The sequence below is a fragment of the Musca autumnalis genome, unplaced genomic scaffold (assembly GCF_047663935.1).
Source record: "Musca autumnalis isolate F117 unplaced genomic scaffold, ASM4766393v1 scaffold_2, whole genome shotgun sequence".
Taxonomy (NCBI): domain Eukaryota; kingdom Metazoa; phylum Arthropoda; class Insecta; order Diptera; family Muscidae; genus Musca; species Musca autumnalis.
Genome location: NW_027411755.1, coordinates 37,944,380 through 38,071,702, shown reverse-complemented (window position 1 = coordinate 38,071,702; position 127,323 = coordinate 37,944,380). Strand labels below are relative to the sequence as shown.

Sequence of the window (127,323 nt, the reverse complement as noted above, 5' to 3'; positions counted from 1 at the left end):
AGTCAGCGTGTACATTTCCAGTTAGACCAATATGCCCAGGGATCCAGAAAAGAGTAATCTTGTTTTTATTATCAATTAACAAATCGCGTATATTATTAATAGATGCCCATTTATTGTTTGCGATGTTGCATACAGCTTTTATGACTGATAAACTGTCTGTAAATATGATGGTTTTTGCTGCCGAGTTTTTAGCGATGTTTATGGCGTGTAAGATTCCAGCTGCTTCTGCTGTAAATATAGATGCAGCGTTCCTTAGGGTATGTGCTCCTAGAATCTGACCACTATTGTCGACTACAGCATATGCAGTTGATGAGTCATTCTTTGATGCATCTGTAAATAACCATTTAGAATCTATATTTTTCGACAAAAAGCTTCGATAATGTTGTTCGAATGTTTCGCTTGTAGTGCTTGCTTTTACAAAAGCGGTAAGATGTAGATCGCAACTGGACTCAGGAAACATCCATGTGGGATATTTTTCCTTATAAGAAGTTAGTTTTTCCTTAAATGACAGAATGTTATTGTGAACACAGTTATACATAACTGATTTATATTTTGGTTTTCTCTTGGCAGAGATAATTTTGGTGACAATTTCGTCTATAATTGATGAGTTTTCAGACATAATTTTTGGCACAAGCATGTGCATAGATTCCAAATAACGGTCTTCTAGAGAAGGTAATCCTGATTCCATATAAAGAATGTTAATGGGCGTGGTTCTAAAGGCATAGGTGCTAGCTCGAATGCTATCATGATAAATAGATTTTATGTGCTGTAGGGTAGTTTTTGGACTGTTTCCAAATAGGAAAAGTCCGTAATCAATTTTGCTGAGTACCAACGTTTTAACTAAGTATGTTAATGTCGTTATGTGTGTAAAACTTCGACCAGACAAATATTTAATAATATTTGCCCTCTGGACAAGATTCTTTTTCAAGTTAAGTATGTGTTGATTCCAGCGATAGTTTTTTTCAAAGATAATTCCCAATATTTTCAATTTATTTACGTGAGGAAAGACAGTGTTGTTGACCGAAAGTTCAGGAGGTATGCAGTTATGCTTCCTGCAAATGTGAATTACAGATGATTTTGATGGTGACATTTTAGCCCCAGATTTGTTTGTCCATTTAGTGATTTCGTGTATAATTTCAGAGAATGTATTTGATGTTACTTCATTATTTTTATTTACGCTAATGATATACAAGTCGTCAGCATATAGGCAATGGTAAATGTTGTGTTTATTGATGATAGCGCTTATTTCATTAAATGCAATTTGAAAAAGGACGACAGAAAGTGGTGATCCTTGGGGTATTCCATTGTGTAACACGAATTGTTGGGAAAGGTTGTTGTGTATCTTAACCCGAAAATGTCTATTTGACAAAAACGATTTAATATAGTTTAAAATTTTTGACCCAACTCCCCATGATGATAAGGCTTCAAGTATAATGTGGATGCCTACGCGATCAAACGCTTTTTCAAAGTCAATGGCTAATATTGTAGCGTGGCTTCTAGATGATAGTGCCTTTGTTACGAAATAGTCAATGTGTAATAGAGCATCTGTACAGCCTTGTTTTTCCTTAAACGCTACTTGATTTAACGCTATAAGTTTGCGGGTACTAAGAAACCATGACAGTCTTTTTGAGATAATTCGTTCCATTAGTTTTGATACACAAGACAATAGTGAAATGGGACGGTAACCGGAAAAATCAGTCTTGCTTTTATGAGGCTTGGGAACTGCTGAAATTATAGCTGATTTCCATGAATGAGGTAGAATTCCCTTGTTGAAAACTTCATTATATAAGGATAATAGTTTTGATAGACCTTCGTTTGAAAGGTTTTGAATCATGGAATAAGTAATTCGGTCGTGACCCGGAGTGCTTCCTTTTACTTTTTTTAAAGCCAGTGTTAATTCGGCTATGGAGATGTTTTGCTCTATAATAGATGCGTGTTTATTACTAGGCGACTGAATAAATCTGGTAAGCATATTATTTTTTGCATTACAAAAATCCGAGTGGAAGTTGCTGTTCAAAGATTCGTTAGACCAACGACTGGCAAAATAGTTTGCAATATCAAGTGGTTCAGTTAAGAGAGTATTGTTTACATCAATTGCCGTTATAGTGTGTGAGGTGTTTTTACAAGATATTCTGTTGATCTTGGTCCATACAATAGAAAGAGGAGTGTCTCTACTTATGGTTTTCGTAAAGTTCTCAAAGCATATAGCTTTTGCTCTCTTATTTTCATATCTGAATTTGGCTTTGCTTCTTTTATATATAATTAAATTATCTATAGTTCGATTTTTTTTGAAAATACGAAAGCTTTTAACCTTTGCTTCACGAAGGATTGTCAGATTTCGATTCCACCAAGGAACCATTGGCCTATTTTTAAAATGTTTTAGTGGTATATTCAAATTGGCAGCCGTTCTTATTGTTTTTGTAAGTATGGCATTCACCTTATTTACATTTCCATCAAGCAGTTTGTTCTCTAAAAGATTATCAACATTTTGTTGATATCCACTCCAATTAGCCTTTTTGAAGTTAAATTTAGATGTAGACTTAGAACGGGATATATTTACGGTGGTGGTTATATTTGTGATAATAGGGAAGTGATCACTATTGTAGAGATCGTTGAGTGTGTAGCTCTTGACAATTGGGAGAAGAGATGGAGAACAGCAAGAAATATCAATGTTGGTAAACGTATTTAAAGTTGACAGGTGGGTTGGTTTTCCATCATTTAGGATGCATAGTCCATTTATGTTAAATGCGTTTTCTAATATAACGCCTCTGTGGTTGTTTTTGTCAGAGCCCCATAATACATTCCAGCTGTTTACGTCTCCAACTAATAAAATGGGAGTATTTATGTTTTCAAACAGCTTCAGAATATCATTAACATCGAAATTTTCGTTTGGGTGAATATAGAGTGATATTATTGTGATTTTGATATTTAAAGTGATTTCAATAACGATATTTAATCAGCCCAATTATGAACGGCCTCTCACCGTGAGTTTTCTCTTTCTCGCCTCCTCCCCTATTATAAACATCATATCGCCGTGAGTGATGTTATGTTCTCACTGTTCCCTTATTATAAACAACAAGAGGGTGAGCAAAACTCACGTTCGTGAAAAAATTAGCTATTACAAATGTAAAAAAAGTGAGAAAAAGAGGCAAATTTCTGCTGAAATTTCTCATTACCGAAATCAAAGTGAGTTGAACAAAAAAATTTAAGTGTGAACATTTATTTTAAAAAATACGAATATTTTGTATCTGTAATGATAATTAATTGTATTTTAGGTTGAAAGTAACAAAAATAATAAGAGATTTTTTATGTTGTGAGGTTATTGTTGACCTTTGGACGCTATTTTCTTTGGTTTTAATTTGGCTTGAGGTCAACTTAAAAATTTAAAAACAAATGGGCGTTTTTGTTTTTATTCTTATAAAAAGAAAGAAATATCATTATTATAAATTTCTACCATAATGTTTATAGTTGCATAAAACGAATGTTCTTGTTTTTTAAAGCTTAGGACATTGACCGCTAACATTTTTTCAGAGTTCTTTACGAATTCGGTCTGAATCTCTGAATTCTTTCAGAATTTGGTACAAAATTGGGTCTACCTTCAGTTCCAAGAATGGCATGTAACTATCCACTGGAGTTATCATAGCGATTATGAATCTTCACGTAGGGAGCTACTCACAAGTTGCAGTTCACTTTCACCTGCTCGAGCTATTACGATTGGGCAGGGAGAAGCACAAAAAGTGAACAAGGGTTGACAAGTCGGAAAATGGAAAATAATGGCGCGACTTGTGAACCCTTGAAATAATAATTTGTGTTACCATACCGTCATTTTTTGCACAAATAACTTTGGGATTATTAAATTCTTATTTTTTGCATAAAAAGTAAATAAATTTTCAAATTAATAAACATTTCTAGCAAGAAAAATGTCGGTTATTAAAAATCCACTGTAAAAGAACATGAATATTGGTAAAAGAAAATACAACATTGAAACAACATGGCAACATCTGTAACAGCTGTTCTTTTGTTTTGACAGATATGTGAAAATTGTTTATTTACACTGAAGAATTCGTGAAATTTATTGGAAAATCGTAAAAAAGTGAACAAATGTCGTTTAAAAACGTCATTAAATGGCTACAATAAGTAAATGTTTAATGTTGCATTTTGGGTGATAACAGAAATGGCAAGTTCTGAGGAATACCAAGGAAATGGAGTGGAAGCTGTACCAGCGATGTTAGGACATCACAGGAGATCAATGATTGGTTCAAATTAGGTTCAGCATTTAGCCAATTCCAAGAATTGTAAATACAATTCGTGAAACATCCGATATTTGATATTTTCTCCAGTATAAGAACCAATTCTATGAATGCTAAGTATAATTCCTAATGCTTTCTTCAACACTTAAACCAATTTAATGAATTTTAAATACAATTTCAATAAATTTCAATTGTAATTCCAATTTTTTTTGTTCATGGCATATAACAACCGGTACTTAAAATACTATTCCAGGAAACTGCTTGGTGTAGATACCATTCCACTGGGTTATCGACGATGACGTGATTAAGATCTCAAAATGGTTTGGATCTTTTTGGGCTACGGTCTGGACTTATATTCCATCAAAATATTTGATTCTATTCAAGCTTGAGGGCAAGTGATTGGACATGTCATCTTTTTAGCACCAGCACCCATTTTTTCCAAGACTGCGACCCCAAAAGTTCCAAATCGTGTACATTACTCTCTCTAGGAACAACAATCGCAGACATGGGTTGCTCCAGATTGGGTCCTTGTATATTTGTGAACCGCTTTATACAGTATGCACCTTTTTGATCTGTCCATACCTGAAAACGGGGAACGCTTTAGTTACAGTACTTGCTTGGGCGTTACCATGAGAGCCATCCCAATCACCATCTAGTAGGTTGGCCCGACACACTAGGTCAATCAAGAATGATCTTCACTTTCTAGAGAGGAAAGCCCAACGATACAGGAGAGAACCCCTTGCTCAACAAGCATTTCAAGTAGGTTTGTATAGCTTTCACATAGTCGCAGTTTCTAATGTAAACAAATATAGTGTGAATAAAGTCCACCACAAACCAGAGTAGTTTTTGCTCAACTATACTCGGGATATTGCAGTCGTCTAAATTCTTATAGGGCAAATGTTGACAGCACCATGTATAGCACTCTTCGTCTTTTAAAGGTGCGATGCCAAACCTAGTCATTTAACTTCAGTGGATAGTTACATCCCATTCTTGGAACTGAAGTTAGACCCAATTTTATACCAAATTCTGAAAGAATTCAGAGATTCAGACCGAATTCGTAAAGAACTCTGAAAAAATGTTAGCGGTAAATGTCCTAATATTTGTTTTTGTCGAAAACATATTGCGATTAAAAATATAAAGAAACTCTTATCACAATAAGGTAGAATCTATTCCATTTCCAATATTTCAACCATCTTTGATGGTCATCCTCAGGGATTGGCTTTCAAAAACAAGAACATTTGTTTTATGCAACTATAAACAATATGGTCGAAATTTATAATAACAATGATATTTCTTTCTTTTTATAAGAATAAAAACAAAAAAATTTTAATTCTTAAGTTGACCTCAAGCCAAAATTAAAACCAAAGAAAAAAGCGTCCAAAGGTCAACAATAACCTCAAAACATAAAAAATTTCTAATTATTTTTTGTTGCTTTCAACCTAAAATACAATTAATTATCATTACAGATACAAAATATTCGTATTTTTTAAAATAAATGACCACACTTAAATTTTTTTGTTCAACTCACTTTGATTTCGGTAGTGAGAAATTTCAGCACAAATTTACCTCTTTTTCTCACTTTTTTTTACATTTGTAATAGCTAATTTTTTCACGAACGTGAGTTTTGCTTACCCTCTTGTTGTTTATAATAAGGGAAGAGTGAGAACATAACAGCACTCACGGCGATATGATGTTTATAATAGGGGAGGAGGCGAGAAAGAGAAAACTCACGGTGAGATGCCGTTCATAATTGGGCTGTATATGACTAGGTTTGGCATCGCACCATTAAAAGGCGCAGAGTGCTGTGCATGGTGCTATCAATATTTGCCTAAGAATTTAGACGACTGCAATATCCCAAGTATAGTTGAGCAAAAACTACTCTGGTTTGTTGTGGACTTTATTCACACTATATTTGTTTACATTAGAACCTGCGAGTATGTGAAAGCTATTCAAAACTACTTGAAATGCTTGTTGAGCAAGGGATTCTATCCAGTATGGTTGGGCTTCCCTCTCTAGAACGTGAAGGTCATTCTTGATGGACCTAGTGTGTCGGGCCAACCCACCCAACGTTTTAGTTACAGTACTTGCTCGGGCATTACCGTGAGAGCCATCCCTATCTCACGGTAATGCCCGAGCAAGTACTGTAACTAAAACGTTGCCCGTGGTATGTATCAGTGAAGGAAGGCCTAAATCGAGTTTTCTGGTATGGACAGATCAAAAAGGTACATTCTGCATAAAGCGGCTCACAACTATACAAGGACCCAATCAGGAGCAACCCATGTCTGCAATTGTTATTCCTAGAGAGAGTAATGTACACGATTTGGATCTTTTGGGGTCGCAGTCTTGGAAAGAATGGGAGATGGTGCTAAACACAACTTCCACTTCATTTCCTTGGTATTCCTCAGAATTTGCCATTTCTGTTATCACCCAAAATGCAACATTAAACATTTACTTATTGTAGCCATTTAATGACGTTTTTAAACGACATTTGTTCACTTTTTTACGATTTTCCAATAAATTTCACGAATTCTTCAGTGTAAATAAACAATTTTCACATATCTGCCAAAACAAAAGAACAGCTGTTACAGATGTTGCCATGTTGTTTTAATGTTGTATTTTCTTTTACCAATATCCATGTTCTTTTACAGTGGATTGTTAATAACTGACATTTTTCTTGCTAGAAATGTTTATTAATTTGAAAATTTATTTATTTTTTATACAAAAAATAAGAATTAATTAATCTCAAAGTTATTTGTGCAAAAAATGACGGTATGGCAACACAAATTATTATTTCAAGGGTTCACAAGTCGCGCCATTATTTTCCATTTTCCGACTTGTCAACCCTTGTTCACTTTTTGTGCTCCTCCCTGCTCAATCATAATAGCTCGAGCAGGTGAAAGTGAACTGCAACTCACTTGTGAGTAGCTCCCTACGTGAAGATTCATAATCGCTATGAATATTTTGGATGAATTGAAAATGCGTTTATGGGGAATGTTGTTTTTGATAAATACTGCCAAACCGCTTTTAGCGGTTGTATTGGCAATATGATTGGACGAGTATGAGATAAAAGAATTTGGTGCAATTGGGTGTGATTGAACGGGTATGTGTGTCTCTTGCAGCGATATAAATTGTGGGTTGTGATCTTTAATAAGTAATTGGAGATCAATGTAGTTATTAATTAAGCCCTTTATATTCCATTGGGCAACTTTGAAATTAGACATAGATAATGAGAAAAAAAAAAGAATTAATATTATACAATATTAATTCTCTGTCATATCTATGTCGCCATAGTCTATTTCTGGTCTTCTGGAAGTTATTTTCGCAGGTGTATCTGTAGGTGATACAGATACAACTGGAGTATCTGATGTTGGATTTTGCGTTCTGTTTTCAGATACATTTTTTTGTTTATTTGCATCGCTCTGAGAGAGCGATTCTATTTTTGAGTGGAAGCACTCAAGGAGTTTTTCTTTATCAATTGTAGTTTTGGGTGTTGTAGTTTTTGAAATTGAGTTTGATGTGATTGGATTTTTGGTTGTTTTTGTTGTATTGTTTTGTGTTGAAGTTGTGTGGTTTTGTGTTGATGTTGATGGTTTTGATGATGTGTTTTGAGTATCATTGTTGGATTTTGTTTTCTCTTTCTCAGTAGTTTGGGTTTTGCTATCTGTTGGTGTTTTGTTGCTGTCATTAACGGTATTACTTTTTCTTGTATTTTCCATCCTCTTTTTATGTGCGAGAATAGCTTCATCGAGAGTTTCTGTTGGTGTTTCAAATGTGTCTGCTTTTGGGGTATTTTGCATGGCCTCTCTAAATGAGCATTTGTTTTTTGTTTTATTTCTCAACACCTCTTTTCTTTGCTGAAACACTGGACATTTTTTGTTGTTGGCTCTGTGTGCTTGACTGCAGTTAATGCAAATGAGTTTTGTACAGGGTGTTGGATCGTGTGGAGTGGTAGAACATACTTCGCATATGGGATCGTTTGTGCAGAATTTTTTGGTGTGTCCGAGTTGAAAGCAGTTCTTGCATTGCAGGGGATCTGGTACATACTCTTTCACCTTTACATTAATCATTCCAACTTCGATTGTATCTGGCAGATCGTAGAGGTTAAAGCTCAAGATACAACATGGGGTATTAGATACTTTTCCATCTCTAAAGGAAGTAATTTTTCTGCATGCTACTACACCTTGCATTTTTAAACCTTCCACTATTTCATTTTCTGTGAGTTCTGTGAGAAAATCACTTCTTACAAATCCTTGGATAGTGTTTAATTTGGGATGCAAAGAACATTCGATGTCGCAAATACCGCCTAAGTTTTTAGCTTTGATAAAACGAGTTGCTTGGGCTTCACTTTTGGTTAAAATCAGGAAATTTCCGTCTCTTGTCATAATGGTTTTTAGCGTAGGCTCACTTGATATTCCTTTAATTGCTTTAGAGACGAGGAAAATGTTATATGATTTTAACGGTTTGTCCGGATTTGTTGTTTTGACAATGATGTATTTTGGACATGCTTTTTTCAATCTAGGTCGCAAAAGCTCGGGGTATTCTAGGGAATTCCCCAGGCTGTACGTAGATTGGTTTTTCGGTCGTTTTCTTTTTGGGGACGTCCCTCCAGGATCCAAGATCCCATAATAGTTTCCTCCAGAAGAGGAAGACATAGTTTTATTAACTTTTAATCACTTGTCAAATTAAATTTAACACCCTTTATCGAAGAAAAATGATGGCAAACGAAAAACAAAATTAAGTTATGATTTGTTTAGAAACAGGCAAAGTTGTTTGTGGGTAAGCGCGTAACACAAAATCGACCGTTCACAATGAATGCTGAAGGTAGACTGCCATATTGTTTAGTTCTTACAAATTTACAACGAAAAAATTATGTGGCAATACGTTGTTAATAATTGGTTTCGTTGGTTAAGAAATAATGGAAATGTGCGATTTTTTTAAATAAAATGATAAACAAATATAAAATTAAATGTGATTTTGTTAATAAAACAATATTTTTATTATTTTTAAGTGTTTTAAAGTGACATGTTTCCAAAAAAATACAATTCCACTTGAGAAACCAAAAGTGGTTTCATTCCGAAAAAATTTTTCGTTTTTCGGTTTCTGGAGAAGCTAAATACGGAATCAATTCCACTTTCGATCGGAATTGGTTTCTGTGACATGCCTGTATGTAAAGGATATTTTTTCAAAAAACGTGGATTTTTCAAGAAATTTTTTCAAAAATCGTGGATTTTTCAAGCATATTTTTTTTCAAAAATTGTGGATTTTTCAAGCATATTTTTTTTTCAAAAATTGTGGATTTTTTCACGAATATTTTTTAAAAAATCTTCGATGAAACATGGATTTTTTACAGAATATTTTTCCAATCGATTCCCATTAAACGTATTTTTTAGGTCCATATTTACATTAGAAAATTTTACTTGTGGCAATTGTCAGTTTGTCAGTGAGAGAGGTTGTTGAGAAGCAAAGGGTTACCATATTCCTCCCTCACCCCTCTCTCCAGCAAAATGACAATAGCCGCAACGAAAATTGTCTAGTGTAAATATGGACTAAGTATATTTTTTCAGAATCCGTCACAAAAGATGTGAATTTTTTAATGGAATATTTTTTCAGAAACCATCACAAAAAATGTGATTTTTATGGAACATTTCTTCAGCATTTAACAAAAAAATTCCAAAATTTCACCTAAGAATAGACAATTTTAGCAAAGGAACGAACCCAAGACAATTTCTATCCCTGCAGTAATTCTTACGCCAAAGCTGTGTTCTAGATGGCGTTGATGTCCCAAATGTTAACAAAAAAGAAATAATTTAGTTGAAGAATGAACCATTTGGTGGTCTCTAAGAATGTTTGAATTTTTCTTAGCAAGTGATTTTAAAAGTTCTCCATACACCTTCCCCCTTCCATGGCAACAAAGAAATACTTCAAAATCCTAATTTTGCTTTATAAAACGAGTTATAAAATTTATTTTGATGATATTGGTATAAAACTAATGTAAATTCATATACATTTGTTTAATAATATTATTAAGTTTAAAATATGCGCTATAGCCCATTATTTGAGAGGGCTGAGTTTTTTCAAATAATAAGTGAACGATTTGGTCGTTAATTTTCAAATTTTTTTGTTCTACCTTTGTGACTTATTTTGGCAGCACATAGTGCAAAAGAATGAATAATTAAAAAATAGTTACTAGTTTCTAAGCAAATAGTGTTTTAAATGATGATAATATGAATGATAGAGCCACAAGTCGCTTGCAATTATTAAAAGGAACTTGTCGTCATACACATCAACAATGTGAAAATGTTGAAAATACAATAAAAATAATACGAAAAGTTCAATATAAACGAAAAATTGTCAATTCAGTTATAAGGACACATCAAGTACAAGTTTGAGGGGTTTTTGTTTCTATCTCTGAAACCAGTTCAGATGCAGTGATAATAAGAAACGATAAACAACAGTTGTTGTTTTATTTTTTGATTTTATGTTTTGTCTACTAATTCCATTCTTCATCTTCTTCCTGGGCAGCTGGTGCTGAGGAGGTAACAAAGTTATCATCGAGCTGAAAGAGAAAAGAGAAATAAAGTTTGTTAAAACGTCTGAAAAAAGAATAATACAAAGGGGGGTAGGTATTCTTATTGGAGGCTAAGTTGTCTCCTAAGTCTATATTTACATAAGGCAATTTTCCTTGCGGCAATTGTCAGTTTGTTGGTGAGGGAGGCTGCTGAGAGGCAAATGGTTAGCATATGCCTCACCTCTCTCTTTTTCAAACTGACAATTGCCGCAAGGAAAATTGCCTAATATAAATATGCACCCTTATTACGGTTGGCGTTGTCGTATCCAAAATTGCAAGCTGACGTGTCGTAACGTCTAATTGGTATTATGTATGCATTTGTACAAAAAAGCAAAAATTTCAATTTTTAAAGAATTCTTTTGGTAACTAACATTATTAGAATTATTAGTAGATCATTTTTAAACTTTTAATTCAGAAGAAAAACTAACCCTACAGTTTTTACAATCAAAATAAGTGTTTGGCGTAGACGTTTTTGTGGTCGTTGGCGTAGTCGTTGTCGTAGGTATATTTTTTGGTACCACGTAACATTTACGACGACAATTTTTTCTCATACAAAATTTAAAAAATTTATATTTTTTTAATTGTAAAACAATTCGTTTGAAATCATCTTTTGAGCAAGAACTAAGAAATTTACATTGCTTCAATCGTTATATGAGGACTCTAACAGATTTTCAATAGAAAGTTTGTCATCTGATAAAGACACGAAATTTATCTTATGAAAATGAATCAAAGTAGTAAAATTTGTATTTATTATAGTTATTTTCCAAAATATCTTAATAACCATTGCCAAAAAATTCTTTTGAAATTAATTTGTTTTTATTTTTATATGCTGTCGTTTACAAAATCGGTCACGACTTTTTCCTCGTATTTCAACGCCATACGTAATACCAATTTGTCGTGATACGCCAAACGTAATACCGATTTGTCGTATCAAAAAAAAAAATGTATTTAAACCAAGAAATTCGTTTTGGGAATAACAAATGTATTTCTTTCGATTTTTTAGGATATAAAATGCTATAAAAGACAAAAATTTCGTTGTATATAATTTTTCATCATATAAAAATGTATCTTACGACTACGCCTACGTCTACGCCTACGTCTACGCCTACGACAACGTCTACGTCACTTGAACGTCTACGACTACGCCAACCGTAATAAGGGTGATGGACTTACGTACGCCCAATCTTTCTACTTATAAAGTTTAAAAGAACTTACATGTGGTACATTCTTGCGCACATCCCGTCCACCAAAACGGCTGCCACCTCCATTGCCATAATCACCACCACCGCCGCCACCGGTGCTATAATTCTGCAAGAAGTCAGGTACTTCCTGACCAGCTCCCTCCAAAATCTTTACCAAATCACCAGCAATGGCGGTATCATTCTCGGGATCAAAGAAACTAGTGGCACGGCCATTGTTACCAACACGCCCTGTACGCCCAATACGATGGACATATTCATCAATAGATGTTGGCATATCATAGTTGACAACATGATTGACATTTTTAATGTCGAGACCACGAGCTGCCACAGAGGTGGCAATCAGGACCTTCATTTTACCTGATTTAAAATCGGCTAAAGCTTCTTCACGTTGACGCTGTAAACGATCACCGTGTATGGAGGTGGTGGGAAATTCTGTTTCCGATAACAGCGAGGCCAAGAAATCGGCACCACGTTTTGTTTCCACAAAGACAATTGTGCCATCGGGGTTTTCTTGCAAAAGTTCCTGAGGAAGAAAAAAAAAACAGCCATCAATTAAGCTTTCATAAAATATATCACAACAAAATAATGCTCACCATTAACTTGTTCCGTTTCTGATATTTCTTCACTTCGTAAATAGTTTGCGTTACATCCGAGCATGCACCGCCCACAACACCAATGGCAATGAAAATATATTCATTCAAATATTCACCGGCCATACGTTGAATCTCGGCTGGGAATGTGGCTGAAAACATGAGATTTTGCCGTTGATCCATGCTGCGCATTGTGGGATGATTCATAATGGTGGCAACACTTTCTTTGAAGCCCATATCCAACATACGATCAGCTTCGTCGAGCACTACAAATCGCGTCTCCTCAAAGGTAATAAAACCCTTTTCCACAAAATCCAATAGACGTCCAGGTGTGGCAATTAAAATATGAGTACCACCACGACCAATTTTTTCACCCTGATGTTTGGACGATGTGCCACCATAAACAATTTGTGTATTTATATACGAGTCCATGGCAAATTTACGCGCCTCATTATAGATTTGTATGGCCAATTCTCGAGTGGGTGATACAATCAATGCTTGGGGTTTACCAATGGATGTTTCACAGCCCTCATTTAAGAGGGCATTGATAATGGGCAGCAAGAATGCGGCAGTTTTTCCTGAACCAGTTTGGGCACAAGCCATTAAATCACGTCCCGACGATATCACCGGTATGGCAGTCTTTTGAATGGGTGTGGGCAGTTTATAGCCTGAGCGTTTGACATTATTAAAAACTAATTCACGAAGACCAGCCTCTTCAAAACTTTGTATGGCTACAGGTGCATTTTCTCCAGTAACCTAAGGACAACAAAGAATGGTATTCGTATGTAAATGAAACTTATTCTACCTTATTTTGCACGTAGATTTATACCGTGAGTTTTGTCTCTCTGCCGTTTCAATTTAAGGCAGAGTGTGGGAAGACTCACGGGGAATTTACGTAGAGAATAACCCCCGACAGAGATATCGTATTGAATTCTTACCTGCACTGGTATACTATCATATTTAGCGAAATTAATGCCACTGGTTATGCCACTGCCAAAGATCTCTTCCTCATTATCGGTTGGTTCGGGTGGTATGTAGAATTCTCGGGGTTTTTGTGGTTCGCCACCTTCTTCTTGGTTCTCGCCATTTTCGTTTTCGCCTTTGTTGTTGTTAAATTCTCGGCGACCACCACCATCACGATCACCACGGCCGCGTCCACGCCCGCCACCGAAGCCGCGACGTTCGCCTGAAAATGGAATAAAAGCAAAGCAAAATAAATAAATGAAATGAATAAAGCAACATGTTGAAAACATCAATTAAATGCACGTTCTTTAATCTCATGAAAAATTTGCCACTCATGGGTATTTGCCAACACCTTAGAGAGTTAAAACTTCAGCACCCTCTATATAGTTTTCTGAAATATCTACTGGAGGAAGCGAACTAAGATATGCCGCGTTTGCAGTTCGTGACTACGAGTACCAATCCCACGACAGCGGGTTCTTCCGTACCGGATTGACCCGGAACTACACAACATCATTGTTCCGGCCAGCGGCTGCCACTTCAGTGTACACATGTTTGTATTTGTTTCGTTTTCTGTGTTGGGAGCAGCATATCCCGGAATGTCTGCTCCGAATTCTTTTGGTCCTTGCCGGGACGGAGGAAAATCCAGCACCAATATATTTGTGCTCGGTTTATCACATCCGCACCTTCACCCACATCCAGCCTTCGGTGAGATGCAATAGATGTCAGAAGTGGGTGCATCTAAGGGGTTGCTCTGGACTTGTCCACGTGAGGGACTACGACAGGGACTATGTTGCTGCATGCTGTGATTCGTCATCGGATTACGAAACTCCCTCGTCTTCTGATTATGACTCCCCCGAAGGCCCCTCGACAACAACCGCACATGCAGCCTTTAACACCAGCCGTTGTTATCCCAATCCCAGGAAATGCTTCCTTTTAGCAATTTAATTGCAATGGACTCCGAGGTAAGATCGAGGAAATAGTAGATTTCATGAGTCGGAAGAATATCAAGTTCGCTGCGGTGCTAGAAACCAAGCTCAACAACAACTGTAGCTTACAACGTTGTGATGGTTACAACGTGCTAAGGAAGGATCGCACCAGAAGTGGAGGTGGGGGATTAGATTTCCTGTTGCACCAGAATGTCCAATACAGACCTATCTCGCTTATCTCTACCCAGCAAACCAAATGTCTGATGTCCGACACGTCTGAACAATTTCGGAAGCAATGTCGTTCAGATTTCGTTCCGATTTCTAAACGATTTTTCGGATAGGATATAGTTCAGATTTTGTACCGATTTCGTTCCGATTTCGGAACGAATGTCGGAAAGAAATTTCCTTTCCGAATTTCCCAAGGATTTTCTTCAGATTTCGTTACGAAATCGGACCGAAATCGATCCGATGTCGCTAAGACATTTCGTTCCGAAATTATGTCAACCACTTCATACAACTTTCGTTAAGATATCGTTACGATTTCGGATCAGATATCGGACGTATCGTCCGAATTTTGTTCCGATTTCGTTACGATGTCGGTACGATTGGTTTGCTGGGTAATGACCCGTACATGGAATGTATGGGTGTAGCAGTTAGGTGTGGAAATGTCGAGATAGAGTTGCTGAGCGTATACATCCCGCCGAGAAATAGCTGTATCTCGGATTACGAGCCCGATATTAGCCCGCTTTTGGAAGGTCATAATCGTCTGGTCCTGGGGGACTTTAATGCGCATCATAAGATGTGGCATTCGGCCCTCGGAAACGACCACGGCGCTGGCTGAGCAGATTGATAGCTCTACGTTTTGCACCGTCAATGAGGACGCACCTACCAGAATTAGAGGAGAGTGTCACAATTCGCCAGACATAACCATCTTGTCAGTTGGTTTGACAAATGACGTTACCTGGCAACCCGTCATTTCCCTTGGATCAGACCATCTCCTCATAATTGTCTCCATTAGCGACCACCCGATTTCATCACCTCTGAACGCCGCACATTCGTCAATCATAAGAAAGCTCATTGGCCGAGTTTCAGAGAGTTCACCAATCACCGCTTCAGAGAACTGCCCAATCCTGGTCGAATACCCGAAGTAAGACCAAACTTCCCAGCAGAAGCGACGGTATTAGCAAATGAGCGTGATGAGCTTCGTCGAGCCAACCCCAATGACCTGACACTGGAGGTTAACAGACTGGTCGGCGAGCATAAGCGGAACAAGTGGTTAAACCATCTGAAGAGTTGCAACATTGGAGCCGGTATAGGTGAATTTTGGGCAACGGTTAAGTCACTTTCGAACCCTGGAAAAAGGGAAGATAGGATCTCAGTCACGTTTGGCGACGTTACGTTGACTGACCCGAAGAGGTGCGCAAGTTATTTCAATCGACAGTTTGTCGAGCACCCCTAGAGTGACAGGGCGAAGAGCAGAGTATTACTTCGCATCAGATTTCTTCCTGCCGAGGAGGAACCACCACAGTTTACAATGGATGATGTTGCCAATGCCATCAGGAATGCTAAATCATCCAAAGCGTTGGGCCCAGATGGAATCTCCATGGTAATGCTGAAGCAGCTGGATGAGCCGGGAGTGGAGTATCTCACTAAAGTTCTCAACTTTTCGCTATCCACCCTCATGGTTCCTGAAGTCTGGAAAATGGGCAGGGTGGTCCCACTACGGAAGCCCGGCAAGGATGCCAGCAAAAGTGAATCGTACAGGCCGATTTCGCTTTTGTCGCCCGTAGCAAAGACCCATGAGGCCTTAGTCCTCCCCAGTTTCAGAGATAGCTATCAAGTTGCCGATCATCAGCATGGATTCCGTAAGCAGCACAGCACGACAACAGCGCTGCACGCCATTACCACATATATTTGTCCAGAACTCAACCAGAGACCGCCGTGTGATAGAACAGTGATGGTGGCGCTTGACTTATCAAAAGCTTTTGGTACAGTCAGGCACTCCACGCTGTTTGAGGACATTGACAACCCTCCGTCTAAGCTTGAAACGTTGGATACTCAATTATATGTGTGGACCCCAGTCGTACGTGGAATTCAGGAACAAGAAGTCCAAACCCCGTAGAGTGAAACAGGGAGGTCCCCAAGGTGGGGTGATGGTGATATCACCGGAACTGTTTAACCTCTACCTCTAATGTATCCAGACGGCATCGAGATCGTAACGTATACGGATGATCGGACGATCCTGGCGTCAGGTACCTTCCCTGATGACATCTGTGGGAGACTGAACAACTATTTAACCGATCTTACCACCTTTTTCCATTCGAGGAATATGCAGCTTTCCGCCACAAAATCAACAGCCACTCTGTTCACCATATGGACAGCGCAGTTTGGAAGAGAATTGAATATCGTGGTCGACGGTAGCAGAATTCCGATCACAAACTGCCCCAAAATTTTAGGGGTCACATTCGACAGACACTTCTTCAAGCTGTGCGTGCACGCCACAGCTATCTGCGACAAACTGAAAAGTAGGAACAAGGTCCTCAAGTCCCTACCCGGCAGCACTTGGGGTGCAGATAAAGAAACCTTGTTGACCACATATAACGCAATAGGTCGGTCTGTGGTAAGTTATGCGGCTCCATTTTGGTCCCCGAGATTATGGGATACGAATTGGAAAAAGATTCAAACCTGCCAGAATGCCTCCTCAAGTCTTCAGTGGACCATCTACATGAAGAGGCAAGGATTCTTCCAATAAAGCAACATAATGAGATGCTTTCGTTGCAGTACTTGCTTGGGTGTTACCGTGAGAGCCAATCCCAATCACCATCTGCTGGCTAGGCCCGAAACATTCAGGCATATCAGGAAGGATATTCATGCTCTAGAGAGGGAGGCCCACCTATATAGGAGAGAACCCCTAGATCAACAGGTATATCAAGCTGGTTTAAATAATATTCACACGGGTGCAGTTGCTAAGGCCATAAGCAAATATAGTAGTGTGAATAAAGTCTTCGGAGTACATCCCCCATATATCACAGCTGAGGAGCGTCAGCTGCCATGGCAAACCAGAGTAGTTTTGGCTCAACTACGCTCGGGATATTCAGTCGCCTAAATTAAATTGAGCGGAAATCGGCCGTGCCGTGCAGGACATCTGCCAAGTATGCGGCATGGGCCCGCACGACACAAACACCTTTTCATCTGCCCAGGCAAACCTACTCATCTAACTCCAGTGGATCTGTGGTTACATCCCATCGAAGCAGCCACTTTCCTGGCACTGGAGATAGACCCAGAGCCAGATTGAACAGAAGAACGAACATACAAACATAATAATAAATACTGTTACAACCAGGGTTTCGGAGTCGGAGTCTACGAGTCGGAGTCGAGCAATTTTGCTGGAGTCGGAGTCGGAGTCGGAGTCTGAGTCGAAAAAAATAACCCGACTCCGACTCCGGGCAATATTTTTTCCATGTTATAGAAGTATAACATAAAATTTGGAACAAGAACATTTTTTTAAACATCATTTTTTATTTTAAAAGAAATGTATAAGAAAACATATATGGTAAATTTCAAATTTCTTTTGCAATTCCATTGGAAGAATTGTTAAAAAAATTTTTGCGAGCACATCCGCAATTTTTGGAACATATATTAAGAAAAAAGTCGTGGTTTCAAATCTGTTCGCGTTCACAAAATTGGATGCTGCGCTCCAAAGTTATGGGGGGTTTTATTCCCTTATAAAGAAAAAATATTTAAAAATTCCATTTTTGCTGTAATAAGCAAATGTATATATAAAGCGTTAACAGCATTTAATATCTATCCGTAGATACCTAAATATTTACTAAATGTATTTCTATTTTCGCGGAAAATCACGAAATACTGAAAAAATTTTGGAGTAAATTTAATTTATTCTAATTTAGAGTCCAAATAAAACTCGAAAAAATAAACTAAAAGTACGTACAGATTCTAGACAACGCGTAGAAAAATATGAGACCAAAATTTTAAAGATAGGATTTATAACTGCCATATTACAGCAACAACAAAAGACGAAAACTTATTGTTGGAATATTATTTTAAAAATATATTTTTTTGTTCAATACGAAAAATAGAAAAAACATTTTTGGGAGTTATTCTACTACTTCGCTAAATTTCGATGCAAGGACTGACGGACTTTGCTGAAACTTCTTCAGGGAAAATGCGATGACAAACCCGAAAGTGAATTTGCTTACTTTAATGAACAATAGGATTATGAAATAGAAAGTAATATTGAAATTACAACCAAAGAAAAAACATAAAAGTTAAAAAACGTATAATTCGCGAATTCGTTAAAATCAGTTAAGGCGCATGCGCTTTTCAGATACAGCGAGTGCATCTCTATCAATATGTAGCGATTTTTCCACTTTTCATTCAGCGGCCAAAATGTGCCGTCAGCTGCATCTTACTGTTCAAAAAACCTTTATGTGGGTAAAAATTGCGCGATGTACATAAGATTATAAGGCGCATCCGATTTCAGTGACCGCCTATAAAAAATACGTCATTATAACAAATTATAAACAAATTCGTCAAGAACCGCGGATGTGCTACCAAATTCTATTTTATATGAAATACGAATATTACTCCAAAATCTCGGTATTTTATGCCACACGGTTTTGGAAAATAATATCATCGCGTATAAAGGATTCCATTTATGTAAAAATAACCAAAGAAAATCGCGGTTCAATGCGCGGAATCATCAAAATATAATTTTGCAGAATTTCCTACTTTCAAGGTATCTATAACCGCCGTTTTAGTGGATGGATTTGAAAGCGGAAGGGTTCATTAGATTCGGCGTGTAAATAAACTAAAATCACGCGGGGTTCAAAGGTACCTAAGTCACAGTTGTAAATTTTGAAGCCAAAAAATTGGTTTTTAAAGAAAATTTACGCACCAAAATTTCGATTTTGGACTCCTATTACTAGGGAGCTGTATGAAGCACATTCATGAGATATACATCAAACGACGTGGAATCACGAGTTCTACAATCCAATAAATAGTTTGGGTAATTATCTGGTTGCGCCCTCCAATTTTAAGAAAAATTCAAAAAACCCAGATTTCAAAACTTCAAAATGTCAGCATCGATTTTAGTGGGATGCAGTGTATATATCAAAAAGTCATATATTAGAACCAAGTTGCTCAAGGGGTATTCTTCAATTCTTTCTTTGAGCTCAGGTCTAAATTTTCCGTGGTTTGACCAGAAATCAAGAAAGAACACAAAAAAACTTGTAAACTTCAACACATTTTTACCCATTTTTTAATATTACCACCAACACAGCTTCCACATAAATTATTTGTTATGTTTCATTTTTTGTGACCCCGGCTCAAAAACACTTCAATTAATATAAATATATTCATATTGTATAAAATATATTGACAACTCGCGACTTATTAAATGGTGAACCTCAACTTCAACGATTGTAAAACATTTTTGAATATTACCATATGCAAACGGTATATTATACTAAGTTAAGGGACGATTCACAGGATATTTACTATCCTCTGAAGTGTAGTCTATTCATCAGTATTTTGTTGATCCAATTGATTCTTTACAGTTTTTGCAAACAAAAGTAATGCTCTATGACAATCGAATTAAGATTGGACCTGTAACCTTTTTCGTCAGATGTCTTACTGCTCTTCTCACAAAGGTCTTTTGGTATTCTCATCCAATTTTTTATGAGAAGTCATCCTTGTCTTCTATTAAAGACAGCTAGGGTCTCTATGGGAAATCTTACTGACTACCCTGTGGCACAAAATGGAATTCAAGATCTAGGGGTGGAAAAATTCCTTTTCGGAATGAAAGCCCCAATTGAGAACCCCAAAGGAAATTTCTGACTTATGACATAATGAATTTTTTCATTGACCCCCATCCATCATTTAGAAAATAGCTTTATATCTCAGTTTGGAGACATTGTTTCATCATTTTTAGATGACATGTTTTCAGTGAGGAACCTTTTTTCTATATACTCGATGAGGGCTTTAGATATAGACATTCAAATAACCGGATCTGTCCGCCAGGAACAGATATAGTTCATGTGTATCCGAGTTTTCTACATAATCACTAGACAGCGGAATTTTATGCAACCCCTATTTTTGGTCCGATTCATATCAAATTTTGAGACTGGGCATATTTTTGGCTTCTGATTACATTGCAATCGAAACATATGACATATGCAAAATTATGCAAAATGCATAAATTTTTGCATATGCAAAATTTATGCATTTTACATATTTTCTTATGCAACAAATATTTCAATACTAGGTACAAAAATGTTTGTGTGTACAATTTTTCTGTTTAAAATTCTCTTCAGCCAAGTCAATAAAATAGAGAAATGTATAACCACAGCCACAACCTTCAAAATACCGAAAATCGGGAGGTATCGCTTTTTGGGGGCTATATGAAGGCCTGACCCTAAACCGAAAAATTTTAGGTGGAAAGTTTTTTACCCCCAAGGAAGACTTAATACCAAATTTCAGCCATTTCGGAGGGATATTGAGGCCACAACCTTCAAAATACGGAAAATCGGGAGGTACCGTTCTATGGAGGCTATATGAAGACGTGGACCTATACCGACAAATTTCAGGTGGAAAGTTTTATACCCACAGCGAAAATAAAATGCCAAATTTCAGTCATTTCGGTGGGATATGGGACGTGGACCTATATCGAGAAATTTCAAGTTGAAAGTTTTATACCTCCAAGGAAGACTTAATACCAATTTTCAGCCATTTCGGAGGAATAGTGAGGCCACAACCTTCAAAATACCAGAAATCCGGAGGTACCGTTCTATGGGGGCTATATGAAGACGTGAACCTATACCGAGGAATTTCAGGTGGGGTGTTTTATACCCCCAACGAACACTAAATACCAAATTTCAGTCATTTCGGTGGGATATTGGAGGCCACAACCTTCAAAATTTCGGAAATTGGGAGGTACCGTCCTATAGGGGCTATATGAAGACATGAACCTACGCCGACAAATTTCAGGTGGGGTGTTTTATACCCCCAATGAAGACTCAATACCAATTTTCAGTCATTTCGGTGGGATATTGAGGCTACAACTTTCAAAATACCGAATATCGGTAGGTACCGTTCTATGGGGGCTATATGAAGACGTGGACCTATGCGGACAGATTTCAGTTGTAAAGTTGCATACCCCTAACGAAGACTTAATACCAAATTTCAGCCATTTCGGTGGGATATTTAGGCCACAAATCCTTGAATATATTTTTGCATATGATTTTGCATATGCTCATTTTATGCAGATATGTACAAATATGTCAAAATATGCACGATATGCAAAATATGCAAAAATTTCTGGGCCTTATTCGTTTTATTTTGTAATAAAACGAGTTTCTGTCTAATCAGATTTTCTCTACGACCATCCTAACCATATATGCATTTGCATAGGATTCCGCAGTCTAATAATCACATACGAAATTCAATGAAATATATAATCATAGTTTTTATAAGAAAGGATCGGGTAAAAGTAAAAGATTTCTTGTCCTAGTGGACCGACCCTACATAAAATTTTCCTAGCAACATTTTTTTTAGAATATTTTCATGCACGAAATCTCATCGTGTGCTAATTTTTCAGTTCCCGAAAACTTCCATCTGCCTACGTGCTGGGTAGAATACACACTATCAGGTATGTGATGGAAAACGATTCGACTCGTTTTGCCATAAATCGAAATCGTATATCTCCAATTTTGGTGAATATTTTAATGAAATTGAAAATGGATTGTAAAAATATTATTCAAATAAGGGGCGTTTGCGAAGCAAAACTGTATATATCATCAACGGCACTGCGATTATATACCATTTCGATTCTGCAAATCGAGTCGATTCGGTTTTCATCACATACTCGTATATCTCAAATATTTCCACACCAATGTTCAAAATGTGTATAAATTTCAGAAAAAAGTAGAATGTATAAATATTATAGAATAGGTAGTCAAATTTTTAAGTCGATCGGAAAAATATTGCCTTAGTGTGAACGTTGGATTGGAACAATTTATTTCATTTTGTTTGCAGCATAAACTGTGTTTTTCTCGAAATCGGCCACAAATATATGACAACTGGTTTATTAGTTTTCGAGCTAAAGTTGGCACCCCACAATACTTTAATAAAAACAGGGTTTCGTAGACGGCCTCAAAACTTCGTAATATTTTTCTCTTTCAGATGAAGAAAACAAAACTGCCAAAAAGTTACGTAGTTTTCTTGGAAAAAAATCAAGAAGCACACTAAAATGTTGGCTTACATCCAGTTTGAAACTTGGTCATGATTTGTATTGTTCCTTCATCTTCACTTATTTTGAAAGCTTAACGATTTTCTTACGCGGAAGAATTCCGTCCAGAATATACTCGTGCAAAAAAGGAAAATATATGTTCGAATGTATTCGAACGAATGTCCTTTCTAATGAATGTGTAAGGAAACCCCAACACATTAGCCATTATAGGCCAAAATATAGGAACAAGTTAAAAATTTGTGCAAATTTTATTCATTTTTAGAGGTATAGGATTTTAATCTCGGAGTCGACCCGGAGTCGGAGCCGGAGTCGTGAAAAAAACTCGTCTGGAGTCGGAGTCGAGCCAAAAATACCTCGACTCAGAAACCCTGGTTACAACAACAACAACCAAACCGTATGAAGATCGGTCAATTCGTTTTCGAGCTATCGTTGGCACCGACTTCAAAAATGCTGCATACAAATCACAAAAAAAAATGTTCCCCCCTTCCAATGCTCATATCTCAGCCAATTTTGCTCCGATCGACATGCATTTTTCTGCAGAATACTCTATACAACATGTACTTCAAAATAAGCCAATACTATGTTTCGATATTTGGAAAGTAATAGGTAAGAGGCAAAGAGGTAACCCCTTAAAGAAGAACTTTTAATTTTCTATAAGATGACCTTTTGTTCCTCCATAAACCACTAAAATCTTATGGGGTTCTTTCTATAAACCTTCTGGACTTCTATAAGAAAAGGTATTTTGATCTTCTAAAGGAATCCCATTTGTTATTCTAAAGATATTCTATAAGAATGCCTTCTTGACTTCTTTTTAAAGTCTTTTATAAGACCATCTGGACTTCTATAAGAATACCTTCTGGACTGCGGTAAGAAATTTTGGTTTTCTATAAGAAACCCTCCCTTCTATAAGAAGACCATTCGATCCTCTATAAAAAGACCTTTTGGTCTTCTAATGGAAGAGCTCTTGTAGTCTTCTTCTTTGGGTCTTCAATGAGGTGATGTTTTGGTCTTCTGTGGAATGACCTTTTGGTATTCTAAAGAAAGACCTTTTGGTCTTCTAAAGGAAGACCTTTTGATATTCTAAAGGAACACCTATTTGTCTTTATGGACATAATGGTCTTGGACCTAAAGTAGGTTTGGACGAAACCCTTATTAGACAATTTTGAGTCGATTTAGCCCCGTCCGTCCCTCTTTATGACTGACTCGTGGGTACCATTACTCTATAATGGATCAACCGATTTGGTCCAAACTTCGATCAAGTTCGAATTTTGGTCATTCAAACCATTTATTCGGTTAGCTCCCCCACAATGTCCTAATTTTTCGCTAAAATTGTCCTTACTTTGCACATTGTAATATTTTTTCCAGATATAAACTATGTTCGAATATGGCATCCTCCCTCAACTCCTTCTAGTGGCCATCTCTCCCATAAAAAATTTAACCAAAGTGCAGTTTAAGGCAGACTCTCGGATCGTTTTGTAATATTCAAATACATATATGATACATTTTTTTCGGAGGCAAGACAAGTTACAAATTGAATATCCGATTCTACCGAAATGTGGACATCTTAAAATTTCTTCTAAACGCACATTCCTTCTCCCCCTTACAGAACAATTAAAAAAAGTTCAAATTTTTCGCTTAAGAACACTTTAAGAGTTTCCGATAGTGTGGATTTAAAAAAAAAGTTTTCTCCAAAACGTTAATTAAAAGAATATTTTCCCAAAACGTCGATTTTTCAAAAAAATATTTGTTCAAAAATCAAAGATTTTTTAAAGAATATTTTTTCCAAAAATTATGGATTTTTTTAAAGAACACTTTTTCAAAAATTGGCGATTTTAAAAAATATTTTTTCAAAACTCGTGGATTTTTAAAAGAATATTATTTCAAAAATCGAGAACAAAGAACATTTTAAAGAACATTTTTTTCCAATAAACGTGGATTTTTTAAAGAATATTTTTTCAAAAGTCGTGGATGTTTTAAAGAATTTTTTTTCCAATAAACGTGGATTTTTAAAGAATATTTTTTCAAAAAACGTGGATTTTTTTAAAGAATATTTTTTCAAAAAACGTGGATTTTTTAAAGAATATTTTTTCAAAAAACGTGGATTTTTTAAAGAATATTTTTTCAAAAAACGTGGATTTTTTAAAGAATGTTTTTTCAAAAAACGTGGATTTTTTAAAGAATATTTTTTAAAACTTGGATTTTTAAAGAATATTTTTTTAAAATGGATTTTTAAAGAATATTTTTTTAAAATGGATTTTTTAAAGAACTTTTTTTTTCAATAAACGTGGATTTTTAAAGAACATTTTTTTTTTTCAATAAACGTGGATTTTTAAAGAATATTTTTCAAAAAACGTGGATTTTTTAAAGAATATTTTTTCAAAAAACGTGGATTTTTTTAAGAATATTTTTTTTTAGAACTTGGATTTAAAAAGAATATTTTTTAAAACTTGGATTTTTAAAGAATATTTTTTAAACGCTTTTTAAAAATTTATTCGTTTAAACATCCACGCTTTTTAAAAAAATATTCTTGAAAAAAATCTATCTTTGTTGAAAAAAACTACGTTTAAAAAACTATTTTTTAAAAATCTAAGTTTTTGGAAAAAAATATGTTTTTAAACGTAGTTTTTTTTTCAACAAAGATAGATTTTTTTCAAGAATATTTTTTTTAAAAAGCGTGGATTTTTTAAGGAATAATTTTTCAAAAAACAGGAAGTTTTAAAAACTATGTTGTCAAAAAAAAAACGTGGATTTTTTAAGGAATAATTTTTCAAAAAACAGGATGTTTTAAAAAGTATGTTGTCAAAAAAACGATTTTTTTTTTTAAAGAATTTTCAAAAATCGTGGATTTTTTAAAGAATATTTTTCAAAAATCGTGGATTTTTTAAAGAATATTTTTTCAAAAATCGTGGATTTTTTAAAGAATATTTTTTCAAAAATCGTGGATTTTTTAAAGAATATTTTTTCAAAAATCGTGGATTTTTTAAAGAATATTTTCCCAAAAACGGGGACTTTTTAAAGAATATTGTCCCCAACAAAACGTGGATTTTTAAAGAATATTGTCCCCAACAAAACGTGGATTTTTAAAGAATATTTTCCTCAACAAAACGTGGATTTTTAAAAAAATATTTTCCTCAACGAAAAGTGGATTTTTAAAGAATATTTTCCTCAACAAAACGTGGATTTTTAAAGAATATATTTTTTTTAATAGTGAATTTTTTAAGAATATTTTTTCAAAAAACTAAATTTTTTTAAAGAATATTTTTCCCAAAAAAGTGGATTCTTTAAAGAATATTTTTCCCAAAAACGTGGATTCTTTAAAGAATATTTTTTTTAAATGGTGAATTTTTTAAGAATATTTTTTTTAATAGTGAATTTTTTAAGAATATTTTTTCAAAAAACCTAAATTTTTTAAAGAATATTTTTTCCCAAAATAGTTGATTTTTTAAAGAATATTTTTTAATTGGTGAATTTTTTAAGAATATTTTTTCAAAAAACCTAAATGAATATTTTTCCTAAAAACGTGGATTTTTTAAAGAATATTTTTTCTAATAAAAGAGGATTTTCAATGAATGTTTTTCGAATAAACGTGATTTTTTTAAAGAATATTTTTCGCAAAATCGTGAATTTTCTAAAGAATATTTTTCCCAAAATCGTAGAATTTTTCGAAGAATATTTTTCCCCAAAATCGTGAATATTTTTAAAGATTATTTTTGGTTGACCCTTTAAAACGTCCATTTCCTCGTTGTGATGGGTTCGTGAAAATACTTGAAATACTTTTTGAAAATACACCTCCACAGCAATTCCTAAGAAAACCGTTAATAACATCCAGATTTTGATGGATATGGATGGATGATGATAGTCCTCCAATGTGTTATTTGGAGTTAGTAAAAACAGTACTACATATTTAAAATTAGAACCAAAGACATATTTAATATTCATAAAATATAATTAAAACATACAAAGAAACATAACTTCAAACACAAAACAAAAACATAACTTCAAACATAAATGAGGAACATAACCTCAAAAATAAACATAAAAAAATAACATGAACAAGCACAAAGAAAGGACACATTGTATGTATACAAATACGAAATACTTTCTACAACAAGGCCACAGTACAGCCATCACTACTTAAAGATATAAAACCGGCCGCCTTAAGTTCCAAAATAAAAGCAAATCCCATAGCTGCCGACAGACGATCCTCGATGCACGGCAACTTGGTGAAATCGAACGAGTTGTGGCGTATAAGATTTTGTATAATATTGAGTTTGACATTTAAACGTTTTCGCGGGGCATTCAAAAGTGTTTGAATATCATATTTTCGAAAAGCTTCCTGAAGATGGCCGTCTTCGTCGTCAGTCGATTCATTTTCTATATGGTTAATATGTTGCCCCAATAGAGCATAGCAACTTTCAATATTTTCCCAAATCAATGAAAGATCATCGGTATTTTCACGTACAAATTGATGATATGCAGATTCTTGTGAAGGTGGCAACGAGGGTAAATCATCATCAGGAGGTGGATGTGGAGGAGCAGCAGCTGCAGCAAAACCATTTGTCATATTGTTGTCATTTTCATCAGTAACTGGTGGTGGTTGTTGTGGAGCTCTTGTTTCGTTTAAGAAATTACTGAAAAATGCTTCTACAGCAGCAGCTGTTGCCCCCTCAGAAGCAACCCCACCTGCAACAGCTACAGCCGCTTGATCACCTGCATTAGCAGCGGTGCTTGGTGGTTCCTCCTCATCAACATTTAATCGTCGGGGTCTTGGACGTGGACGTTTCTTCCGTTGAGGGACAGTTGTATGAGTGTAACTAACATTTTGTTGTCTTTCCCTAAGTATAGCCAACCAATCTCGATACCAGCCGCCCCCATCTTCAGCAGTTGCTTGGGAAGATAGATTAGTTCCTTGTGACAATTCAGGTATTGCTGTTGGAATTAGTTCTTGAGGTGGACCCCCATCATGAGGTACTGCTGCTAATGGAATTAGCTCTTGAGATGGGCGCACAGCATGTTCTTCTAATATCTTTGACAGTCTGCTTGTAAATGGTTGTTCAGTGGCAGTTGATTGATGTATATCAATGGCTTCCATAAACGATTTACGTTCTGATGTTACTGATCTGAGCTCAGGACGAGCCACGGGTGTCGATGCCATACGAGAAGAATCTGTTCTGGAGCCCTCTAAATTTGAATAAAATTGTTGTTCATCTATGGAGGATGTTGCACCACCAGCGGCGGTAATAGCACCCTTCTCGAAAGGTGTTTTCAAATTAGATAAATTGCCTTCAGTAGTGATGCTGAGGGGTGGTATGCCACTATCTGGGGTGGGACCTGTTTGCAGTGGGTTTTGGAGGGTAGACGCCAATGCGGAACTAGTTGCGGTTGTTATTGGCACTCCACTGTCTGGTGTAGTGAGAGGTGGTTTCGTGGCATTATGTATGGTTTTATCCAAATTTGTTTTTGTGATTACATCTGTTGTTGGTGGGGGAGGCGGTGGTGGTGGCATTCGCATTTCATCGGCAATAACTTCAGGAGGTTTCGGAACTTGTTCCAATGAAGTAATTGCTTCTCTTTCTAATGTAGCGGAAGGTGGAAGTTGTATATCTATAATTCCTGATTCTACATCTTCAATAAGTGGTGCTGGTGGTGGAGGCATAAGATTAATGTCAACTGGAATCTCACCACTTTGATCTCTAATTGTGGAGAAGAAGAAGAGTACACACATCATATTTAATGGAAATTGGACGTAAACTGTTAGACCAAAAAGTAGTAACAAAGGACAGATTGAGAAGGGGAATATAATTGAAATAGGGACTCTACTGAGATTACAAAAAGAGGTCAGATGTCTACAAATTTTTGGAATATCATACCGAGACTAGACGGGAATTACTAAGAAAGAAGGATGTCAAAAAAATGAAGAATTTAGAAGTAGGATTTTCTTTTAGAATCAACGTGAAGATGAGGAGGCTAAAGAGGAATGTGCAGTGAGAGTGACCACAGTGTGCAACGCGATGGAAAAATATTCAAACCTGTCAGATCGCCGCCCTGAGAACTGCAACGGGGATGCCTCCTCATGTCTTTAGTGGACCATCTACATGAGAGGTGAAGTGTGTCTCAGAACATACCAGAATATTTTTCCGAAAAAACGCTGATTTTTTTAAAAATATTTTTCACAAAAACGTGGATTTTCAAAGATTATTTTTTATTGGTTATTAAGAATATTATTTCCGAAAATCGTGGATTTTTTAATGAATATTTTTCCCAAAAACGTGGGTTTTTTATAAAATTTTTTTTTTCTAAATCGTGGATTTTTTAAAGAATATTTTTTCAAATATCTTGGTTTTTTTTCATAGAGAATATTTTTCGCAAAATCGTGGATTTTTTTCAGAATATTTCCCCAAAAATCGTGGATTCTTTAAAGAATATTTCCCCAACAACGTGTTTTTTTAAAGAATACTTTTGTCAAAATCATAGATTTTTTTAAAGAATATTTTTCACAAAGTCGTGGGTTTTTTAAAGAATTTTTTTCCAAATCGTGGATTTTTTAAAGAATATTTTTTCAAATATCGCGGATTTTTTAAAGAATATTTTTTCAAATATCGTGGATTTTTTAAAGAATATTTTTTATAAAATCGTGGATTTTTTAAAGAATATTTTTATAAAATCGTGGATTTTTTAAAGAATATTTTTTATAAAATCGTGGATTTTTTAAAGAATATTTTTTATAAAATCGTGGATTTTTTAAAGAATATTTTTATAAAATCGTGGATTTTTTAAAGAATATTTTTATAATATTTTGTATAAAATCGTGGATTTTTTAAAGAATATTTTTTCAATAAATCGTGGATTTTTTAAAGAATATTTTTTCAATAAATCGTGGATTTTTTAAAGAATATTTTTTCAATAAATCGTGGATTTTTTAAAGAATATTTTTTCAATAAATCGTGGATTTTTTAAAGAATATTTTTTCAATAAATCGTGGATTTTTTAAAGAATATTTTTTCAATAAATCGTGGATTTTTTAAAGAATATTTTTTCAATAAATCGTGGATTTTTTAAAGAATATTTTTTCAATAAATCGTGGATTTTTTAAAGAATATTTTTTCAATAAATCGTGGATTTTTTAAAGAATATTTTTTCAATAAATCGTGGATTTTTTAAAGAATATTTTTTCAATAAATCGTGGATTTTTTAAAGAATATTTTTTCAATAAATCGTGGATTTTTTAAAGAATATTTTTTCAATAAATCGTGGATTTTTTAAAGAATATTTTTTCAATAAATCGTGGATTTTTTAAAGAATATTTTTTCAATAAATCGTGGATTTTTTAAAGAATATTTTTTCAATAAATCGTGGATTTTTTAAAGAATATTTTTTCAATAAATCGTGGATTTTTTAAAGAATATTTTTTCAATAAATCGTGGATTTTTTAAAGAATATTTTTTCAATAAATCGTGGATTTTTTAAAGAATATTTTTTCAATAAATCGTGGATTTTTTAAAGAATATTTTTTCAATAAATCGTGGATTTTTTAAAGAATATTTTTTCAATAAATCGTGGATTTTTTAAAGAATATTTTTTTCAATAAATCGTGGATTTTTTAAAGAATATTTTTTCAATAAATCGTGGATTTTTTAAAGAATATTTTTTCAATAAATCGTGGATTTTTTAAAGAATATTTTTTCAATAAATCGTGGATTTTTTAAAGAATATTTTTTCAATAAATCGTGGATTTTTTAAAGAATATTTTTTCAATAAATCGTGGATTTTTTAAAGAATATTTTTTCAATAAATCGTGGATTTTTTAAAGAATATTTTTTCAATAAATCGTGGGTTTTTTAAAGAATATTTTTTCAATAAATCGTGGATTTTTTAAAGAATATTTTTTCAATAAATCGTGGATTTTTTAAAGAATATTTTTTCAATAAATCGTGGATTTTTTAAAGAATATTTTTTCAATAAATCGTGGATTTTTTAAAGAATATTTTTTCAATAAATCGTGGATTTTTTAAAGAATATTTTTTCAATAAATCGTGGATTTTTTAAAGAATATTTTTTCAATAAATCGTGGATTTTTTAAAGAATATTTTTTCAATAAATCGTGGATTTTTTAAAGAATATTTTTTCAATAAATCGTGGATTTTTTAAAGAATATTTTTTCAATAAATCGTGGATTTTTTAAAGAATATTTTTTCAATAAATCGTGGATTTTTTAAAGAATATTTTTTCAATAAATCGTGGATTTTTTAAAGAATATTTTTTCAATAAATCGTGGATTTTTTAAAGAATATTTTTTCAATAAATCGTGGATTTTTTAAAGAATATTTTTTCAATAAATCGTGGATTTTTTAAAGAATATTTTTTCAATAAATCGTGGATTTTTTAAAGAATATTTTTTCAATAAATCGTGGATTTTTTAATGAATATTTTTTCAATAAATCGTGGATTTTTTAAAGAATATTTTTTCAATAAATCGTGGATTTTTTAAAGAATATTTTTTCAATAAATCGTGGATTTTTTAAAGAATATTTTTTCAATAAATCGTGGATTTTTTAAAGAATATTTTTTCAATAAATCGTGGATTTTTTAAAGAATATTTTTTCAATAAATCGTGGATTTTTTAAAGAATATTTTTTCAATAAATCGTGGATTTTTTAAAGAATATTTTTTCAATAAATCGTGGATTTTTAAAGAATATTTTTTCAATAAATCGTGGATTTTTTAAAGAATATTTTTTCAATAAATCGTGGATTTTTTAAAGAATATTTTTTTTCAATAAATCGTGGATTTTTTAAAGAATATTTTTTCAATAAATCGTGGATTTTTTAAAGAATATTTTTTCAATAAATCGTGGATTTTTTAAAGAATATTTTTTCAATAAATCGTGGATTTTTTAAAGAATATTTTTTACAAAATCGTGGATTTTTTAAAGAATATTTTTTACAAAATCGTGGATTTTTTAAAGAATATTTTTTACAAAATCGTGGATTTTTTAAAGAATATTTTTTACAAAATCGTGGATTTTTTAAAGAATATTTTTTATAATATTTTTTATAAAATCGTGAATTTTTTAAAGAATATTTTTTACAAAATCGTGAATTTTTTAAAGAATATTTTTTACAAAATTGTGGATTTTTTAAAGAATATTTTTTACAAAATCGTGGATTTTTTAAAGAATATTTTTTACAAAATCGTGGATTTTTTGAAGAATATTTTTTATAATATTTTTTATAAAATCGTGAATTTTTTAAAGAATATTTTTTACAAAATTGTGGATTTTTCAAAATATTTTTTTACAAAATTGTGGATTTTTCAAAATATTTTTTAACAAAATCGTGGATTTTTTAAAGAATATTTTTTATAAAATCGTGAATTTTATAAGGAATATTTTTTATAAAATCGTGAATTTTATAAAGAATATTTTTTATAAAATCGTGGATTTTTTAAAGAATATTTTTTATATTTTTTATAAAATCGTGGATTTTTTAAAGAATATTTTTTTACAAAATTGTGGATTTTTTAAAGAATATTTTTTATAAAATCGTGGATTTTTTAAAGAATATTTTTTATAAAATCCTGGATTTCTTAAGAATATTTTTTATAAAATCGTGGATTTCTTAAAGAATATTTTTTATAAAATCCTGGATTTTTAAAGAATATTTTTTATAAAATCCTGGATTTCTTAAAGAATATTTTTTATAAAATCGTGGATTTCTTAAAGAATATTTTTTATAAAATCCTGGATTTTTAAAGAATATTTTTTTTTATAAAATCGTAGATTTTTTAGAAGAATATTTTTCTACAAAATCGTGGATTTTTTAGAAGAATATTTTTCTACAAAATCGTAGATTTTTTTAAAGAATATTATTTTTTAAAACACGGTGAATTTTTTAAAGAACATTTTTTTTAAAACGGTGGATTTTTTAAAGAATCTTTTTTTAAACGTGGAAGTCAGAAATTAGGAAATAGTAACCACCTGTGTGTTGAGGAAGAGGGACGATGGGCAAGCCAGAGTAGGCCTGTTCTGCACCTTGAGTGAGGAGACAACTAAATTGTTATGAGGAAATAAGGATCAAAGTAGAGGAAGTATTGGAGGAGAAAAAATACGTGTATATCTGGAAGATTTTAAACGCTACAAGTTTACCACTAAAAAAGAAATAGGAGGAAAATTCATCGGATCCAAGGAATGAAAAATGCCATCAGAAAAAAATACTGTGTTGTGATACTTCATTTTGACAATAAGCATTTCATTCCTCAGATCAATTGAAATTTGTAACAGAGAAAAGGAAAACATAAAATCGATCAAATTTACCCCCTAGAATGATCAACTGGTGGTGGTGCTGGTATACCAGAAGGAATAACTGGTTCTTCATTTCCCAAATTTAAACTGTCATTCGATACTCCAGCCAAAGCTGATGCTGGAAGATTCTCTGTTACTTCTTTCTGTGATGTCATTTTTAGTGGTAGAGATAAATTTGTTAAACCTGCCGCCGCCTCCTCCATCACCATATGAGATGGTGCTTGACGAATGTCATCCATTGCTGAAATATTCGATTGTTGAGTCTGTTGAGGTTGTGGCGGCACTAGCAAGTGCTGCTGTTGTTGATCTCTCATCAAATTGGAATATTTTTTCAATAAATCGTGGATTTTTTAAAGAATATTTTTTCAATAAATCGTGGATTTTTTAAAGAATATTTTTTCAATAAATCGTGGATTTTTTAAAGAATATTTTTTCAATAAATCGTGGATTTTTTAAAGAATATTTTTTCAATAAATCGTGGATTTTTTAAAGAATATTTTTTCAATAAATCGTGGATTTTTTAAAGAATATTTTTTCAATAAATCGTGGATTTTTTAAAGAATATTTTTTCAATAAATCGTGGATTTTTTAAAGAATATTTTTTCAATAAATCGTGGATTTTTTAAAGAATATTTTTTCAATAAATCGTGGATTTTTTAAAGAATATTTTTTCAATAAATCGTGGATTTTTTAAAGAATATTTTTTCAATAAATCGTGGATTTTTTAAAGAATATTTTTTCAATAAATCGTGGATTTTTTAAAGAATATTTTTTCAATAAATCGTGGATTTTTTAAAGAATATTTTTTCAATAAATCGTGGATTTTTTAAAGAATATTTTTTCAATAAATCGTGGATTTTTTAAAGAATATTTTTTCAATAAATCGTGGATTTTTTAAAGAATATTTTTTCAATAAATCGTGGATTTTTTAAAGAATATTTTTTCAATAAATCGTGGATTTTTTAAAGAATATTTTTTCAATAAATCGTGGATTTTTTAAAGAATATTTTTTCAATAAATCGTGGATTTTTTAAAGAATATTTTTTCAATAAATCGTGGATTTTTTAAAGAATATTTTTTCAATAAATCGTGGATTTTTTAAAGAATATTTTTTCAATAAATCGTGGATTTTTTAAAGAATATTTTTTCAATAAATCGTGGATTTTTTAAAGAATATTTTTTCAATAAATCGTGGATTTTTTAAAGAATATTTTTTCAATAAATCGTGGATTTTTTAAAGAATATTTTTTCAATAAATCGTGGATTTTTTAATGAATATTTTTTCAATAAATCGTGGATTTTTTAAAGAATATTTTTTCAATAAATCGTGGATTTTTTAAAGAATATTTTTTCAATAAATCGTGGATTTTTTAAAGAATATTTTTTCAATAAATCGTGGATTTTTTAAAGAATATTTTTTCAATAAATCGTGGATTTTTAAAGAATATTTTTTCAATAAATCGTGGATTTTTTAAAGAATATTTTTTCAATAAATCGTGGATTTTTTAAAGAATATTTTTTTTTTCAATAAATCGTGGATTTTTTAAAGAATATTTTTTCAATAAATCGTGGATTTTTTAAAGAATATTTTTTCAATAAATCGTGGATTTTTTAAAGAATATTTTTTACAAAATCGTGGATTTTTTAAAGAATATTTTTTACAAAATCGTGGATTTTTTAAAGAATATTTTTTACAAAATCGTGGATTTTTTAAAGAATATTTTTTACAAAATCGTGGATTTTTTAAAGAATATTTTTTACAAAATCGTGGATTTTTTAAAGAATATTTTTTATAATATTTTTTATAAAATCGTGAATTTTTTAAAGAATATTTTTTACAAAATCGTGAATTTTTTAAAGAATATTTTTTACAAAATTGTGGATTTTTTAAAGAATATTTTTTACAAAATCGTGGATTTTTTAAAGAATATTTTTTACAAAATCGTGGATTTTTTGAAGAATATTTTTTATAATATTTTTTATAAAATCGTGAATTTTTTAAAGAATATTTTTACAAAATTGTGGATTTTTCAAAATATTTTTTTACAAAATTGTGGATTTTTCAAAATATTTTTTAACAAAATCGTGGATTTTTTAAAGAATATTTTTTATAAAATCGTGAATTTTATAAGGAATATTTTTTATAAAATCGTGAATTTTATAAAGAATATTTTTTATAAAATCGTGGATTTTTTAAAGAATATTTTTTATATTTTTTATAAAATCGTGGATTTTTTAAAGAATATTTTTTTACAAAATTGTGGATTTTTTAAAGAATATTTTTTATAAAATCGTGGATTTTTTAAAGAATATTTTTTATAAAATCCTGGATTTCTTAAGAATATTTTTTATAAAATCGTGGATTTCTTAAAGAATATTTTTTATAAAATCCTGGATTTTTAAAGAATATTTTTTATAAAATCCTGGATTTCTTAAAGAATATTTTTTATAAAATCGTGGATTTCTTAAAGAATATTTTTTATAAAATCCTGGATTTTTAAAGAATATTTTTTTTATAAAATCGTAGATTTTTTAGAAGAATATTTTTCTACAAAATCGTGGATTTTTTAGAAGAATATTTTTCTACAAAATCGTGGATTTTTTAGAAGAATATTTTTCTACAAAATCGTAGATTTTTTTAAAGAATATTATTTTTTAAAACACGGTGAATTTTTTAAAGAACATTTTTTTTAAAACGGTGGATTTTTTAAAGAATCTTTTTTTAAACGTGGAAGTCAGAAATTAGGAAATAGTAACCACCTGTGTGTTGAGGAAGAGGGACGATGGGCAAGCCAGAGTAGGCCTGTTCTGCACCTTGAGTGAGGAGACAACTAAATTGTTATGAGGAAATAAGGATCAAAGTAGAGGAAGTATTGGAGGAGAAAAAATACGTGTATATCTGGAAGATTTTAAACGCTACAAGTTTACCACTAAAAAAGAAATAGGAGGAAAATTCATCGGATCCAAGGAATGAAAAATGCCATCAGAAAAAAATACTGTGTTGTGATACTTCATTTTGACAATAAGCATTTCATTCCTCAGATCAATTGAAATTTGTAACAGAGAAAAGGAAAACATAAAATCGATCAAATTTACCCCCTAGAATGATCAACTGGTGGTGGTGCTGGTATACCAGAAGGAATAACTGGTTCTTCATTTCCCAAATTTAAACTGTCATTCGATACTCCAGCCAAAGCTGATGCTGGAAGATTCTCTGTTACTTCTTTCTGTGATGTCATTTTTAGTGGTAGAGATAAATTTGTTAAACCTGCCGCCGCCTCCTCCATCACCATATGAGATGGTGCTTGACGAATGTCATCCATTGCTGAAATATTCGATTGTTGAGTCTGTTGAGGTTGTGGCGGCACTAGCAAGTGCTGCTGTTGTTGATCTCTCATCAAATTGGAATATTTTTTCAATAAATCGTGGATTTTTTAAAGAATATTTTTTCAATAAATCGTGGATTTTTTAAAGAATATTTTTTCAATAAATCGTGGATTTTTTAAAGAATATTTTTTCAATAAATCGTGGATTTTTTAAAGAATATTTTTTCAATAAATCGTGGATTTTTTAAAGAATATTTTTTCAATAAATCGTGGATTTTTAAAGAATATTTTTTCAATAAATCGTGGATTTTTTAAAGAATATTTTTTCAATAAATCGTGGATTTTTTAAAGAATATTTTTTTTCAATAAATCGTGGATTTTTTAAAGAATATTTTTTCAATAAATCGTGGATTTTTTAAAGAATATTTTTTCAATAAATCGTGGATTTTTTAAAGAATATTTTTTACAAAATCGTGGATTTTTTAAAGAATATTTTTTACAAAATCGTGGATTTTTTAAAGAATATTTTTTACAAAATCGTGGATTTTTTTAAAGAATATTTTTTACAAAATCGTGGATTTTTTAAAGAATATTTTTTACAAAATCGTGGATTTTTTAAAGAATATTTTTTATAATATTTTTTATAAAATCGTGAATTTTTTAAAGAATATTTTTTACAAAATCGTGAATTTTTTAAAGAATATTTTTTACAAAATTGTGGATTTTTTAAAGAATATTTTTTACAAAATCGTGGATTTTTTAAAGAATATTTTTTACAAAATCGTGGATTTTTTGAAGAATATTTTTTATAATATTTTTTATAAAATCGTGAATTTTTTAAAGAATATTTTTTACAAAATTGTGGATTTTTCAAAATATTTTTTTACAAAATTGTGGATTTTTCAAAATATTTTTTAACAAAATCGTGGATTTTTTAAAGAATATTTTTTATAAAATCGTGAATTTTATAAGGAATATTTTTTATAAAATCGTGAATTTTATAAAGAATATTTTTTATAAAATCGTGGATTTTTTAAAGAATATTTTTTATATTTTTTATAAAATCGTGGATTTTTTAAAGAATATTTTTTTACAAAATTGTGGATTTTTTAAAGAATATTTTTTATAAAATCGTGGATTTTTTAAAGAATATTTTTTATAAAATCCTGGATTTCTTAAGAATATTTTTTATAAAATCGTGGATTTCTTAAAGAATATTTTTTATAAAATCCTGGATTTTTAAAGAATATTTTTTATAAAATCCTGGATTTCTTAAAGAATATTTTTTATAAAATCGTGGATTTCTTAAAGAATATTTTTTATAAAATCCTGGATTTTTAAAGAATATTTTTTTTATAAAATCGTAGATTTTTTAGAAGAATATTTTTCTACAAAATCGTGGATTTTTTAGAAGAATATTTTTCTACAAAATCGTGGATTTTTTAGAAGAATATTTTTCTACAAAATCGTAGATTTTTTTAAAGAATATTATTTTTTAAAACACGGTGAATTTTTTAAAGAACATTTTTTTTAAAACGGTGGATTTTTTAAAGAATCTTTTTTTAAACGTGGAAGTCAGAAATTAGGAAATAGTAACCACCTGTGTGTTGAGGAAGAGGGACGATGGGCAAGCCAGAGTAGGCCTGTTCTGCACCTTGAGTGAGGAGACAACTAAATTGTTATGAGGAAATAAGGATCAAAGTAGAGGAAGTATTGGAGGAGAAAAAATACGTGTATATCTGGAAGATTTTAAACGCTACAAGTTTACCACTAAAAAAGAAATAGGAGGAAAATTCATCGGATCCAAGGAATGAAAAATGCCATCAGAAAAAAATACTGTGTTGTGATACTTCATTTTGACAATAAGCATTTCATTCCTCAGATCAATTGAAATTTGTAACAGAGAAAAGGAAAACATAAAATCGATCAAATTTACCCCCTAGAATGATCAACTGGTGGTGGTGCTGGTATACCAGAAGGAATAACTGGTTCTTCATTTCCCAAATTTAAACTGTCATTCGATACTCCAGCCAAAGCTGATGCTGGAAGATTCTCTGTTACTTCTTTCTGTGATGTCATTTTTAGTGGTAGAGATAAATTTGTTAAACCTGCCGCCGCCTCCTCCATCACCATATGAGATGGTGCTTGACGAATGTCATCCATTGCTGAAATATTCGATTGTTGAGTCTGTTGAGGTTGTGGCGGCACTAGCAAGTGCTGCTGTTGTTGATCTCTCATCAAATTGGAATCAGCTTGACGAACTGGATCCAATGTTGAAACATGAAGATGAGAAGAAAATTGATTCGATTGTGGCGGCTGAAGATGTTGCATATTTTGGTGATTGTTAGATTGTTCAAGTGATACGATAATTAAAGATGGATCGGTTTCTCTATTTACACTTGTTTCCATTGGCAAACTTGATCTGCCATGTAGCTCATGGGAAAATTCTTCACGCAAAAGTGTTAGATCCATGGGGAAATACGAAATGATGTTACGACTACTTATATTATTTCGAGGCATTGGCAAGGTTGCGATTGATACAATTTTACGCTTAGCTATGGGAAAACGTAAACTATATTCTTCTTCAGTCAGAATACGTCGTCTACGTTGATGCTGAGGGCGTTGTGGTGTTTCGGTGGAAGGTACTCTACGCAAACCGGAACGTCGGCTTGGTGGAGTATCAGGTGCTAGTGAAGCTAGCAAAGCTGATGATCTGGGTCTTAGACTATAACGTGTTTTTGGAGTGTGAAAACCTTCTTGTGTTGGTGGTGGTGCATTGGCTGTTCCTTTCGTTTGTTTTGCCACTATTCCATCTTGTTCGACAACCACTGGCGGCGGACTATTACTTCCGCTTAACTCCAAAATTTGTTGAGACATGGTTAAGGGTGAATTAGTTACATCAACATTAAAACATTCCAAATCTTGGGCAAACTCATCAATGTCATCTAAATATTTTCCCACAAAATTAAAAGCCAAATCATTGTCTTTCTCGCCCATTGTTCCATCCTCGAATAAATCAGTTGTAGGAGGAATTAAATATAAATCATCATCACTGATATTATTTGTAACCAGGCGACTAGGTTCATCAGCTACCATGTCACCAGTTTCTGTTGTGATTGTAATTAGGGGAACATCTGCTGCTGCTTCAATTGATTGCTGCTGATTTTGTCCTTCATTGCCCCCCACCATCACCACCTGTTGAACCTGAGTTGCATCATTGTCGTCGCCCATATTAATTGTCGTTGTAGGTATTTTTGGTAATTTTCCTTTTCGTAGCGACTGTGGCGGCCCCGATTTAGCTGTCTTTGGTCTCAATTTGGCCTCTTCCTTTTCCAACAATCTATTATAGAGTTCCATTATATATTTGAGAAGTACAAATTTTTGTAAAATTGTCCCTTTCCGCAACATTTCCGTAAGTGTATCAACAAATTTTCTTATTAGACTAGATTCATCTTCTCCCGGTTGTCTTTTAGGTATTAAATCAAATATTGGATTCCTAGGATAGGAATCTTCAACAGTTGTTTTCACAACTAAGAACAAAAACAAAACGTCACAACAAATTATATCACCAAATGTACATACACAAAAATACTATATAATTTGCTATCACAAAAACAACAAAAACTTTACCGGAGATAAATGAAGATTAAACATCAAACTTGATGCCTAAATTAACGGCAATTAACGTTTACAATTATATTTTTTTAGTGTTTTAGAATTATTTAAAGTTATTATCACACTTACCATTGGATTCTCCATTTTCGTTATCTTCGTCGTCATTGTTGCGGCGATTGTTTCCAAAATTGCGACCTGAAAGATAAGAGCAACATTAATTTGGAAAATTAAATTAGATGTAAGTTTGGAAAAACTATGTACTAAAATGGGCAAAGTTTGGACTAAGTCGGGTAGGGTAATCCCTTCGTAGGTTATGTTGCCCACTAGTTTTTGCCGCTTAAGGGTAAATATCTCAAGAAGTAGAAACTTGTATAAACTTGCCCAAAAGTTATAACTTTAACTTTGTAATATGCACGAGGAGGACTACCAGCTGTAAAATATTCAAAACTATCCGATAGGTGGCCTTAAACTGCACTTGTGGGAAAATTTTTAAAATCTTTGAATTTTTGTGTACGATGGATGTACTTGCAGCAGTTATTTAAGGTGGTACCTTCAGTGAATATTTAAAAAAAGGTCCTCGAACAATCCTTAAACTGCACTCAATCGAGTGGTACCAGAAGGTGATTGTTGTTATGGCAGCATATAAACCGACCTAGAAGCATTGGTTTGATGCTTGGTTGGCAGCAGCTGACCGAAACACTATGGTTTCGGGTCAATCCGGTATGAAAGAACCGTGGGATTGTCCAGAAGGTGATACCAGAGGATGATGTTCGAAATAGTCCACCTTCGAACTTGATTTAAGTTTGGGATAAATATTCTAGGGTTTGACCTATTCCAGTAACATCTTTCGATAGTTATCATGCCTAGGATTGTTAGACCATTTTTTAAGTCAGGAAGCATGGACTTGTCCACGAAAAAAATATATATCGCTGTAAAGATTACCATCGGTAAGAAAAATTAAAACGATCCTAGAACCCTTGAATTGCATTCGATCGAAAATGTAAAAGAAGGACGTATACCCGAAGTTGTTGTCTGTTATAGACCTTCTTGGAACTTGATGTTTTTACAATGTACAAAGAACTTTCGGATACGTAAATTTGTAAAATTATTGTGCTTAGCTGTTGTTGTTACAGCATAGATTCTATGCTGATTTGGCAGGCAGCCGTTGGCCGCAACACTTAGTTTCGATCAATCCGGTACAAAGAACCCGCCCCGTCATTTCATTTGGAGACGTCAGAATTTTATAAAGTCTTTGGGCGGGCCATTCTTTATCTTAGGATATCAGACTAGACTTGACACCGAAAAAAATTTACCATCGTAATATAAGGGCAGCGAGACCAACCTGCTGAAAAAAAATTAATTTCCACACAAATCCTTCAAGTCCATTTTTGTGAAATTTTTGAAATTTTGTGCTTTGGGAGGTACTAAGGAGTGGACCCGAATAGTCCCTGATGTGCACATTGACGAGATATTACCCTTCGAGATTTTTAATTTGCATAGTTTTGGCGACAATTTTTAAACCTTTGTGGGGAAGGTACCCGTTGGAGCAGACCCAGCTTCGAACTTGATTATAATAATAATATAATTGTTCCACAAACATCCCATAAGGGACAAGGGAGACTTCTCTCATATCAATGAGTGCACCCCGATTCATATTAGCTCAATGATATGGGACCTACAGTTTATCGCCGAGTCCGAACGGCGTGTCTAAGACACCACTTTTGTAGAGAAGTTTTACATGGCTGAAATACTCAGGAAATGTCGCCAACATTACTGAGGGGTATTTTGCCAACGTTGAAAAGTGTTTTGATGTTGCCTGGCCGGGGAATCGAACCCACGACCTTATGTGTGCAAGCGGGTGTGCATACCATTGCACCACGGTGGCACCGAGGTCAACATCGGTTGATCCGCTCGTGATATATAGTACGCACCATTATCAAGAACATTTTTGATTTTTTGCGTGGAAGATATCCTTAGGAGGACAAGGCTTGAAACAAATCGGCTAGAAAGACGGACAGACAAGGCTAAATCGACTAAAAATTGTTTGAAACGGATTTGAGATTTCAAAATGTTTTCTTAGAAGGCCAAGATGTTTTCTTATGAAAGGTGAAGGCGTTGTCTGACGTAAGATAGACCTTCTTGGAACTTAATGTACGATTGAAAATACTGTTTTTTAAGCTATTACGTCATTATCTAAGGAAGTAGGGACGACTCTCCCCGAAAAAATTGTACCAAAACGATACGACACATGCCTTACGACTTTACTTTTGCTTATAGAAAATCAAAATGTCTTCTTATAAAAGATCAAAATGTTTTCCTACAGAAAACCAAAAGGTTTTCTAATGTTTCGTTTAATGGAAGGCCTTTTACTGACCAAAAGGTCTTCTCGGAGATGAATAAACCAAACGACCTTTTTATAGAAGACCGAAGGGTCTTCTTCTAGGAGACTAAAATTCTTCTTATAAAAGACGAAAAGTTGTTCTTAGAGAAGGCAAATAGGTCTTCTTAGAGAAGTCCATCAGTAAGGTTTTCTAATAAAAGCCCAGAAGTTTTTTGCATCGAAGACCAAAAAGCATTCTAAAAGAAGACCAAAAGTAGGTTCTAATAGAAGACCCAAAGGACTTCTTACAGAAGGCCAAATGTATTTTTATAAAAGACCAAAATGTATTCTTATAGGGGACCAAATAAGTCTTCTTATAGAAGACCAAAGGTTTACTTATGGAAGACCAAACGGTCTTCGAATGGAAGGCCAACTGGATTATAATAGAAGACTAGAAGCTCCTCCAATATTAGACGAAAAAACATCCTTATGAACGACCAAAAAAGGTCCTCTTATAGATGATGACCAAACATCTCCTTATATAGAAGATAAACATATTTTCTTATTGAAAGAAAAACTTAGCGATCAAAGGTCAACAAAAACCATAATAAAAACATATTTTCTTATTGAAAGAAAAACTTAGCGATCAAAGGTCAACAAAAACCATAATAAAAACATATTTTCTTATAGAAAACCAAAAGGACTTCACAAATGGCTCTTCTAATGGAAGGCCTTTTACAGAAGTCGAAAAAGTTTTCTGATAGAAGTCAAAAGACACCTAAGATATCTTCGTATAATCATCGTATAGAAGCGGCGACATATTTTTCACTGCAGATGTACAAAACTGGTGAAAGATATTCTAAATCCAGAAATATTCAGAAGGATTATATAAATATATTAATAAATACTTTGTCTTTATAATTGCTGTACGACTTTCGCTTGGTGCTAAAATTCTTAGTATTTTAGCTAATTTAATTTTTCAACAATGTAAACGGGTTGATTATTTTATTATATCGTGTTTCTAAATTGTCGACTAAATGCACTAAAAGGCTGCGTAAATACTTCCTTCATATCACTTTTTGTGCCGGAGATATAAGTCAATTAAAACAAGTCAAAAAGTGTCAGTCGGCTTTGCCGACAGATATATGCCCTCAGCCAATGTGAAGTGAAACTTTCACCTACGGACAGATCGAATGTATTTAAGGTCTATTCAGGCCCTTTTTGGACATTTGAACTTGCCGAAAAAAATGTGGATTAGGAATTAACTGCACTAAGACACAAATGTAGAACCTTTGTGGGAGAGGTACCCATAGGCAAGTTAAACTAAATGTTGACAAAATATGAAGAGATCCAAAGTTTGGACCAAATTGGTTGCCCCATTCAAGTGATATCGTCCTAGCATTTTAGTGACATTTTTTAAATATTGGGGAGAAGTACAGGAAGTCGTGGACCGGTGTTGCCCCATGAAACTAAGTTTGGATATAATATGACGAAGACCAAATGTTCGACCAAATCGGTTGATCAGTTCGAGAGTTATCGTGCTCTCCGACAGCCACATATGGTGACATAGGAATTTTTTACACCTTTCGGGCTGTTTTCCTAAGAAATATGGACTTGCCCCTGAAAAAACTTTTACCGTTGTAATGCAGGTAGCGAATGCAAATCGCTTCAACAAAAATCAAAGTGATTTGAGAGCAGGTCTTAAAGTGAACTTATCCGAAATTGTGTGTGAGAGGTCCAGAAGGAGTAGACAAATATAGAGGTACCAGAAGGAGAGGTACCAGAAGGAGTAGACAAATATAGTCCATATTCGAACCTGATCTATGTATCTATCTATCTATGTATATCTGGTATATATATTAAGATGTGCAAAGTATGGATTACATCGGTCACTCCCTTCAAGAGTTATCTTGGGCACAACATTTTTGAACTTTTGTGGGGGTACCTGAAGGAGTGGACCGATATGGCTTATCTTCAAATTTAAACTATGTTTGGACAAAATATTACGAAGGCCAAATTTTGGACCGAATCGGCAGATCCGTTCGAGAGTTATCTTGCGCTCCAACCACCTCACACGGTGTCATAGGGTTTTTTTGCATCTTTCAGGCTATTTTCTCAGGAAGTATGGACTTGCCCCTGATGAAACTTTTACCGACGTGTAGGGGACGGTGGATACAAGTTGCTAAAACAAAAATTAAAGCGATTCGAGAGCAGGTCCTAAACTGAACTTATCCGAAATTTTGTGTGGGAGGTACCAGAAGGAGTGGACCGATTGAGTCCATATTGAAACCACATCTAAGTCTGGTAGAAATTTCGAGAATCGGCAGATCCGTTCGAGAATTATCTTGCGCTCCAACCACCTCACACGGTGTCATAGGGTTTTTTGCAACTTTCAGGCTATTTTCTCAGGAAGTATGACTTGCCCCTGATGAAACTTTTACCAACGTGTAGGGGGCGGTGAATACAAGTTGCTAAAACAAAAATCAAAACGATTCGAGAGCAGGTCCTAAACTGAACTTATCCGAAATTTTGTGGGGGAGGTACCGGAAGGAGTGGACCAATATGACCCATCTTCGAACTTAAACTAAGTTTGGACAAAATATTACGAAGGCCAAATTTTGGACTAAATCGGTCATCTGCTCGTGAGTTATCGTGCGCACCAGCCAGCCAGACAGACGGACGGACATTGCTAAATCGACTCCAAATTGTCTGAAACACATTTCGTACAAACATACTTGGGGGGCTAAAACCATTATTTCGATGAGGCACATTTTCATCGTATCAAAGTGAATATACCCTCTTTAGAATAAAGGCTGAGGGTATAAAAACACTGTAAAAAATATCTTTTTTTCCTTCATATGCCGTGCAGCCCTATTAAGCTACTGCAGGAAGCCGAAGTGGCTAGGGGGTGGGTCATCCTAGGCCAAGCAAGATCAACAAACTACCTTATGTTGTTTACCTCTCTGTTACATATGTATACTCTCCTTCAACCTCTTTACTGTCATTCCCTCTGCCTGTCCTCTCCTACCCCCTACATATTTTCAAAATGAACACAATGGACGTAGTAGGATCTCCGAGTAAAGTAGCTGGAATGAATTATGCCTGCGCAATCTTTAAACCTAACCTAATACCATTCCAAATGACGTCCAAATTCCTAATTGCTATTCATTTCTAATTCAAAAAAATTCTTGTTGAAGGTCATGTCATAATACCTTCTCATAGTTCTTTTGAAAATAAGACCAAATTACCTTCTATGAAAATATCAAATGTTCTTCCACGAAAAGACTGACGACATTCTACGAGTAGACAACCAAAAGGCCTACGTACAGAATATTAAACGGTCTTCTCCAAAAAGATCAAAATGTCTTCTTATAGAAAGCCAAAATGTCTTCTAATGGAAGGCCTTTTACAGAATAAGAAAAAGTTTTCCGAAAGACTCATAGCAGACCAAAATGTCTACTTAGAGAAGATCAAGAATTCATAGAAGATAAACAAATTTCCATATAGAATACTAAAAGGTCTTCCTATAGAAGACCAAAAATATCTACTTATAGAAGAGTAAAAGGTCTCCTGATAGAATACCAAATGATGGATCTTTCAACAAGTACAAAAAAATCCAATAAATCCAATAAATCCAATAAAAAAAAAATTATAATTTTTTTTTATATAGCCGGCCTTCGGCCGGGGATTTAAGACTTTCTGCTATGGACAGGAGCCAATCTAGGGAACGGGAGCAACATTTTCTTTTAAATTAAAAATTTTCTCTAAGTAGCCGACATTTAACAAGGGAGTTTTCGGAACTTTGGAGGCCCATATCTCGAGAAGTATGGACTTCCGCAAAAAAATGTTATATGTATATTTGTGATCAGGGTAACGAGACCTACCTGTGGAAAAAATTTGGTATCGATCCGAGCTTAATGCTTAAACTCATCTTAAGCCAAAAAAACACCAAGTCTTCTAATAGAGACTAAAAGGTCTTAATGAAAAAGTATTTTATTCTGCAAGAAGACCAAATGTAGACCACTACATCCCCCCATCCCAATACAACAGTCTTCAATTATTTTTAGGTTATGGCTATGTACTTTATGTTACATATTTTTGTACTGGACTATATATAGTAGACACCCTAAGCATATCCGGTATGCAATATGAAGATCCTAATTAACTCGTACTTTTTGTTACAAATTTTTATACTGGACTGACTGTATATAGTAGACACTCTAAGCATATCCGGTATGCAATATGAAGATCCTAATTAACTCGCCCATTTAGTTAGAAGCACAAAAAAATTCAGATGAAATATCCAATTTTTAATTTTGTTTAACCTTCTTTTGTTACGAACATCTACAGGGAAATCTACAGGGACATGTTTTTACGCAAATAACCCTTTATGAAAATGTTAATTATCTTCTTTGAGTACAATAAGTGGTTCTCTATGAGAAGATTAAATGATCATCTACAATTATGCGGAGACTAAGAATTTCAATGCGAAGCCCAGGAGTAAATTCACTCTATTAAATAGAGCTATTTGTAAATAATAGTTTTCTACGAAAGAATCATACAGTCCTTTTTTTTACGTTTCATTTTTCAATTTGTATCGGATTACATTTTGGTCTTCCAAGATTGACTCTTCTTTAAAAAGAAGCTTAATGGAAACCGTGGTATTTGGTACCAAGCGAGCCAGCCAAGTCATTCAAATGACAATTTATGTCGGTGGTTGTGTATTCAGTTTGCGGTTATCCACAACTACTATATATAGAGCATTCTGATTTCACAAATATCTACTTTAAGCATTACAATTTACCAAAGGTTATAAAAATCTATTACATACCTCCTCCACGACCGCCACCATTGCGTCCTCTACCACCGCCGCCAAATCCATTACGACGATTATTACCATAACCGCCATCATCATTGTTGGTATCTCCTCCAACGTCATCCTCGTTTTGGTAATCGTCGTTTGATTTATATTTCTCATTGGAGGTGAAACCTTTGCCTCCAATCACCTGAAGAAATAAATATTAGAGAAAATTAGTAAGAAAAAGCTACCATGAAAGTTTAAGTGCAACTTACCTCAGTGTCATTGTCTCCCCAATCTGACATATTTGTTGTTTTTGTTGTCTTCTTTACTGCTGGAGTAGAAACTTTGGTAGTTGTAACTTTTCTGAAATTCAATGAAGATAATTGAGACTCCAGTAGACATTGATGGTCATCACCAGAAAATATTAAATTTATTTGTTGAAAATAATCCATGACTAGAGGATGTGTTTTGATTTATTTTTTCTTTCTTTCTAAATAGTTGTTGATCGTTGAAATGTTAAATAAGGATTGATGTTGACGACTTTGTAAACTCTCGCATTATGAGAAATAATTGCAGAATAAAATGCCGCCTCTTTTTGCAACAACACAACATATTTTTTGGGAAATTTTGCCGCTTTGTTTTGCCTGTTCGTTTGGTAAACAGAAAGCCTACATATGTTGGGTTTTGTTGTTTTTCCTATTCTAAGCATTCTTTCATTCCATTGTTGAATAAAACATATGATTTGAAAGTGAAATTCAATGAAAATGATTAGCCACCAGACTGGTGGGCAAAAGGGGCGCACAAAAAGAGATGGAAGATAAATATTCTAATAGTTCTCAGGTAAAAGAAATCTGATAATCATTTATAATACCACATACGATGTTAATTATATTGGAACAAAATTCCCAATTAGACTGGGAATTTCCTAGGTATACACAATGAGAAGGGGATTGAATTTGAAATTCACAATGGGTAATTGTTTTCACAAAGGCAATGTCTGACGTCCAAGATTGTTGTTGCTTTCGAAATCGTTTTTTAATGTAACAAGACTTTTGGCGCAAAAAATAATTCGGGAAACTCCCTTTTTAGCAGCCCTTTACCAAATAACCAAATTCATTTTGGCCCAACCACATTTGCAAAATATCGAAGGAGAAATTAATAAAAAAAAGTAGAAATTATATGTTTTATCAAAATTCAACCATTTTTAGAGGAAATACCTCGAATGTATAGGATGATGACATTTGCGACATTTCCAAATTCGACTACGAACCACAATATTCTCCATGTTAATGCGTATTATTTTTTTACAGAAAAAAATGTTGTAAATAATGCCGCAGGCAGTTATTAACTTCACTTCTGAATGTTAAAACAATCACTGGCGGTAGAATACAAAGAAAGAATATGAGAAACCAACAACAATAACTTGATAACATGCAAGTGCTTCGTTGGGAATCCCCCCGCTTTGAGGAAATTGATTAACCGCATAATAAAAGGGCAGTTTTGATAATATTGAGTAATCGTTGGTTAAAGTAATCGTGTTATTGTGTTGAAGTGTATATGTTTGTATACTACTACTGCCTGCAAAGGTCCCAAAACCTCTGCGTAGAAGAGGAAGTTACAGAAAAAGTTTATAATGTCTTTTAGAGTTGAGCATAGTAACAATTTGGATTTTATTCAAGGAGTTACTACTACCACCACTTGCAAAATTTCGAAAATTATTTGTTGTCTTATGTTGAAGAACACAGTCCATACATAGTCGGGTCCACAATTTCGGGTACCTAACATACAAAATGAAGCAAGTTGAGTTTAAGCATTAAGGTCAGATAAATTTATATTTTTCATATATAACCGGCCTTCGGCCGGGGTTTTAAGACTTTCTACTATGGACAGGTGCAAATCTGGGGCACGGGAACAAAATATCTTTTGAATTGGAAATTTTTCTCGAAGTAACCGACATTTAACAAGAGAATTTTCGGAACTTCGGAGACCCATATCTCGGAAATATGGACTTCCGCAATAAATGTTATATATATTTGTTATCAGGGTAACGAGACCTACCTGTGGAAAAAAATTTGGTCCCGATCCGAGCTTAATGCTTAAACTCATCTTAAGCCCCCATGTCGACAATGCGTATGTATCATGACCAATGGGCCCCACTTATTCCACTGACAGATCCAATCAATTCAATCAAAATCAAAACAAGTAAAAAAGTATCAGTCGGCTTTGCCGACAGAGATATATCCTCAGTCTATGTGATTTGAAACTTTCATCTACGAACAGATCGAATGTATTTAAGTATTTAAGGCCTTTTCAGAATTTTGTTTCCCTTTTTGAAAATTTGAACTTACAGACAAAAATGTGGATTAGGATTAAAGTTCAAAAGTGTTGAGGAGGAATTACTTGAGGGAATTAACCGACATAGTCCATTTTTAAAGTGGATCTTATTTCGATAGATATCGCATGGAGTAGTATGCCAGGAAGCATGAGCTTGTCCACGGAAAACATAATATTGATGTAAAGTGCCACAATGAATAGCATCGGTATACATTTCCCAAGGATCTTCGAACCGACCCTAAACTGCCCTTAAACAAAAATGTTGAACTTTTTTTGAACAAAATAAGACGAAGGCGAAATTTCGGACCAAATCTGTTGACCAGTTCGAGTGCTTTAGCGCGCTCAGCCACTACACACTGTGCCATGGGTATTTTTAAAATGTTCGGGCTATTTTCTCAGAAAGTATTTACCTGCCCCTGAAAAAATGTACCATCTTAAAGGGGTCAACGAATACAAGTTGCTTCGACAAACATCAAAGTGATTCGAGAGCAGGCCTTAAAGCGAACTTATCCGAAATTTTGGGTGGGAGGTACCCGAATTAGTGGACAAATATAGACCATATTCGAACCTGATCTATACCTGATAGATATATTAGGATGTGTAAAGTATGGACCACATCGGCCACTCCCTTCAAGAGTTATCATGCGCATAATTTTTCCGAACATTTTTGAACTTTTGTGGGGGAGGTACCTGAAGGAGTGAACCAATATGGCTTATCTTCGAACTTAAACTAAGTTTACGAAAGCCAAATGTTGGACCGAATAGGCAGATCCGTTCAAGAGTTATCTTGAGCTCCAACAACTACACACGGTGTCATAGGGTTTTTTTTTTCAAATTTCAGGCTATTTTCTCAGTAAGTAGGGACTTCCCCCTGATGAAACTTGTACCGTCGTATGAGGGGCAGTGAATACAAGTTGCTACAATAGAAATCAAAGCGATTCGAGAGCAGGCCCTAATCTGAACTTTTCCGAAATTTTGTGTGGGAGCTACCCGAAGGAGTGCACCGATTGAGTCAATATTTAAACCTTATCTAAGTCTGGTACACATTTCAGGATGGGCAAAGTATGGACCAAATCGGTTACTCCATTCAAGAGTTATCGTGCGCACAAATCGAACTTTTGTGGGGGAGGTACCGGAAGAAGTGGACCGATATAACCCATCTTCCAACTTAAAATAATAAATTTGGACAAAGTATTAGGAAAGCCAAATTTTGGACCGAATCGGTTGATCCGTTCGAGAGTTATCGTGTGCTCCATCCAGCCAGACAGACGGACGGACATGGATAAATCAACTCAAAATCGTCCAAACATACTTAGGGTCTAAAACCATTATTTCGATGAGGCACATTTCGCCCGTATGAAAGTGTATATACCCTTTCTAGCCTAAAGGCTGAGGGTATAAAACCCTTCGTCATTTGTCTATTCCAAGAATATTTACTTTCAACATTTGGACCATTACCGAGAGAAGTATAGAAAATATCCGTCTGCCAGGAGTGGACCTAATATTTTGGGACATTTATTTATTTATTTATTTTCAAATTCATATATGATACAAAAGCCTGAGTTAAAGGTACAATAATAAAATCAATCAATAAATACACAAAAGTTAATGTTTAGTTTTTATGTTAGTTGGCTCCCCAGCCATAAATCAATATACAAAATTTCATTAAACAACAAAATGTACCCAGTAAGTGACAGAAAAGTTAATTATTACCTAGGAAATGTCTCAAAATTTTCAAGCGAAAAGCATTATTACTATGAGAGAAAATCCGTAGTTCAACAGGCAGTGTATTCCAACATCGAGCTACCCTGACCAAAAAAGATCTAGAGTAAACATTTTTACTAATTAAAGGAATATAAATTTGAGGGTTCCATAATCTCAAGAAGTATTGGATTTAACTAGCAAAAAGATTACCATGTAGTCAAGATCACAATGTCTATAGACAGCTAACATTCCTTCCAATATGTTTACCTAATTTTTTGGTTTCCTTAGTTTCAATCTGTTTACTATCCAATCCCATATAGAAATTAACAATCGGTGATGACAAAAATTTGGGGATTTGGCCAGGAAAATCAATTCCCGAACCACTGTGCGTCAGAAAGAAAAAATTCACGGGAAATTTTCGTTCAGAATAACCCTCTATATGATAAAATTATATTATAAGAGTTCAAATTATGCAAATATTCGAATTTTACAACAAATCACTTCGTTTTTCGACAACAGCCGAACAAAAAAATCCCTTAGAAATCGGATCGAAGATTAGTAAGACAATCAGTGGGCATACCCAATCCCACCTTTAAAACTTCGACACGAGCGCAAAAGCGTTTAACTTTTGCAGAGGAGGCTACCTGAAGGAATTAAAGGTCAAAATCTTGAAACTTGAAACTTTGGGATTCATTCGGTTGTCATTGTGCCAACCAGTCTTTTTTAGCTGGTATCCGTAGGATTTTGTAGGGCTTTTGGTAAAATGTATATCATTGTAATAAGAATCACTAGGAATATCTTCGATGAAGATGTCAAAACGACCATCGAACAGCCCGTAAACTGCACTTTAACAAAAAATGTGAACTTTTGTAATGGAGGGAGAGAGGTACCGGAAGGAGTTGAACTCAAGTCAAAATTATAAACTTTTGTGAGGGAGCTACGCTAAGATGTTTCCCGATAGAGACCTCTTCTTGGAACTTGATGTTTTGGAAAAATTTTACAATGTGCAAAAAGTTTTGGTCAAATCGGATACTCAATTCTAAATTGCCCGCGAGGAAAGGTACATTAAATAAGTAAAAAAGTATCAGTCGGCTTTGCTGACAGAAATATAAATAAACAACAATTTTTTCCCAAAAAACGTATGTATTTAGGGGTTTTTAAAAATTTTGGGCTTTTGAACCGACAAAAATGTTGATTAGGATTAAAGATCAAAAGTTCTGAGGAGGAGATATTAAAAGGAATGGATCTACAGTGACCATCATGGACGTGGATCTCCAGCCACTACATATGGCGCCATAGGGGGTTTTTACACCCTTCGGGCAGTTTGCTCAAGAAGTATGGACTTGCCCCTGAAAAAACTTTTACCATCGCAATTGAGGCAGTGAATGAAGTTGCTTCAATAAAAATCAAAGTGATTCGATAGCAGGTCTTAAGGTGAACTTATCTGAAATTTTGTGTGGGAGGTACCGGATGGAGTGGACAAATATAGTCCACATTTGAACCTGATCTATATCTTGTAGATAAATTACGATGTGTAAAGTATGGACCAACTCGGCCACTCCCTTCAAGAGTTACCGTACGAACAAATTTTCCGAACATTTTTGAACTTTTGTGGGGGAGGTACCTGAAGGAGTTGACCGATATGACTTATCTTAGAACTTAAACTATGTTTGGACTAAATATTACTAAGGCCAAATTTTGGACCGAATCGGCAGATCCGTTCGAGAGTTATCTTGCGCTCCAACAACCTCACACGGTGTCATAGGGGTTTTTTGCAGTTTTCAGGCTATTTTCTCGGGAAGTATGGAAACTTGTACTGTCGTATGGGGGGCAGTGAATACAAGTTGCAAAAACAAAAATCAAAGCGATTCGAGAGATGGCTCTAAAATGAACTTACCCGAAAGAGTGGACCGATATAATCCATATTTGAACTTGATGTATGCCTAGAGGTAGCATTACCACATGCAAAGTTTGGTTCAATTCGGTTACTCCCTTCGAGAGTTATCGTGCCCACAAGTTTTGCGACAATTTTTGAACATTTGTGGGGGAGGTACCTGAAGGAGTGGACTTTTATGGCCCATCTTCGAACTTAAATCGAATCTGGACAAAATATTTCGATACCCAAAATTTGAACCGAATCGATTGATCCGTTCGAGAGTTATCGTGCGCACCAGCCAGCCAGACAGACGGACAGACAGACAGACAGACAGACGGACGGACATTGCTAGATCTACTCAAAATTGTCTAAAACGGATATCGTACAAACATACTTGGGGTCTAAAACCATTATTTCGATGAGGCACATTTTTGGTCGTATCAAAGTGTAAATACCCTCTTTAGCCTAAAGGCTGAGGGTATAAAAATCCCTTAGAAATCGGAACGAAGATTAGTAAGACAATCAGTGGGCATACCCAACCCACATTTAAAATTTCGACACGAGCGCAAAAGCGTTTAACTTTTGCAGAGGAGTTACCTGAAGGAATTAAAGGTCAAAATCTTGAAACTGGATTTTTGGGATTCATTCGGTAGTCATTGAGCCAACCAGTCATTTTAGTTGGTATCCGTAGGATTTTGTAGGGCTTTTGGAAAAATGTATATCTATGTAATCAGGAATCACAAGGAATATCTTCGATGAAGATGTCAAAGCGAACATCGAGCAGCCCGTAAACTGCACTTTAACAAAAAATGTGAACTTTTGTAGAGGGAGAGAGGTACCGGAAGGAGTTGAACTCAAGTTAAAATTATGAACTTTTGTGAGGGAGCTACGCGAAGATGTTTCCCGATAAAGACCTTCTTGGAACTTGATGTTTTGGAAAAATTTTACAATGTGCAAAAAAGTTTTGGTCAAATCGGATACTCAATTCTAAATTATTTATTTATATCAGGAAGTATGAAATTGCCCGCGAGAAAGCTACATTAAAAAAATGCAATACGAAACGAGAGCTGAACATAAATTTCACTTTTGCGAAAAAAATTTTGTGTGGAAAGTAGTGGACCAATATAATCCTAATTCGAATCTGATCTATCAAAGCAGTTTCTCCCTTTGAAAGTTATTTATCGTGCATACCATTTCGTTTACCGAAAAATTTCGAACTTTCGTGGTGGAGGTACCCGAATGCCACATGGCCCAGTTGCAAGGGTTTCAGTTTTTACTCTGCATAAATGTATCATCGGTTGTCACCAACATCACGCCGATGATGCAATGTTATGTAAGCATGCACCTCGAATGTTGGGGTTGGAATCGCCATCAAGACAACAATAAAAATGTTCAACGGTTACCGTTGTATTGAAGGCACACCACACGGAACTTAATACATCGCAAAAATGTCGAAATAAATACACATATAGAACCGCACATTATTCACCTGAATTTAGAATAAAAATGCACCCATTGACATCATAGAAGTCTACGCAACACTAAGATGTGATCTGTAATAGACACTTTTGAGAAAATTGAGAGAAACTGCAAAATAAGTTCTGGCAGAAAGAGCGGTGATTGGATTAAGTTAAGTTTAGGGTCTGAATGCGGATGATGTTGATGCGTTTACCAGAGACAGTCATTGTGGTCCTGAGTACGATATTTATACCACACTTCCAGAGATTTTTTTTTCTCATATTGTTAGATCTGACCAAGGTCTTGATTCCAATTAGCGTGTGTTGGACGCTGTTCATTAGGGCGACCCATAAACAATTTTTATTGGAACTCCTACCCAATAAATTTTTTCCATTTGACCCAAAAACATTATATATGAAATTTTATGGTGATTACGTTTTTACGGTTACGTTAACCCATGCCACCCGATCAATCTTTTTTTATATTAATTTGAATAAATATTTGTACCACACTTCCAGAGATTTGTTTCTCATATTTTTAGAGCCCAAGGCAATGATACCCAATATTTGTAAAGGCCTTGAGGTCTTGATTCCAATTAGCGCGTGTTGGACACGCTGTTCAATAGGGCGACCCGAAAACAATTTTTTTATTGTTTTCGACTAAATTTATACACACACTTATTTTAAATATATTATTAAATTACATGAATTATTTTTAATATAAAAATTATATTAATTAAAATGGAAACTTACCGTATTTCCTTTTTTAGGCAGAAAACTTGTCCTTACAACTGAATTGAATTTTACCGCTTCTCACTGCACTGACTTTTGCAAATTTTAACACGCCGTAATTGCACAGTTGCTGAAAATAGAATAAAGGGCACAGAGTTGTATTATTGGAACATATATGAAATTTTATGGTGATCGGTTAACCGTTAACCCGTGCCAACCGATCAATCTTTTTTTCTATATTATCAGGAAAATTCTTTAAAGGCCGCAATTATGGAAAAAAAAACTTTAACAGTTCATTGTTGTGGCTACAAAATTTTGTGAAAATCTGAAATTCCTGGCAGAAGAATTTTTAATTTTAATTTTTAAAAGGAGATCTAATCTCGTAGACGGTGTTGAACCCTGTCCATAGGTGAAAGTCTAAAATTCCCGGCCGAAACCCGGTCACCCACATACACTTTATTTATAAAGGAAGATTTAATAGCGGGCTTTTAATATCACCCATATTTTTTCGTTGGCTTTAAAAACATGAGAATAAAGTCATGGATACTTTCGAAACTTTCAATGTCCTTATTTCAGAAAGTATGGACTTCCTAGAAAATATTTGTATCGTTGTAATTATGATCGTCGAAGCAACTATTGGGTTTGAAAATTTTAAAAATTGAGGATTTTTTTTTTCTTAAAAAAAATATGACTTATGATTTTGTCCACCTCGACACCACAACAAAACAAATTTCCTTTTGCAGCACCAGGCAGAATAATGTTCTCGAGCAAAAATCTTCAATACGAAAACGGTCGGAATTGACAGGTGGACAGATGCCAAACTTTTCAACAAAAAAGTACCTAAAGTTTTACGCAAACTAGAAACTCTTGGACTTTGACAGTCAAAACAACTCGGAAAGTATACATTTTTAGGACAATATAACTATTGTCCGTTGCCCTCGTTGGTATTAAAATAAAAAAAGAAAGGGCCAAAGTCGGGCGCACATACGATAGCCTACGCCATGATTGTAACAAACAACATGCAAGAATGCATGGACCTACCATGAAAGTTGAAAACTAGGCTGAATTCTGACTTATGATCTGATTCATATCATATCATGTCTACTACATTAACACCCTGTGGTCTGGATTACAATGATATAAATTTGTCTATCAGAATAAATTTTGCCGTCAATGACTTCACTCTCCTACCTCGAAAAGATCTTTTTCCAGCCACCTCTCATTCACTAGACAAAAACACGCCCTACAATAAGCCACTTGTACTTGCAGAGTTTGGGACAATTCTTAGAAATTTAGCAGCAATGACTTCAACTATTTCCTACGACCTCTAATCAGCCACCTCGTACTTGGTGTTTTTGGGGAAGAAATTTCTTCGAAATATCTCAGGACAGAACTTTGGCTGATAAGACGACGAACTGAAATATGTTAGGGGAGTTTGAAGACTATTTTTTGGTCTTCTGAAACATTCTGTCTGAACAAAACTAGTGATTATCATACTAACACTATTGTACGTAATTTCTTATACCCCCGAACAGTTGGCATCACTGAACTAAACTAATTTTGCACTTTTCAGGGTAAGATTATGGATTCATGTATTGGAATTGGAATATCGAATAACATAATCTGATTGGAAACCAAAAAAAAAATCTTCGCTTTCACAAAGGTCATCTATTTAATACTTTTTTTATATCGGCAAGACAACATTTATTTTGATGGTTGAGAAGACGACGAACTGAAAGATGTTAGTGGAGTTTGAAGACTATTTTTTGGTCTTCTGAAACATTCTGTCTGAACAAAACCAGTGATTATCATTCTAACACTATTGTACTTAATTTCATATGCCCCCGAACAGTTGGCATCACTGAGCAAAACTAATATTGCACTTTTCAGGGTAAGATTATGGATTCATGTATTGAATTGGAATATCGAATAACATAATCTAATTGGAAACCAAAGAGCGTCTATTAAATACTTTTTTATATCGGCGACGAACTGGAATTCGAAGACTATTTTTTGGTCTTCTGAAACATTCTGTCTGAACAAAACCAGTGATTATCATACTAACACTTTGTACCTACTTCATTTAATATGTCCCCGAACAGTTGGCATCACTGAACTAAACTAATTTTGCACTTTTCAGAGTAAGATTATGGATTCATGTATTGAATTGGAATATCGAATAACATAATCTGATTGCAAACTAAGAAAAAAATGTTCGCTTTCACAAATTTCGTCTATCACACAATTATGAGATTTTTATGGATCATCCATGTCCAATTATATTTTGCTTGAGACGAGTTTAAGACTACCTTGCGGGATGTCTTTGTCATGACTTCTGTTGTAGCCCTTGCTTGGGACCCTGATAATAATAAAAACGATACCCTACACGTTTATTTATCCGAAAGCCGGTTTTTTCTGCTCAGCCTTTCGGTCCATCGCCAAGAAAAACTAGAATTAAATATATTTAGCCGCAACTGGGATAGATCGTGATCTTCTCAAATAATTGGACAGGATAGATGTACAGATGTGAAATTTGGTTATGAATTAACCACTTCTTTAAATATAACTTGTGCTCAAAACTATGTAGAAGGTAAGCGTAAGGCTTTCTTCTGAAAGTTGACGACGATCCATAATTTGGAAAATATACATTTTCAGAATGAAAGATACATAGATATCATTGAAATCCGAATAGAAAGGGATACCTTTGGTAAAAAGAGGGACTCTTGACGCGATGTGCTGCCGTTTAATAAAAAACAAGCTGGAGGCAACTATTTTTTCTTGAAGCTTCTAATTTCAATTACAATTAACTTAAGCCAATAGAGTTAGGAAATTTAATTAGCTGACTTTCTAGAAACAAAGACTGATTAAAATTAAAACATTTAAAGCATTAAATATCTTGTATGTATACCTCTTTTTGGAAGATTCAGATTCCTATGCAATCTGTTCCTTTATAACAAGCACTTGGAACTCTGTAATCCTTAGGCTAGATTTAGTTTATAAGGAAAAATTCATCTACAATTCCACTGATACCAATTACACCACAAAATTACCCTTCAATAAATTCCCACGCGCTTTGCAAACCCCAAGCTCGACATAGCAGCGAAAAAAACTTGAATAAAAAATTGTTGTAGGCTTTGTGTATGTATGCATGTGCATCAGGCATTTAAACCGTTATATGACCTTCTTTTGCAAAATCCAATTAGTTTGTAAAGATCACTGAATTACACCGTTGTTTTCCACTAAATTTATGCATACACTTATTTTAAATATATTATTAAATTACATGAACTATTTTTAATATAAAAATTATATTAAATAGAATAGAAACTTACCGTTTTTCCTTTTTTTTACACAGAAACCTTGTCCTTACAATTGAATTGAATTTTACCGCTTCTCACTGCACTGACTTTTGCAAATTTTAACACGCCGTAATTGCACAGTTGCTGAAATTAGATTAAAGGGCACAGAGTTGTATTTAACAAGGCAGTGATGAGATGATGAAATCGTTTTGATGTGATCGCAATTAGTTGAGTACGTAACGTAGTGAAATTTGAAGATGTATGGTACAAAAATAGCTTCGTTCCCGTACTTTTTTAATGATAAAAGTGTCAAAAGAGCAAATTGTCAAAAATAGTACGGGAACGGAAAAATGGCAGAAACCTAAAATATGTCAAAGTCGGCGTATCAGCCAATCAGAAGTCGGCAAACATGTTGCACATTTTTGTCGTGCAAAAAGTTTCTAAATAGAAAGCTAAGTCCCGGGCCACACTACAGTAATTTCACTGAAATTTTGACACGAAATTATGCGTCTCTAAATCGAGTACCGTTGTAGAGTAAAATCATTAAAATGCTGTAGTGGGGAATTCGAGCTAAGAACGCCTAATTTCATGAAATTTTTTAATGAAATTCATACTAGTGTGGACCGGGACTAAATAGAAAATGTGTTAAATGTGTAAAAACTTGAGTTCTGGAACGAAGCTAATATATAGTCCCGGTCCACACTGGAGTGATTTCATTGGAAACATTTCATGAAATGATGCGTCCTTTGATCGAGTTCCATATTAAAGTAGTTTTGTGAAAGTGATGTAGTGGGGAACTCGATCTAAGAACACCTTATTTCATGAAATTATTTCATAGGGACATAGGTCCCGGTACACGCTAAGAGCAATTTCACTGAAATTTTGACATGAAAGTAGAATAAAATCTAAAATAAAGCGGTCTGATTGCTTCATACGAATATTGCAACAAGCAAAATTGCAGAACACATGAAAACGTGTACAGTAGTTTCTTGAAATGAAATTCATTGAAATTACTCTTGTGTAGTCCAGATCCATACTAGAGTAATTTCATTAATAAAATACCATGAAATTATGTGTTATTAGTCCCGGTCCACACTGGAGTGATTTCATTGGTCGCGGCCCACACTAGCTTAATTTCATTGCAAAACTTTTATGAAATTAGGTGTTCTTGGATCAAGTTCCATACTAAAGTCCCGGTCCGCACTACAGCGATTTCAATGAAAAAATTTCATGAAATTAGCCGTTCGTAGATCGAGTTACCCACTACAGTAATTTCATAAAATTACTTTAGTCCCGGGCCACACTACAGTAATTTCACTGAAATTTTGATATGAAATTATGCGTCTCTAGATCGACGTCCATAGTAGAGTAAAATCATAAAATTGCTGTAGTGGGGAATTCGATTTAAGAACACCTATTTTCATGAAATTTTTTAATGAAATTCACGCTAGTGTGGACCGCGACTTAGTATGGAACTCAATCTAAGAACGCTCAATTGCAAGAAATTATTTCATTGAAATCGCTTTGGTGTGGACCGGGACAAAGTAATTTTATAAAATTTCTGTGGAGGGGAGCTCAATCTAAGAACGCCTAATTCCATGACATTTTTGCAATTAAATCACGCTAGTGTGGACCGGGACTTGAAAAAATTTCAAGAAATTATGCGTTCATAGATCGAGTTCCATACTAAAGTAATTTTTTTTAATTTTATTTTCTGCTAGAGTTGTGTAGTTCCGGAACGAACTAGTTCCAAGAAACTATTCCTGGTGATGGCTCTTAACCTTTATTAACACCTAAGGAAGTGGGCCAAGGAGTGAAACTCTTAACTTAACTGCGGAAAAAAAAACTATTCCGGACTAGGAACTATTTGAACTATATCCAGCTCTGGCGTTTCTATAGTTCCTTTAATTCATATAGTTCCTTTCATTCTTCTCGTTCCTACGTCGACATTTCTTCGTTGCTGTTTATTCGCTGCAATTTATTTATTTTTATCCCTGAAAACATGTCGATCTCGGAACTATTCGAAACGAAGGAAACAAAAAGAGCGATGAAAGAGAAATATTTGTTGCACTATTTCGGTCAAGGAACTATTTTGAACTAAAAAAACGATGAAAGAAAAAGATTTGTTGAACTTTATCCGTCTCGGAACGATTTGGAACTATATTAAGGAACTAGTTCCTTTTGGGAAAAGGAACTAGATAGATCGATCCGCTCCTGGAACTAAGGCCTAGGTACATAAGCTGCCTCGCCTGCTGGCCTTGCTATCCTACTTCATTTGTGACATAAGAAAAATAAAAGAATAAAGAAGGCCGAGCCAATTTCGAACTGGGTTGCCGTTTTCTTTTTTATTCTTTTATCAGAAGCAAGGCAAGCAGGCGAGGCAGCTTATGTACCCAGGCCTTGAATTTCCCAACTCTAATTTCTGCTATAAATTATACCCCGGTTACACTTAGAGGTAGTTTACACTATCTATCAATGTCATATGACACGAAATAAAAACATTCCATATCTACCCACGCAGTCAATGTGGAGGCATAATTTTATTACATTTTTGCTGGCGTGGACGCACAAAGTAAATGGCGTAAGGCAAATCCCCAATATTGCACATATTAGCGACTATATAATGATGGAAAATTTCATGTCATATGACATTTACATATACTGTAAACTACCCCTTAACCGGATTAACCCAGTGGCTTTGGGTTTCAAATGTCAATTCCATGGCGCAAATGTCAAATAAATCCTCATAAAGTGTAACCCACTTTAACCCGCGGCAAAACGCTCTAGTGTAACCGTGCTATTAAGTCCCGGTCCACACTAGAGTGATTTCATTGAAAAAATTGCATGAAATTATGCGTCTCTAGATCGACATCCATAGTAGAGTTAAATCATAAAATTGCTGTAGTGGGGAATTCGATTTAAGAACACCTAATTTCATGAAATTTTTTAATGAAATTCACGCTAGTGTGGACCGGGACTAACCATTAATGGAATGATATGGAAACATTCAAATTGAAAATGTAACGAATTTTCATGCATGTTTTCCATGGTAGAACAAATATAAGGTAAAGTAAATACTACAACAAATACAACTCAACAACAACCACATTGAAATTTGTTTTTGTTTGTAAACCAAACAAGGAAATGTCTATAAATTATTGGAATTTAAAAAAAACTAATTATTTTTCACATTTGATTGAATATTTTGAAAAACATAAATGAAAACTTGTTCGATTTTCAATTTGAATGTTTCCATATCATTCCACTAAATGCATAACTTCTCGCAGAAAGTAGAATTCTTGCAAAAATGTTTGGGGTCGCTGGTAATTCATTGAAAAAAGAGAAGCTCCTTCAATCGTTTGCTTTTGAAAACAAAAAAGCACATGTTTATTAGGGTTTTATTATTTTCAAGTTTAACAAAATACCACACATATTAACAAATATTATACCGCCTCTATAAGCGGTGTTTTAGTCTGCGGCATGTCGTTCGTACCTGTAAGAGGTTACAATCAATGACATGAAGCCGTCTTTATGGGAAATAGTTTTTTTTCTGATGAATAAATTTGTTCTTCAAAAATATATATCCCTAATATACATCGAACATAGAAATAAATACATAAAATGTCGTATGGAATTTGACACTAACACTACAACCCAGTTCAGTCAGCTGGGTATTGCTGCTACCTTTTATTGTTCTACCATGCATGTTTTCCAAAATATTCAATCGAATGTGAAAAAATATTAGATTTTTAAATTCCAATAATTTACATGGTATAAGTAAAGAGGTAGATTTAAATGAAAACAATCTATAGACCCCTTGTTTTCCCTGCATTCCTAAAACGTCAAAATTAGTAAACACAAAAGCAACAAGTGGGTTTGTTTACAATACCATTTTTGAGCATTTTATAAAAAACGCGAAAAATGAATGAAGTGTCAAGGTTTTTTCACATAATCGAGTTGTGGATATGATAAAATGTTTGTTTCAATGCAAAGCTGACGAATTTCTTCAATACAAATGTTCTAAAAACAGTTTCAAAAATCATTGAATTCGATTGTTTTTAAAATTGTTTGGCATATTATTCAAACAGGACAGTCACATACACAGATTGTGTATATTGTTTTGACGTTTTAGGAATAGTCGAAAGAAAAAATTTAAATAGACAGACAGCTTTAGCTAACCTTTCTTATTAAACCATGAATAATTTATAGACATTTCCTTGTTTTGTTTACATATACCAGTGACACTAACCCCTGCAAACATTTTTTCAAATTTTTAATCGCTTAAAGATAATCTGCGATTCGCGGGGAAGATCAATTCAATCGCGGAAGAGCGCGCCTAATGATAACCTGCGAATCGCCGACATAAAGTAACTGTGTCCGGGAAGCGAATCGCGAGGAAGAATCGCAGATTAATCATCTGGAAGATCTTTAGAAGATCAACATGTAAAAAAATTAAAAAAAGAATAGAACAATTGTTTTTTGTTTCTTGTATTTGTTGTTTAGTTTTCTGCTTTTGTTTTCTTTTCTGCTTTGTTATGGTTTTTAATTATTCCTTTATGTTGTGGTTATTTGTTATAGGCACTGTACTCAGTACTGTTTCCTCAGTCACTATGTCCCAATTTACATTAGGCGAGTTTACTTGCGGCAATTTTCAGTTTCAAGGAGAGAGAGGTGAGGTATGTGGTAACCCTTTGCCTTTCAACACCCTCTCTCACCCACAAACTGACAATTGCCGCAAGTAAACTCGCCTAATGTAAATTGGGACTAATGCCATGTTTATACTTGAGCTCTAAAATCCGCTGGATTTCACGAAATCCTGAAATACACCCCGGTGTTTACACTTATTGTTTTGTTGATTTCGAACATATCACAATAATCAAGGTAGATGCATATGCGCAGCTGATCGAACATGAATTTTCAAAACAAGTTTTTGTAAATTGAATTAGTCATCAAAAATATACGACAATATAGAACTTTACAACTTTATTTCGAAAATTATCGTAAAATTATCTATATATCGTATAAATTGTGTATAGTACTAACAAATAAAAAAATACAAAATGATTTTATCAGACATCATAATAAAAAATTTTGATAGATAAAATTTGTGTTCAGAACTTGGAAAATATTAATACCTGCAGCAGTTTTCCCGTTTAGTGCTAAAAATGCGTTCCCCTACTCCGAAATATAGCAAGATTTGCACTTCTCTTTAAACAAAAATAGCGCCGAATAACACCCTATTCTTCTGTTTTCTGCCATACACTTTTGCCATAGTAGACACTAGCAACATGTTCATTATCATCTAAATGCGATAGTTGATACGTTGATTTTGACATTTCTGCTGCAGTTTTTGCAAGTTCCGTCACTTTTTTTGTTCCCGTATTTTTTAAGAAATTTGTATGGGGAAGCAATTCTTGACAATTCGCTCTTTTTTCTAACATTACCATTAAAAAGTACGAGAACACAATGAAAAATAGCATTGTAACAAAGTAATTTAATATTTTTTTCACATTGTTTACAAATTTTGATACTAATTTTTTTTGTTGCAGCAATTGACCATCTACCTTGTTTATTGTGATACGTGAAAAGTGTTGCAACTTTTGGTACTTTTTTAGGCAAAAGCAAGGTTGTATATCATGTGTACTGTGATTTCGATGTTGATTTCGCTGAAATCACGAAATGAGATGATTTCATTTTTGTATGCGAAATCATGATAAATTTTGCATGATTCCGCGCGAAATCACGAAACGCCTTCGAAATCACGAAAAGACGCCGAATGTAAACCAAACATAAGTTGTCTTTTGGTTAAACTTGGCAAAACCTGGACATGTGTTGTTTTTTCAATACTCATAATATTATACGTGCCATTTATATCAAAGTTCTGTAGAAAGTGTATATGTACGTACGTTACAAACAAAAACAAATTTCTATGTGGTTGTTGAGTTGTATTTACTTTACCTTATTTGTTCTACCATGGATCCAGTGGGTTAATGTTTACCGTTTAGCCTGCGTTTACACATGCCAGGGCAGTTGACTTTGTGAATTGATTGTCAAAATCCCAAAACTTGAAAATCATCGATTTCCTTTTGTTTTCCGTTCACATATTGTGTTTTTGTTAAAGTGCTTTCTTCTCAATGCATTTCAATTATTATTTTAGCTTAGCCATTGCTACTTCTTCTCTTATTAACATTGTATTTACTATTTACACTAGCGTGAATTTCATTAACAAAAATTCATGATATTAGGAGTTCTTAAATCAAATTCCCCACTACAGGAATTTAATGATTTTACTCTACAATGGAACTCGATCTAGAATCGTATAATTTCGTGAAATTGTTTAATGAAATTCACGTTAGTGTTGACCGAGACTATCAGATATGACGCCTAATGGCCCCGGCACATACGGTCCGTTGTGCGTCGCATCACACGTTAGTAACAACTTTTTATGTGGTTGTTGTAACGCGACTCTCAACGGACCGTATGTGCCGCGGCCTTAACTTTACTAAAACGTTTGATGTATTTTCGGCGTAACCGCATTTCAATAAATCAGGTAATGTGAACCCAACACATAGTAAAACAAACAGAATTGCAAAGTACTTTACTGTAGCTCTGTTCCTTTACGTGCAAGAATCTTCAAGTTTTACCACTTTTTACTCGAAAAGCGTTCCTTTACTTCATAGACCATACAATTCATATGCGAGCAGTTTACAACTTTTGCTACTTTTGCCGGTTTTACCACTTTCAAAAGTAAAGGAACAGACCATGTATTATTTTGCAAACCTTTTAGAGCATTTAAGAAATAAAATTACATAGTTCAACAACAAAATGGCAAAGTAAAACCTCAAGATTCAACTCTTCTATAAAAATAATGCAAAAATACTAAAATTTTGCTAGAGTAGAGATAATTTTTGCATTTGTCACATTTATCACAAATTGAACACAGCTCAAAAATGGCTAAACACAGCTGTTTGTTACGTGAACACATCTCCTGTGTTAACTGAACACAGCTATTCTTCAATTTTATTTTTATTTCGTTCATGAAAACTCGTGCCACACTAACACCACCAAACAAATGTCAAACTCAAATGGAATCCCCCTCCCCCCATCACACACACAGTACCAACACTTTTGCAATGCTGCTGTGGAGCAAATAGTATCTGTGTGGTATTTTCTCGCATATACATACGATACATGAGAATGAGAGAAATAGCGCGAGAGAGTAAAGAGATTAATATTTGCCTAATCTGTGTATACTACCCATGCGTTTTTCATGCTTTATTTCTTTTCACACGGACAGGTCTGAATTTCTGTGGGGCATTTGGTATTCTTAAGAATAAACCAAGAAAAAGAATAAATAAATATCCGTTTTGTGGTGAAAATTTATAGCAGCAAGTGGAAAAAGCGGTGGAGGAGCATTTCTGTTCTGTGTATTGGAAAAATAAACCAAAGAAGACAAGACGTTTTGTTGAACCGCGCTGAGAAGAAGAGAATTTTTGAGTACTTGAGCGCGAGAGAAAGTGTATTTGTGTGTGTGCCACTCTGAGACTGTGTGTAGAGAAAAAGAAGAAGAAGAACGCAAAAATAACCAAAATTAAGGTTAACATAAAATATATTGCTTGCAGTCCGCAAAAGATTTTGGGTGCAAAACTTTGAGGAGGATAATATTTTAAGAAAATATATAGAAATATATACACAGAAAAGAGAAGTGAAACAAGCAAAAATAACTGAATAAAATACCCAATAAAACAAATAAATTTCACACAATTATGGATTCAGCTGGGAATAATCGTTATGAACTTTTGTTCATGGACGAAGATATTAGTGATCCATTAGATAATATTGTTGCCAAGAAGAAAAAGCAGGTTAAGACTGCTACTGCTACGGCAACTACTGCTGGCCAAACTGCTGGAGGAGCTGCTGGCGCCAAGACAACGAACAAAGGCCCACAACAGGCCACCAATGCCAAGAAGACCAATAATCAAGCCGAAAAGGAAAATAAACCACTGAACAGGAACGACAATAAGAAGCCAGGCGCTGGTGGTGCAGGCGCTGCTGCCGCTAAACAAGGTGGGGCTGGTGGTGCTGCTGGTGGCGCGAATCGCAAACGCAATAATGGTGAAGCTGGTGGCCCAGCACGTGAAGGTGGTCAAGGGCAACAACAACGCAATGTCAATTTCAGACAACAAAATGGTGAAACACGTGAACAACGCAATAATCGTCGTAATGCCCGTCAAGGCGGTGACAATGCTGTCGAAGGTGGCCAACAATTCAATAATCGTGGTGATCGTCCACCTCGCGATCGTGCTCCACGCAACCGTAACTTTGAAGGTGGCAATCGTAAACGTGAATTTGATCGTCAATCTGGCTCGGATAGAACTGGTAAGTGTTGAAGAAGAACAAGAAAAATGGAGGCTCCTTTCGGCAGGAATGGAAATATATGTACATTACACCAGACCCTCACCAATACATTAACATTAGCAGAGGTGGCTTTTAAAACGATGATCACATTTTTCGCAAATCTGTCATCTTCTTAATTGCCCAAAAATGATGATTAAAGCTTAAACACACAAAAAGGTGTTCTCTAGGAGTGGTTTGCGGAGGGTGTAATGGAATTTGTACATAGCCAAGAAAACAAAACCTCAAAAAAATAATATTAAATCGAAAAAAACATATGGTGTGCTCACATTTAATGGTGTGTGAGGTGATAAGAAAGAAATGAAAAAGACCTCGCGCGCGCATCTCAGAAGTGGGGTTAATGGCATGGCTGAAATGATCGTTGTTGCGACAACAACAGAACAGCATGGTTTTGCTTGCTTTTGCTGTTGTTGGCTGGCTCAAATTGCCTAGCGACGACTAAACACATGAAAATGCCATGCCGCCGACCGCCAACTAAAAGAACCTCCTCCCCAACCGCTAGATTCTGGCCTAGCTAAAAATCATATCTCCTCCATGGTGCTGTGCGGGAGGTGTTAGCATGAAAAGCACCTAATAATACAACTTGTTGTTAGTCATAATTCCCTTTTCCTACCACCTCCTCCTTCTTGACTAAATTTCGCCTATTTTTCCAAAAGCTCCAAAGTGTGAAATACTTTGTTATGATTTTAAATCTTCCATCCATCCCCAAAAGTGTTAAATATTCTTTTCTGTTTGCCATTTTATTTAAGAAAAAAAAAAAAACTTTCTTGTTAAAAAAAAAATGTGATCGCCATTTGAAATAGCAAGAAGAAGCAGAAAAAACACAAAATATGCATACATGTGTTTATAAATAGTTTCCACACATATACAACACACTCTTCTATAAGTGTTGGTTCTGTTCCATCGTTGTTTCTCACCGTTGTTCATTCTCTTCGTAGAAAAAGAACGCAAAAAACATACAAAGAAAATTACGATACTCTATTAAAAAACCCGCTTTGGTAAACAGTGGGAATGGTATAGCAAAGGTGGAGTACGAAAAGTTGTACCTCTTTCGCTTATGTTTGTAATAGGGTTTTGGGTAAAGATTGGGCATGTCTGAAAGACTAAACTTTAGGGTCACCCACCGGGATGCTATGAAATTTTTACCAGATGTTGATATAATCGTTCTGATTATGTTGGTGTTCATTTTTTTCTGGGGGAATTTCAAACTTTACGAGTTTCAGAGTTAACATATAGGGGGTTACATGATGAAATTATAAGGTGGCGTAAAACGGCCAGCTGATTGGTTTCAATCTGTCAAATATTTTGTTATTGTGAATAAATTGTATGAACACGTAAACAAACATTTTGACGTATTGAAGAATTTTCTGCCAAAATAGAGTTGTTGTGCTACTTACGTGACCTGGGGGGTTATCATGAATGAAATTTCCCTGTTGCAACGTTTTTCCGCCGTTGCAACTTAAGGGAAAAAGTGAAAAATGTCACGGGGAATTGCCGTTCATGATAACCCCCATAGCGTAGCTTACGTTTAGGGTCACTTTTCATATTGCTACTAAATTTTTACCAGAGGTATGTAGAGTTCTAATTGTTCTGATTACTACTGTATGGTGCATCTTTTGTGGGAAGAAGTCCTTCCCGTGATGTGAGCTTTGGTGTTAGAAGGTACAATTTAGGGACATCCCTTGAACTTTTACGACACTTTGAACAGAAATAGGCTCATTTGGGTGATATAAAACATTTTGTGTGGCACTCCATAGCTTCCGAAATATGAGCTTTTGAATTACAACCATGTAGCTTTCGGGCTTATGTTATATTTAGGAGCACCTTAGAAGAACATATTTCCAGAGTTGTAGGTCTGAAAACAGTGATATACTTTTTTTGTGGCGGAACTACATACAGCCCGACATATCAGCTTACAAAAAGGCTTTAAGTTCTTGTTGAAATTTTAAACAGTGATAGGTCTTGTTGTTATTATAAAGATATTAGCTCTGAGGGACAAGCCCAAATTTCCCAAGATATGATATTTCGGCATATCTTTCCTTTACCCAGAAAATTAAATTACCACAGATAGTGCTTCTCATGCCGATTCCAACGATGTACTTATTTTGTTGGGGAAATGTATACTTACCGATATATAGGCCTCCGAAGTTCCGAAAATTACCTTGTTTACTTGGGAAAAAATTTACTATTTAAAAAGTTTGTTCGCGTAGCCGAAATTCGCTCCTGTCCATAGGAGGAAGTCTTAAATCCCCGGCCGAAGGCCTGCTACTTCAAAAAACTTGAGATTTAAAGGAAAATTTGTATTTTTCTGCGAAGGGTCGGTAAAGGAAATTTGTTCCGATATTTCCTGTTACAAATATTTGTTGCGGACTAAAGTAAGTTTAAAATCACCAACCGAATTCCTACGACATACGTATGTGCCACAGGTAGGTCTTACTCTCATAGTTACGTTGATATACATCTTTTGTGGAGGGTTACAAAAATAGAGTTCAAACTTAAGTTGAGTTTAGAAACACCGCTCTGATTGCTATGGAATTTTGAACCAGGGATAGGTCTTGGGGTTCTGATTACGGTGATGTAGCTCTTTTGAGGGGTAAATCCATATTTCCGAAGATATGAACATTCCTGTCACAAATATCATTGCGGGATAAAGTCAGTTTAGGAACACCAAACAAATTCCTACGAAATTTGAGTCACAACCAGGTTTTATTGTCCTAGTTACGCTGACATACATCTTTTGTAGGGGAACTCGCATACATGCCGACACATCAACTTCTAGAAAGTTACAAATACCCGCCCCTTGATATATAGGGGGTTATCATGAATGAAATTTCCCCGTGAGTTTGTCTTTCCGCCGTTGCAATTTAAGGGAGAAAGTGAAAAAATTCACGGGGAATTGACGTTCATGATAACCCCCATAATTTTGTAAAGTTAAGTGGAGGGCATTAGTGGATCTTTCGAGGCCTATATGTTGGGAAGTGTGCATTTCCGTAAAATAATTTATTTATCGTTGGAATCGGTATAAGATGCACTATCTGTGGATTTTTTTTCATATTTTTCTTCGAGGTGTCGTTAAAGAAAATTTGTTCCAAAAGGGCGCCCCACATCATTGAGTTAATTGAATTGGACCGCACTGTTTGATTTCAGTGAGAAGTCTTCCTGTTTTTTTCCTGGAAATATAAACCTTTTTTGGTCAAGCCAATATAACCTATGAACACAGAAGTGCCTAAAGCGAATTTGTTCCAGTTTTTTTAGGGGTGACCCTAAAATAATCCTTTTCAACAATATTTTAACTTTTTTATGCCTCTATGTAAAGTTTTATTTTATACTATTGGTTATATCTCCTATTCTGATCCATGAATTTTCAGGACACTTTACATTTCCTCGGACATCTTACCAAAGAGAATGGCTTTTTATATTCTCAGCTTTTTCGATAACGAATTTGCTTCATCAAAAAATGTAGGGACTTCGTTCAAACGTTGAATCTCGTAATATTTTGTCCAAACTTAGATCAATTTTGAAGATTGGTCTTATCGGTCTACAACCTCGGGTATTTCCCCACAAAAGTTCCACAATATCTATCGGCACTTGCAAATAGAGATTCGGTTCGAATATGGACTAAATCGTTCCACTCCTTCGTCTAATAGTACGTTTATATATAACGGGATTTAACAAACCCACTGGGTTTCAAATGTCAACTTCTTTGCGTATACTTCAAATAAATCCTCATTTAGAAGGTCAACGCTGCAAAAGGCCTTAATATAAACATGGCCTAAGTCTTACACAAAAATTTTAATTTTTTCGCTAATGTACAATTTTAGGACGTGTCTCCGATCAAGTTTGAAAATGGGCCATATCGATCCACATCTTCGGCTACCTCCACCACAAAAGTTCAACAATTTTCGTTAAAATGCACTTTGCAAAAATGCTGTGGAAGGACATGTCTCGGATTGATTTGATTTTTTTAGGTTTTACAGGTGGTTGTTGCGGTTCATATTTTTTCGGTGGCAAGTACATACTTCTTGAGATAATACCCAAAACCTAAAAAAACCCTACCGACTCGAACTAAAATGACTAAAGAGCACAATAATTTAAGAAGTTAATATACGATATCGCCGGAACTTCTTTCTTCTAAACATGCATTAAGTTCAAAGATGGTCTATATCGGATAACTCCTTACGGTACCTCCTTCACAAAAGTTGAAAATTTTCACTTAAGCGCAGATTAAGGGCTGTTCGAGTACTGTCTTCAGTTTAAGGTCTGTTCGAGAATAGATTTGAAATTTTCATCGACCGTAGTCATTGGCATTCCGATTACAACGTCACAATTTTATTCAGGGGCAAGTCTATACTTCCTGACATAATGACCCAAAAACTCTGAAAACCGCTGCAGGCCCCCAACTTAAATGACAGATTGGCATTCCGATTACAACGTCACAATTTCATTCAGGGGCAAGTCCATACTTCCTGACACAATGACCCAAAAACTCTGAAAAAAGCTGCAGGTCCCAACTTTAATGACAGGTGATCACAAAAACTTGTCAATTGATTATCCGATTTGGCCGTATCTTCTTCCAAACTTAATATTTAGTTGAAGGAAGGTCCATATCGGGCAACTACTTCCGACAACTTCCTAACAAAAGTTCAAATTTTTCGCTTAAGTGCAATTTAAGGGCTATTCGAGGATTGTTTTGGTATTTTTACCGAAGGTACTCATGGCTGGTTGTTACGATAAATATCGAAAGGAGTCGCTGATATACAACGTAATATTTCTCTCAAACATAAATCAATTTCAGGACTTCTTACGGTACCACCCACCTCCCTTACAAAAGTTCAACATTTTGGCTTATGTGCAGATTAAGACCAGTGCGAGGACTGTTTTGAAATGTTGATCAAAGGTAGTCCCCTCGGGAATCTGATTACAAAGACACAATTTTTTTCGTGGACAAGTCCATACTCCTGACATAATGGCCCAGAAGCTCTAAAAAATATTAGGGCGACGAACTAAAATGTCTGGTTGGCATTATTAAATATCGAAAGAAATAACTCATAAAAATAGATCCAGTTCCAGAATGTCCACCTTTTGAGGTACCTCCTACGAAAAAGTTAAACACTTTTGTGCTGCAATATAGTTTAAGGGCACTACTCTGATCGTATTTATTTTTTGCTAAGGGAAGCTAATATTATCAGAGATATGGACTCGAAATTTCCCAATATTTTGGGCCTATCCTTCATACACCTTTCGCACTAAAATGTATAGCAGTCTTTCTGATCTTTGAAACAACGCTATAATTTTTTATTCTCCTTCTCTTGATAATGGTTCGAATATTCCAAAAACCTTGCCCAAGTGTTATTTTCTTGATCAAGGTGAAGTTCTGAGTCGATCTAACACACAGTCCCTATGTTGCAATCACTAGCACTAGCGTCCACAATAATTGAGGTCGAAAGCTATATTATTGCACTCGAGTGTATTTTTTTCCATAAGCAGGTCAAGTACGAATACGGACTATATCGGTCCACGTTTTGGTATCATATTTTGACATTTTTATCTACATTTTCGTATTGGCTGTAATTTGACATTAAAAAAATCTTCTCCACCAAAAATTTTGGACATATGTCCAGCGTTGGTATAGTCCTACCACGAGTATAAAATGATATCATCGTAAAAGGGAACACAAGTAGCTGCTGTCAAAATTACATAACTATCCGAGAGCTGGTATTAAGCTGCACATAAGTGCTAAAAATTGAGCTTATCTGCTCTGGAGGGGTCAGAAGGAAAAGCCCCAAAATATTTTCAAAATTATTTCCCAAAATAGGTTAGTAGCATTACAATTTTTGGGGATTTTTCGCGACTGATACTTCGGAAAGAATGACTTTTGAAAGAAAAAATTGTGTTGTTGTAATCAGGACCATAGGGAATATCTACTACACGAGATTTGGTCTTAAACTAAAGTTATGTAAAGTTATTTTTAAACTTTTGTGTGGGAGGCACAAGAAAAATTTTGGACCGACATAGTTCATTTTGGATATTGATCTAAGTTTGGAAGAAAATATATTTGGATCTACTCGATTACTCAATTCCGCTGTTTTCAAGATTCTATTAATGTGGAATAGGTTGGGTTTATAAGCGAACTCCCGATTTTTTTACCACAGGTAGGTCTGATTGATTTGATCCCATTGTTGTGGAAGGTAAACAGGACAATATGGATACCATTGTAAAGCTCTTGAGAGTCCAACATCGTCTACTCGGAAAATCTCCTCTCAATATATAGGTATACGTTTTTGTTTTGCCTTCGTCGTGGTGATCAAGTTCCCAAGGACTTCCTATTTTAAAAATTGCAGCCCGATCAGAGAGGTGCCCATAAACAAAGCTTTGTTGTTAATGTAAGACATTTTCGAAATTTCAAGGCAAATTTATCATGAAGTATGGACTTCCAACGGGAAAGCTATTTATCGTTGTAACCATGGTCCCAAGGATAACCTATGGTAAAAATTTCAGTCCAATCCGAGAGGTTCCCCAAAACAAGACTTAAGCCCATAAATTATTTCCATGTACTATGAAAATAAGACTTCTAAAGGCTAGGTTAAATCCCCCCTTTCCCACCACTAAAAACTAAATAATTTCACTCTCATGGAATTTGATCTCTGTTACGAATTCCACTAACTGCAAATACCTATTTCCCAACAAGAAAAAAACAATTGTAACCTTTTTTTGTGGACAAAAGGTCACAATTTGTACCTTGTCCATATTTATTTCCAACCCTGATCAAAACACACTGATTCTTTCTTGCTGTTTCATACTTCTTATCATCTATTCTACTCTATATTTACCCATGCTGTTTTTAAATTCTCAGTAAAGAAACAGAAAAAAACATGCCTGCCCATGCTCTTGTGGTGGTTAGTGAGACTGCTTGCTATATACAATCCAATGGGGCAAACAAATATATCAATATATTGCTCATGTTGTTCGTTCGTACAATGTACATTCGTAGTTCTTCTGTGTATATATAGTACACATTTTTTATAGATCGATCGATCTTGTTTGAAACGAAAGTGAAGCACAGTAGAATGGAAAAAGGAAGAAGAGAAAAAAACAGCATAGCTAACAAACTGAACGGCGACGACCCACAACAACATTGGAAATAAATTAACAATAATTTGATGAAAATGAAAGTACTACCTCCCCTCGTTGTTTAACATTTAATTTTTGTTATTTGTTGTGTGTGGAGCTTCAATTCCACTGATTTTATATGGAATCTCGGCATTTTGTTTACTCTCCCTTTCTTAAGTGGTTCCTTTGTTTGCTTCCTCTCCTCTTTTTTTGGATCCCAATAAGGTTTTATTATCTTCTCTTTTAACAAATTCACGTGTTTGTAGTTCAAACTAACCTAAAAAAACTTTATTACTTTTCTTGTATGGATTTTGTTGGTGGTGTGGTGTTGTGCCGGCCAATGAAAGACAGAAAGAGTAGCACAACAAACATGCTTTTGCCCCTAGTGAACAAACAACCTCGTGTTTTATTTCTTTTTGTAGGTAAACAACTTTAAATTTGTGGTTTTAGTTTCCAAGCAAAAAAAGAGCTGGTGGGATCGTACTAAATCTCAAGTCCAATAATTACTCAACCATTTTACCTACAATACTTGTGTTGTCAACGTTATATTGCCTGCCCCCCATTCTATTTCTTTACGAACAAATCTTTCATACATAATTTTTGATTATTTTTTTACTCCACATTTTTTCTATTCTTGTTCAACTAAATGTGGGCGTTTAAAAAATGTGGGATTGTATCTTTTTTTGTCCAGTTTGTCGTCAAATTTTCGTATTTATTTATTTTTTTATTTTATTGTTTGCCATTTATAAATTATTTTGGTCATGCCACACACAACCAGCCATCATATGTCAAGAGAGTAACAGGAGAGAGACTCGTATGCATTATAGTGGGAGATTGTCATCTCCGAGACATTTTGCTTGGTGTGTATTACTTGAATGACAGTAAGACAGAAAAAAAGCGCCAAATATGTAATTTGACAATTAATTTTGTTACAAAAAGCAAAAATAATGCAAATTTGTAGGAAAAATGGTTAAATTCAAGCAATATTGGCTCAGGTTAGTTTTAATGAAGTTATGACGATACTGGGAACTTAACAATGACTTATTTTTATTGTTTATCGGTTAAAAGGAATAAACAGGATACAGAAGGCAACCCAAATCTGTTAAAGCACGTTGAAGTGACTTTCAATTTGGTTGCAAAAGCGAATTGTAATGCAAATTTCAAGGAAAAAGTGGATATTAATATGCCGAAATTTAGTAAAATCAAGTGGAAGATATTTTGTTAAATAAATTAATGACACATTTTTACAGTTTTCCTTTCAAATGTATGATATTAAGTGCCAAAAGGCAACGTAATCAGTTAAAGTGTGATGATATTGGAAATACTAGGGAGGAATGGGAAAGGTTGGGTTAGTCTAAATTCTTAATATCACATATTGAAATAAAGCAACTAATCTTCTCTATAGTTGTAGGCATGGCGGAATTATTGCGCCATGGTTGTAAGCAACAACACCAAGTCCACTGAAGTTCAGTCCACTGAAGTTCTATCACCTCTTCTATTTTGTTGCAACAAACTTTATTCGCAGCATTTATTATAATGACGTAAATAGTCATATAAAAAATGGGGAACAAGTCCAGTTTGTTGCCCTCGCAGATATATTTGTCATGTCTACCTTTGGTTAGCCCGTGTTACCCTGTTTACAACAATATTTATTTCTTGCGGAAGACCCACGATTGGACCTTTAAACTTCCCTTAGCACCCTTGATTTTATGTCATTGTTTTGGAAGAAAATGAAGGTAATATGGGTGCCATTGTAAAGGTCTTGAAGTCCAAAACTGGCTAAGCGGTACAATCTCCACTTCTTATGCATAAGTTTTTGTTGATGGCCGGCCTTAACGATGAAAAGGCGATAAAATCTCCCATATTGTCTAACATATCATGAACGTATAAAATCACACATAGTGTAGTAGTGTAGTTTTTTCATACAGACGATTCGAACTAGATCATTCAATTTATCTCGATTGCCACAAATCTACTGAAACCCATAAACTTATATCCAAACCAATAGATGTGTATACTTCTTAAGATAAGGAACTTTATAGTTCCGTTAGCACCATTGATATTTATATCATTGTTATGGAAGACAAGGAATGCAATATGGGTACCATTGTAATGCTCTTGGAATTTAACATCGTCTATTCGGTAAAATCCCCAGTCAACAAGTATACGTTTTTGTTGATGACCGGCCTTCGTCCGGGGAACATGGACCCTCCAGCACCCCTGATTTTATCTGATTGTTTTGGAAGAAAATGAAGACAATATAGGTGACATTGTAAAGCTCTTGAAGTCCAACACTGGCTAAGTGGTAGAACCTCCCCTTATTATGCAAACATTTTTGTTGATGACCAGTCTTCGTCAATGGCTAAGCGATAAAATCTCCCATATTGTCTAGGTTGTCAATGATATCAAATCAAGGGTATTTACTTTCTTGCCCATATCTCGGAAATTATGGATTTCCGAAACAAAAATATAAGTATGTTTGGATGAAATCCGTTTCAGACAACTTGGAGTCGATTTAGTCCTGCCGTCCGTCCGCCTGTCTGGCAGGCCGGAGCGGACGATAACTCTCGATATGTTTTGTCCAAACGTGGATCAAGTTCGAAGATGAATCAATCTGTCCAAACTTTTCGAGGGTATCTACCCCACAAAAAAAAAAAAAAAAAAAAAAAAAAAAAAAAAAAAAATTGCTAAAATGGTGCGCACAATAACTTTTGAAAGGGAAAAACTGGTTTGGTCGAAACATTCATATCGACACATGGCCAGGACTATATCGGTCCACTCCTTCATACAAAATTTTGAAAATTTTCGAAAAAGTTCATGTCTCGGATAGTTATGATCTCCTTTTTTGAAATGTTTTGTCCAAACATAGATCAAGTTGGAAGATGGACCAATCAGTCCACACCTTCGGGTACCTGCTCCACAAAATTTCAAAGAAAAAAAAAAACGCTAAAATGGTGCGCTCGATAACTCTTCAAAGGAGTTTTTTTTGTTTAAACTTTACTCTTCAAGACATGGCCAGTAGCGGAATTCTGTACATCATTTTTTTGAGCTAACGACAAAAATCGGTAAAAGTTCAATGCTTATATCTCGGTAATAAATTATTCATAATTTTGGGCTTTGACCTATTTTTGTCGATAACTCAAAAAAAGTTATAGAATTTCCATCTTTTCGGATAGCTACCACACAAAATGTTGAAAATTTTCTAAAAAGTTCATGCGTTGGATCGTTTTGATTTTTTTGCAATAGGTTGTCCTTGGGTCACCTATTGCGATTGAAAAATATATTTAAGGGAGCAAGAGGTAATGATCCTGAAACTCCAAAAACTCCCTATTGAGCACGATAACTTGCGAATTGTACAGTTTAAGCGCAGTTCGAGAATCGTTGTGAAATGCTACCGAAGGTACTACTTGGCATTCTGATTACGACACAATTTTTCTCGTGGGCAAGTTCATACTTCCAGAAATAATTGCCTAAAAACTCTGAAAACCTTGCAAGGCTGCAGGCACCAACTAAAAATGACTGATGAACACGATAACTTATGAATTGAGTATCAGATTTTTTTCATCCAAACGTACATCTGGTTAAAAAAAGTCTATATAGGACAACTCCTTCCGGCACCACCTCCCTCACAAAAGTTTAAATTTTTTTATTTGAGTGCAGTTTAAGGACTGTTCGAGGATCGTTATCAAATTTTCATCGAAGGTGGGTATTTGGCATTCTGATTACAAGCACACAATCTTTTTCTTGAGCATGTCCATGCTTCCTGACATAATAGTCCAAAAGCTTTAAAAAGGAGGGACTGTCATAGGTCCAGCCTCCTCTGCACATCCTAATATTTCTCTCAAACTTAAATAAAGTTTCAGGATGGATTATTTCAGACAGCTCTTTTCAATACCTCCCTCAAAAATTTCAATTTTGGCTTAAGTCCAGTTTAAGGGCTGTTCGAGGATTCTTTTGAAATTTTCATTGAAGGTAGTCTTTGTGATTTTGATTATAGCGAACATATTTTTTTCTCAGGCAAGTCCATGCTTGCTAAAATGATGACCCAAAAGCGATAAAATATTCGCACGGCTTCAATTAAAATAAATGATGAACAGGACAACTTTCGAATAGAGTACCAGATTAGACCCAGAACTTTGAACATTGTTGTATTTCTCCTAAACTTAAATCAAGTTCCAAGATCCTCCCTCAAAAAAAGTTCAAAATTTTAGCTTAAGTGTAGTATAAGGGCCATTTTAGGATTGTTTTGAAATTTCCATTGAAGGTAGTCCTTTTGATTCTGATTAAAACGATGTAATTTTTTTTATGGGCAAGTCCATGCATTTTTACCTAATGAACCAAAAGCTGAAAAATTCTTCGGTGGCCAACTAAAATGTGTGGTTGACAGAACAACTATCGGAAGGAAAAATTAGATCCAATCTAAAATATCTCTTCCGCAAAAAAACTTCAAAACTTAACTTTAATCCAGATTGAGGCCACTTCTCTCATCGTATCGATTTTATTGTCAGGGGAAGCCAATATTTCCTGAGATATGGATCCGAGATGTCAAAATATTTATTACCCCTCCTCTCTATACACCTCTAACACCAAGTTTTTTGGTACTATTTGTGATCTATGTTACAATGCTTTGATTTTAATCTCCATATTTCTCTCGATGATGGTCCGAACGGTCCAAAAACCCGCCCAAGAGGTATTCTTGCAATATAAGAGCTATGATATTTTTAGGTCCACCGCTCATGTTATTGTTTTTTGTACAGTCATAACTGAGGGCTTTTTTTAATAGTCGCCAAAGTCGACTCCTACTGATTCTTTTTTACTTGGAAGTATTGAAAATAATTATTAATTTTTTTCATGACAACAGGTAGCTCTAGTCATGGCTTTTAGACTTGCCTAGGACTAACAACCTATTTGACCACATCTTTATTTGCTATTTTTCCAAGGGTCCAAAACAAATGTGCTACAATCATTAAAGTCTTAATTTGTATTTTTTTCATAATTTGTATTTTTTATGTATATAAATATTTTGTTTATACACACAGAGATGTCGAAATAGATGAACATGCTTTTTAGCTGCATTTTTTTGTTATTAAAGAAATGTATTAAATTTATATTTATATAAACAAACAAAATAACCCCGCCACAATACACGAAACATTCCACCCCTTCCCCTATACATGATACAATTTGTATGTGATTTTTCAAATATTGAATCATACCCACGTTTCACGGTTTGTTCTCAACACCCCGTAAACCAACCATGTGGTGTGGGGAATTCTTTACAAATTGTTTTTGCTTGTTGCTGCTCTATAAATTGTTTTATTTTTTGTGCTATGTGTACTATATTTTTCCTTTTGATTACTAATAGTGGCACTTGAGAGATAATAGTTTATCAATATACACATTTTTATTTTAGTTTTATTAGAGGGAAGGTAAAAAGTATTGAATGTACAATGTTGATATTTTCATTTTTTTTTTGCAATAGAAAATTTATGGTGGTACCTACCACGTGTGGAATTTTTTGCGAAATCGGAATGAATATGTAGTTACTTTTTTCATTAGAAAATTTATGGATTTTCGCAAGTGGAATTGTTTTGCGGAATTTGAATAAATATGTATATATGGTGTTGAGGGTTGTTGTGGTCTTCTTGGACTTTGTTGATATTAGGTTCAGTTTTTGACAGATGTTTATTAAATGTTGTTTATTAAATGATCGTTCTATATGTGATTTCCGTGAAAAAGCATTGCTTAGAATTTTGCTTATATCTGTTCCCAAGAACACAGATTCTTTGGGGAAATCCACGCTTGATTTTTCTGAAGAATTTAAAGGAAATCCACTCTTGGTAGTCTTGGAAGAAATAATATTTTAAAAAAATTTTTTGTTCGACAGTCCTTGAAAAAACAGATTAAGAAAATACACTCTTGATAGTTCTCCAAGAAAAAGGAATTCTTCGCTTGATAGTCTTGGGAAAAATATCGTCTTAGAATGGTAGGCAGAAGAAAATACTTCATAATTTCTAGCTTCAAGTTATTAATATTTTTAGTTCCAAAGTTAGGATGTCTTAAAAACAAAGTTTACAATATACAACTAACACAAAAACAAGTGACCCATTCTGTGTTCACCTCTTTCACACCTAGCCAAACCCTCCTTTGTCTCACAGTCACCAATCAAACACCACATAACTACACCTTACAATCACACCAAACATTGTATAACTAACATTTATTATTGTGGGTGGATTTGTCCCAACACAAAAACATAGACCCCTCCCCCTCCTACCTTTTATATGGTCCGCACCCCTCCTCAAACCATTTTTCTAAATTTATTTTATTATTTCATTTTATTTAATATTTATGTTGGAATTTTTTTTAAATTTAAATTTTTATTTACTTCAATATTTTATTTTATTTATTTCAATAATTTATTTTAAAACCCTCCTTATTCCTATACCGCACACACACAGTCCACCCAATTATTAATCTAATCTATACGAACGTTAAATCTACAATGTTACAGGTGTTAAAGCTGTTGATAAACGTGATGGCGCTGGCGCTCACAACTGGGGTTCGGTAAAGGATACTATCGATGATGTCAACAAGAGTACCAATTCCGAGGAAAATGGCAATATTAGCGGTGCTGAAAAGGGTGATGAATCTGGCAATGAACAAGCAGCTGAGCAAACACCAGTTGAAGAAGAGGTTAAGGAATTGACATTGGACGAATGGAAGGCTCAACAACAACAACGTGCTAAACCTCAATTCAATATTCGTAAGGCTGGTGAAGGTAAGTTGGAAAGACTTGGGAATTTATAAAGTTGGATTTTTGAAGAATTTATTTTTGAAGTATAGAGGACCCTCCTAAAGAAGTCATCAATTTTATAGAAGACCGCTATACGTCTTGTATTGTATGGAAGATCCCTAAAAAAAGTCGTATATTATATAAGAAACCACTAAAGAGGCCTTCTATTCTATAGAATATCCCTAAATAAGTCTTCTATTCTATAGAAGGCCACTAAATAGGTCTTCTATTTTACAGACGACTCCAATAGAGGTCTTCTATGCTATAGGTGACACCTAAGTAGTTCTTTTATTCTATAAAACACACCTATACTATAAATGACCCCTAAATAGATCTTCTATTCTATAGAAGACCCCTAAAGAGGTCTTACATTCTATAGAAGACACCTAAAGATTTCATATATTCTATAGAAGACCCCTAAATAGGTCTTCTATAGAAGACTCTAAAGGAATCTTATATACTATAAAATACCCCCTAAAGAGGACTTATATTCTATAGAAGACACCTAAAGATTTCTTATATTCTATAGAAGATCCCTAAAGAGGTCTTAAATTCTATAGAAGAACCCGCAAATAGTTCTTCTATTCTATAGAATAACCCGTAAAGAGGTCTTCTATTCTATACAAGACCCCTAAAGAGGTCTTATATTCTATAGAATACCCTAAAGAGGTCTTCTATTCTTAGAAGACCCCTAACGAGGTCTTATATTCTATAGAAGACCCTTAAGAGGTCTTCTATTCTATAGAAGACCCCTAAAGAGGTCTTCTATTCTATAGAAGACCCCTAAAGAGGTCTTCTATTCTATAGAAGACCCCTAAAGAGGTCTTCTATTCTATAGAAGACCCCTAAAGAGGTCTTCTATTCTATAGAAGACCCCTACGGTGTTCTTCTATTCTATAGAAGACCCCTACGGTGTTCTTCTATTCTATAGAAGACCCCTACGGTGTTCTTCTATTCTATAGAAGACCCCTACGGTGTTCTTCTATTCTATAGAAGACCCCTACGGTGTTCTTCTATTCTATAGAAGACCCCTTAGGTGTTCTTCTATTCTATAGAAGACTCCTACGGTGCTCTTCTATTTTATAGAAGACTCCTACAGTGCTCTTCTATTCTATAGAAGACCACTACGGTGCTCTACTATTCTATAGAAGACCCCTACGGTGCTCTTCTATTCTATAGAGGACCCCTACGGCGCTCTTCTATTCTATAGAAGACCCCTACGGTGCTCTTCTATTCTATAGAAGACCCCTACGGTGCTCTTCTCTTCTATAGAAGACCCCTACGGTGCTCTTCTATTCTATAGAAGACGCCTACGGTGCTCTTCTATTCTATAGAAGACGCCTACGGTGCTCTTCTATTCTATAGAAGACCCCTACGGTGCTCTTCTATTCTATAGAAGACCCCTACGGTGCTCTTCTATTCTATAGAAGACCCCTACGGTGCTCTTCTATTCTATAGAAGACCCCTACGGTGCTCTTCTATTCTATAGAAGACCCCTACGGTGCTCTTCTATTCTATAGAAGACCCCTACGGTGCTCTTCTATTTTATAAAAGAATCCTACGGTGCTCTTCTATTCTATAGAAGACCCCTACGGTGCTCTTCTATTCTATAGAATACCCCTAAAGAGGTCTTCTATTCTATAAAATACACCTTTAGAGGTCTTCTGTTCTACAGAAAATCTATGCGCTTCTCTTCTATTCTATAGAATACCCTCTTCTATTCTATAGAAGACCCCTACGGTGCTCTTCCATTCTATAGAAAACCCCTACGGTGCTCTTCTATTATATAAAAGACCCCTACGGTGCTCTTCTATTCTATAAAAAACCCCTACGGTGCTCTTCTATGCTATAAAAGACCCCTACGGTGCTCTTCTCTTCTACAGAAGACCCCTACGGTGCTCTTCTATTCTATAGAAGACCCCTACGGTGCTCTTCTATTCTATAGAAGACCCCTGCGGTGCTCTTCTATTCTATAGAAGACCCCTACGGTGCTCTTCTATTCTATAGAAGACCTCTACGGTGCTCTTCTATTCTATAGAAGACCCCTACGGTGCTCTTCTATTCTATAGAAGACCCCTACGGTGCTCTTCTATTCTATAGAAGACCCCTACGGTGCTCTTCTATTCTATAGAAGACCCCTACAGAAGTCTTCTATGCTATAGGAGACACCTAAGCAGTTCTTCTATTCTATAAAAAACACCCAAAGAGGTCTTCTATACTATAAAAGCCCCCAACGGTGCTCTTCTATTCTATCGAAGACCCCTACGGTGCTCTTCTATTCTATAGAAGACCCCTACGGTGCTCTTCTATTCTATAGAAGACCCCTACGGTGCTCTTCTATTCTATAGAAGACCCCTACGGTGCTCTTCTATTCTATAGAAGACCCCTACGGTGCTCTTCTATTCTATAGAAGACCTCTACGGTGCTCTTTCTAGGCCCCTACAGTGTTCTTCTATTTTGTAGAAGACCCCTACGGTGCTCTTCTATTCTATAGAAGACCCATGCCGTGCTCTTCTGTTCTATTGAAGAAGATTTTAAACCCCATTTTTATATATTTCGATTTTGTTCTTATTTCTGAGTTTTTCCTAATTTTTTGCATTTTTTCCAATCATAGGTGAAGATACTACCAAATGGAAGAAAATGGTCGTTTTGAACAGTACCAAGGCTGCCGGCAAGAAGGGTGGAAATGAAAGCGAAGAAGAATTAGAATATGACCCTGCCATGTATCCTCAACGCGTTGGCAGGCAACAACGCGTCTTGGATATCCAATTCAATTTCAATGATGGTCGTCGTTTGGGTGGTTTTGGTGGTCGTGGACGTGGCGGTCGTGGTGGTCCACGCAACAATAATGCCGGCGGCCCAGGTGCTGCCCCTGCTGGTGGCGATGGTGCCGCTCCAGCTGCTGCTGGTGGTCGACCACGCTTTGAAGGTGGCAATCGTGCTGGTGGTAATGCCGGTGGTCGTGGTGGTGCTGGCGGTAAACGTCAATTTGGTGGTGACAAACAAAATGCTGCTCCCAAAGTAAATGATGAGCGTCAATTCCCCACATTGTCTTAAATTTTCCAATCCCCGCCTCGTTTTTCCCCCCCAAACATAAATTTTTAAACAAACAAAAACTCAAATAAACAACAAAGAGGACATTACTCCTCCTCATATTCATGCAAAGCCCTCTCCAATCCTCCTCCACCAACCACTTACAAATAAGCTAGAGTGTGGTTATGAAGTAGAATAGGGTGGGTGGTTGTTTCAAGAAGAAATCAACAAATTTTAAGCCTAAGCCAGCCAGCCGTAGAGCACCACTCACTTCACACCAACCAACCAACCCATCACCACACACTAACAACAAACTACTCCAACAACAACAATAATAATAAAGTTTTAACAAATTAAGATAATGAAAGAAGATGAAGAAGTAAACATGAAGAAGAAAAAAATACACATGCCGTCGCAGGGAAGAAGTAACATAAAAACAAGCAGAATATATAAGAATAAGAGAAAATGAAGAAGAAGAAGATGCATAATAAGATGAAGTTTTAGTGTTAGAAGAGAAGTAACGTTTTTTTAAATATTATTTTCAAGCCAAAATAAACAAGTCATTTAAAATTAGTGTAAACCACACATACACACACTCCAAGCAACCAACCAAGCAACAGCAGACAGACAAAATGGACAGATTGATTTTTACCCAGCGTTCTCTGAATACATTTGGAACTCCAACTCCATCCCCATGATGAGTTTCAAGCATCCAAATTAAAACTATTTTCAAACTCCAACACCACCACACCCCATTCTTCACATCTCCTACTCCTCTACAAAAGCCAAGCAATACTACAACAACAAAATTATGATGAGATATACCCCGCTCCCCCCAAGAGTTTAACTTTATATTTGCCTAATATATAAATATTCTTGTTTTATTTTTAATTATTATTATTTTTAAGAATTTTTTTGTTTAATTGTTTTATTACAAAACAAAGAACAAAAAAAGTTAATTTCTTTTTGGAAAACAGTATTGGGTTGTAAAAAAAATCACATACCTACATACACACAAAACAAAAACACACTCATTAAACAAAAGGGGTATTTCCAAACTGGACCACATTGGATCCTTGCCTAAATACAAACAAAATGGAATTCAAAATTTAATAGAAGTTGAAAAAAGATTTTCAAGAAAAATTGAAAACAAAAAATTGGATTTTCATTTAAATTGTTTTGGTTTTTTGTTTCGAGTTTGGGGATAGGAGTTGAGTTTAACACACACACAACAAAGAGATGCAAAAAAATCAATAAAATTTCAAACTAAGAGTAGTGGGTATTTAATAACAAAAATATTAAATTCTATTTTCAAAAATAACAAAAAAATAAAGACTGTTTCAAAGATCACTGATATCACTGATCTTTACAAAAAAACAAAATCTTTGTTTTTCTTCTCCATTTAAAAATGATAGCCACAATATTCAATATGATGGTAAAGCAACAAAACACCACAGAAAAAACTTTCTCAGTTTTTTGCGTAGTTAAGCCTTAAAACAAGTTATACCATTTTATAAATGGTAAGCTATATTTTAACTTATAAAGCAGCAACTGTAATTTTTCTCTACACGAAAAATCAAGTTAGAAATTTTCAACTAAATTTAGGAATCAACTTCTTTTACCATGGACCTCTAAGTAGAAAACAAGAAAACACCGTCGCCGGACCATCATCATTATTATTATTACTAAACTTGTATGCTAAAACAAAAACTTCATGCCACATATTTATACCACACACATATATAATGTTGTTTATAATGTTATTTCAATGAAAATGAGTTATAGTTTTTTTTTTACTTTTTTATTAAAATATTTGCCAAATTATAATTTCTAAAATTTCCTAGTTTCGCTACAAAATACAAAATTTATTGTTTAACCAACCTATTCTGTGAATTCAAGTCATAGCCCTTGTTTTTTGAATTGTAAACGTTTTCAAGGGTTTTTGATCTAAAAAACAAATACTATATAAGCTAAAACTTATAAAATAAACATTTTTATATAAAATTATTTTTTTCTTATTTTTGTTATATTTTTAAATACTGTATAAGAGATAATAATGGGTATAAGGAACAATAGTGGGATGTTCTAAAATATTAACCTCACAAATGCATTAAATTGAAGTTTCTTTTCGTAGAATATCCTATATAACTGTTAATTATATCCATTATTATTGATTGAAATATTCATAATTCGATGTATATGAATTTTTCACAAGTTCATAATTATTTCAAAATTGTTCTTTGTGGAAATTGTCCCACTGTATATGAATCTTCACTTGTGGTGGATTTTTCTCCCTTTCACTACATCGCCCTATTATGAGTTGGGAAAAGTAGAAAAGCGGATATTAGCAGGGTGATTATGAACGTCAACTCCTCGTGAGTTTTGCCTTTCTGCCGTTTCAACTTAAAGGAGAAAGGGAGACTTCTCACTTTTACTATCCCGGACTATTATAAATAAACAGATAGAAACCAAAATTAGTCCCGGTCCACACTAGCGTGAATTTCATTAAAAAATTCATGAAATTTGGCGTTCTTAAATCGAATTCCCCACTACAGCAATTTTATGATTTTACTCTACTATAGAAGTCGATCTAGAGACGCATAATTTCATGAAATTTTTTCAATGAAATCACTCTGTGTGGACCGGGACTTAGGGAAATTGTATTTAGTTTTCAGGGTGATTATGAATGTCAATTCGCCGAGAGATTTGCCTTTTACCGTTTCAACGTAAAGGAGAAAGTGAGAAAATAAAACTCACGGGGACTTGACATTCCTGATTGGGCTGTTTTAATTTAAAAGATGTCAAATTGTAGTTATTATTTTGGCTTCTCCCTTTTCCCTTATATAAGGGCGAAATAGTGAAAGTAAGAAATCTCCCACAAGTGACCATTTATAATTGAGCTGAATATGAATTCAGCCCGATCATGAATGTAAACTCTCGTAAGTTTGCCCTCTCTGCCGTTGCAACTTGAGAGTGAGAAAACTCACGGGGAGTTGATATTCATGATGGGGCTGATTATAAGACGAGATAGTGAAGTAAAAAATCAGCCTCATATGAATTCAGCCCGATCAATGAAAGTAAACTCCCGTGAGTTTGCCCTTCTGCCGTTGCAACTTGAGTGGGGGAAAACTCACGGGGAGTTGATATTCATGATCGGGCTGATTGTAAGGCGAGATAGTGAACGTAAAAATCACTCTCATGTGACCAAACAAATTGTGAAGTGGTCGATTAAACTATGTCGTTATCGCCTATATGTTGATATACAAATGTTGCTGAGTTGACAATCCCTGGGTGATAGATCCGATCGTCATGGGAACGTTATATGTGTCCAGCCGTCTGCCTATATGTTTCTCAGGATGGCTAGTGTTCACGATAACTCTATCTAGGTTAGGTAATGACCAGACAGCGGAATTGGCATATGTTTTAAGCATTCAAATAGAAAAATTTCGATATTATTACATGATTTCTGAACATATTTATTAATATTTCATTATCAGCCCAATTATGAATGTCAACTCCCCGTGAGTTTTCTCACTTACTTCTTTAAGTTGAAACGGCAGAAAGGCAAAACTCACGGGGAGTTAACATTCATAATCGGCCTGTATATTATGTACAAATATGGCGAAAAAAACTACATAAAATCATCAAAAAATATCAGAAAATTTTTTATTTGAATTTTTGAAAAATATGCATAGAAACGGCCCTTGCGTTTTTAACTGGTACTGGCAAAAAGATCAATAATATAAAAAATAGAAATTATGAGTGTTCATAAATAATTTGGAACACGTATCATTTAGGGGCATCTCCTGGATCGGGTTAATATTTGTGCCCTTAGTAGCCTTTGGAACGCTGAACACAACAATATAAAATATTCTGAGGGAAGTCCACACTTTCCGAGATATGGGACTCGAAATTTTGAAAATGCATTAAGAACAGCATTTGTTCCAAAAACAGATTATTTCCACTATGTTTGCCATTTTTTTGCGAAAACCTCCTTTCCGATCTCCAAAAACTAGCAAAAACAGCTCTTCTCTTTAAAAGAAAAATTGCGTTGAATAGCGTTCTCTTTAGAAACTTTTTATACGATCAATTTGGGCGAGTAATAAGTAGCAACATGATTGCTGACTTCTGATTGGCTGATACGCAAAAAGATTATAGATTATTTGACGTTTCTACCATTTTTTCGTTCTCGAACTTTTTGAACAAATTTTTATGTACTGGCAAAACTCATTATTGATAATTCGCTCTTTTGCTACTTTCACCATTAAAAGGTCGATTATGGATAGCAACTCAACTGTAGTTGCGTTGCCAGAAACTCTGTACACAAGGTTCTGTAATCTGAAATTATTCTTTGTTTTTAAATTCGTAACTCTCAAACCAATGCAAAACAATGAAAATATCAAAATTTTCATTCGATTTCATATACAGTGTTGCGCATATCAAAAGCAACAAATCCAGGATTTTGCATTATTTAAATTTTTGGATCGGTTACAATTTTGTAAGATGTAATATTTTGTGCCCAGTTATTCTTTGTTATGTACAGAGAACTTTCAGCAAGTTGTTTCTGTACTTTGTAGTTGGATGTAATCACAACAACAACAATATTGACTGATCCTCGAGAATGGGAAATGCAAAACAAAAGCAACAATAGAATATTATAAAAATTTTATTGTAGTCGGTGTTAATTAACTGTACTTTTGACTTAAATTTGTCTTTTGGAGCATGGCTGTGTAATTTTAGAAAGAATTTGCATTTATCCTAATAGGGTTGCCACTTTCTACCACATTTCCCAGGGTATGGGGAAATATCAAAATACCCTCAAATTAAAAATTTTTCCCTCATATTAAAATTAAAATTTTAAAATGTTCATTTGGAAAGTGGATTAAAATCAACCATTCCTATGTTTGCCGTGTAATAAAAACGTTAAACAACCGAATATTGGTAAACACAATACATCCTGTTGTAAACCCCTTGAGGGCATCGGCACATTGTGGCTAAAAACGTCGGGGAAACTTCAAAAATAATGCGAATAGGAACTTCCAAGAATTAGTTGGGGCTCTTATTTCCGATATATGGCCCAGAGTACTTCGCAAAAGAAGTTTTGAAAACGATTTGAAAAGCTACACAGCCCCCAACTCAAACTACCCAACGGTCAAGAACCCATTGTTTCAACCAACAATGGGTAAAATGTCATAATATGGCTGAATAATTCAAGTTTTTTATATTTTTTGTTATTAAATCTTATATTAAAGTATAATTTAATAAAAATTAAATAAAAAAATCATATTGTGCGTTTAAACCATATAAAATATTGCATTTTCTACCAGTGTTTCCCAAATTGTCTTCCCTTTGGGTATGACAATGGTTTCTTGGCCAGTGTATAACTTTTCAAATTGTTTGCAAAACTTCTTCTGCGAAGTACCCTGGCCCATATATCGTAAATAAGATACCCAACTAATTCTTGGAAGTTCCTATTCGCATTATTTTTGAAGTTTCCCCAACGTTTTTAGCCACAATGTGCCGATGGCCTCAAGGGGTTTACAACAGGATGTATTGTGTTTACCAATATTCGGTTGTTTAACGTTTTTATTACACGGCAAACATAAGAATGGTTGATTTTAATCCACTTTCTGAATGAACATTTTAAAATTTTAATTTTTATATGAGGGAAAAATTTTTAATTTGAGGGTATTTTGATATTTCCCCATACCATGGGAAAAGTGGTAGAAAGTGGCAACCCTGTTAGGATAACAATGCAAATTGTTTCTAAAATTACACAGCAATGCTCCAAAAGACAAATTTAAGTCAAAGTACAGTTAATTAACACCGACTACAATAAAATTTTTATAATATTCTATTGTTGCTTTTGTTTTGCATTTCCCATTCTCGAGGATCAGTCAATATTGTTGTTGTTATTATCCCATCCAACTATAAAGTACTGAAACAACTTGTTGAAAGCCTTCTGTACATAACAAAGAACAACTGGGCACAAAATATTACATTTTAAAAAATTGTAACCGATCGAAAAATTGAAATAATGCAAAATCCTGGATTTGTTGCTTTTGATATGCGCAACACTGTACGTATGTGGATGTCAATGAAATTTTAGAAGAAAATGACAAAGGGTTTTCAATGAAAATTTTTATAGTCTGGCATAAGACTTAGTTTGTAAAGTTGTACCTACCCCGGCACAATAAAGGAAAGAAAAACTAAAGAAATACAAACCAGTAACTTCGGTTATGTTCTGTCACAAACTTCACCTCTCACTTCACGCCTCAAGCATTTTGTTCACCCCATTTACGCTTATTTTTCGAGTATTTTATGGTCGGAGTAGGGTGTGTACTTATTTTTAAATACCCTAATGAATCTTAGCCCCAAGAAATTCGCAAAAAATATTAGTAAATGGTCTCAAAAATCACGCAATTGAAATGAGCAAAAAGACCGAAATTTTTGTCAAAATCAATCAATGTCAGTGTTTTGAACCTTCATTTAATTGTAAAAAATATAAATTTTAATGCGGAAATAGAAATTTCTATTACTAAATTTGCTGTGGGCAACGCAACTGGAGTTGGGTTGTTATCCATAATCGACCCCTAAAAAGGTACCGGAACACACTAATTATACTACGGGTATGTTCTAAGAGACACTTCACCTCTTACGCCTCAAGCATTTTGTTCACCCCATTTCCGCTTAACCCCAAGAAATTCGCAAAAAATAGGAGTGAATGGGGTGAGGCGTGAAATGAGAGGTGAAGTGAGGCCGACTTCCGTATTGTCAGTTGCTTTGTATTCGTGCTTAAATCGAGTACTAGAGTAATTTTATGAAATTGCAGTAGTGGGGAAATGGATTTAAGAACCCCTAGTTTCACGAATACAAAGAAACTGACAATACGGAAGTCGGCCTGTGTCTCTGAACATACCCGATAGCTTTGTTCCAGAACTAAAAACTTTTTTATACAGCCCAATCATGAATGAAAATTCCGTGAGGAATTTCTCTCTTTTCCCTTCTTTGCTATCACAAACAAAAAATCCGCACGGAAAAAAATTCCGATGGAGAAAAAGTAGGTATCATGAACGCTCTCAAACATGTGTTTTCCTCCAAAAAAAATCTCCCTTGCAAAACTGAAGGGAGTTTAGAAAAAATCTTAGTATTTTCTACAAACTTTGTACAAATCATGCCAAATAAACACTTTTGTTAGGATTTTATACTAAAATCTTCCACTTGTGGTTGGAAATTTATTAAAAATTAAACAAATTTTTTTGCAAACTCAGTCACTCTCCACTTTTTGTATCGATCAACGATCGGATGAGAGAATTTTGGACATACAAAATTGTTCCACAACAATTATTGAAAAAAAAAACACTGGACAAAAGCATATGTTCAATTATTTTTATTTCAGAATTAGTATTTTTAAATTTTTGCCATTATTTAATTAAAAACACTCGTTTCTAACACATTCATGATAGTAGCAGTTCCATAGCACAATGGAGCCAATTGCACTGTCTTCTTAGAAATTTCCAATCACATCTGATGTTTTTCATAATTAGTAACATCTTCTGAATGTCTTTGATGTATAAAAGTGTAATTTATTTGGGCTTATTTGGGCTTAACCGCATGAAACACACCCAAACTTCAGTTTTGGAAATATTATTGTATTAGGGTAACCCTAGTACTACCACATAAAATGCAACAATCTGGCAGCATCATAGCAGTGTTGCATGCATCAGTAGTTTTAAGTTATTATCTCTCTCTACTCATTGTCAGTACACAGTCAGTAGTTACTTTGCAACCACCAATTAATAGACATCTCATCTGTACATATTTCGTCATATTTCATTGTTCTTCATAATTAATACTTTATTTCAACTCATAAAACAACTTAAAGTTTTATTCAATAAATGAATTGATTGTTATGTTTAAACATCGTCTTTCATTCAATCGACCACCTCCGTAAGAACATAACAATTTGGCGACGAGGATTTTGGAACAAAGATGTATCATTCTCGCTAACAATTTGGCGACGAGGATTTTGGAACAAAGATGTATCATTCTCGCTAACAATTTGGCGACGAGGATTGTGAATCAAAAACCGCTCACTCAGTAACAAAAGGAATTTCACAATTTCATCAGAACTTTCAACAAGGCTGCGTAATAACATCAAGACTTCGCACACAATTAAAGTTGTGGCAGGAAGATTTTCAAGGAAAACATCAAAACGCACAGGCGCAAGTTCATCAGGAACATTCTAACAAGAATTTTCAAGAAATCTTCAGCGATCAACACTCACACTCACAACAGTTTGCAGTCTCACATATACAACAATTTTCGTTCAGCTCAACACACACACCATAGCAACGTGGGAAATTTCATCATTTTTGCTGTACACACATACAGACATACAACGGCAGCGTCTCTAAAAAAATTGTAACGGCTGAAAACACACAGACACTAGAACGATCTAGACATGTCGGAACAAGCGAATATTTTACAAATACTTGCGAATCAACAGGATTTGCTCAACAAACTCACACAAATCATCGCTGGACAACAAGGTGCAAACACAGTTTCATCATCAATTCCAGGTGAATCATCAGTGGCAAAAGCCCACCTCATGGAATCTTTAGCTAATTCCATGACGGATTTTCACTATGAGCCTGACAGTGGTTTATTATTTGAATCGTGGTACAATCGTTTCAAACACATCTTCGAAAGGGAAGCAAGTGCACTGGACGATGCAGACAAAGTAGGACTTTTGTGGAGAAAAATGTCCAATCACATTCATGAACGATTCAAGAATTTCGTGTTACCAAAACAACCTCAAGAACTTTCATTGGCAGACACAATCAAGCATCTTACAAGACTATTTGGCAGAACAGAAACACAAGTAAGTCTACGTTATAAGTGTCTCCAAATCACAAAGATGGAAAATGAAGATTTTAAAGAATACGCAAGTCGTGTCAATCTTCAGTGTGAACTTTTTAAACTGGATGACTTAACTACAGACCAGTTCAAATGTTTAATTTTCATACTTGGTCTTAAATCATCACAAGACAGTGACATCAGAATCCGTTTATTAAGGCATCTTAATGAAAGTAAGGAAGTAGTCAACTTAGAAAAGCTAGTTGATGAAACACAAAGCATTTTGGATTTGAAAAGTGACACAGCACTTATTGAGGGAAGTCAAAAACAGTGCAACAAAATTGGTAAGCCTCAACAAAAACAAAAGATACCAAAAACAGCATGTTGGTATTGTGGAGATATGCATTATGCAAAACATTGCCCCTACTCCAAGCACAAGTGCACCAAATGTCAACAGATTGGTCACAAAGAAGGATTTTGCAACAGCATGCACAGGCAGAGCAAATCAAAACACAACAACGACAAACATCAACAAAGCAAAACCAATCATGATCAAAACTCAGAACAGAACAATGTGAGTCATCAGAATTTTAACAACAACAAAACAAAATTCAGCACAAAAACAGTATCTACAACAGATCCAGTCAAAATCAAGCAGGCAAGAAAATATGCTACAGTGAGTATTAATTCAAAGCAAGTGAAACTACAGTTGGACACGGCATCAGACATTACCATAATTTCCAAATCAACGTGGAACAGAATTGGAAAGCCGGATGCATTTGAAACCACAGACACCGCCGAAGATGCAGGTGGCAATAAACTCACATTTTTTGCAAAACTTTTTCCAATAGAAGTGTCAGTTGCAGGAAAATCAAAAATTGTGGATTGTTACATTTCAAATTTGGAATCATTAAATGTCCTAGGCATAGATTGGATTGAGAAATTTAATCTATGGGATATTCCAATAGCAAAATGGTGTCATCAGATCAAGTTCACAGGAACTAAGTCATTGAACAATGTTTATCAAGTACTCAATGCTCACTTTCATCCCAGCCCAAATAGACAAGTCAAAACAGCACTCAAAAAAAGGGAAGAGGAAGGAGCGACCGCAAAAGCATCTTCAAGAAGAAAAACTCACAACGTATTCAACGTTCATAAAAATCTATGTTCATCAGTCATGGACAGAAATCAGAAAAAGGAAAGTCAGTATAATTCCAAACACGGAAGTCGCATCAAGGTACATGCATATCAACTTCAAACAAAAATAGGCGATACTTCTGCTTCATCAAACAAATTATCACCTTTGGACATATTACTTCGAGAATTCAACATTAAATTGCCGTATACAGATTCTACAGCATATCAACCAGAATCATCCACTGAAGACAACCAGTTGAAGTAATATCCCGAACCCAGGTTCAAACTTAAAAGGGGAGATATTAGGGTAACCCTAGTACTACCACATAAAATGCAACAATCTGGCAGCATCATAGCAGTGTTGCATGCATCAGTAGTTTTAAGTTATTATCTCTCTCTACTCATTGTCAGTACACAGTCAGTAGTTACTTTGCAACCACCAATTAATAGACATCTCATCTGTACATATTTCGTCATATTTCATTGTTCTTCATAATTAATACTTTATTTCAACTCATAAAACAACTTAAAGTTTTATTCAATAAATGAATTGATTGTTATGTTTAAACATCGTCTTTCATTCAATCGACCACCTCCGTAAGAACATAACATATTGCCTTTGCTTTTGCTTCAAAACAAAAAACAAATTTGAAAAACACACTCATATTTGGTAGTTTTTCTTGCGCATTCATTTTCTTATCGACATACATGAACAGGCCCTAAATGTCGTTTAGGGGCACCTCTCGGTTCGGGCTGAAATTTTTACAGTAGATAGCCCTTGGCAGCCTGAATACAACGATATATAATTTTCCGGGGGGAAGTCCATACTTCCCGAGATATGGGTCTTGACATTTCGGAAATTTCGAACTTTCACACCTTTAGGTTGTTTATGAGCACCTCTCGGATCGGGCTGTAATCTTTACACTAGATAGCCCTTGGCATTTTGAATACAACGGTATATAATTTTCCGGGAGGAAGTCCATACTTCCCGAGATATGGGTCTTGACATTTTACAATTCTAACGTGGGCAATATGGGCATCGTTTTAAAGGCCGGCTACTTAAGAACACTTTCAATGTAAAACAGAGTTTTGATCGCGTAGCCCACTTTTGTCCCTGTCCATAGGAGAAAGATTTAAATCCCCGGCCGAAGGCCGGCTACTTAAGAACACCTTCAATTTAAAAGAAAGTTTTGATCGTGTAGCCCAATAATAACTTAATAAATTATTGTTAGAAAATTTAATTACGATTATTAATTATTGGTTGCATTGGAAAGTACTCTTCGTGAGCTTTAAAACGAGTCCCATATTGCATAGTTTTTAAAAATAATGGTGATAAAAGTAAAAAAGTCAAGAAACATATCTCGACTTACCCACGGAAAGCTATATATCGTTGTGTTCAGTGTGCCAAGAGCTATCTACTGTAAAAATTTCAGCCCGATCCCAGAGGTGCCCATAAACAACATAAAGGTGTTACAAGTACGAAATCTCCGAAATGTCAAGACCCATATCTCAGGAAGTATGGACTTCCACCGGAAAATTATATATCGTTGTGTTCAGGGTCCCAAGGGCTACCTATGGTAAATATTTCAGCCCGATCCGAGAGGTGCCCATAAACAACCTATATATGTTAAAGTACGAAATTTCTGAAATGTCAGGACCCATATTTCGGGAAGTATGGACTTCCCCCCCGAAAATTATATATCGTTGGAATCAAGGTCCCAAGGGCTACCTATGGTAGCCGAGAGGTGCCCCTAAACGACACTTGTTCCTTTATTTGATTAAATTTGTTGATTTTGTCTAAAAACACAAACACTTAAAAATTTCTCTTTGTTTTTACAACAATTAGGGCACACAAGGTATGAAAAAGACCCTTCAATGCTGCCAAATTCAATGATTATTTTTCTCACATTATTTATGATAGGAGGAATGTTCTCTCGAGAAAAATCTATTCCGCGAGAACTGCATTCCGCAAGAATATTCATGACTGGGCTGATAATTTTTACCACTTTTACACATTTTACCCGGAAACCCGTTACCGTAGGCAAAAAAATGTGGAAAATGTTCACTTGTCTTTAAACAAAAAAATGTGTGTGTGTACCAATCATGCTCAGTGAGAACATTCTGACGTCTGTATTTGATTAATCAATGGTTTCACTTGTAGACAACAGATTGATTTAATCCATTAAATCTTTAAAAAAAAAATACTCGTTATGCGAAATTTTTTAAACTATTGTGGTTGAGGTGCCAGAAGAGATGGGCCATCGTCGAACGTGTACTTAGTTAAAGGGTAAATCCCTTATATAATTATAGTGGAACCATTCTCTGACAGAGTAACCGGCATGGATAAATCGACTCGAAATTGCCTTGAAAGTGATTAGGTCTTAACAATGTTGGTCTTATATTTGATCATATTAATTTAGCCATATTTTGAAGGTATAATTATTCCACGTCCTTAAGACTCTTCACAAGCCCTCAGTTTTTTCTGCCATTATTTCAATTTTGTCTGATACTCTGTGTTTAGCTCTTAGGGCCTGTTTGTTTCAGCTCTCGATAGTCATAGAGCTATTGCACAAAACTTAGCATTACTTCTTAGATGTTTGGTATTGAAAATTGTCTATATTGGCCAACGTTTTCATATAACCTCCAACACCGCCTGATTTTTATACCCTCAGCATTTATGCTAACACTTTCATACGGGCAAAATGTGCCTCATCGAAATAATGGTTTTAGACCCCATGTATGTTTGGACGAAATGTGTTTCAGACAATTTGGAGTCGATTGAGCAATGTCCGTCCGTCTGTCTGGCTGGCTGGCTGGAGCGCACGATAACTCTAGAACGGATGAACAGATTCGGTTCAAATTTTGCCTTTCGTAATATTTTGCCCAAACTTAGTTTAAGTTCGAAGATGGACTATATCGGTCCACTCCTTCCGGTACCTCCCCCACAAAAGTTCGAAAATGTTCGGAAAATTTGTGCGTACGATAACTCTTGAAGGGAGTAACCAATTTGGTCCATACTTTGCCCATCGTAAAATGTGTACTAGACGTAGATAATGTTTCAATATAGACTCAATCGGCCCACTCCTTCGGGTACCTCCCACACAAAATTTCGGAAAAGTTTAGTTTAGGACCATTTCTCGAATCGCTCTGATTTTGGTTTCAGCAACTTGTATTCAGTGCCCTCCATACGACGGTAGAAGTTTCATTAGGGGCAAGTCCATACTTCCTGAGAAAATAGCCTGAAAGTTGCAAAAAACCCCTATGACACCGAATGAGGTGATTGGAGCGCAAGATAACTCTGGAACGGAACTGCCGATTCGGTCCAAAATTTGGCCTTAGTAATATTTTGTTCAAACATAGTTTAAGTTCAAAGATAAGCCATATCGGTCCACTCCTTCAGATACCTCTCCCACAAAAGTTCAAAAATGTTCGGAAAAATTGTTCGTACGGTAACTCTTGAAGGGAGTGGCCGAATTTGTCCATACTTTACACATCCTACTATATCTACCAGATATAGATCCGGTTCGAATATGAACTATATTTGTTCACTCCTTCGGGTACCCCCCACACAAAATTTCGGATAAGTTCACTTTAAGACCTGATATCGAATCACTTTTATTTTTGTTGAAGCAACTTGCATTCGCTGCCTCAATTACGATGTTAAAATTTTTTTCAGGGGCAAGTCCACACTTCTTGAGCAAACAGCCCGAAGGGTGTAATTTTTGTAAAAAATTCTCATATTCTTTAAACTACAACAAAATACCTATTTACATTGACATAAGTCGGGTACACTCCGAAAAAATTGTATTCACCGGAAGGGGGTCCGGCATATTTTTTTATTATACCACGATTTGAATATATCATTTTTCATAATTAAGTTAACCTTCGTTGATTTAAGGTGGTTTGTCGATAATGGTCCATAATGGTCATTAAATTTACAGGTATTCTAAGTTTTCCAAAGTTTTTGTTGAATATGTACTTTTACACTTCTATATATTTATCAAAAATACCTTCTAACAGGGGCTGAGATCGACAAAAATAAATGTTTGTCCCTAAATAATATTGAGAGATAAAATAACTTTTTAAACAAAAGTGCCTAATATGTCCAAATGTATGTGTCTAACACATCTTACGAAGAATGCCTATGTATCTTTTTCAGCTCAAATTCATTCACCTTCAAGTATATTAAATAGACATTTTAAAGATTTTGGTTATTTTTTTAATATTTTTATATAAATTTCATTTGCAAAAATTTCAATCTTTTTTTGGAAATTTTTTATTTTACAAATTATTTACTATTTGAAAAAATTTAGTTGTTTTAGATTTTTTTGAAATTTTTACACATTAAAAATACATATAAATGCCCAATACTGTTTTCAAAAAGCTATGGTTTTTTCTTTAAGGGCATGTTTCTTTACTTGCTATCGGACGATTCGAAACCAAATTCGTTCGAAATACTAATAAACTTTGCTTTTTGCTTTTTGGTTTTTTTTTTTTTTTTTTGAAAAATATTCAACTCAATTTTGATTTTAATCAAACAGCAATTTTCTACAATAACAGGAATTTGGTAGCAATTCGAACAAATTTGGTTTCGAATTGTCTTAAAGAAACAGGTCAATAATATCAAATTATTTTTGGTCTCTCCTATAGAAATTGGACTGTTTTCCGCATAAACTCTTTCCAAAAATGAATTTTTGAGTAAACCCTATCCCCTCTGAACATACATAGAGACAAGTCATAACCTCCCAACAAGACATTTTTGTATGTTATACAGTCTTTTGAAATCATTTATTCTACTTTACGTTATCCAAGAAACTCCCAAAAATATATATTAAAAATTAAAAAAAAAATATTACAAAATTGTTTAATATATTTATAAACGAAAAATAACTTACTTAAAAAACTTACAAAAAATAACTACTTCATTATTAAAAAAGAATGCATCAAAACAAAAAAAAAAAAAAATCAACGATTTATATACCTAAATAATAAATCATATTTCAACTGATCTAGTTATAAATACATACATACATCCATATGTACATCACATCATATTTTTTGATGGTTCCATCTAATATTGCGAAGCAAGGTCTTTCCATAACACCACTGTCAACAAAAAAAAAAAAAAAAAACACACACACACACACATTTTAACATAATTCTCATCATGTTAGTCTGTCGTCAGCCATTCGATCAACATCCTCCCATTATCATCATCTTCATTCATATTTATCCATTTGAAAAAAGAAATACATTTTTAAGAGTATCAAAACAAGTAAACCGAGTTTTAAATGACAACAACAACAAAAACCTTCTTTAAATGTACTAACAATAAAAATATTAAAGGAGATGAAGAAAACATAAACAAAAACAAAAATAAATAAGATGTTTGTAGGATGTAATAAGAATCACAAAAAAATACGAAAATTTAAATAAAAATAGAAAAACCAAGAAAAGACAAAAAAATTATATAAAAAAAAAAAAATTTGTAACGTTGTCTTTTTTGGAAGGTTGGAAGGTCCCGGGACACATATTTTTTGTCTGATATAAGTCCATATTTATATTAGGCAATTTTCCTTGCGGCAATTGTCATTTTGATGTAGAGAGCGGCGAGGCATATGGTAACCCTTTGCCTCTCAACACCCTCTCTTACCGACAAACTGAAAATTGCCTAATGTAAATATGGACTAAGATTGACCCGAAACAAACAAAAAAAACAAGGATGTTTCAGACAGCAGTGGTTGGAAACTGTTTCTTTGAAGCAGTGTGTCTTAAAAATCCTGAATTGAACAAAATCCTCAACCATCCACATTTCGACGCAACCTCTCACGCCAACCCTTGTCAATGCAAACCCTTTGTGCAATTCAATTGGAATATGCTGCAAGATTGTGGATTTTTTTGGCTAAACCAATCGAAATAATGGGTTTCGACCGCAAGTATGCTTGACCTATGGACGCATTGTATGGTGACTAGCGTTCTGATCTAAGTCAAATCAGGCAAAGCTAAATAGCATACACCGGTACCATCAAAAACACTCTGCAAGCTGTGCCCAAACGCAATGCTGAATGTTCTACTTAAAAATATCGCAGCCAGAAACTCTTTTAGGCTCAAGGATATGAAGCTGTTTGGCGAGTCGTGTTTTGGGGCAGGCTGTTAGACCCCGCTAGAGATTAGTGGTTAACTCTCGCCGATTCTTAATTTCAGAGCGGCTGGGATCTTATCCCAACAATGATTGACGGTATTACCGAGTCGTAGAACTTCTCCCTTACTTCAATTTAAGAAGGTCGAAATCAGAATGGGACACTGCTATCGATGTATGTAAGATCCAGAATACATATGTTAATTTGATAAAAGCAATGTCCATTACAGCTGGTTATGTGAGGAGGGGAGAGAGACAACGTTAGTGTTCAATTTTGAACAACACTAGCACAGACTAACAAAAAAGGTCCCATTAAACGGTACACCCGATTTCAGTTATTATCTACATTTTCGGGTAAGATTGGATATCTATTAAAAATTGTGGAAATATTGTCAGTTATTTTCAATATTTTCTCTTCTACTTACAGGATGAACACAATGGACCATTTGTCTTCGAGTTAAGCGACTGCTTAATTACAGAAGAACAATAGCTACCTGAACAAACCATACTGTTTCGGTCTCAGATATATTCTGGAAAGACCATGGACCTCCTCCTCAACTATCCATCCAAATCTACTCAACCAACACCAGAATCTTTGTGGACACACTCTACTAAATCACTCATGTTGCCGAGAGCATACGGCCATAGATTTTTTAGCTAAAATCTGAACATCACCTTAATTTATTACAAAAGTCAAATCATTTATTTACTAAGTAATACAAACAAAACAAATATGTTCAATATCATTATTACTTTTTATAACTAAATTGATCGTCCCCACCCTAGTACAACACATGTCGTCACAATGAGAGAAGCATAAAATTACAAAAAGACCAAAATCTGTTTGGTCAGCACCACGAAAATGCAAGAACAGAAACAAATAACAATAGCAAGTACATAATTTTAATGTAAACAAAAAGAATTTGGTGGGAATTTTTAACAAAGAATTTCTTATTTGTTTTTAGGAGACGAGTACCCACTTAAAACATCCATAAATGCATGGAATTATAAACAAACGATCACAAAAATGACGTTTCAAGTGTAGGTCGGAAAGCAAAGGATTTAAAGTTGGGAAGCTAACTTATGATTTCCAGGCAAAAGATGCCGCTTTAAATGCATAGACGCATATTGTCATTGAAGCAAATTTTCGTTTGTTTGTTGTTCGGCAGGTGTACAGCTTGTTTAATATTCAATTACTTCCTTGTTTTTAATTGGAAGGAAGTACAGACTCAAATTAAGTATATATAATTACATATTAAATTTTACCACAAAATCATTGGGCCACACTTATGTCATGTTAACATTAGAGCTATTTGTCAGATTAAACTCCTTTATGGGGATTTATAGGACAATAGATTAGAAAATTTGAATTCACTGCGTTTACTAAATACAGTTATATGTAAACGCACCATTAATGGACATTCAATAAGCATTTCTTTAGTCAGTCCTTATGCGGCACATATGTACATACCTCTCAGAATATCATTATACATATCACATACATTGAATAAAACCTAATTTACACATGCACCAACAACTCAGATTTGGCAGTTGAAATCCGCTGGGTTTTGTAAATGTAAGCCATGCTTAAGGACGCTCTCACTAAAAAAATCTTAATACTAGAACTCTGGATATGGGGACAATCAAGGTTCATTTAGTTATTGTTATATTTATTGTTATTTCATGGGGACGATTAACAAAATTATTTCCCCATTCAATTCATCTAGGCTTGGATTCCATTATCATCAATTTTTATTTCAACATGAATGCCGAACGAAATGCCCTCATTTCACACACATCCTCTCAACCTTGATCAGCAATTGAATCACATTTTAAATATACCCCGGTTACACTTAACCGAATTAACGCACTGGGTTTGGATTTCAAATGTAAATTCCATAGCGCAAACGTCAAATAAATCCTCTCGAAGTGGGCCAACCCAGCAAAAAACTCTAGTGTAACCGTACTGTTAGATAAATTAACACAAATTTGAATATAACGTAAATTCGCATCTTACCACAAGAAATTCGCGGTTTTTTGACAGTTTAGATTTCACAGATGAAGACTTTAAGGTGGTACGACCGACCGACCGACTATTTGAACACGACTCAACGATGACACGGGCAAAGAAAGACGCGGTGAGCTGCAAGTTATTCTTTTTAACTTTTTAATTTGTTTTATTAAATTTATGGCACTTTTTATTGATCACACTTTTGTTTGTTTAATAGTACTTTCGTTCGCCAGCAAAAGAAAACAATGAATGAATTTGAAAAGTCTGTTGAAATTCCAAGTAAACGTTTAATTGGTGTTGTGAAGTTAAACGAAGTTTGAGTACTTGATTCGGTCTTGTGATTACTGATTACTTCGTGCAAAGTAATTGCAATTAGTCAACACGTAACGTGAAGGGGCTGTGTCAAATATAAAGGGTTACCTAGCAAAAAGTTTGCATCCACGGATGCAGTTAAATCACTAGAACAATTCCAGCGGCAAGTACATCTTTTTCTATGAATTCACCTATGCATTTTACAAGAGAGCGCGCAGCTAGGATGCACTCCATTTTGCTTCCACGGAACACAGCTAGGATGCACTCCATTTTCATCCAAATCACAGCCTTTGATGTAGTGTTTTGGATTGAATTTAAATGCAATCTAAAGATGCTATAAAATGCAAGCCATTGCAAATATCCCAAAATAAATAAAATACATTGCTTATTCGTTTAAAAAAAGACTATTAACTTTATTACATTAACACAAATTATAAAAAAAAACTCTCTATTAAATTTGATCGTAACTGAGTTTACTTCCTTTACTCTGCTTTTTATGACACCGCAACTGATTTTGCTTCATTATCCCAATTGTTTTTTCATTTTTCCTCCAACTCCAATTCAGATTCCCAAAAAAACTCCAACTCCACTTCAAAAATAATTTGCGTCTTGTCAATTACAGCAATGTTCGTATCTTTAGTTTGTATTTGTTTATTTTTTAAAACAAATTCTTATAATTTTAGAAACTCTTTCTTGTGTTCAGAAAAAATACTGCGTCTGTAGGGATCAAAAAATTGGTTTGCTTGGCTAGGGATCTTTAAGCGAGTGCTTCTAAAATGTATCGATCGGAGTGCATTTTTCATAACTCCCTGTGGATTGTATCGAAAGATCCCAGCAAAAAGTTTGCATCCGCGGATGCAGTTGAATCACCACAAGTGTACAGTACATTTGCCGTTGGAGTACATCTTTTCCTATGAATTCACTTATGAATTTTACAAGAGAGCGCGCAGCTAGGATGCACTCCGATTTCGATCCAAATCACAGCTTTCGATGTAGTCGTTTGGATTGAATTTAAAGGCACTCTTCGGATTGTGTTTTTAATCAATCTAAAGATGCAGTAAAAATGCAAGCTATTGCGAAATATCCCAGAATAAATAAAATGCATTTATTATTTGTGTAAAACAAGAATACAAAGAACTTTATTATATAAACACAAATTAAAAAAAGTTTCCATTAAATTCACTCAAATTTGAGCTTACTTCCTCCGTTCCCGATTTAATCCAAGCGCATCTGATTTTCTTTCATCATCCTAAATTTTTTACGTTGCCTTCCCATCACTAGTTCAGCTTTCGACATGGACTCCAACTCCACTCCATTAAAAATTTCAGTCTCGTGAATTACCGCAAAAATTTTGTTATTATTCACGGTGCTCTTGAAACAATTTTAAATGGAAGGTGCTTACACCTTGGAAGTTTTAGCGGATTCTGAAACTACAATGTTTATAGATGAGAAAAATCAAAAAACAAAAAAATCGCCGGAGCGCTTTTTTAATAAATCGCGATTTAAGTTGACATTTTTATGGGTTGTTTAGGTTTTCACGATTTTGCTTAGAAACCGCGAGTCCTTTCAAAATGGGACTAAAGAAAATATTGTAGCTATGAAAATTCTCTACAAGATTGACCTTTGTGATAATTTCGTAGGTTTTACCGTTATTGAGATATAGAAGTTCAAATTGGGACAATGCACTGACTGTATCGCCCCCTTATAAAACAATTTCATGAAGGGTGCGCCTTAACTAACTTTTGATGAAAACCGCTTACACAGGGAAAGTTTTTGTGAATTCTGAAACAGCAGTGTTCATAGATGAGAAAAATCCAAAAACAAGAAAAAATCGCTGCAGTGATTTTTAAAAAAAATCGCGGTCAAAATTCACATTTTTAGGTGTTTTTTAGGTTTTCACGATTTTGCTTGGAAACCGCAAGTCCAATCGAAATAGAGCTAAAGAAAATGTTGTAGCTGTGAAAATTCTCTAGAGGATTGACATTTATTATTTGTTCCCAGCCTGTACCATTTTTGAGATAAAGAAGTTCAATTTACATTTTTAGGTTTTTTTGTTATAGTTTCGCGATTTTGCTTGAATACGGTAAGTCTTATCGATATGGGACTTGAGAAAATCTTAAAGCTGTGAAAATTCTCTACAAGACTGGCTTAAGTAACTTATCCTAAGTTGTAACATTTTTTTAGATATATAAGTTTAAGTTGGGAATTTGCAGCCATGACATTGTTTTATAAGGAGGCGATACAAAATTGGATTGAATTTGAATTGTCCCAATTTGAACTTCTATATCTCAAAAACGGTAAGACCGACGAGAATGCCATACTGGTCAATCTTGTAGAGAATTGTCATAGCTACCACATTTTCTTTAGTCCCATTTTGATAGGACATGCGGTTTCTAAACGAAATCGTGAAAACCTTTAAAATTTCCTTTAAAAAGTCCATGTTTATGAAGCTCTTGGGTACTCTACAATTTCCTTAAAAAAAAAAACACCTTTATGAAGCTATTGAGTCTTCTAATATTTCCTTTAAAAAGTCGACGTTTATAAAGCTATTGTGTGATCTAAAATTTCATTAAAAAAGTCGACGTTTATAAAGCTATTGTGTGATCTAAAATTTCATTAAAAAATTCCACGTTTATAAAGCTGTTACGTGCTGTAAAATTTCCCTTAAAAAGTCCACGTTTATGAAGATCTTGGGTCTATTAAAATTTCTTTTAAAAAATCCGCGTTTATGATCTAGTGCTCTAAAATTTCCTTTAAAAAGTCCACATTTATGAAGCTCTGGGGTCCTCCAAAATTCGCTTTAAAAATACCATGTTTTTTTTATTAAAAAATCCAGAAATATATGAAGCTCTTGAGTCCTCTTAAAAATCATTTAAAAAAATCCACGTTTATGTAGCTTCTAAAATTTTCTTTAAAAAGTCCACGTTTATGAAGATCTTTAATTTAAATTTCCTTTAAAAAGTCCACGTTTATGAAGCTCTTTAATTTAAATTTCCTTTAAAAAGTCCACGTTTGGGGTAATCTAAAATTTCCTTTAAAAAGTCCACGTTTGGGGTAATCTAAAATTTCCTTTAAAAAGTCCACGTTTGGGGTAATCTAAAATTTCCTTTAAAAAGTCCACGTTTGGGGAAATCTAAAATTTCCTTTAAAAAGTCCACGTTTGGGGTAATCTAAAATTTCCTTTAAAAAGTCCACGTTTGGGGTAATCTAAAATTTCCTTTAAAAAGTCCACGTTTGGGGTAATCTAAAATTTCCTTTAAAAAGTCCACGTTTGGGGTAATCTAAAATTTCCTTTAAAAAGTTCACGTTTTGGGTAATCTAAAATTTCCTTTAAAAAGTCCACGTTTTGGGTAATTTAAAAATTCCTTTAAAAAGTCCAAGTTTATGAAGCGCTCGGATCCTCTACAATTTTCTTTAAAAAGTCCACGTTTATAAAGCACTTGGTTGCTCTAAAATTTCGTTTAAAAATTCTACGTATATGAAGACTTGCGACCTCTAAATTTTCTTCAAAAGTCCACGTTTATGAAGCCTTTTGGGTGCTCTAAAATTTCCTTTAAAAATTCCACGTATATGAAGTCCTTGGATGCTCTAAAATTTTCTTTAAAAAGTGCACATTTCTACATTCGTAAGCCTATCACTACTTCCACCCACTGCACAGTGGATCCACTTGTATAGAGAAAGTGGCCAAAAATACTTAGAGTGTAAAAATCAAGCCAATGCGCCGGTTACAGCTTTGTGCTGCCGCGAAGATTTTTTTAAGAAACCAGGAGCGTAACATTATACCCCCCTTTCCCCTCTGGAGGGGGTATACGGTATAATTTTTTTTTTATGCTGTTAATACAACGTGACATGAACAAAGGTCCCGATTATCTTATGATGCTAAAATAGGCTCGGGAAAACAAAACAATCTCCAAAACAACATAAAATCCAACCAATTTAGCGGATTAAAAAAAAATCAAAATTTTTGTCTGAAAGTTGGTAAAATTTTTAATATAGATCTTATAGCGTTTTTCCTGGAAGGTACGTACCGCCAACGTAAGACAAATTTGGAAGAAGATTTCTTCATCTTGCCACTGATGCAAATTATGTTAATGTACGTGGTCAGATGACAGAGTTATACGCTAATATATCCATAGAAACCCTATTCTAGGGCAGCTTTAGTCAGCGACCCACCATTTATAGTCTGGCACTAGATGGCAGCTGATTTTTATACTGAATAATCTTAAACCCATGACCTACTTTGGGAAATTATTCCCGAGGTGGGCACTGGTGGGCATCATGACTAAAACCTTAGGTCAAATTTAAGTATATGATCGAATTGGCATTACGAAATATACTATGAAAATATGCAGCTAACTAGAATTCCACAACACGCTAAAACACTATTTTTTAATGAAAATTAAGCTATTACCTCCTCCTTCAAAATCCACTATAAAATTTTGCTATACGTATTAGTTTTGCGATATTTTGAATAAATTTACTTGCACTTAAAATATAGGTTGTACTCACAGCAAAAAATATTGGTCAAATGTTCTGAATTTTGAATCTATTAAAAGATCGCGTTCGAATGAAACAAAAACTAATATATTTTTAAAAAGCTCCATCTCATAGCTGTCAGTGTTGCCAGATGTTGTACCAAAATTTTGGCATTCATTTTTTTATTTTTGGCCAATGAGGGGATCCACTGTGCACTGTACCTACAGTGCTTGTAAATTATTTTCATCTAGATTTTATCTGTAGTCCACGCTGACATATTTTTGGTTTGTGTGTTTGCTTTGAGAGTACTCACACTCTAGCGAACAATAGTATTACTAATGATTATTATTGCCATATGATTACACTAGATATCCATAGGTGGCGCTACTTGAGAAATAAAAACCATTTCCAACGAGTATGAAAACATTCTTTATTATTTATTAAGAATTTTTCTATAAAAGTTCTTTGTTAAAAACGCAATATTAATTACTATTATTTTGTATAATAAAACGCTTAATTATTTGTCTCATTTTTGTATTCAAATGTATGTATTTATTTTTTATTTTTATATAAATTATTTGTTTTGTTTCTAGCAATTATTTATTTGGTTTTAAAACTAATTGTTTTTGTTTCAAATTGATCTTACATTGTTGTTGGATTTGTATTTATCTGTTACTTATTGTTTTTCTTGTTCAGAAAGGAGGAGGTTAAGGGCAAAGGGAAAGTTTACAAATATATATTTCTATATACATACATATCTCACGAGTGTTCAAAGGGGATGACACGAATCATATGAGGCTAATAGTATGTTCACACTGGACTGAATTTAGTGAATGGAATTGATTTAAATCATCATAAAAGCGGTTAGTCCATAAAAAGTGTAATGTAAACAAGCTATTAGAACCGTTAGTAATGGAAAGTATTATATATACAGTCGAACTCTTCTATGACGAATAATTCACTATAATAAACTGTTATATAGACGGAGTTTATCTATAACATATTGAATTCTCGTACACAAAAGCTAGGTTATAGAAGAGTTTGACTATAGCTTTATCTTATCATCATATAAGGCATGTTCCCCCACACCACCGTTTCCGCTTTGAGTACTTTTTAGGGATACATAGATTATTTTATTTCATATCTCTTTTGTTTTTGGCATTTGTTTAGTATAAAAAAATTATAATCTTAACACATTTATGTTATCAGTTCCATTGTATGTTTTATTTTATATATGAGTGAAATTATGTATAGCATATTTATAGGCGTATGTTTTATGTTATAGAAAATATTAGGGGTATGCAATGAGGTTTTTTTGGTTTATGGGTTACATACAATTATTTCATAATAATGACAATGAATTGAATTAAATGATGATTGTGAGTTATGAATGTGAGGTTAAGTTATAATGATGTTGGTGAATGAATATATGTAGTTTATTTATTGGAAACAAACTAATTCGGTACAAAATTTGTTTTACAAAATTATATTATTTATATCTTTTATATTTTTATATAGTTTTTTTTTGGAATAAAATCACACAAAAATTACATACAGACAATGTCTCTATCAAATAAAAAGTAAAGCCGCGTTTACATCAAACATGTTTTAATAAAACGGAGGACTCTAGCGCTTGCAAAACATGGACAATTTTAGAGGACCCAAAAACTTCATAAGCGTGGACTTCTTTAAGGACAATTTTATAGGACCCAAAAGCTTCGTAAACGTGGACTGTTTAAAGAAGATTTTAGAGGACCCAAAAGCTTCGTAAACGTGGACTGTTTAAAGGAGATTTTAGAGGACCCAAAAACTTCATAAACGTGGATTTTTAAAGGACAATTTTAGAGGACCCAAGAGCTCTATAAACGTGGACTTTTAAAGGAAATTTTAGAGGACCCAAGTCCTTAATAAACGTCGACTTTTTAAAGGAAATTTTAGAGGACCCAAAAACTTCATAAACGTGGACTTTTTAAAGGACAATTTGAGAGGACCCAAAAACTTAATAAACGTGGACTTTTTAAATACAATTTTAGAGGGCCCAGAAACTTCATAAACGTGGACTTTTTAAAGGACCCAAAAACTTCATAAACGTGGACTTTTTAAAGGACAATTTTAGAGGACCCAAATGCTTTATAAACTGTTAAAATGACTTTGATCCGAATCAAAAATTTTTCGAAAAATTGAGTTTCTTATATCATTTTTATTTTAATATTTTTTTATGATTTGAAAAATTGAAATATTCTAAATTATAAAAAAAATCTAAGAGAAATATAAATACTTTTCATTATTGTAAACATTTTCAAATTTTTTTCTTATAAGAAACCCAATACATTTTTTTTCCAGAAAATATGAATAATTCTTAAATTGTTGTAAAAAATATTTTATGTGTTTCCATTCCAATTACTTAAAAAATATTATTATTTTATTACTTATAAATATTATTTATTTATTTATTTTGTTTGTATAAAATATATATTTTTGGTTTACAATTCAATATTTTTTTTTCATATTGTTGTTAAAATGTTTAAATTGTTCTAAGACATGTTATTTGTTTCTGCTTAATTTATTGTTATTATTATTTCTATTATTACAACTATAATTTTGTTTAGTTTGATTATATGCAAAAATATTTTTTAATCTTTTTTTTTTGGTTTCGGTAATTGAGAGCAATTTTTTTTGTTCTATATTTTAGAAATCATTCTTATTTCAAAACCAATATGGCTTGTTTTTTTGTAAGGGATGTGTGGAAATTTTGAATTTATATTGCAAATGTTTTCAGTTGTTTTATTATTGTTTTGGGAAATTTTTAATTTATATTGCAAATTTCGGAATTTTTATTTCAATGAAGAAAATAAATGAGAAATTATTCGAATCAAAAATAATAAAGAGATAAACTACAATAAAGTTAAACTACAACAATACATAACAACTTCAAAACACATATCATGATTTAATTGTCGAAATCTAAATTTCTCGTACTAAATCGTGTGATTTAACATGGTCAAAATACAGAAGCATGGAAATCCAACTTAAGTCGTCGTCTTTTCAAAAATGCGGCTATAAAGGTCTGTTTTTCTCTTACCAGAAACAACTTAAGTAAGAACACTATTATCTTAAGAAGGAGATACATAATCGACTGTAATTTTTGCTTAATTCATTTCTTTTAAAGGATGAGACTTATAAGATTCGGAGAAATAATTCTATTATGCAATATATCCAAAATACAGGAAGGTTTTTTAATTCTCTAAAAATTAATTTTAAGGTCACGAAAATTAGATGCAGATCAGAAATAAATTTAATGCTTGGTTTACATTTACGAAATCCACTCGATTTTAACTGTCAATTCCATTGCTCAAACGTCAAATGAAAACTCATCTGAAATCGATTGGATTTCATTTGACGTTTGAGCAATGGAATTGACAGTTGAAATCGAGTGGATTTCGTAAATGTAAACCAAGCATAGCACTTTGTTCAATAACTAATAGCATTGGAATTTTTTGATCTGCACATGAGAAACTACTCCGAAACCGGACTTCTTGCAGTCCTCCGCATGAGGTTTATACGATTCTGCTCAGGAGAATTCACTGCAAAAACCGGCTGGGAAGAAGTTCTTCAGATGATTTTCGATGTGGCTGAGAATAACTTTGACCGGCTGCAAAAACCGGCTGGGAAGAAGTTCTTCAGATGATTTTCGATGTGGCTGAGAATAACTTTGACATATTTTTGTTTTTTTTTTTTATTTCCGGAAGTAAGCATATGCCCAGAAATTTCCAAATTCCTTCAAGTATCTTTTTATCAATATTTACAATTTTGCCGTCTTTCCAGTCGCTCGGAAAGGTAGACAGCTATGTAGATTCCGAATCTAGCGATGCCTTGGCGTCCATGCACGAAGATAAGGATGATGCCTACGAAAGAATGAGGTAAGGGAATATAGGATAAGTTCTTTCTCGACCAACTAAAACTCTTTCCCAGATGAGGGTGCTCGAATGTAATTCTACAAGCACATTGTCTACCTTCAAATATTGGGAGTTCTATCTCGACCAACCTGCAGAGATACGTGGCGATGCAGACTCTGAACTCGACACAAACAGTAACACAAACACAATAGTCGTGGATATCCAAACTAAGGAGGAAGTCCACAAAACGATAATTGAATTGAGGAGAGTACGGAAAAAGTCGCAATGAAACTAAAAGAGGCGAAATTCTAGTAGAAGCAGAATTGCAATAAGGCTAAGAAGCAAACTTATCCCAAGGAGATTATGAACACTCCTTTCACTTCTTTGGAAGCAGCAAATGTGATAAGACCTCCTGCAAAGCCACCGAAAAGGAAGGTTAAGAACCACGCAAATAAAACACTTCCTCCACTTCTTCGGAAGGAGGAAACAGGATCCTATAATTCGATTTGCAAAATACTTTTAAGGCGCCGAAAACACTTTCCGCTTCTCACAAAGGAAGGAATATAGTTAATGTGACTGGCAAAGTAGCTAAGAAGCAATACAGGGACGAACTCTGCTATACAGTAATCTACCAGGTAGGGGTTTTAGCAGGCTACATAAAGACCACCAGATATAAATTGAAAGAGAAAAAGGAGGGAATCCTCCTTTCAATATTTGACGAAACAGAGACTTTTCGAAGAATCCTTTATAAGTTGGCGTCAGATGGACACAATTTGAACTTCTGCAAGTAAAATGTACCAAAATCGTCAATAAATGACCACCATTTGGCTACATCGTTGTATACTAGTAAAGTTTTTGGCAGCCTACATAAGACCATCATAAATCTATCGTTGATATTGTCGATAAGAATCTTTTGACTAACCTACTGTGGAGGTTTGGCCCACTTGAAATTTATAGCCGATATTTGAGAAGTGATTTCCGACAAAGAAAATGCAGAAAAAGTGCAGACTGTTTTCCATCGAGCCGGAAAGACAATGACAGCTATAATTGAGTGTTATTGCTGTCCGGCTTTCGTAAATGAAATGTTACAGCTCTAGAAAAGCTTACGGCTAGAAAAGCATGGCACAGTCGGACCAAACAGCAACTGGACAAGGTGTCATTCTTTATAATGTTGCTCAATATTAGAGTTGTGTCGTTCCGGAACGAACTAGTTCAAAGAAACTACTCCACAAAAGGAACGACCGGTACTAGGTCCGACTATGCGGTTCAGCTAGTTCCTTTGCACCCTCGTTCGGTTTTCTCCCATTCTTTTTGGTCTTCTCTTTCAGTAAGTTCCATCAGTTAATTTTACTCTCCTTTGTCTTTTATTAGTGAAAAAGAAATCTAAAGGTTGGTACTAAAAGGAACTATGGAACTAACTGAACGACCTAGATCCTTTTGCGGAACGGAACGGAAAAGATCGACCCGCAAAAGGAAGGAGATTGCTCAACTCTACTCAATATGAAAATAGGACAAGGCGTTAGAATCCAGAAATATATGCCTGAACTCAACTATAATATTGTGGGGCACCCCTAGTCAGTTTTCGTACATAAAAACTGTATGTCGACTAGAGAAGTGTGGGACAATTTGAGTGAAGTACATCGACCCAAAGGCCTAGTAAGGAAGATGGCATTGTTTAAAAGGTCGCTCAATATGAAAATGGTTGCGATTGAATCCAGAAATATCTGTGCGAAGTCACGTGCGCCTTAGATAAGCAGACCGAGGTAGGTATTGTGTTAAGTTGAAACATGCGTGTCATTATGATTCTCGTCAGAATTCCAGAGTCTTTCGACGAAGTTGTTGTTGAATTTTAATCAACGGATATTGTACCTACATTATTTGCACTGAAGGAGAAATGGCAAAAGCACGTTTACATAAAAAAATACAATTTCTTGGGATATTTGCATTTAAAGTTATAGATAGTTTTATGTTCTGAATCATTGACCAACACTACAGTTCAGCTTTCGTACCTAAAGATATATAAATCGACTAGAGAAGCGTGGTACAATTTGAGTAAAGTACATTGACCCAAAGGTCCACTGAGAAAGGTGTCATTCATTAAAAGGTTGCCCAATAAGAAAATGAGAGATTACGATAGAATACAAAAGTACCTGTGTGAATTGATGTTCGTCCTGGCTGACCGAGACAGCTATTGGGCTAGATGAAAGTGCTGTTGGTCGGCTAGATAAGACTGGAACAGTCTGAGTGAAGTTCATCGACCCAAAAGCCCAGTAAGGAAGATGGCATTGTTTAATAGGACGCTCAATATGAAAATGAGGGCGATTGAATCCAGAAGTATCTGTGCGAAGCCACGGCCGTCTTAGATAAGCAGACTGCGGTAAGTATTGAGTTATGTTGAAGCATACTTGTCATTATGATTCTCTCAAGAATTCCAGAGTCTTTCGACAAAGTTGTTGCTGAATATTGATCAAGGGATATTGAAAATGAGAGATGACGATGGAATCAAAAAGTACCTGTGCGAATTGACGTTCGTCCTGGATAAGCTGACTGAGGCAGGCATTAGGTTAGATGAAATTGCTGTTGGTCGGCTAGATAAGCTTGGAACAGTTTGAGTGAAGTACATCGACCCAAAGGCCCAGTAAGGAAGATGACATTGTTTAATAGGACGCTCAATATGAAAATGAGGGCGATTAAATCCAGAGGTATCTGTGCGAAGTCACGGCCGTCTTAGATAAGCAGACTGAGGTAGGTATTGAGTTAAGTTGAAACATACTTGTCATTATGATTCCCGTCAGAATTCCAGAGTCTTTCGACAAAGTTGTTGATGAATTTTAATCAAGGGATATTGTACCTATGTTGTGTGCACTGAAGGAGAAAATGGCAAAAACAAGTACATACATACAGAAATAAGTACATAAAATTTCTTGGTATATTTGCATTTAAAGTTATAAATAGTTTTATGATCTGAAACATTGACCGACACTACAGTTCGGCTTTCGTATCTAAAGATATATAAATCGACTAGAGAAGCGTGGTACAGTTTGAGTAAAGTACATTGACCCAAAGGTCCAGTGAGAAAGGTGTAATTTTTTAAAAGGTTACCCAATAAGAAAACTAGAGATTGCGATTAAATCTAGAAGCACTTCTGCGTATTCAAGTCTGTCGAAGATAATGACTTACATTTAGGTAAGTGGAGACCTACTTGTCATTACGATTGTTGTCAGTTTGGCGGAGTCGTTTTAGAACATTGTTGTTGGTATCAAGGGCTGATTTATCTACGAAGTGTGCGCAAAAGGTAAGAGTCACGGCGGCAGGAATCACCGCGGCAAACTCAAGCTAGGGAGGAAAAATATCCAAGAAAATATTGTAATTTTCCCCAAAAATCGTCTTCGAACTTTTTTGAGTTTTCGGGTTTGAGTGACTTGACCGCAGAAAAATTGAGTAATCCTTCGTCTAAACATTCATTAGTCTATGGTTCATGTCATGTCGATATCTCACGCCCCTGTTTTATACCTAACCAAACGTACTAACGGCTAATATTAAAACTTTTGATTGTTACAAAGAGAATGGAAAATTAAACTCATCATTATGAGACTCAAATGAAAGCGAAATTTAAATAGCAATTTTTATATATCTCTCTCTCTAATTTTCATGCGGTTTGTCATCTCAAAGTAAAACTATTCTGTTATTTTAGCCACTTCTGGATTCACGAAAATCAAAGACTAATTTCTAAAGTTTGCGAATTTGATTGTTATAAAATATTTTCAAATTAAATATTGTTTTGTTTTTTTTTCTGAGCATAATTAAAATCAGCAACCAACAAATAAGGAACTACAAAACCAAAAGTAAATAAAACAAAATGTTGTTAATTTTTTTTTTCAAATTATTTGAATATAAATATTATATTTTTTATATATTGTGGGGTTTGTTTTTTCATTGATCTTCTTTTTATAATATAATTATTATAATTACCGATTTATACTAAGTGGAGGAGGAGAAGGATGGGGGGTTAACTAACTATTAAATGATTAATGTTCTTGTGTTTTCTGTGTTTAGTAATGAATTGATTATATTTAATTACTTTATATTAGTAAAAGTAGTGATGGCTTTTTAATACAAAAAGGAAAATTAAAAAATAAAATTATTAAAAAAAAAACACAAGAAAATTAAACTTCTAAAAATAATAATTATTATTATATTATTGTTATATTTTGTATTAACATAATTACTACATAATGCACTTAAATGAAATGTTTGTAAAATTATTATTATTCAAAATAAATATGGTTTGGGAAATTTTGGTGGCAAAGGGACAGAATCAACGTTTTGTGTCGCTAGTTGATAATTGTGGGTTTTGGAAGAAACTTAAATTTCTTTTGGAACCACCAGAATTTCCAATTGGATCCCAATGTTTTCTCAAACCATGTTTATTGTTTAGTAAAAATTAACCTAACCAAATTCTACCAAATTATAGAATTATTTGTTTTGTTTACTACAGATGTATTTTTCAAACTTAACTAAAATTTTCTTTAAAAATAAAAACAAATCTAGAATCTTTTTTAATATGAAAATAATACTTTTGGCATAGCAAAATAAATTACTAATTAAATTTGTTTGTAAATAATTTCTAATAAAATTTTTGTTTTTTTTATTTATATTAAATGTTAATGTTTCATAACATGACACAGCAATGAAAGTGATATTTTTTTGAAATTATAATAAAAATTACTTAAAAAAATAACTAAATGTTTACAACTTAACAAAAATGATTTTTAATTTTTTTTATTTTATAAAACACAAATTTTTGATTATATCTTTAAAGTTTTTCCAAAAAACATAGGTTCAAAACGTAACTAAATTATTTTTAAAAATTAAAACGAAAATAATAAATTACATAGTTTGTGGTTTCTTTTTGTTTATAAAACAATCGAAGGAAAGGAAATCAAAAGGTATACAAAAGTAATTAAACAAATTACTACAAATTAAAAAAAAAGAGAAATATTACTTATGAATTTGTAATGTTAAAGTCAAAAGACAAAGTGAGAAGAATGGCAAATGGGGAGTAAATTGATTATTTGGAAGAAGAGCAGAGATTAGCATTTAATCAATCAACTTCAAAGTTCAATAAAATCAGGACACTGGTAAGTATTATACCATTTACTAGAAGCGCGGTCTTGTGAACTATGAGGAAATTCTTCTAAAACTTTAAGTTTAACATTTCTTGGTATATTTGCATTTAAAGTTATGTATAATTTGTTGAAATCCTAGCGTAAAGCTTAAGGAAGCTTGGAACAGTTTGAGAGAAGTACATCGACCAAAGACTCAAGCACATCGGACCAGGAAAATAGTTTACGAACATTGTTCTCTTTAAGAAGATACATACTAAGCCCTATCATATCCCTTTGGCAAGACGGCAAGGTCAAGTAGGTGAAGAAGAGAGAGATTCCTTTCTCACATCAAGGGATTATAATCTCGATTCTGAGAGCACATAACGGGCATACTGTTAAGTGTATATCCTTCTTTAGGTCACGTAGAGATCGCACGAACCCCTTTTCAACATAGAGATTTAAAATTGGCGCATTTCTTGGTATATTTGCATTTAAAGTTATGTATAATCTGTTGAAATCCTAGCGTAAAGCTTAAGGAAGCTTGGAACAGTTTGAGAGAAGTACATAGACCAAAGACTCAATGTGGTTAAGTTGCCATTGCTGAAAAGGTTTCTGAATATGAAAGTCAGAGAAGGTGAAGGAATCCAGAAGTACATGTGTGAATTCTCATTCTCCTTGGATATGCTGACTGAGGTAGGTATTGAGTTAGGTGAAGACCTACTCGTATTTGAATATCGGCAGTATGCCAGAGTCGTTCGTTGTTGCATTGGAATCAAGGTAGGATTCACCTCATTTCTTGACATATTTGCATTTAAAGTTATATATAACCTGTTGCAGTTCCAGCACATCCTTATGCTCTGAAACATTTGTTTCTTTCAACGATAATATTGAGCGGCACAGCTGTTCAGCTTGCATACATAAAGAGCTGTAAATCGTCTAGAGAAGTGTGGGACCGTTTGAGTGAAGTACATTGACCCAAAGACTCCAAAACTTTTATCCCCGAGAAGGTGAGCATTGTGTTAGGTGCTCAGCCGTTCACAAGCATAGACAATTATTTTTGAGTCTGCTTTGGATTATCCCTGAATTAAAGTAGAAGTAGACGGCTATGTTTACACCAAATAATAAAATTATCCATTATTGGACACATTTTTATAGGGATTGACAATTTAAACATTGCATGGTTTTATTGTGATGTAAACATGCCTTAATTACTTTCAATAACAATTAATTAATATTTTCAATTTGCCCTGAGTTTCTGCATGTCCTATCTGCTCTAGCGACCTTCACATGTTGTTAAGATCTTTTCCTTCTTCCTTCATTTTGTAACCTTGTCATCTGCCTGCTTTTTATTCTCACTTTGCTTTCAAGTTTATATTAGATATTTATATTGTTTATATTGGATATTTATATATAAAAAAATAATATATTTTTTCTACCTTTTTTGGGGGATTTTCTTGCCTTTTTTCTTTCATATGATTTTCTTCATAATTAATTAAATTTTTTGTTTTGTTGGGTGTGAATTTTCCTTAAAATTTTATGAAAATTTTTTAAGTTATTTTTTTTTTGTTTTTTCTTTCTTTTGTTTTATCATTTATGCAGCAGTCTTCTCTAGTTTTTAGTATTTTATAATTTTTCTTTTGTATAAAAATTGTTTTTATAGAGTTCCTCCATAGATAAGGAATTTTAAATCCTCGACGACTCTTCGTACCTTGTCACAGCTAGCTAAAATAAAATATCAGACTCTTTGTTTGTGGTTCCCTTCTTGGTTTTTAAGAGACTATTTTAATTTTGCTCTCCATCGCTTTTTGTTTAACACTTCTTCGTCCTATGAAGCTTTGGCAAATTGTATTACCGAACTGTGACGCATTACTTTTTGATCCATTTCTTTGGCGCTAGCGGCCGCCGCTTCCAAATCCCCAGCATCGCCGGCACAATCATTCATATAGAGTTTACGTTTTCTCAGCGGCAGATCACGTTCAGCCATTAACATATCACTTTCCGGTGATGAGGAACGTTCGGGAGAATCGGCGGCTGATGTGTGTAGGGGAGCAATGGCGGCCTCAACTTGTCGTAAGAGGATTTCATTGTTGCGTAGAGAGGATCTGTAAAGAAAAAAGGGAGGGGAGAAGAGTTAATAAAAATCATTGTAAAGTTATAAAATGATGTCATATGAAGGTGGCACAAAAACTTTCTCCTACGTAACCTAAAAATTAGGTCCGCTTTACACTTGCCCTTAAACAGATATTGCGGCATATAGGGCTACTTTACAATCAGTAGCAACGCGTAGCGCACGAGAGAGATAACGGGAGAAAAGGAGAGAGGAGAAACGTCTTTTCCGCAGGAAAAAGAGAGAGATGAAAAGTGGGAGTGTGAAAAAATCGAGATGTACAGGAGCCAGAATGAAGTCCGAAAATTCTACCAAAGAGTGAAGCATCCAACTGATGGTTTTGGTACAGGCACCTCCTCCTGTAGAGACCAGCAAGGTAATTTGGTAACTGATACAGATAGTGTGTTCAGAATATGGAAAGAGCATTTTTCAAACCTGTTGGTATCCAGCGAAGACGACGAAGATACCACAGATCCAATCCAAGAAGATGGTATTGAATGTATACCGCCCAGCCAAGATGAGGTAAAGACAGCAATAAACCGGCTGAAGAATAATAAGGCAGCAGAAGCCGATGGCTTACCAGCCGAGCTGTTCAAACCGGAGGCGACACGCTGATAAGGTGTATTCATCAGCTAGTTAGCACCATCTGGCAGGAAGAACGAGTACCCGACGATTGGAACCTGAGTATCCTGTGCCCCGTCCATAAGAAAGGAGATAAGGCTGTATGCTCTAACTATAGGGGCATAAGTCTACTCCCGATTGCCTACAAGATCATGTCAGGGATATTGTGCGAACGACTAAAGCCTATGGTCAACGACATAATTGGGCCATACCAATGCGGCTTTAGACCTGGCAAGTCCACCATTGACCAGATATTTACCCTGCGGCAAATCCTGGTGAAGACCCAAGAGATGCAGATCGACACCTACCACCTTTTTGTCGATTATAAAGCAGCCTTCGACAGCCCACTACGTTTAAAGGTATTCCAGGTCATGTCTGCATTTGGTATCCCCGCAAAGCTCATTCGGCTTTGTAAAATGACTTTAACTGACACGAGATCCTCTGTTAAAGTAGGAAAGAACCTCTCCGAAGAATTTTGTATCAAAAGAGGTTTCAGGTAAGGTGATCTCTTCAACATCCTGCTAGAAAAGGCTATACGAGAGGCAAACGTCAAAAGAAGTGGGACAATCTACACCAATAGCCACATGTTACTTGCTTATGCTGATGATATAGACATCATGGGACGATCAGTAAAAGAAGTAACCGATACCTTTATGAAGGTCGAAGGAGAATCTACTAAAGTGGGTCTGGCGGTAAACGGCGAGAAGACCAAGCTGATGGTGTCGACGCGCAATGCGTCCATTGAGATCGGACCAACTGTTGAAATTGGTTCCTATAATTTTGAGGTAGTAAAAGACTTCGTTTACCTCGGCACCACCGTTAAGACAACAAACGACATCAGTTGTGAAATAAAAAGAAGAATTGTATTGGCCATCAGATGCTACTTTGACTTAAGTAAGCAATTTAAAAATAAAGCCACAACTCGTCAAACAAAAATAACGCTTTACAAAACACTGATACTATCCGTGCTGATGTATGGTTCTGAAGCCTGGGTACTTGCGCAAGCAGATAGCGCAGTGTTTGGCGTGTTTGAGAGAAAAATTCTTCGAAAGATCTACGGACCAATCAGCGTTGACGGTGAATATTGACGTCGTATGAACCACGAGCTGTATCTGCTATACAACGACATCAATGTAGTTAAACGTATCGAGCTGCAGCGATTGCGTTGGCTAGGGCGATGATGAACCCTCTAAAAAGGCGTATAAATTCGAGCCACATGGCGGTGCACGCAGAAATGGCAGGCCCAAGAATAGATGGCGCAAACAAGTGGATGAAGAGATGACAAGGCGCGGTATTCCAGAAAGCGAAGCACTAAATAGAGAGAATTGGAGATCTTTTCTTAGTTCGGTCTATGGAACAAATGTTCTGTAATGGGCCACCTATGTAAGTAAGTAAGAACGGGAAAATAAAAATTTAAATTTCTTGGCATATTTGCATTTAAAGTTATGTTTAATCTGTTGCAATTCCGGCACATCCTTATGTTCTGAAATATTTCTTTCTTCCAACGATAATATTGAGCGACACTCCAGATCAGTTTTGAATTTTTGTAAGTTTACTTTTAGGCGCTAACTAAATGCATTGTAAAATTTTGTTTCCTATATTACGTTTACATTTACCAAATTCACTCGATTTCAACTGTCAATTCCATTGCCTAAACGTCAAATGAAATCCAATAGATTTGAAATGAGTTTTCATTTGACATATACGCAATGGAATTGACAGTTGAAATCCACTCGATTTTGTAAATGTAAAGCATAGATGAACAAGATGAGCACTCGCCTTTACGTTTACATTAACCATACATATGCTCTCTTCGTGTTCATCATTGATGTAAACGTACTATAACCTTGTATAGGATTTCTTTCTTCTTTAAATTATATATCCCTATTTCAATACTTACTCAAATTTGGGTACGGGAGCATAACCCTTCACCAAACCCTGCCTTGACAGTTCGCTGCGCTTGTAGTGTTCAATGAGATCAATGGCGGCATCTTCCTGATTCGAATCACCACCATAATGTTCTATTAGCGGGGCTATTAAACTTTGATGGATGCTAGGCGGCGCTACATGATTCGCAAGATGATGATGATGTTGTTGTTGTTGCAGCTCAGCAGAGTACATCATGTTGCTGTGATGATGCTGCTGGGTATTCGATTTATGTTGGGCGCGACGCAATTGCATAATTTGTATTGCTGCCTGGACATCATCGTGTTCATTGCGACTAACTAGGGTGGCAGCTTCCAGGAGGGCAGGGTTAATGGTGGGCTGTTGGTGGTGATGATGATGATGATGCTGCAGCGGCTGATGTTCATAGATTCCAGGTGATGGCGAATGTTGTTGTTGACGAAGATGCTGATGATGTTCTGGGGAAGTACTTATATAATGATATTGTTGTTGTTGATGATGCTGTGTGGGTTGTGGTGATGGCGTTGAAGAACTTTGGTAATGATGATAGCCCACATTTTGTTCCATGTGCGTTTGATGATGATTATTGTGATGCTGCTGCTGCTGCTGTTGCTGGCCCACACTTAAATCTGTGGGCATTTCATCGGAGGAGGCCATGGAAAAGTTGCCACCCGAATGACTCATATCCATGAGAGTGGCTGCCGCCAATTGCCTGGTACATTGGGATGTGGGTATTGAACCACTGGCCACACCACTATCACGGCTGTGATGATCTGTTTCCATGCTCAGCGATAGGGTTGGAGAGGCCACGGAGGAGGTGGGTGAACCAGTTGATAATCTCGATCCATAGGTGGATGAGGGTGACATGGAGGAGGATGGTGAGCCTGGCGAACCAGGACTCAAGGGTCCTGAGGTGCTTATGGATCGGGCCTTTTCTTGCCGTGGTTTCCTGGGCTTTGTGGCGGCGCCGCCCGCCGACGAAGCACTTGAGCTGGGAGATTGAGGCGAATTGGGTCCAGACAAAGTTTCCACACCCGATGTTGTGGAAACCGAGGAGGATGGTGAGTTATTGGCCGAAACAGTGTTTGATTCCGAAGGACTACCAGCCGTAGTGGTGGCTCCTGCCGCCCCCTCCTCCTCCTCATCAGCCATTTCATTGGCATGACCCTTAATGTGAGCCTCCATTTCCTTTTTACTCTTGAAGGTCTCATCACAAATGGTACATTTGTAACACTTCGAACCATAATGCTGGACCTTGTGCAGTTTCAGGACATGATTATAGCCAAAGTCGCGGAAACAAATATCGCAATGATATGGCTTTTCGCCGGTGTGGGTACGTGAGTGAACCTTTAGCTGTTTGGAGCATGTAAAACCTTTGCCACAACCTTCGACGGGACATTTGTAGGGTTTCTCTCCAGTATGTGTACGCATATGTATCACCAATTGACCCGACTGGATGAAGGTCTTCTCACACACCGAACATTTGTGCGGCCTTTCGCCGGTGTGGATACGCATGTGACGATGCAGCTTACCCGAATGTTCAAATGCCCGACCACAAACGTCGCATTTATAGGGTCGCTCTTTGGTGTGGATGCGTCGATGGACTTGCAGATTTTCCTTGACGCTGAATAACTTGTGACAGAATTCACATTCGAAAGGTCTTTCGCCAGTATGTGTGCGATAGTGGCGAATCTAGAGGAAGAGAGAGAGAGAGAGACGAAAATTAATGAAATTGTATGTAGTACTGCTTTAGATATTGAGATGAACTTACCAGTCTTGCGGGTACAGCAAATGTCTTCTGACAGACATTACACTGATAGGGGTCGCCACCATTTGAGGCAGCATTGGCATTGGGTTTTATGGGTGGTGTCTTGGGTAGACCCGTTTCATTCATGTCAAAACCATTTAGCATGGATCCGCCGCCTGGTGTTGCCGGTCCATTTACTCCACCACCACCATTCAAAAGATTTATTTCACCATTTTTAATGTGTGACTTTGTGTGGGAGGTATGGGCCGATTTACTGCCAAATGTCATGCCACATTGTTCACATTTGAATTGGGGCTTATTTGGATTTGTTTTCCTACCACCCACCGTCGTCGGTGTTGGTGTTGTTGAGCTGGCAACTTGTTGAGTACTCGCGGTACTGCTGCTTACATTTTGATTCGTTGCCGTTGATGGTGATGTAGAAGTAGTTAGAGAAGCAGGTTGTTGTTGTGGTTGCAGGTGATGTAAGGTAATACCAGGTGGTAATAACTCGGTTTTGATATTTGTTAAATATTGTTGTTGTTGCTGGAGGAGTTGTTGTTGTTGTTGTGAGTGATTAATACTTGTAGCGCCACCATTATGTTGCGACATTTGTTGTTGTTGCATGTTGATGGCAACATTACTTAAATTATATGCTGTAATGGATTGTTGTTGTTGCTGCTGGAGATGATGTTGTTGTTGTTGCATTTGTAATGCATGCTGCAAATGATGTTCTGTGTTGCGTAATGGTCCGCATAATTGCGTTTGACTAGGTTGTTCCGATTTTATAATCAGTGGTGTCGATTGGTAATAAACCATGGTGTTATTTTGTGATTCTGTAAAAGAGAGAAGGAGAGGAAAGGGGGAAGATTAATACAAATTTAAAAAGCAAATTTTATGGATAATTAAATTTAAGTTTATAATTTTATTATAGTTCACAATTAAGGTCGGATAACCACAAACCCAGATATATATAATTTATAAATAAAAATAATATATAAATACACATATAATAAAAATAAAATCTAAAAAATTAAAATAAAAAGAGTCGTCCTATTTTTATACCCTCAGGCGTTTGGCAAAATAGGGTTTATACAGTTATCGAGAGAAAAAAGTAAACTATAATAAGTCAGTAAATACCCGCAGTCTTTTACGCAAAAAAAAAAAAAAAAAAAATAACAAGAACAAGAACAGTAGAGGTGGACCTAAGAGTCCTGTGAACAGATCCCTAATTGAAAAAATAAAGAGAAATTGGAAGTTATGAAATATTTTTTTAAAAATCCACGCTAGAAAATAATTTTTTAGTATTAATTTCAAAATATTTTCTTTTAAATCCACGCTTAAACTGATTTAATAACCAATTTCAAAATATTTTTGAAAAATCCACACTTGAAATTTTTTAAATATCAATTTCAAAATATTTTTGATAATCCAGGCTTGAAATTTTTTTATTTTTTTTTTTTTAAATAATTTTGGAAAATCTAAGCTTGAAATTTTTCTTAATATTAATTTCAACATATATTTTTAAATATTTTAATTAATTAAAACCAAAAGAACTTTTAAAAAATTCCCGCTTAAAAAAATAAATAAAATCTATAAAAAATCCACAAAATTAAAAAAAAATCTTTAAAAAATTCATAAAACTAAAAAAATCGTTTAAAACCCCAGACATGAAAAAATTAAAAAAAAATGTTTAATAAACCCAGCCATGAAACATATTAAAAAAAATTCTTTTAAAAATTCCAGCCACGAAAAAAATTAAGAAAAATCCTTTAAAAATCCACGCTAGAAAAAAAATTAAAAAATCCTTTATACATCCATTTCAAATTTCTTTTGAAAAATCCACGCTTGAAAATTTTATTATTCTTTTCCAAAATAGTTTTGTAAAATATTAACAATATTAAATTTTCTTGATTTTTTTATTACATATTCAAAATAATTTTGAAAAATACAAGCATGATTGCTTTTAATATTTATTTCAAAATATTTTTTTGAAAAATCTATCCTTGAAAATATTTTTTTTTAAATTAATTTCAAAATATTTTTTTAAAAATCCACGCTTGGTAATATTTTTTTAGTATTAATTTCAAAATATTTTTTTAAAAATCCACGCTTGGTATTTTTAGTATTAATTTCAAAATATTTTTTAATCCTTGCTTGAACTGTTTTAATAATCAATTTCAAAATATTTTTGAAAAATCCATGCATGAAATTTTTTAATATTTTTTCAAAATAGTTTTGGATAATCTGAGCTTGAAATTTTTCTTAGTATTAATTTCAAAGTATTTTTTTAAATATTTTAATTAATTAAAACCAAATCCCTTTCAAAAAGAAATTCACGATTGAAAAAATAATAAATAAAATCTTTAAAAAATTCACAAAATTTAAAAAAAATTCATAAAACTAAAAAAAACTTTTAAAAATCCAGCCATGAAAAAATTTAAAAAAAAATCTGTTAATAAATCCAGCCAAGAAACATATTAAAAAAAAATCTTTTAAAAAATCCAGCCAGGAAAAAAATTAAAAAAAAATCTTTTAAAAATCCCAGCCACAAAAAAAAAAATAAAAAACAAAAAATCTTTAAAAATCCACGCTAGCAAAAAGTTTAGAAAAATCCTTTAAAAATCCACGCTAGCAAAAAGTTTAGAAAAATCCTTTAAAAATCCACGCTAGCAAAAAGTTTAGAAAAATCCTTTAGACAGAATTTTATTATTTGTTTCCAAAATAGTTTTGAAAAATAATAACTATATTCAATTTTCTTGAATTTTTTTTATTACATATTCAAAATAATTTTGAAAAATACAAGCATCATTGCTTTTAATATTTATTTCAAAATATTTTTTTTTATATTAATTTCAAAATATTTTTTTTTAAATTTACGCTTGAATTTTGTTAATAAACAATTTCAAAATATTTTCGAAAAATCCACACTTAAATTTTGTTTAAATATCAACTTAAAAATATTTTTGAAAAATCCACGCTTGAAATTTTTTAATATTTTTTTCAAAATAGGTTTGGAAAATCTAAGCTTGAAAATTTTCTTAATAATAATTTCAAAATATTTTTTTAAATATTTTAATTAATAAAAACCAAAAAACTTTTAAAAAATTCACGCTTGAAAAAAAATCTTTAAAAGTCCACAAAATTAAAAAAAAAATTCATAAAACTGAAAAGAAATCATGAAAAAATTAAAAAGTCATGAAAAAAATTAAAAAATCCAGCCATGAAAAAAATTATTTTAAAAATTCCAGCCATGAAAAAATTAAAAAAAATCGTTTAAAAAACCACGCTACAAAAAAATTAAAAAAATCTTCAAAAATCCACTCTTGAATTTATTTTCGAAAAATTGGACTCATGTAATTTGTTTCTCAAAGAATCCACGGTTAGAAAAAAATTGAAAAAATCCACTCATGAAAATATTTTTTTAAATCCAAATCTACTCATAAAAAATACACGGTTCAAAAACAATTCTTAAAACGTCCATGCATCTGTTGGACGTATGAAATAAATATTATTTACAAAAAATTAAATAATTTTTTTTAAAAATCCTGGAGTGATTTTTTTTGTAAAAGAATTCTTTTAAAAAATCCACGCTTGAATTTTGAATTATTTGTAAAAAGTTCTTTTAAAAAACCTGGATTGCATTTGTTGTAAAAAAAAATCTTTTAAAAAATTTAGGTTTGAATTTTTTATAAGAAATTCTTTTACAAAATCCTGGATTGATTTTTTTTAATGTTTTAAAAAATACACGCTTAAATTTTTTTTAAAAAAAATCTTGTAAAAAATTTATGTTTGAATTTTTTTTTTAAAAATTTCCTTTAAAAAATCCTGGATTGATTTTTGTTAAGAAATGTTTTAAAAATCCTCGCTTGAATTTTTTGTAAAAATTCTTTATAAAAATCCTGGATTGCATTTTTTGTAAAAAAAAAATATTTTAAAAAATCCACGCTTGAATTTTTGTAACAAATCCTTGCTTGAATATTTTTTGTAATTTTTTTTTTACATCCTGGATTGAATTTTTTGTAAAAAGTTCTCTTAAAAATCCACGCTTGAACTTTTTTTCAATTATTTTTAAAAATACTGGATTGAATTTTTGGTAAAACACAAATTTTTTAAAAAATCCACGCATAAAAAATTCTTAAAAAATCCACGCTTGATTTTTTTTTAAATTTACGGTTTGGAAGTTTCGGCCAAATCGGATACTCAATTCGTAAGCTATCATGCTCATCAATTATTTCAGTTGCTTTAGTTTGTGTTTTATGGAGGGAGCTTTTTTGTCATTATCCCAGGAAATATTGACTTGCCCCCGAAAAAATTGTACCATCGTAATAGTGACGGCGAGGACAAATTGCTGCAAAAATTTCAAAATGATACTAGAAATATCCCTAAAATTACTGTAAAAAAATAAAATTATCCGAGAAATCCCTTAAACTGCGTTTATTTTTTATTTAAGGCATTTTTAAACAAAAATAATTTGCAATACAATAGGTTTTTAACTCAAAACGCATTTCTTCATATTCCATTTTTTTCAGCGCAACAAATAATTATGTACTCCATATGTATCTTATGTATGTATATGTACACACAAAATTTTCTATGTTTTTGTTTATTTTTTTTGCAAAACGCCATTTTGTAAATATTTTGATTCCAAAAAAGCAAAACTGACAGATACAGAAAATATGCCGGCCGGCGATAGCAAAAAAAAAAAATACATATAATGTTTATATATGTACGTATATATAAACATAATATAACATGGAGTGAGTTAGTCACTTCCCCCCAAATGGCAATCTAGCTCCCCAAGCAACAAACACCCTCTTCCCCCATATAGAAGAGGAAATGAAAATTTAATCAAAATATTTACACCGGCAAACAAAAAAAAAAAAAAAAAAGAATATTATATGGGACGAGAAGGGAAGAAAAACCCACCCTAGCACATAACTTGCTACGGACATTCTCACTCAGCGACTATTGAAAGCCCCTTTTCTCGAAATTTCTCACTCAAAGTTCATTGCAATATGAAAAAGTTCGTAACAAGATAATTTTCCAAACTTTTTCCATGAAAACATTTAAAAAAATCCTTTAAAAAGTCCACGCTACAAACAAGTTATAAAATTCTTCAAAA

At 34.2% G+C, this 127,323-nt stretch overlaps 5 protein-coding genes across 9 annotated transcripts in view; 1 reads left to right on the top strand and 4 right to left on the bottom strand.

Moving 5' to 3' along the window:
• Window positions 1-10,183: 10,183 nt before the first annotated feature.
• On the bottom strand, window positions 10,184-102,286 carry vas (ATP-dependent RNA helicase vasa). Of its 3 annotated transcripts, none has more exons than XM_073967564.1 (9): window positions 102,036-102,286; window positions 58,563-58,673; window positions 47,400-47,490; window positions 47,158-47,332; window positions 40,136-40,201; window positions 13,549-13,796; window positions 12,614-13,366; window positions 12,034-12,543; window positions 10,184-10,806 (listed from the first exon to the last, which is right to left on the bottom strand). In XM_073967564.1, exons 3-9 carry the CDS (start codon window positions 47,427-47,429, stop codon window positions 10,741-10,743), a joined length of 1,848 nt encoding a protein of 615 aa, XP_073823665.1. In that variant the 5' UTR covers window positions 47,430-47,490; window positions 58,563-58,673; window positions 102,036-102,286; the 3' UTR covers window positions 10,184-10,740. The 3 variants fall into 3 exon arrangements, with proteins under 3 accessions (XP_073823665.1, XP_073823666.1, XP_073823664.1); XM_073967565.1 differs by lacking the exon at window positions 102,036-102,286 and adding an exon at window positions 55,252-55,360; XM_073967563.1 differs by lacking the exons at window positions 58,563-58,673; window positions 102,036-102,286 and adding an exon at window positions 48,345-48,591.
• Window positions 26,836-33,319, bottom strand: LOC141393931 (uncharacterized). Its single transcript, XM_073967566.1, has 2 exons — window positions 33,078-33,319; window positions 26,836-28,458 (listed from the first exon to the last, which is right to left on the bottom strand). Exons 1-2 carry the CDS (start codon window positions 33,302-33,304, stop codon window positions 26,868-26,870), a joined length of 1,818 nt encoding a protein of 605 aa, XP_073823667.1. The 5' UTR covers window positions 33,305-33,319; the 3' UTR covers window positions 26,836-26,867.
• Window positions 36,279-39,913, bottom strand: LOC141393932 (uncharacterized). The gene is made up of 2 exons (XM_073967567.1): window positions 38,328-39,913; window positions 36,279-36,412 (listed from the first exon to the last, which is right to left on the bottom strand). The coding sequence occupies exons 1-2, from the start codon at window positions 39,797-39,799 to the stop codon at window positions 36,352-36,354; spliced, it is 1,533 nt and encodes a 510-aa protein (XP_073823668.1). The 5' UTR covers window positions 39,800-39,913; the 3' UTR covers window positions 36,279-36,351.
• vig (vasa intronic gene) lies at window positions 65,645-84,250 on the top strand. 3 transcript variants are annotated; one of them, XM_073967561.1, is made up of 4 exons: window positions 65,645-65,748; window positions 65,827-66,908; window positions 80,569-80,835; window positions 83,465-84,250. In XM_073967561.1, the coding sequence occupies exons 2-4, from the start codon at window positions 66,296-66,298 to the stop codon at window positions 83,905-83,907; spliced, it is 1,323 nt and encodes a 440-aa protein (XP_073823662.1). In that variant the 5' UTR covers window positions 65,645-65,748; window positions 65,827-66,295; the 3' UTR covers window positions 83,908-84,250. The 3 variants fall into 3 exon arrangements, with proteins under 3 accessions (XP_073823662.1, XP_073823663.1, XP_073823661.1); XM_073967562.1 differs by lacking the exon at window positions 65,645-65,748 and having other exon boundaries at window positions 65,791-66,908; window positions 80,578-80,835; XM_073967560.1 differs by lacking the exon at window positions 65,645-65,748 and having other exon boundaries at window positions 65,791-66,908.
• Window positions 102,287-117,450: 15,164 nt separating the features above from the next.
• Kr-h1 (Kruppel homolog 1) overlaps window positions 117,451-127,323 on the bottom strand; it is a 94,086-nt gene continuing 84,213 nt past the window's right edge. The window contains exons 3-5 of the mRNA XM_073967559.1: window positions 122,226-123,034; window positions 120,450-122,146; window positions 117,451-117,923 (exon numbers count right to left, since the gene is read on the bottom strand). Coding sequence (XP_073823660.1) covers window positions 117,647-117,923; window positions 120,450-122,146; window positions 122,226-123,017 — 2,766 coding nt within the window. The 5' untranslated portion in view covers window positions 123,018-123,034 and the 3' untranslated portion in view covers window positions 117,451-117,646. The remainder of the gene's footprint in view (window positions 117,924-120,449; window positions 122,147-122,225; window positions 123,035-127,323) is intronic.

Coding starts and splice junctions, on each gene's coding strand:
- LOC141393931 (XM_073967566.1), bottom strand. CDS start 33,304: ATGGATGACATTCGTCAAGCACCATCTCATATGGTGATGGAGGAGGCG. Junction 28,459..33,077: donor CCAGTTGATCATTCTAGGGG/GTAAATTTGATC, acceptor CTCCACAATTAG/AGATCAAAGTGGTGAGATTC.
- LOC141393932 (XM_073967567.1), bottom strand. CDS start 39,799: ATGTTGCGGAAAGGGACAATTTTACAAAAATTTGTACTTCTCAAATAT. Junction 36,413..38,327: donor CCAGTTGATCATTCTAGGGG/GTAAATTTGATC, acceptor CAACCTCAACAG/ACTCAACAATCGAATATTTC.
- vas (XM_073967563.1), bottom strand. CDS start 48,412: ATGGAGAATATTGTGGTTCGTAGTCGAATTTGGAAATGTCGCAAATGT. Junction 47,491..48,344: donor CATCATCCTATACATTCGAG/GTATTTCCTCTA, acceptor ATTGAATTTCAG/AAAAGTTACAACTACCAAAG. Junction 40,202..47,157: donor TGGTGGCGGTCGTGGAGGAG/GTATGTAATAGA, acceptor CTTATCTTTCAG/GTCGCAATTTTGGAAACAAT.
- vig (XM_073967561.1), top strand. CDS start 66,296: ATGGATTCAGCTGGGAATAATCGTTATGAACTTTTGTTCATGGACGAA. Junction 66,909..80,568: donor ATCTGGCTCGGATAGAACTG/GTAAGTGTTGAA, acceptor ACAATGTTACAG/GTGTTAAAGCTGTTGATAAA. Junction 80,836..83,464: donor TATTCGTAAGGCTGGTGAAG/GTAAGTTGGAAA, acceptor TTCCAATCATAG/GTGAAGATACTACCAAATGG.